The sequence below is a fragment of the Bos taurus genome, chromosome 1 (assembly GCF_002263795.3).
Source record: "Bos taurus isolate L1 Dominette 01449 registration number 42190680 breed Hereford chromosome 1, ARS-UCD2.0, whole genome shotgun sequence".
In the NCBI taxonomy this organism is placed as follows: domain Eukaryota; kingdom Metazoa; phylum Chordata; class Mammalia; order Artiodactyla; family Bovidae; genus Bos; species Bos taurus.
In genome coordinates this window covers 105,957,425-106,101,603 of record NC_037328.1, presented here as the reverse complement: position 1 = coordinate 106,101,603, position 144,179 = coordinate 105,957,425, and the positions used below count along the sequence as shown (strand labels likewise).

The 144,179-nt window shown below is 40.1% G+C and overlaps 1 protein-coding gene and 2 pseudogenes across 3 annotated transcripts; all 3 read right to left on the bottom strand.

The window, feature by feature from the left end:
* Positions 1 to 34,989: 34,989 nt before the first annotated feature.
* Positions 34,990 to 37,067, bottom strand: LOC100138306 (MAD2L1-binding protein-like; annotated as a pseudogene).
* Positions 37,068 to 44,287: 7,220 nt separating this feature from the next.
* Positions 44,288 to 74,757, bottom strand: SPTSSB (serine palmitoyltransferase small subunit B). 3 transcript variants are annotated; one of them, XM_059886938.1, is made up of 4 exons: positions 73,117 to 74,757; positions 61,988 to 62,081; positions 52,490 to 52,553; positions 44,288 to 45,865 (listed from the first exon to the last, which is right to left on the bottom strand). In XM_059886938.1, exon 4 carries the CDS (start codon positions 45,831 to 45,833, stop codon positions 45,603 to 45,605), a length of 231 nt encoding a protein of 76 aa, XP_059742921.1. In that variant the 5' UTR covers positions 45,834 to 45,865; positions 52,490 to 52,553; positions 61,988 to 62,081; positions 73,117 to 74,757; the 3' UTR covers positions 44,288 to 45,602. The 3 variants fall into 3 exon arrangements, with proteins under 3 accessions (XP_059742921.1, XP_059742919.1, NP_001104244.1); XM_059886936.1 differs by lacking the exon at positions 52,490 to 52,553 and having other exon boundaries at positions 73,117 to 73,980; positions 74,591 to 74,753; NM_001110774.1 differs by lacking the exon at positions 52,490 to 52,553 and having other exon boundaries at positions 44,302 to 45,865; positions 73,117 to 73,223.
* On the bottom strand, positions 74,573 to 107,301 carry LOC112447001 (uncharacterized; annotated as a pseudogene).
* Positions 107,302 to 144,179: the final 36,878 nt, after the last annotated feature.

The following is a 144,179-nucleotide window of genomic DNA, read 5'->3' as shown; positions in this document are numbered from 1 at the left end:
GAATTTGACATTTAAGGTAAGATATGAAAGGTATGTAGAGCCAGCAGAGAGAACATTCCAGATAGAGGGAAGCAGAGTGCACAAGCACAAAGGAAGCAGATGGGTTGGCAAGCCAGAGGTAAGCACCAGGAGCTATTCTGGCTGCAGTGTTGGGAGTAAGGTCATCAAAAGAGTGGTTTCTGTTTTTCATATTGCTCAGGGACAAGTTTGACACTGTAACTTAGATGTGCAAAAAGAAATCTTGCTTTCTCTCTCTCTAGAGCTGACCTGATTTTTCTCACAGCTGCCACCCTGAATGGAGTTTAGACTGAAAGAAGGGACCAGAAATTTAAAGCTGCCAATTTGTGGGATATTCATCACTTTCAGATGACTCCATTGTCTTTGCAAGGTGGCAGGGGACAGAGGCCTCGGGTCTGCCCACCAGCTGTCTGCTGTCTTCTAGCTCCTCCTGTCTCCATCTTGACAGGTGGGTGCAGAGCTCTTGTCTTGCCCTTGTCCATCCAGTCAGGTGATGGGGTTGGGAGCACTTTGCTTACCTGTCTCTGGAGAAATCTCAGTCTATTCCCTGGGCTCAGTTGGTGCAGAGGTCTTTCCTGCAGACTCACCTTTCTTCCATTTTCTCTGATGTCCCAGTTTCTTCTCCCTAAGGTCTGAGGACTCCTGTGATTCCCAATTTAAAGTACCTCAGGATGACCTCATCATTTTGCTCTGTGGCCTCTTTGCCAGCAGCAACATCATCTTCTCACATTCTTCATGAGTCAGACAGGGAACTCTACATTTCTCCTGTGCCAAAAGGAAGGCTCTGGTTAATTGATGCTTTCATTACCTGACTGGGCTGTGCTGCCATTTTCGCTTTGTTGCATCGTTTATTGTTGGTACCTTATATGGTGACATCTTCCCAGAGTTATGAATAGGAAGCGGCAGAAGCTTCTCTACTGATAGTTTTCTTCTTGACTCTTGCCTTGCCTGATACCAGCCTCTCAGATCTTACGGTGTGGAGAAGTGTGGTGGTAATGATCCCTAGCACATGATGCATCTTGCTTCCCCTACCTCTCTTCTTTTTCTAGTAAATTCTCTGAGCTGGAAGGAGTAGGTGTCCTTCTTCCTTATGGTGGTTTTAAAAGGTGTCTGCAAATTCCTTGATGCTCTTTCCATCAAGAGGTGGAATCTACGTCACTTCTCATGTACCTGGGTAGACATTTGCTTAGTGAAAAGAATATGGCAGAAGTTATGCAGTGTGACATAAGGCTAAATTGGAGAAAGCCATGCCATTTCCACCAGTTTCTCTTAAGACTTGCTCTGGGAGCCTTCAGCCACCATGTGCGTCCAGCTACCCTAGGACAGCCATCTGAGGAGATGATGTGGAGATGAGAGAAAGTGTTAGGGAGGGAGGGAGGGAGAGAGAGAGAGAGAGAGAGAGGGAGAGGACAGTGAGCTGTTAGCTATTCGTGTGTGCCCAGCCCAGGTGCTGACATGCAAGTTAAGAAGGCTTCAAGGGGTGTCAGTTTCAGTCAGTGTTTGACTGCAACCTCAAGAGATGCCCTGAACAGGAAACACCCAGCTAAATTCATTCCATGCTCAGATCACGAGTGAAATAAATGATTGCTCTCATTTTAAGTCTCTCTTTCAGGGTGGTTTGTTCAGAGGACTGAAGCACTGACTCCTTCTGGAGCTCACATTCTTACCACTCTTTGTCTTCTTTCTTCAATAATCTCTAACTGTGGTTCATAACTAAATTGTAGGTCCAGAACTCTAAGTGGAGTGACCACTTTTCCTGATTTGGAATGAAGGGATTCATGGGATATGGGATTTTCAGGGCTAAAACTGAGAAAGTCCTGGGCAAATAAAAATGGGTTGGTCAAGGCTTGCTTTTGTTATATAAAGGAAGCTGAATGTATTTACAGAGATTTAAAAATTAGTGATTACTATTTTTTAAGTAAGAATTTTAATAAGAAGTAGTTCTGGGCGTGGATACTGACCTTTGTTCTAGATGGTATCTGTGCTCCCAAAGGGGTAAATGCTTCAATGAGTGGGCTACCACAGGCAAGGACAACTGTAGGATATGAAAATACTTTAAAAAATATCTCACAATGTACAGATGGGGAGAATGAATCCAGACCAAGTCACTGATTTTCCCAAGGGCTAATAGAAACTAGGCCATGATTGGGATCAGATATTTGGATTTCAGTCCAGGGCTCTTACCTCCATATTATGTCATTTTTAATCCTTGTCATTATTACCATATGAATTTGGTATGGTAGTGAACCCTGTAAAATACTTAGGCTGAGGGAGAGGTGTCTTTACCAATAAGATTGCTCACATCTTCAGCTTTAGGCAGCACTGATTAGACTGAAATCTAAGTCTCAGCCATACCTGGATAAACTAGGAATCAGAAAGTACATCTGGCTTGAAACAAACCCTAAACCAACTTCAGGTCTGTTTGGAAACCAAGTATTTAACCATCTCATTAAATGTTAGTGAAAAATTTTTGGCTCTGGTGCTGCCATCCTAGAAGAAGTCAAGTTAACTTTGGGCCCCGATTTTAGTACTCTTCAGGAAGGTGAAGGTTGGGAGGCTTCCAACTGGTAGCAAAGTCAGTGTAACTGGATATGGGCAGGAAGCCTTCCTGGGTGTATCTTTTGGCAAAGAAACCCAGACAGCTTTGGCTAATACATTTTGTTGCTGTTGCTTAGTCACTCAGTTGTGTCTGACTCTTAGCAACCCCATGGACTATAGCCTGTCAGGCTCCTCTGTCCAGGGGATTTCCCAGGCAAGAATGCTGGAGTGGGTAGCCATTTCCTTCTCCAGGGGATCTTCCCAACCCAGGGAACGAACCTGCATTTCCTGCTTGGCAGGTGGATTCTTTATCCCTGAGCCATCGGGGAAGGATATGGGCGGACAAGCCTTCCTGAGTATATCTTTTGGCAAAGAAACCCAGGCAGCTTTGGCCAATAAATAGAAGGCTGGTAACTATCTGCTCTGTCTAGAGCTAAAGATGGCAAACTAGGTCGACGAAGGGTGGAGGAGAAGAGCATTACTGACTTGGCAGGAAGCAAGCATTGTGGTTCTTGCCCCACCTCTGTTAAGAAAGTATATGTGGTATGCTTAGGCGTGGGCTCTGTGTGTACCTAACAGCTACAATAGAGCTTTTAATGAAGAAGGCAAATTGCTCAGTGATGTGACTTCAATGACTTGGCTACAAAGAACCAGCCCCATCCTGTCCAGGAGAACCAGGAGGAAGCTGTTCTGACCAGCAAAGCAACATGATAACTAGGCCATGAATCACAGACAGATTAGATTCAGCTGATATGAGCAGGCATGCATTCATTTCATGTAATGATCACAAGAAAAAGCCCAATAATTTTGCACAACCCTTGGACTCATTCATGAGAAACTACAAGGTTAAAAAAAAAAAAAGTTAAAACTCTTGGGATGGGATACTATTTTTAAATTTTTAATCTTTGCTTTTCTTCTATGTTTCCTCCTTTCTCTTTCTTCTATTGATGCAGGATAGTGAAGTCTTTTCTTTGCTTCTGTGGAGGAGTATGGTTAGGAGAAAAGCAAGCATAGTCTACATGTCTTTCTGGCTTTGGGGGCAAAGGTGGGAAAGGTGTGGGTCAGAAAGTACTGAAATAACATATTGGCCAGAAACCCAAATGAATAGAGGTTTCTCTGAGACTGGAGAGGGAGTTTCCAGGGCTGGAGAATAAGGAAAACAGAGCACTCTGAAGTCCTGGGATAAAGAAGGAACATGCTCTGAATCTTTCAACATTCATTCATTCCTTAACTTCTGTGTACACCATGAACTAGTCTAAGGGCGGTGAACAAGTGCACAAAGATCCTTGCTCTCATGCGGCTTACATTTTAGTGAACATCAAAACGTGTGGCATTCTGGTATGCCAGAATTCTAAGTGCATGGCATGTATTTGCTTCTTACAGCCTATTGAATTAGATACTATATTCCCAGTTTACAAATGAAGAAATTGAGACATATGTTACATAATTTGCTGATCTCATAGTTAGTAGGTATCAGAGCTGAGTATTGAGCCCAGAAAGCTGGTTTTGTTTTTCTTAACTGTTTGCTTAATTTCCGGGCAGGGCTCTGGGAAGGTGGCAAGACTCTAGAGTTAAGAAAGCTGCTTGGGACAGTTCCTCAGAGACTTCCAGGCCCCAGCAAGGTTAGGGCAGCAGTAGGAAACCTCTGAAATTCCAGGGCCACCACTTTGACGTTAGATATCTCCGAGTCTGTCTTTCCCTGACTGCCTTCCACTGCCCGGATTCTGACACCCAGCATGGCCAGAGGGGAGGGACCATGGCCTGAGGCTGGGTTTCCTCTTTGCCCAGCTGGATGGAAGCCCAAAACAGAAATTAAAAGAATTTAATTAAAAGAATGAAGATAGTGAAAAGTGAAAAGAATGAAGATAGTACAGTAGAAAGAATGACAAAAATAATAAAAGAGAATAAATATTTTTCTGTAATTCTGAGTTTGTGGGCTTAAATCCAGCTGCATATTCTAGGAGGTGTGGGACAAATGGCACCCACTCCAGTTCTCTTGCCTGGAGAATCCCATGGACGGAGGACCCGGGTGGGCTGCAGTCCATGGGGTCGCTGAGAGTCGGACACGACTGAGCGACTTCCCTTTCACTTTTCACTTTCATGCATTGGAGAAGGAAATGGCTACCCACTCCAGTGTTCTTGCCTGGAGAATCACAGGGATGGGGGAGCCTGGTGAGCTGCCACCTATGGGGTCGCACAGAGTCGGACACAACTGAAGTGACTTAGCAGCAGCAGCAGCAGCAGCAGGGATTAGAACAAGCTAAGCACTGTCAGTGTGAGGAGTTAAAAATCTGAATCTCAACCTCACATCTAACCCTTGATACTGGGGCCTTGTAAGAGGAGCACCTAGGATTTCATGATTGCTAAAGCCAGTCCAGGTTCAATGCACGATGCTGGATGCTGGGGGCTGGTGCACTGGGATGACCCAGGGGGATGGTATGGGGAGGGAAGAGGGAGGAGGGTTCAGGATGGGGAGCACATGTGTACCTGTGGAGGATTCATTTTGATATTTGGCAAAACTAATACAATTATGTAAAGTTTAAAAAAAAAAATAAAGACGGAGACCTAATATTCATTGATTTTTTTCAGAGTGGGTGTGGTCTACTCTGTGTGTCTGTTAATATTCCATTAAAAAATAAGTGAACAACATGCAATATTACTCTCTGATCCATACAAATACATCAGAATATTTAGTTTCCTCACAAAACACAAACCAGGAACTGTAGTAAAGTTTGGGAATGAACTCTCTGTAACCTGTGCCCTCAGCTACCCACACTGGGAGAAGACTTTCAAATCTACCTGTTATAATTCATAGACATAAACAGATGAAGGTCTTGTCCACATACGTGAAGCTTATTCAGTTTCTGTTAAAAAAAAAATGAGGAAGTGACTGCTAATGAACTGGTTTTTAAAACCAACTTTTCTTAAGAGTTGAGGCCATATCCCTTGAACGTGTGTGTGTGCTTAGTCGCTCAGTTGTGTTGACTCTGTGCGACCCCATGGACTGTAAGCCACCAAGCTCCTTTGTCCATGGGGATTCTCCAGGCAAGAAAACTGGAGTGGGTTGCCATGCCCTCCTCCAGGGGATCTTCCGAACCCAGGGATTGAACCCGGGTCTCCTGCCTTGCAGGCAGATTCTTTATCTTTGGTAACTCATTGAGGTGGTCTCTACATTTTTTTTAATCAAGTTGGATTACTGCAAATAATATATTCTGACTCGATTTGACTTGCTCCCATAAAACTTGCTTTCCCTGGGCTGTAATTGAAGAGTATGCTCTGGTTTTCATGAGGTTTTAAGAATGTCTTTATAAAATTGTAGCTTGAAGACATTATCTCTTGTGTTATGAATTTCCCTTTATTTAAGAATCCAGTGCTTTGTTATTTCTAGAATTTATGAGTAGATAAATTGGTTTCCTTTTATAACAAGCAGTGTACTGACTGACTGACTGATTTTCTCAACCCCTGATCATGAATCAATCCTCTAAAACTAGGCATTCTGCTCTCAGCTCTTGCCCTTCTCAGGGGACTAGTGACTTTCAGTTTTCTGTATTCCCCCTTCAGCTCTTATCACAGGCACTGAGTGGATGTTTTGTTCTTCCTCACGTATGCTCATGCAAAAACTGTCATCACACCATCCTGTCTGTTCCTAAATGAGCTTAAGGCATAAGGGGCTCTGCAGTGTCAAAGGGGAGAGAGGACAAAGATGTTTGTATTAATTTCCTATTGCTATTGTAATGAATTACCACAAACTGAGTAAACACAACTCTATCTTGTACAGAACCCAGAGAAATTCTGGAGGTCAGAAGTCCCAAATCAATTTCAGTGGGCTAAAGTCAAGGTGTTGGCAGGGCTGGTTCCTCTGGCAGCTCTGAGGGGAGAATCCATTTCCTTGCTTCTTGCAGTTTCTATGGTCACCTTCCTTGCCTTTCTTGGCTTGTGGCTCCTTCCTCATCTTTAAAGTTTATCACTCCAAACTCTTATTTCTGATATTACATTTCCTTCTATCTGACTCTGACCCTTCCTGCCTCCCTCTTATAATGACCATTAGATTATATTCGGCCAACCTGGGTAATCCAGGATTGCCTCCTTATTTCAAGTCCTTAACTTATCCCATCTGAAAAGTCCCTTTTGCCATGTAAGGTATGTGTTCAGAGGGTCTGGGGATTAGCAATATGGAAATATTAGGGGCATCATCATTTAGTCTACTACAAAGGTCAGTAGTGAACCTGCCAGAGTGGGGGTCTCTCCAGGCCCCAGTACATCCAAGTCTGGGATGTGCAGCAGCCCTCCCTCAGTAAGAACACAGCTCAGCGTTGTTTGTGAACTCTCAGCATCTCTACTGCCCGCTGTGATCTGTAATTAACAGCAGTTCAATGCACCTGGTCATCTTGTCTTCCTTCAGAGTTGAGCAGTTCTGCTTCCCATTGCTGCTGCTTCCTCTGTGTGTGTTCACATTCACCCTTCCCGAGTGCATTAGTCAGGGTTTGCCAGAGAAACAGGCCAGTAGAAGATCTCTATATATAGATACAGATATAACCAGGAGGGTATCTATCATACCTATATCTATGGGACTTCTCAGTCTCCGTCATTGTGTGAACCAATTCTTATAGATATAGATATAGATATAGACATATCTGGGGCTCCTCTGATGGCTCAGTGGTAAAGAATCTGCCTGCAATGCAGGAGCCCCAGGAGACAAGGGTTCCATCCTTGGGTCAGGAAGATCCCCTGGAGAAGGGCATGGCAACCCACTCCAGTATTCTTGCCTGGGGAATCCCATGGACAGAGGAGCCTGGTGGGCTGCAGTCCATAGGGTCACATAGAGTTGGACATGACTGAAGCAAACTAGCAGGCAGGTAGGCATAGACATATCTCTATATCTATATGTTTATATATCTCTATATCTATGTCTATATCTATGTGTATCTATAAGAATTGGTTCACACAGTGATGGAGACTGAGAAATTCCATAATCTATTGTCTGTAACCTGGAAACCCAGGAAAGCCAGTGGTGTAATTTAGTCAAAATTCAAAGGAAGTTCTGAGAACCAGGGAAGCTGATGGTGTAAATCCCAGTCTGAGGACCAGAGAAGATGAGATGAGGTGTCCCAGCTCAAGCAGTGAGGTAGGGAAAAAACGGGCACGTGTTTTCTTCCACACTTTGTTCTATTCAGACCTTCAGTGCACTGGATGATGCCCACCTACACTGAGGACAGCAATCTACTCTACTGAGTCCACTGATTCAAATGCTTGTCTCATCTGGAAATACCTTCAAAGACGCGTCTAGAAATAATGTTTAATCTGGGCACCTGTGGCCAGTTAATCGATGTAAGATTAACCATCACACTGAGGAAGACGCTGTGCCTGCATGCACAGGCACACCATCCATGAAGGGGCCCTGCTGGACATGGCTGAGCACTTACTGTTCAAATTCCCTCTAGGTCGAATTGATCCAAATGTTAGTTAATGATGTGCAGTCTTAAAACTGCAGGTTGTGTGAACTGCTCTTGAATAAAGCTGAATGGCCCATGTTTTAAATATATTTTATATAGCCCAGAACATGTTTTTATTTTTATAGGTACATATCCAGTCATTTTGAATTGAATGGATTTTGAACTTGAGACACCACAAATACAAGTGGAGTGAAGTCACTCAGTTGTGTCCGACTTTTTGCAACCCCATGGACTGTAGCCTACCAGGCTCCTCTGTCCATGGGATTTTCCAGACAAGAATACTGGAGTGGGTTGCCATTTCCTTCTCCAGGGGATCTTCCCGACCCAGGGATTGAACCCAGATCTCCTGCAGTGCTGGCAAATACAAAGAGGAAAACAATTAAAATTTTACCCAAATTGATTGTGTTTATTTAATACAAACTACATTGGTTTTCTCACTTGGAATCCCACATGTTCTTTGTGTGTGTGTTGTCCTCTAGTTTGGGTATCCAGTCCATGACTGTAGATTCAGTCCTACACAGTCACCTGCTTCTCCTTCAGGAGAGGGAGCATCCTGACCCCAGAAAGTGCTCCTGTAACATCCTGTACATATTTCAATCGCTAAATTTAATTAATTCCATTGTCATCATTATGTCTGTCTACCCTACTGGATGGTGGGCTCTTCAAGTCTTTTTTATATCATCTATCTCTTATCCACTCTGCAAGCATGGTGTCTGAGGCATTGTAAGTCTCCCACAAATATTTATTAAGTGTATTTGCTTATTGAAGGAAGAACTCATGTACTTTATTTGATTATGTGATTGGAGTTTTGCATCATTTTCTGGTTTTCTTTTCCTTTGCATGCCAGAAAACTTCAAGCCAGACTTTATGCTTTGGGATAATAATTATCTTTTCCCAATTCTAAAAGATTTTTGACTTCTGCTCATTTTTCTTTAAATTAGCCTGATTACATATTTTTATTATGCATACATGCCCAGTTTCTTCAGTTGTGTCTGACTCTTTGTGACCCCATGTAGCCTGCCAGGCTCCTTTGTCCATAGGATTCTCCAGGCAAGAATACTGGAGTGTGCTGCCATGCCTTCCTCCAGAGGATCTTCCTGACCCAGGGATTGAACCCATGTCTCCTTCATTGCAGGTGGATTCTTTACCCACTGAGCTATCTGGGAAGCCCACACATATTTTTATTTTATAAGTGATGACAAATGTTTTTTAGAACTACAAACAATATAATTTGTAAATAAGATATTTGGCAAATTTCAGTTCATATCTGTTTCATGTTTAAGGAAAATTAATGCCTTTTGCCATAGTGAACCTAATCGCTGTGATGGTAAAATTAAGAAATTCAGGGAACAATAGCTATTAGATAAACGTGAGAATGTGGTGTATATTATGCTTATAAGTAGGAAAGAAAAATGAGGATCATTTAAAAAACTGACTTCCGATCATTTACATATCATTTAAAGAACTGTATAAACTACAAATACATATATGGGGAGAGTCCCTGAAGTTAACCTTGTGCGAATGGATGTTACGTATAGTTGGAGGAACCATGTGTTGAAAAAATGTATTTTACCTTTAGTTACTTTATTGTTTTTTTTTATATCTAGAAGAAGAAGAAAAGGACATAGAAAATCCAAAGGATTTCCCAGAGGAAAAGGAGTATTATGAAGCTGGTGAGAAAACTGTACAGTGGTCCAGTTCCAGAAAGGCAGATACAAGATACATGTACTAAGGTCAGACAGCAAAGCTTGAAAGGTGTACTTCTATCACAATGAGAGAAAAACAGCATTTGATTTAAGATTGGGGCATGGTTGCCTTGGCTAGTTACAGTAACATAAATCACCAAGAATATTACGCTGTGAAGCTAGGATAGTCTTTGTCAAATTACTTTTGGCTTTGTTATAGCCTAACTGAAAGGCTTAGGGCCACAGTGGAATGCGAAAACTGGAAACGATAGAAGAGAAAAGAAAAATCAAAATACTTGATGACAAGCCAGAGTTTTATTTATTAAAGTTTTACTTTGGAAAATTTGACAAAGTCAAGAAGTCCAGCATTTTCTTGATCTGGAAACAGACCATTGGTCTTACTTCTAAAGCAAACAACACTTTCTAAATGAAAACAAATAAAGGAAAGACTCAACAGAAAAGCAGTCATCTCACCATGAAGTGCATCAGTATGATGACCAGAAATACCTGGTTTTGTTTTTTAAACCTGATGCTATAAAATTTTAGAAATTCTTACTAAAGGTTAAAAGTGCATAGTTTAACATTAGTAAAATATTGAAAAGAACTTTCTAACAGTAATAGAAGTTGCTCTTAAAAATAAACTCCAGCTTTAGAATAAAAAGTGTCCTTATTTAAAATGGTTTGGTTTGTCAAAGTTGATGGAAACATCTAGACATTGCGAGGTGGAAAAGGAATGTGCCTATGGGAAATGCTGGGATCTGCAGTGGATCCAGGGGGTGGCTGAGCTTGGCCTTCAGTGAGGGCTCTCATTCTTGGAAGTTTCTCTCAGAGGGGACAAAACATGTAGCCTTCATTATATTTGAAATTTCCTACATTCATTATTAACATTTGATCAGGATATAAACCCACATTTCTCTTAAAAAATCTGATAGCATACACCATAGTAGCCATCACTGAGTAGAACTGAACAGTGGCTGCGCATTTGGGACAGAGCTAGCTCCCCACTGTCCATTTCCCTCTCACCCATTTATTTCCTCCAGACATTGAGGCTGAATGTCAACTGTCATCAATCCATCCCTGTGATGGTAGAATGTCTGATGGTAGAATTAATAGAATGTTAGAATATGTCCTGTGACCTCATCTGTGTCAAAAGAATGTGGCAGACCAAGATGCCATATGATCCAGGAACAATGGTAGAAAGCATATTTCCTTGCAGCAGTGAAAATATCCTAGGGATTCATAGGTATGTAATATAGACCTGTACAAAAATCACCTTCCTGTTTTGCTCATTTACTCACTCATAGGCTTTGGGTTTAAGATGCCCAGTTTAACTTTTGTACCTGTGATCTTATCTTGGGGCACAAATTACCCCTGAGACTGTTTATTATTCCAAGAGGCATTCTTCTTTTCCTTCTTTTCAGTGAAACTGGAGTTTTTTATGGTGGCAAAGTGCATATATCTAGGCCTATGCCCAAGATTTTAATCACATTCCTGTATTTCTCAGCTTCCCTTGTTTCTAGCCATGCAATCCAGTTTTGACCAATGAGATGTAGGTGGAGGGTGCTGATGAGCCAGGGACTATTTTATTTCCCAATAAAAGATGACAGGCACAGTTGGCTTGGCCCTGGACCATTCCCCCTTTCTTCTTTCTTTGAAATCAACAAGTTTTCTGGATATGCAAATCTACCTTGTACCCATGGAGAGAGAGCCATGGGCGCAAAAGCCAACCTGTGAAGGATATTGAACAAAAATATAGCAGGAGTTTTGACTTTTTGGTGTAGCTGAGTAGCTAACCAATTGCTGGTATTTGCCTAGTTTTGGTTATATGAGAAAAATAAATTCTTCGTTGTTCAATTTATGGTTGTTCATCTTTTCTGTTACTTGCAGACAAAGGTGTTCCTGGTTGATACGGTCTTTATCCCACCTCTCCACTCATATGCACAATGCTTCCCACTATTCCTCTACATCCCACACTTGTCAGATTATGTCAGCACCCCAACTCAGTTCCTGATGGACAATATTTGTAAGGTAAATGGAGCAAGGTTTCTACAAAGATGAATAAGACAAATTCCTTGTCTTTAAGTAGCTTGTTATCTATAAAGGAAACTTAGGTAAAGGCACACATGATTGCAACACAAAGTAGAATAGGACAGTGTTATGGAAGAAGGACAGGTTGTCATGGAGCGGTCAGAGGGAAGTGACACAAGTGCATATTTTGTTTCACAACCTCCTTGGGAGTTTCCTGGGTGTAATCTAAAATTGGCTTCCACACACAGAGGGTAGGGAGAGACTCAGGGAAGAGGCAGATCACTCCAGTTTGGTAGGTGACAAGTTTCATAAGGAAGGGAATAAATCTACATTGCTTGTCTTGGGTGGCCATAAGATGAGTAGATTTTCCCACTTACCCACCAGGATCTTAAATTTGAGGACAGCTTTTCTCATTATTAGAGAACTTTTGGTATTTAGTAAAGATAGGCCTTGCTGGCTATCGCTGAAGCCTTGCTGGGTGAATTTAGTAAGGGCTCCTATGTGTGTTGGCACCCCACTCCAGTACTCTTGCCTGGAAAATCCCATGGACGGAGGAGCCTGGTAGGCTACAGTCAGTGGGGTCACAAAGAGTTGGATATGACTGAGTGACTTCACTTTCACGCATTGGAGAAGGAAATGGCAACCCACTCCAGTGTTCTTGCCTGGAGAATCCCAGGGATGGCGAGGGTTGCCATCTATGAGGTCACACAGAGTCGGACACGACTGAAGCAACTTAGCAGCAGCAGCCTATGTGTGTACCAGTGGGAAACAGAACATGCCCACCTAGCCCTGAGGAGACAGGAGATGACAGCTTTAGGAAGCCAGCCTACTTGTGCACACCATACACACTGACTGGGTAGGCAGCACTCTTAGGCATGAAGAGGTGGACTGGGGGTGAGATATACTAGATCAGGATCCCCACTTTCTCCCGTCTTTCAGTACTGTGTGTTCCATTTCAGGTACCATGTGTTTCAATAGGTCCAGCTTGCAGCAGGACAGTGGGATCCCAGAGGAGATTGAATAATTCCCTTTTATCCAGGGGTGCAAAGTCTCTGATCTGGGTGAGATGTCCCATTGCAAATTCCAGGAGATAATTCCCAGGAGTGATGGGGCTTGGTGTTCTCAGCAGCATAACAGGTTGATCCATGGTGAGAGCCTGGGCAATGTTTTTTTTTCCCTACCATTTCCATAACTTTACAGTACTGGGTGCCTTGGCAGGGATCCCTAAGCAGGCATATAGGGCAACAGGCCCTACTGATTGATCATTCAAATGTCTCAAAGCCTGAGAGAGTATTTTAGTTCACCCTGCCACGGTGATTTTATTTGATAGTAATTTAATATATTGTCTTCATATTCCGTTTTTGGTTTCTACCAGCCGTATTGTCTTGCATATTGTAGGGGAGATAGAACCTGTATTTAATGTCATGTTCTTTTGCCTAGTCTTACACAGATGCCCTTTGAAATGTGACCCCCAGATAACTGCCTATTCTAGGAGGGTGTCCATACATGGTCCTCAGCTTCTCTAATCCCCTAACAGTAGTAGCCTGGTTTGCATAGCTTAGGTTAAACCACACACAGTGTCCACACAAACCAAGACATGTTTTGAGCCCTCACTTGTAGGGAGGGGGCCAATATAATCAATTTACCAATCCCTCCCCAGTTGAGAACTGTGGTAGATGGGTCCAATCATCCATAATGTTGCCTTGGGCATTGTTTAGAGCACACAGGACATGCTGTTACTTCATTAACCAAGTCACTGTACCTCAAGGGCAATTTGGCATCCTTGGCAACATGCCATCCTATCCAAGCACTATGGTGGCTACCCCTTTTATACACCCAAATCCACTGTATCCATTAAAGGATCAGTTGCTAGGGCTCATACCTGAGCTGGAGCATCAACTTCTGTATTGCCAGGGGGTGTCAGTGCCTTATGAGCCAGGATGCAGAAAACAGTGAGGACTGCCTCTGGGGCAAACCCAAATGCCTTCCACACATCCTGACCCACAGGGGCCCACTCATGAATCACCTGTGCTTGCTTTCCATTGGCCAGAGCTGGGACTACAATCAGAGGGGCATTCTCTCCCTCTTTTCTCTGTCATGGTGCCTGACCCATACCTTCTGGAGTCATAGACATATCCAACCCAAACGGCAGCTCTGCTTGGGACATGCCCAGAGCTTTAATTGGCTTCACTGGTATTTTTACCTTCTCACAGGTGGCTTGCTGCTCTGACCCCTGGTCCCACGTGTGCCCTTTCTTTAACACTGTGCTGGGTAGGGAAGAAAAGTCCTCTAAAAGCATAAAATCCTTATGAAAGCTGGCATCTCTTTCACATTAGGGATTGTACAGACTTGCATCTTATCAAACACAGCTTCTGGGACAACACAGGTCTTACCCTACTAAACAACTCCTGTCAAAACTTTATAGTAGTGCCTGGGCCTTGACTTTTCTGTGAGTTCAGTCCCATCTTCTCCCTTGCAGAGGTTCTAGCAAAGTCTGTAAAGTGTCCTACAGCAGAGACAAGTCTTCACATGTTAGTGTGATATTATCATCAAACAAAACAAGACAGTATATCATCAGTGTAATGGGCCATGTTCCTGATGTGGGGGAGGAGGGTAACAGGGACAGGTCACATGACATAGTTTGGGACTGTGCAGGTAATGAAGCACTTGAAAGGTCCATTGTTGCTGCTCCTATTTGAAGGCAAATTGATCTTAGTTATCAGAAGCCTGTAGTTTTCAAAATCTTTTCCATGACTCTTTTCAAGGACAAACACTTTTGCAGGTACACTTTTGTCAAAGCATCAGAGTAAAATAATAACTGCCTGCTAATGACAAAAGACAATGACCAAGTTAAAGGTCTGATCAGAGTTCATTATAATGCATTATAATGCAATTATCAAAGAACTTGGTTATTTCTGTCACATATATTTTAAAGTTATGACTGATAACATTATACTATGACATATCAGTTTCATACAAGTATAACCTAAAGAAAATGTTTCACCCCTTCTTAAATTGACAATGCTTCCCATGACATTTAACATATACCAAAAATTATATAGTTGTAAAGCACTTAGCTTCTTTAATAGAGAAGACTCAATTTTCTTAAGTAATCAGACCTGATAAAAACAAAATACAAAATCTTTGTTTTCTAGACAGATTAAGGTAAAGAAAAAACTTTGTTCATAATTCCTTACTAGAGCAAACCAATAATTTAAGAACGCTTTGTCCTTTTAACAGGGAGAAAACCAGATTCTAATTTTGTATTATACTTTGGTATTAAAACTCTGTTTTATTCTTTTTAAATATATCTATTTCAATTTTAGCTTGACTACACACAAAACTTGTTTCTCAATAGTTTTTTCCTACAAATCTACAACTTTTTATATCCATTCCAGGTTTTGCCCTATCTTTTTTTCAGTCTTGGAACAATCATTTTACTTTAGGACAAAATTACTTTCTTTGCCAAAAAAATTAAACAATGTTCTTCATATCTTTCTTTATTTAAAAACCCCACATTCTATTTTTTAAAGCTTTTTTTTCATATACAGTCATTCTCTTTCACCCTTGTCATTTCTAGTAGTTTTGTAAAAGAGCTAAGGTCTTTTACAAACAATTTTGGTAATACCCTCTGCAGGTAGGAAAAGATCACACATACACAAACATACATCTATAGACTTCTATAAACATACAGACAAAAACAGAAACTCCATGGCTTTTATCCCAAATCTTTAGCTATGAGTCAGGTACCCATTCATATGGCTAGAGCTTTTTATTGATTTTTTTGATCTTATGGAGGCTGTGGACTAGATTTTTGGGCAAAGGGACTTCTGCAACAGTCAGTATTTTAAAAAGTCTCTTTCCCTGTCTTTTTTTTTTTTTTTTCCAGTCTCCGTGAGCAGTGTTTTGGTTATCTCCCAGGGTGTTTATATTTCCAAGACTTGATAAAGATTTACAACTTCAAAAGACAGAGAAGAAAATGTGAGTTTTCTGCAAGGGTTTTGAGGTAATTGCTATTTAAAATTTCCCTTTGTAATTGGATGGCATCAAGTGTTTCATCTGCTTCCTCATCAATCACCATAGCATTCTCTTTATTCTCTTCACATTCCCAGGGATTTCACCTCTTAATGAAATCCTAAGTGTCCTAATCAGGCTTTATCACAAGCACTTGGACCTATCCATGACAACTTGTGTCCTCTTATCTTTGCAAAATGGTATGCTAAGCTCTCAAACTTATTGTCCTATCCTCCCGTCTTGTCTGGTGGCCCCAAACCTAAGAGTAATGGACAGTTCCATGTCTTTTTCTAACCTCAGCTTTTCTTCCAACTTTTTGACTCAAGTTCTGGCCTACAGTGGAGCTTTGATGTCCAGGGTCGAGCCCGGGTCTCCTGCATTGCAGGCAGATTCTTTAAGAATGCAGGAGACCCCAGTTTGATTCCTGGGTCAGGAAGAACCCCTGGAGAAGGGAATGGCAACCCACTCCAGTATGCTTGCCTGGAGAATCCCACGGACAGAGGGGCCTGGTGGGCTACAGTCCATGGACTTGCAAAGGGTCAGACAAGACTGAGCAATAAACACTTTCACTTTTAGGCTTCCATGGTGGCTCTGTCGGTAAAGAAATCGCCTGCAATGTGTGAGACCTGGGTTCAGTCCCTGGATTGGGAGGATCCCCTGGAGAAGGACATGGCAACCCACTCCAGTATTCTTGCCTGGAGAATTCCATGGACAGAGGAGCCTGGTGGGCTACAGTCCATGGGGTCGCAAAGAGTCAGACATGACTGAGTGACTAAGCATGACCCACAGTAGAGTCCAGCCCATTGCAGCAGCCCTTCATTTTCCTTCTTTAGTGCAGTGTGCTATGTGCCAAACCCAAAATGCCAGCTGGCATTTTCCAGGCATCCCCACACTCAGGTGGCAGTCCACAAGCATCTGATTTACAGGCCACCCATCCCCACACAGAGATTGATGGTCAACTCAGGATTTCCCCTGTGGATGCCTCTTTTTCAAAGGCCATTTCCTCAGTCTCCTGCCTGACTTGCCAATTGTAGGCTTTCAGTCTCCTCGGGAGTTTCCTGGGTATAATCAGAAACTGACCGCTGTACACAAAGAGCAGGGAGAGACCCAAGAAAGAGGCAAATCGTTCCAGATTGGTAGGTGGTGGGTTTAATGAGCAAGGGAATTTACTTAAGAGGCTTGTTTTGGGCAGCAGCATGATAAGAGGATTTCTGGGGACTTCCCTGATGGTCCAGTGGCTAACACTCCCAATGCAGGTGGCCTGGGTTCAATCCCTAGTCAGGGAACTAGATCCTACATGCCACAACTAAGACCCAGCACAGCCAAATAAATAAATATATATTTTTTAAAAAGTGGATTTCTGCACCCACCTGCTAGAATCTGAAAAGTTTACATAGAGGCCTAAACTGGGTTCAGTCGCATCCTCTGTCCAGACTGTCCCAAGGATTCCATGCTTTCTCAAGGCTGTGTCCTCAGAACAGCTGCCACAGCGTGAGTGGTAGGTAGAGTGTACATTCCAAGAACAGAGAGTGGGTAAGCAGCCTCTGATTGGCTGGGTTCAGCTCAAGGATCATGTCTTTTCAATAACCTCCCCCAACACTACTGCACTTGGTTGGGGTTATCAGGAGAGATTTCTTAGGAAGGTTGGGATTGGTGATGAGTCTTGAATGTTGGATAAAATGTTAGAGGATTGCCTGCTAGGGAGAGACTGGCATGAGGCAGAAACATGTGTATCGTGTTCGGGATTGTGGGTTCTGCAGCTCCCTGCTCTGTCACTCCATACCCACTAGTCTCATTTGATCTTTCAGTGAGCAAGTTGGTCCCAGCTCTGCATCTTCACACGTGAGCCTCCTCCGGCTCTTGGGTCTCGCTTCTCCTCTTGTCTGCTTGGCCATCCTGGGAATAATGTTTTCTTAGAGAAGCCAAACTCAAGTATATCCCACCTTCTTTTGCTATGTTCTACTGTGTCCTTTGCTTTTACACAATTTATATGTTCATTTGTTTAGCAATTGTTAATATTTATTGAAGACCTGTAATATTACTGGCATATTATATATGTCTGTTGGCCATCTGTATGCCTCCCTTGGAAAAATGTCTATTCAGATCCTCTGCTCATGGTTTAATTGGGTTGTTGATTTTTTTTTATATTGAGTTGTATGAATTCTTTATATATATTTGGATATCAGCCCCTTATTGAATAGATCACTTGCATCTATATCTCTCATTTGATAGGTTGCCTTGCCACTTTGTTGATGGTTTCCTTTGCTGTGCAAAAACTTGTTAGTTTGGTGTAATCGCATTTGTTTTGCTTTTGTTGCCCTTATCTGAGGAGATATATCCAAATGCTAAAACTAATGTCAGAGAGCTAACTGCCTGTTTTCTTCTAGAATTTTTGTGGTTTCAATCTTTCACTTAAGTCTAATTCTTTTTGAGTTTATTTTTGTACATAGTTGAAGAGTGTGTTGTATATTTTCATGTTACTAATTAGCATCATCTTATTTCAGCTGGAAGAACTCCTTTTAGTATTTCTTACTGCCATTTCAATAAGGTGGTGAACTATTAGTGGTGAACTCTCTCAGCTTTTGTTTGTCTGGGAAAGTCTCTATGTTCCTTCAATTCTAAAGGATGGCTTTGACAAATACAGTACTTCTGGCTGGCAGTTTTTTCTTTCAGTATTTTGAATATATCATCCCACCATCTCCTGGACTTTAAGGTTTATGCCGAGAAAACCACTGATAGCCTTATGGGAGTTCCCTTGTACATAACAAGTTATTTTCTCTTACTGCTTTTAGGATTCTCTCTTTATCCTTAACTTTCACCATATTAATTATAATGTGTCAGGTGTGTGTTTCTGGGCTTATCTTATTCAGAACTCTCTGGGATTTCTGGACCTGAATGTCTGTTTCCTTCTCCAGACTAGAGATTTCAGCGAGCATTTCTTCAAGTAAGTTTTCTAGTCCTTCCTTGCCCTCTTCTTCTGGGATCTCTTTAATGTGAATTTTATTCTATTGATTTTGTCCCAAAGGTCCCTTGAGGTATCTTCACTTTTAAAGTTATTTTTTCATTTCCCTTCTCTGTCTGGGCGAGTTAAATTGTTTTGTCTTCCAGCTTGCTGATTTATTTTTCTGCCTCGTCCAATCTGCTGTTGAACTCCTTTAGGGTATTTTTCAGTTGTTATAACTTATATTTGATATTTTCTTGTATTTTCTATCTCTTTGTTGAAGTTCTCACTATGGTCATCCATTCTTCTTCCGAGTTCAGTTAGCATCTTTATAACCATTTCTTTGAACTCTTTATCAAGGAGATTGTTTATCTTCATTTTGTTTAGTTCTTTTTCTGGGGTTTTATTTTGTTCTTGGATTGGAACATATTCCTCTTTCTCCTCATTTTGTGTAAAGCTCTGTGCTTGTTTCTGTGTATTAGGTAAATCAGCGATGTGATTTGCCTTGAAGGAGTGGCCTTATTTAGGAGATGTCCTGTGGAGTTCAGAAGTGCAGTCCCACTGGTCCACCAGCACAAGAGATGCTCCTTATGTGGTCTGTGTCCCCCTTCCTGTTGTGGTGGGGCCACGGCTGCTGTGGTGTGCTGGTGGGCTGGGCTATTGCCTGCCTTTCCCCAACTGTGAGGCCCGGCTGAGCTGTAGGGATGGGCAGGACCCTCAGTGGGCATGCCCAATGATGCTAACAGATTAAGGAGAATTCCAAAATGGCACCCTCCAGTGCTGGCATTAGTAAGGTAGCTTGAGTTCACAAAAATGGCTCCCATCAGTGTCTCAGTCCCTGGGGAAGTGTCCCAACTGGTTCTTGCCTCTCAAGTAGATGTATTAAGATTAGTGAGTCCCCTTCACCTATGGTTCATGTGCTTTTCAGCCTGATGTTTTTCTGCTGGATTTTGGGTTGAGTTAGCCTGCACATGAGCTCTTTGAGAGTGGATTTCTGTTACCTGCAGTTCTATAGTTTTCTTTGGTATATTTTCCATTGATTTTCAAAGTCAGGTATTCTAGGGGTTCATTTCTCCTGTGTAGGATCTAGGGGCTGATGTGGAGCTCTAATCTCTCATTCCTTAGGGAAAAGATCTGCACCTTTGTGATTTCTCTCAATTGTGGATCACTGTGACTGGGATGTGCATTTTTTTTCTTGGTGAGGCCCCATATCTCTGCCTCTCCTCTCAAGCTCAGTGTGGTTCTTTTGCCTTTTGTTGTGGAAGCTCTGTTCATCCAGTTATTCTCTATATAGTCATAGGTATGTTGTATTTGTGGGAGGAGATAAGTCAGGATCTTCCTATGCTACCATCTTATATACATGTTTGTGAGGGATTTTTTTAATGTGTATATTATGTTGGAAATGTTGGTATTCAAAAAAGTAGTTTGGATATATTCTAAAATCTAAAAATTTAGATTTCATCAATTCATTAAAATCAGAAAAAAGTTAATGCTTTATTGTTAAAAGAAATATTCATTCTTTTAAGACTTAACTGAGACTTAATTTATACATAAATGATTGCTTGCCAAAGTATCAAACATGAATAGCAGGGTAGCCAGAAAATAAATGAGCATAAATAATTATTTACACAGCAAAAGAAACAATCAACAAAGTGAAGAGACAACTTACAGAGTGGAAAAAAATACTTGTAAACCATATATTCAGGAGGATGGTTAACATAAAAAAATATATAAAAAACTCATATAACTCAATAGCAAAACAAACAGTCCAACTCAAAAAATGGGAAAATGACTTGAATAGACATTTCTTTTCAAAGGAAATACAGGAATGGCCAACAAGTGCATGAAAAGATGCTCAATGTTTTTAGCCATTGCATGCGTGCTAAGTTGCTTTAGTTGTGTCTGACTCTGAGACGTCATGGATTGTAACCCGCCATGGAATTTTTTGTCCATGCAATTTTCCAGGCAAGAATATTGGAGTAAGTTGCCAGTCCCTTCTCCAGAGGACCTTCCCAACCCAGGGGTTGAACCTATGTCTCCTATGTCTCCTGAGCTGTCAGGCAGGTTCTTGACCACTAGCGCCACTTGGGAAACCCATTAGCCGTAAGGGAAATGCAAATCAAAATCACAGTGAGATATTACCTTATGCCTATCAGGATGGCCATCATCGAAAAGAGAAGAGATACCAGATGCTTGTGAGGATCTGAAGAAAAGGGAACCCTTGTGTACTATTGTTGGTGGGATTGTAAACTGGTACAGCCATTATGGAAAACTATATGGAGATTCTTCAAAAAATTAAATATATAACTACCACATGATCCAACAATTGCACTTCTAGGAATATATCCAAAGAAAAGAAAAGCACTAACTAGAAATGATAACTTCACTCTTATTTTCTTAGCAGCATTATTTATAATATCTAAGACATGGAAACAGTCTAAATCCTCATCAATGAATGAGTAGATAAAGAAGTTATGGTATACATGTAATAGAATATTACTAAACCATTAAAACACACACACAAGAAAATCCTGCTATTTGCAGCAACAAGGATGGAACTTAGGCATTATCCCAAGTGAAACAAGTCAGATAGAGATTGACAGAAACTAATATTTTAGTCATATGTGAAATCTTAAAACAAAACAAACTCATAGAAAAACAGATTATATTTATGGTTACCAGAGGTAGGGGTGGGGGAGTAAGTAGAACTGAAAGAAGGAGGTCAAGAGATACAAACTTTTGGTATATATATAAGTACAAAGGATGTAATGTATGACATGATGACTATAGCTAACATTACTGTCTGATATATATATATATATATATATATGAAAATTATTAACAGTAAATCCTAAGAATTCTCATCACCAGAAAAAAATTTTTTTGCTTTTTATAAACTGTATCTATATAAGATTATGGGTCCCACATAAATTTATTATGTTCATTTCACAGTATATGTAAGTCAAACCATTACGCTGTACACCTTAAACATATACACTGTTGTATATTAATTACATCTCAATAAAACTGGGAAAAACAATTATTTAACCAGGAGTAATAATCTACTTATATGCAGAGTACATCATGAGAAACGCTGGGCTGGAAGAAGCACAAGCTGGAATCAAGATTGCCAGGAGAAATATCAATAACCTCAGAAATGCAGGTGACACCACCCTTATGGCAGAAAGTGAAGAGGAACTAAAAAGCCTCTTGATGAAAGTGAATGAAGAGAGTGAAAAAGTTGGCTTAAAGCTCAACATTCAGAAAATGAAGATCATGGCATCTGGTCCCATCACTTCATGGCAAATAGATGGGGAAGCAGTGGAAACAGTGTCAGACTTTATTGTTTTGGGCTCCAAAATCACTGCAGATGGTGACTGCAGCCATGAAATTAAAAGACGCTTACTCCTTGGAAGGAAAGTTATGACCAACCTATATAGCATATTCAAAAGCAGAGACATTACTTTGCCAATAAAGGTCCATCTAGTCAAGGCTACGGTTTTTCCAGTGGTCATGTATGGATGTGAGAGTTGGACTGTGAAGAAGGCTGAGCACCGAAGAATTGATGCTTTTGAACTGTGGTGTTGGAGAAGACTCTTGAGAGTCCCTTGGACTGCAAGGAGATCCAACCAGTCCATTCTGAAGGAGATCAGCCCTGGGATTTCTTTGGAAGGAATGATGCTAAAGCTGCAACTCCAGTACTTTGGCCACCTCATGTGAAGAGTTGACTCATTGGAAAAGACTCTGATGCTGGGAGGGATTGGGGGCAGGAGGAGAAGGGGACAACAGAGGATGAGATGGCTGGATGGCATCACCGACTCGATGGACATGAGTCTAGGTGAACTCTGGGAGATGGTGATGGACAGGGAGGCCTGGCATCCTGCGATTCATGGGGTCGCAAAGAGTCGGACACAACTGAGCGACTGAACTGAACTGAATAATCTAGACTACCTTATCACAAATTTTGGATGCACAATGAATAGAAAATATTGTCATAAGATTTTGCAGCATACAAAAATGTTTGATCCTAATTCATTATCATTAATACTCCTGTCTTCTTTGATAGTTATGGAATTAATTTATCTTCTGTCAATTCACTAGGTTTACTTTATTTTTTAATTTTTTTCTGGCTGCTCTGCCACAGTTTGCCAAATCTTAATTCCCAGACCAGGGACTGAACCCAGGCCCTCGGGAGAGGGAGCATGGAGTCCTACCACTGGACTGCCAAGAAATTCCCTCATTAGGTTTATTACATGAGCCAAAATATAGGCATATGTGCAGGACAGGGCTGGCTGAATGCCAACATTTGTCATAGACTACTTTAAAAAGATACAGGACTTCACTGTTGATTTCATTTACTAGGTGTAACCTTTTCTTTTGAGATGGATCATGCTACCCTTTTGTTATTCTTTTCTTCAGGAGGAATGAATGAGCTGCAAGATCGATAAGTAATGCACTTAACTGCTAAAACAGACAATAGGCAAAGCAAGAAAGTAGAGAAAACCATCTCATCCTGGGGGATCCTGGCTCTGGGGGGCTGGGATGGCTCAGGATACACTGGAAGCAGCCCCTGTCCCATCCAGGCCATGTTTTCTCTAGCACATTCCTGGAGTACCTTCACCTTTAGTTGAAACTGCTGGTCCTGCACCAGCACTGGCTGCTTCAGTCTTAGCTGGGCCATACTGTTGCCTATGGCTGTAGCTTGTTCATTTTCTCTGCTATGTAGCATTCCATTGTTGGAGGCTGCCATAACTTATTTAATTTGATGAATTCTTTTTTAACATCTCTCATTCCTCTAGGCTGCTCTGCCAGCAATGCAGGAGCCATAGGAGATGCAGGTTCAATGCCTGGGTTGGGAAAAGGGCACAGCAACCCACTCCAGCGTTCTTGCCTGGAGAATTCCACAGACAGAAGAGCCTGGTGAGTTATGGTCTGTAGTATTGCAAAGAGTCAGACATGATTGAAGCAGTTGAGCACTTGTGCACTCTAGGCTGCATCTCCACATAGGGTCCAACTGATTTTTTATTGGATAAATGGATACTAAGTAGATGATGTGAGATAATAAGGGAGAGCCAGTTGGGGTCTTATTGTAGAGAAACCTAAAAATATATTAAGAAGTATACACTAGTTTCTTGGACAAACAAGCTTTAGGGAGGTGAGGTTAAAACTACAGAGTATGGAGGCAGCCTATTTGGATTTGAAGGCCAGTTCTACTTACTAGCATTTACTGGCTACAGAACTTGGGGCAACTTACCTAATATCTCTGGCTCAATTTCCTTATCTAAAATGAATGGGTATCACAGGAAGATTATAAAGATTAAATGAGTAAATCTAGTAAATTATAAGATTGACTAGACCAGTACCCCACACTTAGTTCTATAGCAGTAATTGACTAATAAAATGAGAATCCACTGTAGGTTTTTGAACAGGGAAGTGACATTTTTGGTGTAGGATGAAAGGGTAGTAAAGGGAGGGTCAGTGGTCCAGTTACTATTTAGCTACTGTTTTTGTCAAGAGGCTGATTCTCACTGACCCAAGGTGAACTGACCGCACAGGAAATACTAAAGAGCAACTCACATGTAGAGAAAAAACTTGAAAATTAGAATGAGATATGTACATTTCCAAGATTCCATCCTTTGCCTCTATGGACAAATTGTGAATGGGTGGTTTGGAATTATAACTTGTAATTAGGAAACTTTCATCTTTTGTAATTATCAGTTAGCAAACTGTAGTTGCTACAGCAGTGGAATTTTAAGCCAGCAGGAGAGGGGTTTTTTTCCATTCCACTGAAATGGCACAAAGTAAGAACTGCCCTCTTGCCTATGTACATGGCTGGTCTGGTGAGATTTGCAGAAATTTCCACTGGGAGTTTCCTGCAGTGAAGTTGTCTGGGTTGTGCTATCTCACATACAACCTGATATCTATCCAGGTTATCTCATGGATCAAACTATGGAATGGTGAATATAAAGGTATCTGGGAAGAAACAGATGCTACACTCCAACAGCATAATTTGAAAATAGTATAAGAAAAGGAACATTTACGGAGAAGCCTGGACTAGATAACTTGGGAAGACCTGGCCATCCTAGGCTGAAGAGGCAGTGGGAGGGAGGGCTTATCAGAACCAGGAGAGGACTAGAGACAGAAGATGTGGGAACTGGTAGAGGAGAAATCCAACTGCTAGCTCCCTGGTAAGGAGGGAGCTGTGAGAATGAATACAGGATAAATACCAGACTTTCCTCTTATCCCATCTCCTAATCTCCTGCCAGTGCACCCACTGGCTGCACCTGTCTGGAAGCTGGAAGGCATGGGAGTCCATAGATGCCTTCATAAGGGTCAGCCTTTCAAAGGTGCTGAGCAAGTGGAAAAGACAGAGGAGTGGACCTGAAGAGGCAAGTAACTAATGTCCAGCAGAAATAGAATTGTGGCATGGGCCAGGTAGCCCATTTGGCTACTTCAGAGTCAACCTAATCTCATAAAACAGCTGTAATTAATATTAGTAGTAATAATTGATACAGTAAAAAAATGTGGCTTTTATCTATTGGGCATCTCCTATGGGCCAGGCGGTATACTCAGCACATTGCATACTTTATTTTATTTAATCTTCACAATAGTCCCATGCCTAGTATCAGTGCTATCTTGCAGAGTAGGAAAATTGAGATTTAGAGAAATTAGATGACTTGCCCCAAATCCCACAGCTCATAAGAAACATGAGAATTAAAGTTTAGTCCCATGTTTTCTAAAGCGAAGGTCCATGCTTTTTTTTTAGATGAATTTATTTGTATTAAATGGGAACATGATACATGTACATGGCATGTACAGACATGATAGACTCAGAAGTTCGATTTTATCTCTGTCCCTCCAAACATGTCCCTCTTCCGGGAGTTGGTGATGGACAGGGAGGCCTGGCGTGCTGCGATTCATGGGGTCGCAAAGAGTCAGACACGACTGAGCGACTGAACTGAACTGAACTGAACTGATGTCTCCTTCCAGACTCTTTTTTTCTATATATATACAAAGTTGCATATTTATAAGCACCTATATAGCTATTTTATTTTACAAAAATAAGATCATTTTGGTTATAATTTGTTCAACTTATTACTCTGGTCTTTTTTTTTCCTCTTTGGACCCCTGCCTACCATAGTGACTTGAGTTATGTTATTATTCTGTGGCTTAAATACATATAGCTACATAATTAGGTATAAAATTCCTTGTGCTTCTAGGTAGTACACAACTATAAAACCAGAATAAATTAAGAACCAACAAAATTTCAAAATAAAAATTAAACTATCAATGTTAATGTAATTCAGTTTAACTTACTTGAATTAAAATGGCAATGCATGTGTGCTAAGTTGCTTCAGTTGTCGCTGACACTTTGTGACCCTATGGACTATAGCCCGCCAGGCTCCCCTGTCCATGCAATTCTCCAGGCAAAAATACTGGAGTGAGTTGACATGCCCTCCTCCAGGGATCTTCCCCACCAGGGACTGAACCTCTGTCTCTTATGTCTCCTGCGTTGTCAGACAGGTTCTTTACCACTAGAGCCACCTGTGAAGCCTATAAATTGTCAGTGGTTCAGTTTGATAATAGGAAGGACTATTAACAAAAACATTTTCCATGTATTTCTACAATTACATGCTCTGATAGTGAACTTTTGTAAGCTAATTAGATCAGAGGGCTACATACACTTTCTTCCTAGATGGTACTAATGATTATATTACTAATCTGGATGAATGTATATGGAATGATACAACTCTTCAACAAATATTTCCCTCCTCAAATTATTGTTAAGCTTTTAGACTGCACAAAATGAGGTAATTTGGCCTGTAGTTGACCTTGGTGCCTCATTTCCATTCTAGGTCTGCCTCAATTCTTTCATCATTAGACTGCTTCACTAGAGCATGTTTTACATACTGTAATTTTCATGATATATAGCAAAATCTCAGTTTATTAAGTTACTTAAGAAATAGAGTTTTAGTCCATGAGAATGTCTTTCAATTTTGAGTATCACTTCAAACTCAAGATTTATCTTTGTAATTGGTTAACATAAGTACAGTATCAGTCATCAGTCATCAACAAAATGACAACATGTTGTCATTTGGATGTTAGGACATGCCAGCTCAAATGTCTTCAGTTATGCCTATTAGCACATAGAAGTTAAATGCTATCCCTTCAAATGATCAATTAATAATAACCTGACTATAAACCACTGTGCAAAATTATGAGCACTGGAATTAGTATCTGCTGTCGGTACTGAGTGACCCAGATTGGGTCAATCCTGAGTGACCCAGAATATACCTATGTTATTTTTTTCAAGAGTTCCAGTCATATGAGAATAAAGAATTATAATAATCTCAAGGTGTTTGTGGATACCATTCCCTCCAATCCCTACCCCCTCACTCTAGTATAAGTGAGCATTTCCCAGTTTGAGAATCAGTGTGCACTATGTTCCATTAATACTTTCCTGCATGGAGTACAAAGGTCATCAAGATTGGAGGCAGTTACCACTCTGCTAGTTTGTATTGTGGCTTGAGCCCCCTTTTTCCTGTTTCAAGATATATTCATTCTAAAAGATGAGAGGGAAAATCACAATGGTGATCGTATTGGTATGTAATAACCTCAGAAATGTATTATCCTGCTGTGTAACTCATCCAGGAGGCACTAGTGCCAGACATGTGTTTTTGTTTCTAGATTTTTCCTTGCAATTCAATATGAGAGTATCTCATTGAAAATGTCCCTTTAAAATGCTCCTTGTTTTCAAAGTTCCTGGTAGTTAAGAAAAAGACACAAAAAGTTAATTTACCTTTTTCCCCTCCCTCTCTCCTTTTCCTCCTTCCCTTTCTCCTCTCCTCCTCCTCTTCTTTTTTTCTAAAAAACATCCTTTGGGCTACTTTCTTTGTCTTGGAAGTACAAAACAGACACATTCCCAAGTTGATAAAGCTTATTAGAGCAGAGCTATTACTAGACTAGGATCTCCAAGGCTCCCAGGGCTATGCTATCCATACTAGACATCTGCTGAGGAACATAAATCAATATTATATTAGGAAACATTCCTCTTTTCTGAATCCCAATAATAAATATAGAAGGAATGAGGGAAGTACAAGCCACCATTAGGCAAATACCACAGTAATAATTATTGCAGGCAAGATTTACTGATGGATAAAATCAGTGTTGAAAGCTATTTCTAAACAGGATATTAGCAAAATCTCAAAACTGTCTCTCCCTAGGGAAAAATGATAACTTGTAACAGTAATTTGCAATGAAGAAATCCAAATGGTCAAGGTCAATGTCAGTGGTAGTGAGACATTAACAGTATTTCCTACCTCTTTATATAATGCACTGAGAATTACACAAGGTCACTTTTGCAGGTATCTTGTCAAAAAAGATATAAACTTCTCTTTAATCATAACATCACTTATGTTGAATCCCAGGGACGGGGGAGCCTGGTGGGCTTCCATCTATGGGGTCGCATAGAGTTGGACACGACTGAAGCGACTTAGCAGCAGTAGCAGCAACATCACTCAAACCCAAATTGAGTGATATTCTACAAAATACTCATCTACTACTGTTTAAAGGTCATAAAGGACGAGGAAAGACTGAGAAATTGTCAAAGGTTGGAGGCGATTAGGGAGACAGTCAAATGCAATGTTGGATCCCGAATTGATCCCAGAACAGCAAAAGGACATTAAGAGAAATACTGGAGAAATTCAAATAAGATCTATAGTTGTCAATTGTATTGACTGAATATTGGTATATTAATTTCCTGGTTTTGATACTTGTGCTAAGGTTATACAACATGTTAACATCAGAAGACAGTAGTAAAGGTTATATGGAAACTGTACTACTTTTGAAATTTTTGAATTATTTAAAAATAGAAAGTTTTTAAAAAATAGAGAGGACAGAGACTCTGTCTTCTTGAAAAGGGTAGAAACATTTGAAATCTTTCGGCCTAACTTTAGAGGATCAGGCAAGTTGACAGGATAAAGTTCTTTTAGAACATCAGTATGTTGTAGTTTGCATGAGGAATTTTACCAATTTTATTTTGTATTCCCTTTCTCATTCTCCATCAAAGTATCTTGCTATTCCTTGGCAAGTGTGATTTAAAAATTGTGTTGTTTTTTAAATGTTATTTTTTAAAATTCTGAGCATGCAATTTTTTCTGTTGAGAACTCATTTCCAACTTTATAGGAAGACAAAATGAGTTTTGATTCTCCCAGTTAGCTGTGGTAATCTGCTTTGAGGGACTGTATCTCATCTTTTAAATGAGTCACAGTTATATCTAAATCTAATAAAATTAATCAATCATCAAGTGTCTACTTACCTCTTGCTGAGAACTCAGAACACAGCTGCTGTCTTCTACTGAACTTATTAGCTCACAACGTCTTTGAAGAAACAAGGTGAACACTGAGAAATCAGGGCAAAACCTTCAATGAAGCCCTGAATGAGATCCTGGTATAGGATTTAAGCACTGTTGGAGGAGAAGGGGTTAGGGACTGGAATGGTCACTGTAAGTTTCCTGCACACAAAATTATTTGAGTATTAATACATCAATTTATACATCTTAAATAAATAAATAAATATATATATAATTATATATCAAAGGTAATCTCCATTAAGCTGTTAAAAAATAAATTATTCTATCTCAGTCTTAAATTGTGAGCAGAATTCCACAGATGGTAGAGAAGGAAAAGATTTCATAGAGAGAACAAACCACCCTGGGGTGGTCAACGACAGGGACAGCCTACCTAGAGTGGGCAGTAGATGCCAACTTCAGGCGGTGGATGACCTGAAGTTGGATCAGTAAGCAGTAGTAGGGGAAGAGGGGAGGTTGGATTATGGAGATTCCTGAAAAGCAGGTCAAGGATATTAGAGTACAAGTCTGCTGCAAATAATAGCCTTTCCATGTTTGGGAATAGGGAGGCTGTTGTAATAACCCAGATGGGACCTGAGATCATGCTAGGTTTGCATGTTGATAGTGGGGATGGGGAGAAGGCAATGGCAACCCACTCCAGTACTCTTGCCTGGAAAATCCCATGGACAGAGGAGCCTGGTAGGCTGCAGTCCATGGGGTCGCTAAGAGTCGGACACGACTGAGCGACTTCACTATCACTTTTCACTTTCATGCATTGGAGAAGGAAATGGTAACCCACTCCAGTGTTCTTGCCTGGAGAATCCCAGGGACGGGGAAGCCTGGTTGGCTGCTGTCTATGGGGTTGCACAGAGTTGGACATGACTGAAGCGACTTAGCAGCAGCAGCAGCAGCAGCAGCAGCAGTGGGGATGGAGAATGGATATGGCATAGAATATCATAGGAAACGTTAAGATTTGATGAATATGAGATATGAGGGAAATAGAGAGGAGTCACAAAGGACATGAAGCTTTTAGTCTCAGATGGGTGAATACCGCTACCACTGACAACAGGAAATTCAGGAGGCAAAGGAATTTAGGGGAAAAGGATATCATTTCGATGTAAAGTTTGAGAAATAGCAAGAAATTCAGATGGAAATGTTTTAATTATAGTTTTATCAACATTCATTCATTCAACAAATCATTACTTGCTTTGTGCTAGGATTTAATGTGAGGTGTTGAGGATTAAAACAAACCTGTGATATGGGGCTTATCCTTAGGAAATCTGGTAGAGACAGACATACATGTTATGTTTGTAGGGAGAATGAAAAGATTCTAGGAGCACAAAGGAGGTACAATTCCCCCAAGGTTTGGGGAGTATAGGATTACATTAGTAGCTCAGGCAAAAAAGGAAAGATGAGAAATTTTTTGTCATTAGCAAGAAGTAGTAAGTGATATCTAAGATTGACTGAGTCCAATTTTAATGAAAAAAAAAAAAAAAGGCAGGTGATCAAGGTGTGAGTCCTATTGATACTCTCACTGAGAGAACAGGAGAAAGTTGAGAGTCAGTGACAGAAACAGAGAAAGCACTGGAAAAGTTGGAGAGTCTGTAGTGGTGTCACAGACACCAAGAGAAGAGTTTCAGGGAGGAGAGAGTTTGCCAATTGCTTGGATTTGAAACAGATTTGAGGGGATTATTTCAGTGAAGTGGAAAGGGCAGAAGCTGGACAGTAACTGGAAATGAGCATTGAGCGCTCATTTGAAAAGTGTGTAATGAAAGAAAGCTGTACAATAGGAAGGTAACCAGAGTGGGCACCAAGAACTAGTGCAGTAAAATCTCCACTTGTTCACTCTACTCAAAAAATATTGATTCATTTGCCAGGCACCGGAATGGGTACTTCATATATATATTTCTCTTATAGTCCTCATGACTTTTTGAGTGGGTATTAACTCTTCAGCAAACATTTACTGAGGGCTCCTTGGTGGCAGATAGCATTTCAGGTGATGATGATACAATAGTGGACAAAAGTAGTCACAGTTCCTGCCCTCTTGGCACTATTGTCTGAAGGGAGAATTCACATTAAATAAATCATGTCACACATTATAAAAAATTGCTACGGGAAAGAAAGCATAGTAGTATGGGAAATAGTGATCATTCACATAGGGTGGTGCTCTGGTTCAACTTTGTTCTGTGAGCAAAAGCTTTGCTAAACAAATTAGCAGAGGAAAGGCCATGACATCTTCATGAAAAATGTTCCAATTTGCAGAGAAATATGCAAATCCTTTACGATTATACAGTGGAAGTGAGAAATAGATTTAAGGGACTAGATCTGATAGAGAGAGTGCCTGATGAACTATGAATGGAGGTTCATGACATTGTATAGGAGACAGGGAGCAAGGGTATCCCCAAGAAAGAGAAATGCAAAAAAGCAAAATGGCTGTCTGAGGAGGCCTTACAAATAGGTGTGAAAAGAAGAGAAGTGAAAAGCAAAGGAGAAAAGGAAAGATATACCCATTTGAATGCAGAGTTCCAAAGAATAGCAAGGAGAGATAAGAAAGCCTTCCTCAGTGATCATTGCAAAGAAATAGAGGAAAACAATAGAATGGGAAAGACTAGAGATCTCTTCAAGAAAATTAGAGATACCAAGGAAATATTTCATGCAAAGATGGGCTCAATAAAAGACAGAAATGGTATGGACCTAAGAGAAGCAGAAGATATTAAGAAGAGGTGGCAAGAATACACAGAGGAACCGTACAAACAATGACCCAGATAATCACGATGGTGTGATCACTCACCTAGAGCCAGACATCCTGGAATGTGAAGTTAAGTGGGCCTTAGGAAGCATCACTACGAACAAAGCTAGTGGAGGTGATGGAATTCCAGCTGAGCTATTTCAAATCCTGAAAGATGATGCTATGAAAGTGCTGCACTCAATATGCCAGCAAATTTGAAAAACTCAGCAGTGGCTGAAGGACTGGAAAAGGTCAGTTTTCATTCCAATCCCAAAGAAAAGCAATGCCAAAGAATGCTCAAACTACTGCACAATTGCACACATCTCACACGGTAGTAAAGTAATGCTCAAAATTCTCCAAGCCAGGCTTCAACAATACATGAACCATGAACTTCCAGATGTTCAAGCTGGTTTTAGAAAAGGCAGAGGAACCAGATATCAAATATCCAACATCCGTTGGATCATTGAAAAATCAGGAGCATTCCAGAAAAGCATCTATTTCTGCTTATTGACTATGCCAAAGCCTTTGTGTGGATCACAGTGAACTGTGGAAACTTCTGACAGAGATGGGAATACCAGACCACCTGACCTGCCTCTTGAGAAATCTGTATGTGGGTCAGGAAGCAACAGTTAGAACTGGACATCAAGCAACAGACTGGTTCCAAATAGCAAGGCTGTATATTGTCATTATGCTTATTTAGCTGATATGCAGAGTACATCATGAGAAACACTGAGCTGGAAGCACAAGCTGGAATCAAGATTGCCAGGAGAAATATCAATAACCTCAGATATGCAGATGACACCACCCTTATGGCAGAAAGTGAAGAAGAACTAAAGAGCCTCTTGATGAAAGTGAAAGAAGAGAGTGAAAAAGTTTGCTTAAGCTCAACATTCAGAAATCTAAGATCATGGCATCTGGTCCCATCACTTCATGGCAAAAAGATGGGGAAACACTGGAAACAGTAGCAGACTTTTTTTTTTTTTTTTGGCTCCAAAATCACTGCAGATGGTGACTGCAGCCATGAAATTAAAAGACGCTTACTCCTTGTAAGAAAAGTTATGACTAACCTAGACAGCATATTAAAAAGCAGAGACATTACTTTGCCAACAAAGGTCCGTCTAATCAAGGCTATGGTTTTTCCAGTAGTCATGCATAGATGTGAGAGTTGGACTATAAAGAAAGCTGAGCATCGAAGAATTGATGCTTTTGAACTGTGGTGTTGGAGAAGACTCTTGAGAGTCCCTTGGACTGCAAGGAGATCCAACCAGTACGTCCTAAAGGAAATCAGTCCTGAATATTGAAGCTGAAACTCCAATCTTTTGGCCACCTGATATGAAGAACTGACTCATTGGAAAATACCCTGATGCTGGGAAAGATTGAAGGTGGGAGGAAAGGGGACGACAGAGGGTGAGGTGGTTGGATAGCATAACCGACTCAATAGACATCAGTTTGAGTAAACTCTGGGAGTTGGTGATAGACAGGGAGGCCTGGTGTGCTGCAGTCCATGGGGTCACAAAGAGTTGGACACGACTGAGCGACTGAAATGAACTGAACTGAACTGATGCAAATGGGCACACTGGGTTTGCTGTTACTTTTAGGGCCACTTTGATTGTGGACACTGATGTTAGATGACTTCAGGTGGAGACTTGTTCTGCTGCCCTCCTAAATGTTTTGACTCATGAGAGGTATCTTTTCAAAGTCAGAAATTGTTCCAAAAATGCACTCCAAAAGTGGTGGAGCTGGTGTTTGGCACTGGACACTGGATAGTTTGACCAAAAATCCCCTAGTCCTCTATCTCTCTGGAATTTAGAACCTTCAGAAACCCCTTACCAGGGCTGGGAAATGGGGAGGTTTGGGCAGTATTCCCACTCCAGGTGCTGAATTTTCTCACTTCGGTCTGGACTCCCTCTTTCTGTTCTCCTAGCCCCTGATTATTTTCCTGTTTGCCCAGATCCTGATGGTAAACTGAAATCACCTCTGACTGGTTTCTTGTTGTTTATAAGTCAATTTTTGTCTGTGGAAGAGTCAGGCTTCCACCCTCCTGATAAGTTTTATCAATTTTTCCCCTTGCCCATCATCTGGCAGGCAGGCATCTTCAAGTTTCCTGGATATATGATCATCTTTAAAGCAGATAGACTTTTGAACTGGGTTTGAGTGTCCTCTTATGGTAATTAACTCAGAGCCATCCTGGTATGGCTTTGGAGAAGTGAAAAGTGTCCTTCCTGCCTTTCTTCTCTGAGCTTCTCAATGCATTCAGGTAAATGTGTCTTACAAGGCTTGTATCTCTGCTTGGCTGTAGAATAAGGCACCATTGTGGTCAGGTTAAAAATTATTCATTATTATAATAAATTTTAAAATATATGACTGTTAAAGTCATGATCACCAAACCAGAAACAAATAAAGATGAAGTCCAATGTGGTTCCCTCTTATTCTTTCTCTGATTAGCGTGCTTTCCTATTAGCTCAATCCTCCCTAAACTAGGTCTCAGAGTATAAGTAGAATCAATTTTTATTTGTCTGAAACTCACCAAAATGTAGCATCTTTTCCCTCCCATCCTCATGGAGTTACCAGCTCATTACCTTTGATTTATTGGAGAGTTTGAAGTCTTGACTGTAAGAAGAAACTGTTTCCCTCATTCTATTGTGTCCTGAAATATTTGGCTCTAAATATTTTTTGGAGCCCAAAACATTCCTAACTTTTTGGAATCAAGAGTTTCATTAAATCTTTCCCTCCCTTTCTAACAACCCAAGGACATCATCTGGAAGTGACCTTTTAAAGCTTTCCACATGTGAAGTAAGCTACCATGATTATGATGGGACTGATTTTTTTTTAGTTTCAGGAAAAGTTACTATGAATCCATTCGCATTATATTTAGGTTCATGAGTCATACCCACATTATGTCCCTGGTAAAAATTATGAAAAGCCACAGAAATAGGAGAAAAGGACCATATGAGTGTCTATTTATGGGTCCGTGTTTGCTTTCCTACCTCAAATAGAAATACTCGACTCCACAATCTCTGGGAAAATTAGTCTTTGATTCAAAAAGATGTTCTATGACAGTATTACAGCCCTAACCATACCATCAGCCCACCAGGAAGAGAGACAGGAAGGCAACCAGAAGGACAGAAACTTCCTCTCACCAGGAAGTAACCAGCTCCAAACAAAAGATGAGTCACTTGGTGCCACCAGAGGAAAGATAATTTAGCCATTGTGTTCGTGATTGAGAAGCATCCAGTTCACTCACGGAAGACTTTTAGTGTCACTAGTGCCAGGAGCCAAATGTAATCTTTCCAAGCTGTGGTTGGGATGGAGAGTCATCTGCAGAACAAGGTCAATTTGTGACCCTGGCTGGGCACTCTATAGCTGAGCTTGGGTCCAGACCAGTCTTCACAGTCACAGTTGCCCTGTGCTGTGCCCATGGTGCCCATGAGCAGAGTTGCTGCAGCTCACCGAAGGCATCCACAAGGAAAATGGCTCGCAAGAGACGGCGCAAACAAGCTGCTGTGCTTAAGCTCGGGTCCATGCTATTGATGGTCAAGCAGGACAAGTCAAGGTGGTAGGAATGAGACCGGCTGGGACCTGGGACTCTTTATGGAGGGCTTGCACTTGTACTTGGACAAATATCTCCTCAAGCAAGAGAACATAAAGAAACAATTAGGGACTGAAAATAACTACGCTCATGGGCAGGTGGGGCAAATTATGAACAATCAAATACAAAATGCCACAAACCAACTAAGCTTTCTGATGTGCTGAGAGCAAAAGCAAGGTCCTACCCATGATACCTGCACACAGCACTACCAAGAGGGTGAGCAGACCACGTAAGCCACCCTTCTAGCCTGACTGGCCTATCTGCCCTCCCCTCCCCCCAGCATGCCTTCCTTGGAGAGTGTGAGGAAGGGCACCTGTTCTTCATTTTCTCTCCCTTTGCAGCAGCGTGAGTCCCAATAAAGCATTGCCTGAGTTCTTCATCTGGCCTTTTATCAGTTTCTATTGATTAAAATAGAACTCCTTGGAACTTCAGGCATTGCCCCCAAGGAGCATCAGCACTTGTGCTAACGTTCAGGCAAAAAGACCCTCTAGGTGTCCAAGGACACTCTCCAGTTCTGCCAGGACATGTTGGCATTTCCTGCTGCTCTCCTCAGCAGTGGCTGGAGATTTCTTCTTCACCACGTCCTCTCCCGGGTCTGCACTTCCAGTTCTGGGGGTACCGTTATTACCCTAGGACTGAACTTTATTCTTACAGGTAATTTAGTGTTTTCTTTGAATTTGGGGAAGGGATAGTCAACTTCATTTACAAAAGGATGTATTCTGGAGTCCAAACAATATGATAAATTGGCAAGGAAGAATCTTTGTATTAGAGAACAAACTGATCCTAACTCCCAATTTTAATGTGACTAATTGGTTTTTATCCCTAAATAACTCAGTGACTCAGGCATCACTTCATGAAGGAATGCTTCTCTGAATTTCCCCACCTCCTTCCAAAGACACAGTCAGAAAACGAGAATATATGGTCACCCTCTATAAAATTATGTCTCAATCTCAGAGTGCTTTCCATACTAATAGATCTTCTGTACTCACACAATCAGAAAATGATAGAATGCAAAAAAAAAAAAAACAAAAAAAACCCAAAAACAACTATGGTATAGGGGGTGGTTGACCTGGATATTCAGAAGGTACCATTTCATCCAATGGTTAAACACATTTCTTTAGAGCAGACTGCCTTGGTTCACACTTCAGCTCTCTCACTGACTGTAATCTTGAGCAAGTCACTTAACCTGTGCCTCAACTTTTTCCACCTGTAGAATAGGAATAAATAGTATCTACCCAAGAGGGTTGGTGTGAGAATTTAATGAATTATATGTACAAAATGCTTACAACACTGCTTGACACATTGTAAATGCTACTGAAGTATTACCGATTAATATTCTGGCATGTGGTGGGTCTAGTAAAAGAGGTAGAATTTGAGATGAAGCTCAAGGTAGTTGGATAAAGACAACTTTTTACCAGGATTCAGGAACACACTTTTATAAGGCTATAAAAACTAGTGGTGAAGGTGATGTAAATAGTTGTTTTCATTTTATTTCTACTAGTCTCTATTCACAGCAATGGTCTGGGAAAGTAATCCTTCCATATTTGGCCCAGTGGAACTTACACTCCACTTCCCTACTCCTGAGCTCATGACAGATTCTGATATATTGATAATGGTATTCTTTCCAGTGAGAAGATGCAACCTTAGAATGCGTCTCAACATGGGCCTCCTGGGAGGCCCTGCCAATGATTGGAGGAACCAAAAAGATAAAACCACATACGGCATTCCCCGGTGAGTCCCTTGTGGCACCACAGAGAGACTTAAAGTCTAAAGAAGTTAAGTGACTTGCCCAAATGTTACACAGCCAGCCAGAGTGAGAACTTGAACTTGGACTTTTCTACTCTTTGGCTGGTATTTGTCATTCCATCATATATAACGGTATTTATTTTCCTAACATATCAGTTGGTTAGCTTAGTTCCTAATTAGAATGGCTTCTGACACCAAGTACATTGATGTAATTTTATTAATAAATGGTTAAATATACATATATATAAAATACATGTGTATGTATGTGTATATGCATGTGTGTAGATGGGTTGTCAAAAGCTCATCAGTAACAGAAGTAAAACCAATGAATCATTGAACTGGTAATCAGTAAAAGTTTATTGTGCATGCATCACAAAGACAGTTCACATACCAGGAGCCCTCAAACCAAAACATGGAATGAGGCTCAAAGTGTATTGCTAAAAAACAAATTATTCATTGGAAAGACAGTGCCTTTTTATTCTTCACCATGATTGGTTATAATATTAGAATTTTGTTAAATGATAGGGAACTGGGTTAGTGGTTGCCACATAATCTGTTTGGGGAAAGAGTTGTAAGTTTTGCTTTTGATTTTCAGAGGCATAAGCAAGAAATGACCCAGGTCAAGTCGGTCTTATAAAATAAACTAAGCTTTGCTTGAATGATTGAACTGATTTTTTCTGCTCAGGGAATTTCCCAGGCTGGTCTCTGTTTGTTTCTGATTTTAACAATATCACAGATTTATTAAAGACATGTATATGCAAATAATTAAAAACAATAGGAAACATGATACACTCATTCATCCAGGAGATGCCCTACACCATTGTAGTGAAATTCATAAGCCTTGCTTGCTCTGCAGCAGTCCTGATGGCACTATCTATCAGGCTTAACCAAATTATTGTGACATGATCTTGTACTCAGGTTGCAAATTGAAAAGCTCCACCAAGCTCAACAGCAGACTGAGGATACTTAGAGCTTCATGTCTGTAAGCATAAATTGTGATATTTTACAGCTTTAAAATGATGCACGATGAAATGATTGAAGACATCATTACGTGGAACAATATCCAGCAGAGAGTGTGATATTCTTAATGATTTAGCACTTGAAGCCCTTATGGGAGTGTTAAGTACTTTTACTAAAGAACTGTAGGGAAGTGGTGTTTGTTACAGTTAAGAGTGAATCTAGACCAACAGTAGAGACTTGACCATATCATGCACATGTTCAGGGAACCTGGCAAATGGGAGAAAGTAAGTGGAGTGTCTGGCTCTAAGCTGAATGTGAGTGACTTACTTAGCATTACTGAAACCCTGGTAAAGTGGTTCTCAATCTTTGCTGAATATTAGATTCACCTGCGGACTTTTAACCCTCCCATGCTGGGGGTCTGTTCTAGGGATTGTGGACTAGTTTTTTGGGTGGGGCCAGGCAGTGGTGGTTTTCAAAGCTCCCAGATGATTCCAATGTTTATCCTAAAACATGAACCAATGATGTGGTCCTTGGGGAGCAAATGTATCAATTAGCCTTTTTTTTTTTTTTGATCCTCTTTTTTTAACAACTCTCCTGTAGGGATTGCTGTGAGAATAAATGTAGGAGCGGAGAGAAGGAGCAACAAGTAGGAAAATACAAAGGATGGGGAACAATTTCTCAAAACCATCACCTACTTGTTCAGAGTTTGGAAGCTCTCCTTATAGATGAATCATTCAATACAATTTATAATGACAAATCATGTCTGGAATATGACTATGCTTCCTAACATGGATTCAAAAAATGACTTATTCACCAATTAAATTCACTTAATGAACTTTTGCAAGAATACATGGGACAAAAAAGCATAGTCTCTGCTCTCCAGAAATGACAGCTGGATAATTTTGTGGAAAATATTATAGGAGAGGGACAAAATATGCATATTTCGGCAATGGACTTTTCTTCTTCCCTCTCCTTCTTTGGAGCCAGGTACTTTCTATGGTTCATGAAAATGTAACTTGGGCGGGGAGGATGGTACTGCCTTTGTATAAGGTGCAAGAAATAAACTAACAGAAGATCATATCCAACAGCTGGTTTTTTTGGATCTTTTTTCTATTGGCTAGACCAGGGCATGAACCCCCTTCCCTCTTTTTTTAATTCTACTTAGAGCTGTACTTCCTCACCTCTGATTCCTCATCTTTCTCCCACCTGGTGGTGACAACTGAGATTGCAGTGAATGACAGTAAAACCTTCCTGGGGCTACATGTAATACTTGACAGGGTGAGGGCTAGGAGGAGGTTAAAAGGACTGAGGGGCTATGGGGGATTGGGTGGATGGGGTATGGATTAGGTGTATGTAGCTACTGAAATGCAAGCTGAAGCCCTCAGAGAAGCCTCTCCCATAAACCCACTATTCATTGAATGAATAGATTTTCTCACCCCAGCCTCAGGTAAAAGACCGTTTGATTGCTCTTTGGGATTTTGTATAATTGTTTGTTCATTTGTTTTATTTGTAGACTATATTATTTCCACAACAATGAGGGTTAATGCTGGGGTTAGGAAGGCCATAGGATTTCAGAGAGAGGTCAGACGCTTGTCAATAACCAAAGCTTCAGGAAGCTGAAGCTAGACTTTCATAGACTGTGAGTGAGTGAGTGAGTGAGTGAAGTCGCTCAGTCGTGTCCGACTCTTTGCGACCCCATGGACTGTAGCCTACCAGGCTCCTCCCTCCATGGGATTCTCCAGGCAAGAGTACTGGAGTGGGTTGCCATTGCCTTCTCCAGGGGATCTTCCTGACCCAGGGATCGAACCCCGGTCTCCCGCATTGCAGGCAGACGCTTTAACTTCTGAGCCACCAGGGAAGCCCCTTCATAGACTGTAGACTTTTCAATTGGAAAAGTCACTGGAGAGACTTCACTCCACTCTGATTTTCTAATGAAGTGACCTAACCTTGAGAAATAGTGATGGAGTGGGGTGGAGATGAGGTGAGGCAGAGGGAACCTTATAAAGCCAGGCTATAAGAAAAGGGAAGACCAAGGACCCACTGGATAAAGGAGAGATCAGTTGCCTGATTATTCATGTTTTAACATTGGGTAAAAGTGAATTATTTTAACTAAAGAAATGGAAATATTAATATGAACCAGATGTGAAGCATTTAGTTATGCTGCTGCTGCTAAGTCACTTCAGTCGTGTTCGACTCTGTGCAACCCCATTGACGGCAGCCCACCAGGCTCCCCCGTCCCTGGGATTCTCCAGGCAAGAACACTGGAGTAGGTTGCCATTTCCTTCTCCAATGCATGAAAGTGAAAAGTGAAAGTGAAGTTGCTCAGTTGTATCTGACTCTTTGTGACCCCATGGACTGCAGCCTACCAGGCTCCTCCATCCATGGGATTTTCCAGGCAAGAGTACTGGAGTGGGGTGCCATTGCCTTCTCCAATTTAGTTATGACTCATGTTAGAAAAAAAATAAAAGATTAGGGTAGTTCTTGGAGAGATAAGGACAGAGGAGCAGCATTGCAATTTACTTGGAAGTGTTGTTCAGTCACTAAGTCATGTCTGACTCTTTGCGACCCCATCAACTGCAGCACGCCAGGCTTCCCTGTCCTTCACTATCTCTTGGAGTTTGCTCAAACTCATGTCCATTGAATCAGTGATGCCATCCAGCCATCTCATTCTCTGTCACCTGCTTTTCCCCCTGCCCTCAATCTTTCCCAGCATCAAGGTGTTTTCCAATAAACTAGCTCTTTGCATCAGGTGGCCAAAATATTGGAGCTTCAGTTTCAGCATCAGTACTTGCAGTGATTATTCAGTGTTGGTTTCCTTTAGTATTGACTAGTTTGATCTCCTTGCTGTCAGTTTGAAAGCATCAGTTCTTCAGTGCTCAGCTTTCTTTATAGTCCAACTCTCACATCCATACATGACTACTGGAAAAACCATAGCATTGACTAGATGGACCTTTGTTGGCAAAGTGATGTCTCTACTTTTTAATATGCTGTTTAAGAAGTGAGGCCTTCCCATGTAAGCTCTGAAAACAAAAGGATAATGCTTCTTCCTTTTCCTTTTCCCTCTTCACTACTCTCCCACATTTATTCTCCTCTTCCCTTTCTCCAGTCCAGTGTCATCATTGAGTGGGAATCCATGCTGAGTGACATGAGGCTCTCTCCAATCAGTGCTTCCCTAGTGATGTAGATGGTGCCACCCAGGGAACTCACCTGCTGTGTGTGGGGATGGCTGTGCCAGCAGAGGATGGAAGGTGGGGCATAGGGAGCTCTCGCCTCCATTTTGCAGTCTCCCTCTACCCCACAATCAGATATCTGGGTTAAGTGTTACCTCTGTTAGAAGTAGAAATTCAACAATAAAAAGGAGCAATTTGAATTTTAAATTTCATGTGGAAGTGATTAGGAGTATGATTATTGTCAATGGAATGTGTCATCATTGCTATAAAAATAGACTTTGGCATTACAGTAAAAGCAACTGTAATTTTATTTTGGAACTCCTTTGCCTTCTCTTTCTTTATAATCTCCAAGAAAATAATTGAAATAAATAATTGGTCCTCTCTTCCCTGCTAACCCTACCATTAAATCTCCTTAATACTATCACATTCATTATTATCAACATAATAATTCAAGAATGAATCAAAGAGAACCCAAACCCTGAAGTTTGCTCTCAAAGCCTTTTCAAGCTCTAGAACTTAGTGTTGGTTTATTTCATCTGCAGGAATCGTGATGCTACTGGTGTTTCGGTTAGTCAACTTCGATGATGCAATGTACCTAGAGAATAACATTCTATTTCATGGTGGAAAATTGTAGTCTTTGCTTTCAATCAGAAGTGTAAGGACTCTTGATGAGATACAGTGAAGCTTCAAAACCTAGCAAAAGTAGGTAAAAATATATGAAGTTTGTTTCCTTGGACCTCTCAAAAAGACTATATCCTTTTTTTAGGGCAGCTAATTGCTCTGCAAATAACTTTCCCAAAATGAGGAGGAAGTTTCCTTTAGATGATTTTAAAAAATACTTTATGTATTTACTGAAATTACTCCTTTGCTCCAACCCATAAGCAAGATATGTTGACTTTATAGCTCCAAAAATTACATCACATCACACAGTGTTTCTGTCTCTGATGCCACCACCTTAGTCTGGCTCTCATCTGTGTTGGCTCCACCTGCTCAGAATCATGCCCCCATTCCATCTTCTCACATACAACAGCCGGTGTCCTCATCTCAGAGTGTAAATGACCTCCCACCCTACATTGCTCACCTGCTGAAAGACTTGCCCTGAGAGAAGTTTGAATTCCTCTAATGCAGTTCCCTCTCTCCCATCCTCTTGCTTTCTCTCCAGCACTCTGCTCTTTCTTTCAAAAGACTACAATAATTTGAAAATAGTTCATTTGCTTATTTTTTATTGTATCATTTTGCCTAGCAGATTGTATGATTCATAAATTCAGGAATATTTCTGTCTTGTTTATCTTTGGTTCCTGGTGGCAAGTGCAATAATGGACATGATGGACTTTTCCCGCAGTATTTTTAAAATAAAAAATTTCAAGCATATACTATAGAGAACTTTATAACGAACACCTGAATACCTAACCCCTAGTTTCTACTGTACTTTCTTCATCATGTATTTATCCATCTCTCTATTCCTCTACCCATCAACACATGGTTGACTTTTAATACATTTGTTGAATGAATGGGTAAATGAAGAATTTACCCTTTGGTAAATAGAAGTTGTATGTCCTAAGGTGACTCAACACAAGACTACGCCTCCTTATTTCTGTGTGGACACAGGGTCTGGGGAACTATGTCATGTTCCGTACTACGTGTATCTGTTTAGCTCTGTACCAGGCATTGGGCCAGAAAACTGAGGAGGCCAGAAAAATGAGAAATAAGACAAATTTCCTGCCTTTCAGAGGCACATGCTCGAATAGTGAGAAGATCCAAATATGTTAGTGATAGAAGAAAGAAGTAGAGGATGTCGACTAGAGATTTTTTTTTTTTGCATGCATGACTTGTTAATAAAGACCAACCAGTGCCATCTCAACGTTAAAACTGCCTGATTTCTTGGCCTTTTGTGTTTGTTGTTGCACAAGTAGGCGGAAACAATTGTTGATTTGGCCAATACCAATGAAGGAATATTTTATGATTCTTAGTTTAGTGAATGACAAATGCAAGCCCATTGGAATCATGAAACTCTTAGCTTTTTTTTTTTTAAGTTCTGTACATACCATGAAATATACACATTATAGAAGCAAAGGAAAACATAGAAAAAGTATTGCTTATCTAGGCTAACTACGGTCAAGGTAAAGAGCATCTCTGCCTAGTCTGCAAAATTGACAGAGAAGAGCAGGTAGAGCTTTCTTCCTTCTGCATGCAGATAGGTTGTTTTCAAACTACGGTCGATTATATCTTTTGGACCCTGCATTTATTATTTTGATTGCTCAGAGGAAATGCTTACCTTTGAAGTGACATCCTGGGGCAGTGCTTCGCAATATCCTTTATTAAGCTTTACTGTGTCTATTCACATTTATTTTAATTCTTATTTTTAGAAGGAGGATTTTAAGAAGGTCAATGCATTTAAGAAGGTCAGTGATTGAATTCCAAGAGTACTTAGCAGGGGTCCCTGTATATAAAGGGTTGAATCATTGTGAACTGGGAATGCATCCAGGTTTATGCCTAACTGAGAATCCTCTGTGAAATATTTAAAAGTGAAAGCGTTCTTTTAAAACAGGCCCATGGACCTGGACAACATAGAAATGGCGAACACAGCGCTGCATACACAGCAGAAGCAGAGTTGAGATCTGGGCTTACTGTTCTTCTGATCTTGACTGTATCCTCAGCCCCTCACCCCTTTTATTGATGACATTCTGCTTTCTAGCATGTCAGGGGCCCTCAGCCAATTAACTTTCATTTGCTTACATTGTCCTCCCATGGGCTTCTACGTGGCAAATATTTCAGGGCCCAGTATGGTCCTGACCTGGATTTGCTTCCTGGCTTTGCCACTAGTAGTTAAAGGACCTTGAACAAGAAATGTACTTTTTCTAAGTTCTAGGTTCCTTATCTGTAACTGGGAGACCTTAATACCTATCTGAATATGTAAAACATGTCTGCCATGTAGAAGACTCTTGATAAATGTAGTCTTACCCTGCCATCTTAAGATCAGTTGCCACCTTGGATTAGTAAGAATGATATTTGCAGAGAAGTATGGATGTAAGCATCTAGATATTGAGTGCAATAGGAGGAAAAAGCAAATCTGGAGATGGATATTTTATTTATAAAATTAAACCTAATTTTATTTTGCAAAAATCAACAAATACATGTTCAGATCTGTTTTATCTTCAAAACACGTTTTTGTTTTTTAACAAACATGCAAGGTAATTTGGCATGCCAAACATCTTTCCCTCTAGTTCTCCTTGAAATTTTCTTTCATAACACAAAGAAAGGTGCAAATATTGTCCAAAAACTATTTATATTTTTACCCTCCAGAATTACTAACATTAATATTTATTGAGAGGAAAGGAAAACTGCAAGGTTTGTTCTTTGGCATTCACATTTGACTCAACAGTATAATTAAAAACTTGTATTTGTTTCTAAGATAAACACTTTGAAGGAAATTTAATAAATCTTGTTTTTGCTCTGCAAAGGAGCCACTATATCAAAGCATTTAACTGAAGCTGTCGAGTTCCTGCTGGTAGAATATTACTTCCAGCCTATTTATTAGCTTTTCTTCCCGTAGCCCAATATATGATCCCTACCCCCCTCTCCACTGAGTGAAAGCACAGAAAGGATGCAATTTCTTGTCTCTTTTCCCCCAGCATCATGCAAGGCAAGGCAGCATCACAATCACAACATCTGAATTTACTTTGATTATGTATTTTTTCTTATGCTTAAAATTATTTTGTTTTATAATACTTACTGGGTTATCTAAAATCAACATTGTTGATTTTAAACTGTTATAAAGCCAGACTTTTAGAGACATTTGAAACAATTCATGAAACATGTCTGAAAGGAGTTAATTGCCTTAAACCAATGCCTTCAATTCTTTTGCACTTGAAGGAAAAGAATTTTAGGTATCAGCAGGTTTCTAGAAAATAAGACTTTGGGGTCTATATAATTTATTTGGATCTTTTTGTATATTGTAAACAAAGATAGGATACTTTGTAGCTTATGAACAAATTTTTAAAAAATATATCCTTCACTATAGAATAGGTATCAAGGGAGCATTTTAAATATGATTCTGATAGATCTCTTATAAGCCTATTTTTCCAGAAAAAGCTTATAGGCAATTTACCAATTAAAAACAAAATCTGAACTCATAGATTTAAGTTGAAAGAATATGGTACGTGAGGTAAGGTCACTGTGTTATCCATGGTCTGATGCACAACATGGTGTGTATAAAAGAACCTAAAGAGACATCTATCTCAAATTTCAGGCAGGATCTAAGACTGCATAGAGAGGGGAGAGCTTTTGAGGTTAGACAGTGAAAGAAGCCACAGTATTCACCTAAATCAATGCGTTGGAAGCAGCATACACATATGCAATGCCAGTTTGCAGAATGCAGAAAAGATCAATTAGAAATTGTACTGTGATAGCCACACATTTTGGAGAAAAATTCCCAAGCCAGGCGAATGTGGATTGGGATAAAAACATAGGCAGTGTACACTACCATAGCAAAGATGGTTAGTATGATGGTATTGAACATAGATTGCTCCCAAGGCTCCAAGACAGCACAGCAGCTAATGATTTGATATTGATAGTAGAGCCAGGATAAGTAGTCCTTCACACGCTTGAAATCCATGGCTGGTTCCTTCAAGCTGCAGAAAGTCTGTCCTGTTAAAAAAAGGTAACAGATTAGAACAAAACATAAATAAGGCACTGAACACAGAATCTCCTTAGATTTTCATGATCTCAGCATGTTAAAAATTTTCAAAGAAGGTTAATGATCATTGAGTGAATTACTAATAGGAATATTACATGGATATAATACACAGCATGTTAATCATAAGAATTAATAATATTGTCATTACTACTAATAATTACTACTAGAATTAATAGCAATATTATTAACAGTAATATTTATCTAAAAATCATTAATGCTAGTAATAATTCTAGTGATAGTAGTATTTACAATTGAGGCTAACCACATTTTATTTAGCCCTGTACATCGAGAGAAATAAACATGAATTTTCTATTTCCTACGATTATATTTTGTAAGAAGAAGTTTAAAAAATAGTATGTGGGAAAGAGTTAATACAGCAAGCCTGAGGCCGCTATCTTTAGAAGGGCCCCTGGCTGGCATCTGGGAACTTGGTTTTTGGAATGTTCTCTTCATTCCCTAATGGATAAGGATGATTCACCATGCCCAGACTGTGTAAACACTGTAATTTATGGTGAACACCTGCTTTATTCTGGGAGCCTGGAATTTTTGTAATTGCCAGGCAGAGAGTGTCCATATAGCCAGCCCCAATAAAAATCTTGGTGCTGAGTCTCTAATGGGCTGCCCTGGGCAGAAACTTGACATGTATCATGGTACTTTTTGTTGGTAAAGAGAGAAGCACCCTCTGGGTGTCCACTCATGGGAGGGAGGGAACATCTGAAGCCTATATATGGATTTCTTCAGACTCTGCCCATGTCTCTCTTCCTTGCTGATCCTGTTGTTCATCATTTTGCTACAATAAACCTTAGCTGTGAGTGTGAATATATGCTGAGTCCTATGAGTCTTTCTAGCGAGGCACTTGACATGTGGTTGGTCTTAGAACCTCGGAAACAAAGGGGAAGTCGAAAGTGTACCTTTGGGTGGTCATTTGGTTTGGGGGTAGAGAACTTATGAAAGCCAAAAGAATGTTTTGTTGGCCCTCGGATAGGATCACAGTTAAAACTTCCTAGAAGGAAGGTCATCAGACACCCATAGACATGGTGGATGTCCTTGTATATATAAGCTGACCTGTGCTTGTTCTGCTTATTCCTGAGAACATCATGGTGCCACATCATCTAAGTCCACCTTGATGACTTTTACTATTCAAATCACAGTTACATCTTTTGAAGATCATTCCTATGTTCTGACATGAACGTATTTCTCTTTTTTTTGATTCTCATTTGAGTAAAAGCAAGATATTTTTGCTGCATAAGACCGTGGACTCCTCAGGTTATGGGGAGATTCTCATGATCCTAAGGCCTAGCATAAAGACAGTCATCAGTGAATACTTGCTGAACAAATAAGTAAATAAATGAACAACATGTAACTAACTTAAAAAAAAATAGAGATGACTCAGTCTGGACCTAAGTGGGATACAGTTTGCTATTGCTGACTTTCAATAGCTTGGCTTTGATAATAAGTAACCCTTTCTGATTGGAGAAGGCAATGGCAACACACTCCAGTACTCTTGCCTGGAAAATCCCATGGATGGAGGAACCTGGTGAGCTGCAGTCCATGGGGTCGCTACGAGTCGGGCACGACTGAGTGACTTCACTTTTACTTTTCACTTTCCTGCACTGGGGAAGGAAATGGCAATCCACTCTAGTGTTCTTGCCTGGAGAATCCCAGGGATGGAGGAGCCTGGTGGGCTTCCGTCTGTGGGGTCGCACAGAGTTGGACACGACTGAAGCGACTTAGCAACAGCAGCAGCAGCAACCCTTTCTGATAAGGATAATTTCCACAAAACTTAAAATGGGAAAGCCTTTGTGTTACTAGGTCATGATTATTTGTAATTATGGTCAGAATAATCCAAATAAGTAGATAATAGAAACTGAAGTTGTTTTTACTTTCCTATGAAAAGAAAAGTGAGCCTCTCATCTTTTCTAGAAGCTGGAGTAGGGAACTAAGTAATTAGATATAAATGCATTGCCCTGGCAGGTGGACTTCAGTGAGGAGTTACCTCCAGTGTTCTTCATTCCTAACTCTAGTTGCAGAGAAAGAGCAAAGGTCAAAGGTCTTAGAGAAAATGAGTGACAGAAGGAGTGATAATTTTAGTGAATAATATTATCCAAGTAACCAAGATTTTCCATTGATAGACTGATAGAGAAAATTAGGAGATATGACTATTTGAGCTATTAGGCTGTTTCATTAGACAACTGTATGTTTCAAACTAAATTTGATTTTTAAGAATCTCATTCATGGATACCCATACTTGCTCCCTCTTCATTACCTAGACAGTTTAGGGTGGTGCCAGGTAAGTGATTAGGAATGTGAGAGTCCATTCATCAGGTATGAAGTTCCAGACTGTGCTGGGTGAAGGTGGCAGAATGATGGCTCAGGGAAGCCCAGATCTTCCCCTTAAGAAGCTTTATCCATTTGGGAAGACAAGTAGCAATCAAACAATATATGTAAATATATAATTATCAACTACATTATGCCCTAAAGGACAGGAGCAATGTATAAAGGGGCTGTGGGAAAATTAATCCAGCCTAAGTATGTCTCTGAGGAAGAGGTATTTGAGGTAAAATCCAAGAGATGACTGTGAGTCTAACAGATAAGTCAGGTGGGGAGAATGGCCAAGACAGAGGAATCAACTTGTGTTTGTTCAAAAGTTAGAGGATGGAAGGAGTTTGATAGGAGGTTGGGTGGGGCAGTGAATGGAGCACAGAGATCTGGGGAGGGAGACTGGGAGTATGAGAAAACTAAAGAGGAGGAAATGACCAGAGTGAGGCCACACACCCTAAGCTTGAACCTACGAGTGAGGGGGCTCCAGAGGTTTTTAATACGGGAATGCTGTAGTGGGTTTGAGAGGATGAGACTTTAAGTTCATATAGCCACATTGCCTTCCCTGCATTCTAAAGCCAAGTTGAAATGCTTTTGAATTTTCAGTAAATCTCTGCCTCTGCCCTCCCATAGGAATTACTCATTCAGAATCAACCATGTACTGGAAATCTGTTTAAAATATTTTCAATTACTCTTTTTACTTTTATAAATGAGATAAATCACTCTTTTAGAAATATCATTGACTTTTTCCCCTATACATTGTAGCTTTTAAAAATGTACTAATTAAAAAAAATTTTTTTTAATGTACTAATTAATTGCCTAGCCATTGGTTTCTCTTAAAAAATTAAAGTTCTTGCTTGAGTAGCCCCAGTGGACACCTTGATTGTGCCGTTGTGAGGGAACCTGAGCCGAGGCACTAAGCTCACTTGTGCCCACATTTCTAAGTCATAGAAACCCTGAGGTGGTCAGTGTTCATTGTTTTTAGCTGTTAAAGTCAAACGATCAAGGAAACAACGGCTCTAAAGCATACCAACATGCATCACACCAAAGCTGGATACCTGGTAAAGCCTTGGTTACATATTGCTAACAATTTAAAGGATTAAGATTGAATTTTTGTATTCTCACTCATTTCCACAGTGCCCTGGATCACTTCCCAGCCCTCTCTGTTGTCACCTCTGACATGCTTTTATGGTCCCATTTCATTCCAGTCTCACAAAGTAGGAGAATCAATAAAAAGCATTGATGTCCCGTTTTCCTTTGGTTATTTTCCCCCTTATTAATGAGATGCAGTTTTAAAGATCATCTATTTACTGTTGGTCATGAAAAGGTGAGAAGAGTTGGTTATTATTGGTAAACCATCTGCTACAACCTATTGTTAGAATATACACTATATTTAGATTCTAGATTTGCTTAGATAATATGTTTTTCCTTCCTACTGAGTCTATTTTTAAATTTCCTATGGGACAACATGCAAGATTTAAGAAAACCACTTTAGACAATTTAAGATGAGTAATGTGGGAAGGAGAATTCATTCATTCATTAAACAACGCACTTTGAGTATTGCTATGTGGTTTTTTCTGAGTAGTAACAGCTTCAAAAGGAATCTATTCCAAAATGGCATTGCAGACAGAAGATGCTCTTCTTAGCAGCAGCAAACTGGACCACGTAGCAAACATGCAGTGATGAGGGCCAGGAATGAGCACTAAATGTGGGGAAAGGGCATGGAAAATGCTAAGAAGCAAGTTAGGAAAATAGGCTGAATTTGGGAAATAAGATGACAAAAATGGCATGAAATTAATTATCCACAGGTAACCTGGAACTGTTATTGTTGTTGTTAAGTTGCTAAGTTGTGTTCAACTCTTTTGTGACCCCATGATCTATAGCCTGCCAGGCTCCTCTGTTGATGGGATTTCCCAGGCAAGAGTACTGGATTAGGTTGCCATTTCCTTCTCTAGGGGATCTCCTTCACCAGGAACTGAACCCGCATCTTCTGCATCTCCTGCATTGGCAGGATTCTTTATCACTGAGCCACCAGGAAAGCCCAACCTAGAACTAGATAACAGCAAACATCTTAATGTCTTAATTTTCACTGTGAAGTGTGAAAAATTAACTTGCCCTTAAAGACCTGATGGCATATCCTAGTAACGCTAAAAAAAGACATAAAATGCTTACTCTATTTAAGCATACTATGCATCTCCTTGTTTTTAATTGTGTTTTTTAAAAGATGATTTCCTGTATATGGAAAAGAGGGAGCAAGTAGTTTGTTCTTTCTCTTCCTCCTCCTCCTTTTACTTTTTCCTCTAAACTTGATGATTTTTTAAAACCCTCTTAAATGTTTAAGGAGGTTGTGCATTCAAAGGTGACACTGCCTAAGCACATGGTGGTTTGTGTTCAGTAGTACAGTGGCCTGGATGGGTTTGGCTCTAGCAGCTGAAGCTGTGTGTAATGCCTTCAGGTGAGTGGGGAGGACTGGGAGCCCCTTCAGGACACAAAGTCAGTGAAGTGCTTGGTAAAAAATGGGGGTGGGACAAAGGCCAGCCCTGTTGCCTGGAGGGATGGATTGTGAGGCCAGAGGAAAAGCTTTCTCTGGGCCATTTGATTTTTAATGTTTCTTTCTTTTAATGGAAGTATAGTTGTCAATGTGTTAGTTTGAGGTGTATAGAAGTGATTCAATTTCTATGTGTATTTATATGTGTAAGTGTGTGTAAATAAATGTATATATACATATATGCATATGTATGTATGTATATGTGACTAAGCCTAAGCACTGGCTCAAGTTCTGACTCCTCCACTTGCTGGGCATGTAACCTTGGCACAGTTACTTAATTATTCTGGACCTCAAGTTCCTCATCTGTAAATGGAAATAACAATCCCTTCTGTTTAAGGTTGCTGTGAGGATTAGCAAAAATGCAAGCAAAGCATCAAGTAAAGGGATCTGTATATGGAAGAAGTACATAGATAGGAAGATGGAATCTAACCAGAGAAAGACTTTCCCCTCTCTACCTTCCTTTTTATTTACTACCATCCTGGTAATTGCACTAGGAACTGGAGATTCCATAGTGACTGAGACAATCATGGCCACTGTTCCCAAGAATGATAATTATAATTTAGCTGGATATATTCCACATATATGCATTTTAGACAATATTTACCATGTGTTAAGTAGCTAAGGTGGAATCCTAGAATGTTAGTGGCTGGATGGACTGTAGAATCCCCTGCTGCTAAGTCACTTCAGTCGTGTCCGACTCTGTGTGACCCCATAGACTTCAGCCCACCAGGCTCTCCTGCCCCTGGGATTCTCCAGGCAAGAACACTGGAGTGGGTTGCCATTTCCTTCTCCAATGCATGAAAGTGAAAAAGTGAAAGTGAAGTCGCTCAGTCGTGTCCGACTCTTAGTGACCCCATGGACTGTAGCCCACCAGGCTCCTCCATCCATGAGATTTTCTAGGCAAGAGTGCTGGAGTGGGGTGCCATTGCCTTCTCCAGTAGAATCCCCTAGACCCAGTCATTAATTTTAAAGAAAAGTGTCAAGCCTATGAGGCTAAACATTAAATGGATATTAAATTGCTTGACGTCAAATTGGTTTGTCAAACCGAATTAAAGTGACTAGATTATTCCAGGTGGTGAATACCCTGTGTTTTGTGAACTGATGTTGGATGAAAGAAGTAGACATTTCAGTGGAGGGTTTCTGTGATCTTCAAAGATTCAAAGTTGAGCAAGGACATTGGTATCAAGTGTGTAGGTATCTGGAAGAACTTCAGCCCCACCTTCTCTCAATTTCCCCAGATTCTACTCTTCTCTTACTCAAGACTCCTGAAACCCCAGATTCTCTTCCAGTCAAATCAAGGTCTGAATGCCCACTTATTGCAGATATTACTGGGAACTGGCAAAAGCTAAGGTTACTGTTAGCAGTGTACAACTTAGCATGGATAAAAGACCCAAAGTGGAGTTTTGCCAAATTGAGGGGAGAAAAAGCTGGGAGAAAGTGTATTAGAGAATGATTAAGAGAGTCTTGGGAACCAGAGGGAGAGAGAGATTCCTGCAGGGAACCCAGGGAATGAATGGGGACACAGTGACAGTAGAAAACAGGAGGACTTGGAATTTCCCTAAGAAGTTATGTCATAACTGATTGGAGAGTTAGTGGCTATTTTTAATTTCCAAATGATTTTTTTATTTCTGAATATGATCACTGAGTGATTTTTCTCTCACTAGATTGTATACAGTGAGGAAAGGTAAGTTTTAATCTCGTCTCTCACAATGAAAGGGAGAAGTCCTGGGACTTGGGATCCACATTAGTCAGGGACAAAACTTTCTTCTGGCCTGAGCAGAGAAGAAGGTTAGAATAAATAGAGCAATAAAAAAACCCATATGCTCGCATAAACCCATGTAATACATGAGTCACAAAATGAGAACACTGTTAAAGGAACCTTCAGGGTGGGGACAAAAGTAGAGGCTGGGCTTGCTCAGGAGGCTTTTTGGTTTTGGATCTCTCCATGGGAATGGACGTGGTAAAAAGTTAGGCAACCACAATGAAAGATGAGTACTTGATGATTTGTCAGGGCAGTGTTTACCTTGGGAACACTGCAAAAGACTTGATCTTGCAGCCCTCCTCTGCCTAAAGAAAGTACTCCAAATGATTGGATTTTCTAAGAAAGGGATTTTCCTTTCTAAACATTGGCTAAAAAATGAATCTTCCCTCCTTAGGTGGGTGTGGGACCTAACACATTTTGGTTTAAATCTCCTTCTAAAATGTCAGAATCTGGGGCTAAAGAGAAAAGTCAGAAGGATCTACAATTGATCGTGGGCTAACTCCTTCCCAACTTATTTTGGAATTCTACGTCAATCACTCAGCTTTTTCTGTGCTTCGTATTTGGAACCTGAAAACCTGAGAAGTGGGAAAAGTATCCTGCCTGCTGCCGCAGAGGGAGATGCTGTATCTAAAAAGAGATTGTGTCTGTACTTGGAAGTAGCTTTCTTTAGAAAGAGCTCAATGTGACTGACTCAAGTTGAAGCCTTCCTTTAATTAACTAATTCATTTAGAGGAGCAGAGTGATTTCCTTCCAAAGACTACAGTGTGAAAAGTGGTGATAAAAGAGAGTAAATTTACAGAGGAGGAGACTGATAAGCTCAGTCAGCTGATCAAGGCCACTATCAGCAGTGATAACTCAGGCTGACAGTAGGTATCCATGATATCATGGCATGAAAATGGCACTTTTCTACTGTCTTCCTCTCCCAAATTCACAGCCTCAGTCTAATCATGAGAAAAAACACCAGGCAAATTTTCAACAGAAGAGCCTCTTACAAAATGCCTGCCCTTAAAATTCTTAGCACTTAAAACTCTCAAGGTCATCAGAAACAGGCAAAAACAGAAAAATTGTCACAGCCCAAAGCAGCCTAAGGAAACATGACAACTAAATGTAGTATTTTAGCCTAGATGGAGTCCTGAAAAAAGAAAAGGATTTTAGCTAAAAACAAAGTAAATTTGAGTAATGTATTGGCTTTAATAATAGCATATCAACACTGGCTCATTAATTGTAACACATGTCATACTAATGTAAGATGCTGATAGCAGAAGCTGAGTGCAGGGCATATGGTAATTCACTGTATTATTGTCTCAATTTTTCTGTAGGTCTAAAAATGTTCAAAATATTCTGATGTTCTAACAAAAGCAAAAAAAAAAAAACAGAAAGTCCTAAAACATCCAGTTATCTTTACTCCAAACTTCAGTGAATTTTGCTTATGCTGTCTTCTTTCCTGTCTGGAAATCTCTTCCTCATAACTCTGAATGTAGCTAAATAATAGCCTTCCACAAAAGACTGACTTTCAAACATTTTCAAACACAATATAAAAGAAAAGTGCACTTTACACTGTGATCCATGGTACACACCCATACATATACCTTTAACTGAAATAAACATCTCTCAAAATAATACTCTTCAGGGCGTGCTGACATTTTATCTCCTATTCTGTTCTACTCCACTCATTTCTCTTCTGCTGTCTTCTGTGTTATTGTCTTCATTCATTACAAAATACCAATTGTGAACTACCACATCAGTTTTTGGGGGGCTGTGCTGCACAGCTTGTAGGATCTCAATTACCCGACCAGGGATCCAACCTGGGACATGGCAGTGAAAGCCCAGAATCCTAACCACTGGGTCACCGGAGAACTCCCTACCACATCAATTTCTTAACCCACCAATTGCAACCTGCAGTTGGAAAAACTCTCCTTTAAGGTTTAACTCAAGATGTCTCTGCATTGTCCAGTTTGGCAAACACTAGCCACATGTGGCAATTTAAAATTTTAGTGCTCAGTAGCCGCATGTGGCTCATGGCTAGCATACTGGACCGCACAGATACAGAATATTTCCATCACTGCTAAGAATTTTCTTGGGCAGTGCTGTGGACTCTTCATCTCTTGTTTGGACTAATGTAATAGCCCATCTACCACTTGTCTCCTTTTCACCTTACACTCTTCCATGCGGTTGCTGGAATTAACTTTCTAAAATAACAGATTTATTTTTCTGCTTGAAACCCTTCCATAGCTCTCCATTTTCTATGAAATGAAGCATTCATCTAAGACCTCCACCTCTCTGAACTTTCCTGCTAAATGCAATTCACTCTTAAGCTTCTGTGTTCACCTGCTTTTCTTTTCTAGAAATATTTTTTCTTTTAGAGAAAATCTTATTTGTTTTCAAGATGTAGTTCCTATATTCTCTCTTCTACGAAACATTCTCAGGAGACTACCTTTCCCAAGGAATGTATATTGCTTTCTTCTATGGGTTACCATTGTAGCAATTATACTGTATTATAATTAGCCACATATTCAATACAATGTTTCCCCATTAGACTATGGGGTCTTTGAATACTGAGGATATGCCACAGTCATCTCTCTATCCCCAATGTCTGGAATGTGGGATACTTATATACCAGCTCATGAGCTGGTTGGCTGACTGACTGACTTACTGAATTGTAAGGTTGTGAAGCACAGGGACCACACTTGTATTTATTTAATATTTCCATAGCACAATGTGGGCCCATAAAAGGAACTTATGAATTCTCATTATCTGCTTTCAGGCAATGAGTTTTAGACATATTGTTTTCTAAGTACTGTCAAATTCAGTGTAATCTGTTTTTTGTAAGATGGAAGGGAGTTGGTACTAATTTTTTTATTATGACAAATGCTTTTTAATTTTCTAGTACTGTTCAAAGCTCATGGACTCTGTGGGGGAAATAAAAACACTTCTAAAGTTGCCTTAAATCCCATTAAAATGACTTTTTACAAGGGAGTATTCTAGGTGAGTAACAATTTAAGATCGGTAGGTAGAAAAGTGGTTCTAATGGGAATAATTCCAGGATGAAAACACCTGAAGACCTGAAGTGTATTACAGCTTTTTTTCTATTCATCTATTTTTCTCTTTATTTCTCTTAATTCATTCATTACTTTGTGTCTTTGAGAAAGTTCCAAAGTCTTTCTGTGTCACAGCCTCTCTATGTGAAATGGAGATAATTGGTAATTTTCTGTCTGTCTCAGTGATGTAGTAAGGAATATAGGCATAGTTTGTGAGTTCTTTAGGAATATTTGTAAGAGTCATAGTAATAGATGTTTGTTGTTGTTCCTTGTGGATTGGTACAACTTTAAACTATTTGCAAGATTTTATTAAATTATAATTTAGCATCAAAGATTCTTCATAGAATAGCCTATAATGGTCACCTCAACAATGGAGTGCTTGGGGAAAAAACCTCATTCCTATTTATGTTTGCTAGATGAATTGCCTAGTACGTTAAGAACTTATAATAAAACAACACACATATATAGCCATCGCTGCAAACCATTACTTGAAAGGTGTTATAATCGTCACACAATTTTTAAATGTGTTTTGGGCAGGGCCACCACAAACCATTGTGTGGACTGTGTGTTGCATAAGCTTGTGTCATTGTTCATATCTTAGGGACCTAACCACAAACTGCTTCTTTACATGAACACAATGTGATTGACAGAGGTACAAATTTGTATTATTAAAGGTAAAAGCTCACATTGTGTCTGTGTAAGAATCAGACATAATCGTTTATTGATTTCCTCTAAGTTTGGCTCTAAGTTTTCTGTGGGTGACTCCAGTTTTTCTGTATCCCACAGAAGGTTCTATTTTTGCTTAACATTTTCTGGAGAATTTCCTTTTCATCTTAAAATACTCTCCAGTCACCCTTTGGCAAGTCAGATACCAAGGTGAATATTGGATATCAGACCAGAAGTGATGGATTTGAAGTCCAGGTCTTCAGAGGGAGCTTTAAAAAACAAAAACAAAAAAACCTTAAAAGTTTGTGAGAAGCAAATCAAATAACTATAGGGCAATTAAGGAACTGTCTTTATACTTTCATGAATTAGATGGACAATTTATAGACTCCTCGAAGAGGAAGAAATAAACAATTGTAAGTTGAAGCATGTTTCTGCTTTTAGGCAGCTAAGTTACTCAGTTTTATAGTCTTATACTTAGAAGTGAGTTACTGAAATAGTATACTAAGAGGAAAATGTCTCGACAACAATTTAGCCCAGTTGTTGGTGGTGTGGTGTTAGTTTGAGTAATACACAACAGTAGAGTATTTTTGTGGAGCCAAACTTTTGGCTTCCAATTTCCATTAAGACCAACAAAAGCAAAACAATAGAAAACACGTATTTCTAGTCCAACTATCAATTGAGGCCACTGGGCAACACAGTGTGTGTTGAAATACTAATTTCAAAGCAGTCCTTGCTGTTCACATTTTATCACAGACTCTAGAGAAATTTATGAATGAAGGACTTCTCTCTGGGAAAGGAAATTTGGAATTTCATTTTAAGAGAAAATTTCATAATCATTTAGGAAATACAAAATTCAGATTAGATCAATTTCAATGTCATGTGGCTATTAAAAAGGTGATGCACATAATAAAACCAAGAAAAAAAAGCAGTACATATATTAATGCTGAATAGATGCTATGAATAGGAAGAGAAACTTGTAATAGGGGATGATATAGTTATTCCTGGGATCCTGTCATCGACTCATACAGGAACAGGGCAGGGGGTATTCCCTGATGGTCCAGTGGTTAGGATGCTGTGATTTCACCATGTCTGGATTGTTATTGGTCAGGAAACTAAGATTCTGCAAGCCATGTGAGGACAAAAAAAAAAAAAAAGCCTCTTAAAAAAAAAACAGCAAAAAAAGAAACAGGGCAAGTATCCTTCTTTATTTCTGCTAACTTGGGAATGGAGAGTAGGACTTCTGGACCAACTTTTTAACTCTAATGTCACTTCTTAGGATGAACCTCTTTATTGTTTTATTAAAAAAAAGAAAGAAAAATACAGCTTCTGGGTTGTATTTTCCTTCTGCAGATATTGTTCCCAAAGGTTACCAATTTGTTTTTTGTTTTTAGAAGTAAAATGTGAATACAGCTACAACACTAACAGTTGACTTAAAGACACGAACAGTCATTTTTAAATGTCATTAAATGTACACACATGTTAAAGCACATTATCCACAATAGCAAAAAAGCAATCCAAATGTCTATTGGCAGATGAATGGATAAACAAAAAGTATTAATAGCATATACCTACAATGGAATATTATTTATCTTTAGAAAGTAAAGAAATTCTGACACATGCTGTAACAAGGATGAACCTCGAGGATATTATGCCAAGTGACATAAACTAGTCACAAAAAGACAAATGCTGTATGATTTCACTTATCTGAGATATCTGGAGTGGTCAAACTCAAGCAAACAAAGTAGGATAGTGATTACCAGGGGCTGGAGAAAGGGAGAAATTGGGACTTGTTTATTGGGTATGAAATTTCAGTTTTGCAAGATATGTTAAAAATACTCAGAACAATATCTTTTAAAAGCCATTGAGAGTCTCAATTTGTATTGGGGCTCTACTAGTCTAGCAAAATTGCTTGGATGGACCATCTGTAATTGAATAAATGAAGAAGCCTAATATATCTTCAAATAATCATTTTAAAGTCCCAATTGGGGTTTTCCTCTCCTTGGCTTTCAGGGTATAAGAGGAAAATTGGAAACTGCTGAAATGCAAAGAATCTTCTGAGAGGAGGGTTGATCTATTTAGGTTGATTCTTGGCATCTGTGAAATTTTCATGGTTTAATTTCCTACAGTACTTGTGGGAATTATAAATTCTGTCATATGCTTACCTGTTTTTGACAAGACTGTGAAATAAGGGGCTCATAAGACTCCCAAAACCAGAATATTTAAAAGTAAGCGGAAAAGTGGCTAAATCATTTGACTAAAGCTATTACCTTTCTACTGTCATTACAGACCCCTTTACTGGCAACTATGTGCCATGCACATCATAACAATTCTGACTTTCTCTTTTCATCCCCAGGTCTTCACCATCAAACCTATACTTTGGTAAAGGAAATACCCGCTTACTGTTTGTTTCTAAGGACTCAGTTTCCTTAGGAGCTAGAAACCTGAAGCACAAAAAATCAAGCCTTTATCTCATCCCTGCCTATTGCCATTATATTCGATTTGTCTTCAGAAATAGAAGACTTTTTTTTTCCCAAGGAAGATCTGAAGGCAAGGAAGGTTGAGTTACTACAATACTGATTTGTCAAAAGCATACTTGCGAAGCATTTGTTCCCAGTGTTCTGCCAAAGGAAATCTGGTTGCATAAGCAGTTGGTCAACCAAGACTCTTCCAATAGTATTTTCTAGTACTAATTCTCTGGGTTTTTTTTTTTTTTGGTCCTTTGGGGGCAATTTTTTGGATGACATTGAATAGATTTACTCATAAAACTTTCAATTGCTTTTATTTTTCTGTTCTTCCTCCTTCTCCTCTTTCTTTTCCTCATTCTTCTGGCTTATTCTTTACATCTTATTGCATTATCTGGAAAGCTTTTGGTGATGAGTTCAATTTTTTGGTAACTAGTAACATTGAACTTGCATAGGTGTGATTTTTTTGTGAGAATAGTAAGATCCTCTTACTGGTTTTTCGCTTTTTTTTCAATACCCTTTTACTGCCCTCACCTAACTTGCTTCTGTACCTCAGTTATCACTGCTTTTAAGAAAACGAATGGAGAGCTAGGCTGACTCCAAGGCTCATGGAGATAGATACAGCATTGTTGAGATGTTCTCTCTGCTAACCCCCAGCTCAGGGGAGATTTCCCTACTGGGTTGGTTAACAATGTAGGTCAGTTTCTAGGGTGGGATAGGGAGAGTTGAGAATGGAGGGGCAGGAGTAATAGAGTTATGTCAAGACATCATTGCTTTTAGGCAATTAAATTAATTAGATTTTGTAATCTGATACTTAGAAGTGAGTAACTTAAGTTAGATACTAAAAGAAAAAAGCACCAGTGACAATTTAGCCTAGTGGATTCCTCATTCTTCCGGGCAGAATGGTATGGACATATTATGCTGGCTTCATTCTCCTTCACCTGCTCCCAGGTGCGTGGGTACCTGCATGCTTCTAGTGAAAAGCAGAAAAGGGCTGAGCTCCAAGATTATTCTTCTAAATAAGTAACAGTTGTTTGTTTCCTAAGAACATTGTTGATTCTCAAGGAGAAGGCTAATGGCAACTGGGCATATTAAGAAAAATATTTCAACCAATAGATTTGTTACCAATTTAACTATAGGCTCAAACTGGATGAGATGAAACATTCTTTGCCCTCTTTGAGAAAACATGGGCTTGTTTGTCAAGAATACCAGAGGAAATCTGCCAAGACAGAAAAATATTTGCGTTAAGACATTGTAGTAGGTTGAATGGTGACCCTGCAAAAGATACATCCACATCCGAAAACCTGTGAATATAACTTTATTTGGGAAAAGTGTCTTTGTGGAAGTAATTCAGTTACAGATCTCTGCAAAAGCTCATCTTAGATTACCCAGGCCAGCCTTAAATCCAATGACAAATGTCCTCAGAAGACAGGCATGGAAGCGAGGGCTAGCGAAGACAGGCAGAGATTGGAATTGTGTAGCCATAAGCCAATAAGCCATCAGAAGCTGAAAGAAGAAAAGTAGAATGTCCCCTAGAGTCTTTAGAGGGGTTGCAGCCCTGCTGATATATTGATTTCAGACTTCTAGCCTCCAGAACTATCAGAGGATAATTTTCTTGCTTTCAGTCACTGACACTGTGGTCCAGTGTTACAGCAGCCCTAGGAAATGAATTCAGATCTCTTCCTTAAAGGTACTAGAATCGTATCATGTGGAATTCTCTTTAGGGAACAGAAACAGCATTTATTAAGTAGCACTGTGGCAGGCACTGGCTAAATGTTTAACTTAAATGATTCCTATTTTATGATGAAGAAATTGAGGCCCAAAGTCTCACAGTGACCACGTGAGGAGCTGGGTGAGAATCCAGGTGAGAATACTGCCAAGAGGCAGGGTGGTGAGTGTTTATGAGGCCTATCTCTGGATCCTGTCTGGGTTTGGCCCTGGCTAAGTTGCTCAATCCTTCAGACTCAATTTCCTCTACTAGAAAAAAAGGACTGATAGTAGAACTTCATTCATACAATTTCTGGGACTATTAAAAGGTGTAAAGTATTTAGAATAAAACATAGAAAGAAGGCCTAAGTGAATGTTAACTGTTACGATTATTATATGCTACACTAATATATTATTGCTGAGGCTATGAATACCAGGCAAAGAATAAATGAGAATGAGATCATTTCAAGGCAAAATGTGTGAACTTTGGAGAAGGAAATGGCAATCTATTTCAGTATTCTTGCCTGGGAAATCCCATGGACAGAGGAGCCTGGTGAGCTACAGACCATGGGGTCACAAGAGTCAAACATGACTTAGAAACTAAACCACTACAACACAGATTTAATAAAAGTGGGTATGTGGCCAGTGGTAGTCAAGGCTTTTTCCACTCCATTTCCTTTTCTTTCTTTCTTAAAAATAAAATAAGTTGAAAGAAAATGAATGTCCCATATGAACATTGACTAGCCTTACTTTCATTAACATTTTTTATGAAAATGTTTTTATTTTATCAAATTTCTCTCTTAATTTGGTTAACTGAGAACTTATTGAAACATTTACTCCTTTCTTGTATCAGAAGTCTTCCAGGATAAGACAGTGCTCCATTTAAATAAAAAATGAAGGATGCAGAAACAGAGCAGCTTTAACCAGCAGACCCATAAATAAGATAGTAGTTGGTGCTCTGTAATCCTTACCTTGGCATTTGTACTAGAATTGGCCAGCGGTTCTTAACCAGGAGGCCAATAACTTGCTGTGTGTGCGAGGGGGGAGGATGTGGAATCTATGAACCCCTTGAAATGTTTTCAAATTTTGCATAGACATTTTTTGATATCCATTTCAAAGTGCTAGTCTCTCAGTCATGTCTGAATCTTTGCGACCCCATGGACAGTAGCCCGCCAGGCTCCTCAGTCCATGGAATTCTCCAGGCAAGAATGCTGGAGTTGGTAGCCACTCTGTTCTCTAGGGGATCTTCCTAACCTAAGGAATCATACCTGTGTCTCCTGCATTGCAGGCAGATTCTTTACCACCTGAGACATCAGAGAAGCCCACTTCAAAGGAGCTTGTAATGTCTGTAAGTTAAGAACCACTGTTTCAAAGCCTCATTATTAAAGCTAATTGCACATTTCAGTCCTATATATCTTAAGTGCCTTTGTAAAATCAAACATATCGTAAATGTTTCATGGTTGCTTAAGTGAGAACCAGAAACTTTATCTCATTAAAGATGTCATCTTCTAAGGAAAAGGGGCAGATTTCTAAAAACAATACTCCATGATATAACAGAAGAATTTACCTACCTAGGAGAGTCCAGGTCTGGGGTCTTGTCCTTGTTTCCCCTGGGGAATGATTCTGTGTGTATTACTTCTCCTCTCTGGGTTGCAGTTTCTTCATCTGTGAAATTAAGATTTGAATTAAATAAACTCAAAGATGACTTCAAACTTTAAAACAATTCTATTCTATATAAAAGGTCTTTAAACCTTAGAGAGATGATCTCCCACAGAATTCTAGAATGTATTATATTAATAAAAACAAGGTATCAGAAACCAGCCTTATTTTAAAATTTAGTTTTAGAGAAGGTTACAGTTTGAGGACATGCCATTGACTAGTGACTTCCCAATGTACTCTGAGGATTATAAGGTGCCACATTACTATCTATGATGGGGTTGAAGGGAGGCCCCAGGTGGGACAAGAGAGAGAATCTAAGAGCCCCCATCTCACTTATATCAGAATAGACTGCTTTTAATCTGCTTTAAACACTAGGTTTCTGGGTTTTATATATTTTCTATAAACAAAAACACTAGATTTTATTTATAGAAAAAATATTTCATGATTTTAATTAGTCTCTGTTGATATCTATATGAGGGGAAAAGGAAAAATATTAGTTAATCATTGTATTTAAACATTCTTCTTTGACAAAGCACTTGAAGCAGAGACAGAAGCTCTAAGGCTTGTTTCCTGTTTTGTCATTTATTAGCTGTATCACATCAGGCAAGTCAGATAGTCTTTCTGAAGCTCTGGCCTTGTATATAGAATGGTGGTGCTAGTGGTAAAGAATCTGCCTGCCAGTGCAGGAGACAGAAGAGACACGCGTTCAATCCCTGGATTGGGAAATCCCCTGGAGGAGGACCTGGCAACACACTCCAGTGTTCTTGACTGGAAAATTCCATGGACAGAGGAGCCTGGTGGGTTACAGTCCATGGGGCTACAGAGTCATACATGACTGAGCACAAGCACAATAGAATGATGATAATATTTTTTTCACAGGTGAATTATAAGAATTAAATGAAATGATATTTGTGAAATTGTTTTGTAATTGGTGAAGCATTTTATAAAGTAGGTGAGTTTTTTACTCACTTATGGTGAGTAGGACTTTAGTGATGAGTTCTAGGGCTCTGCATCTTGTCCTGACCATTGTAGCATTTTTGTCCATCTGAATTATGTCAGAGAGAGTATCACTTCAGTTCCATCGCTCATTTGTGTCTGACTCTTTGCGACCCCATGGACTGCAGCACACCAGGCCTCCCTGTCCATCACCAACTCCCCGGGTTTACTCAAACTCATGTCCATTGAGTCGGTGATACCATCCAACCACCTCACCCTCTGTCATCCCCTTCTCCTCCCACCTGCAATCTTTCCCAGAATCAGGGTCTTTTCAAATGAGTCAGTTCTTCACATCAGGTGGCCAAAGGATTGGAGTTTCAGCTTCAACATCAGTCCTTCCAATGAATATTCAGGACTGATCTCCTTTAGGATGGACTGGTTGTATCTCCTTGCTGTCCAAGGGACTCTCAAGAGTCTTCTCCAACACCACAGTTAAAAAGCATCAATTCTTTGGCACTCAGCTTTCTTTTTAGTCCAACTCTCACCTCCATACATGACTACTGGAAAAACCATAGCCTTGACCAGACAGACCTTTGCTGGCAAAGTAATGTCTCTGCTTTTTAATATGCTGTCTAGGTTGGTCATAGCTTTTCTTCCAAGGAGTAAGCGTCTTTTAATTTCATGGCTGCAATCACCATCTGCAGTGATTTTGGAGCCCAGAAAAATAAAGTCTGCCACTGTTTCTCCATCTATTTGCCATGAAGTGATGGGACCGGATGTCATGACCTTAGTTTTCTGAATGTTGAGCTTTAAGCCAACTTTTTCACTCTCCTCTTTCACTTTCATCAAGAGGCTCTTTAGTTCTTTGCTTTCTGCCATAAGGGTGGTGTCATCTGCATCTCTGCAGAAGTTATTGATATTTCTCCATGTAATCTTGATTCCAGCTTGTGCTTCATCCAGCCCAGAGAAAGTATAGGTGGTCAAATTTGCAGATGAACCAGAGTTATGGGATGGAGTTATAAAAGACTTAGTTGATTACAGAATCCCAAGAATGACCAAGGGTAAAACTCTGAGAAAAATACAAAGTCTTGTTCTTCAGTTAAAAAAGTTAATTGTCCAAGGATAAGATAGGGGAAAATGTGGCCAACAATCAAGTCAAATAAAAAAGGATAAGGAATTTTATTTGACTTCAAGTTCATTATGAACCAATAGTGTCATGAAATGGTTTACAAAGAAGTGATCCAATTGTCTTAGTCTGTTTGGTTTATTATAACAAAATACCATAGACTGTTATAAATAACAGAAATTCATTTCTCATGGTTCTGGAGACTAGGAAGTCTAAGATCAAGGCACCAGTGTGGTTGTGTTCTGGCCAAGTCCTCTTTCTATTCCTAGTTACTACCTTCTGGCTGGTCAAAGGGACAAGGGATCACTCCAGAGCCTGAAGAACACTAATGTCATCATGAAGATCCCATTCTCACAACTAAAGCACCTCTCAAAGGACCCACCTCCTAATACCATCTCCTATGGGGGTCAGGATTTGACATATGAATTTTGAGGGGGAAACATTTGGACCATAGCACCAATATTCTTTATATTTATAGAAGTGTTGTGCCACAGATAAGAAAAGGGGGCCACAGCTCTTGGCTTTGGTTAGCATCCTTCTTCCATCTGATGAAAACAGTCACTCCAGGAAGCTGACCATGTCCTCAGGAAGCCAGATGGAGAAAATCTGGAAGGCTTCCAATAGGAAAGGTTGCAAGAAGATTTGGGGGGAAGGAATGTATCATGGAAGTCTTAAAATATCTAAGAGATTTTAAATGGTGTTATAAGCTATGATGGAGGGAAAGGTTTGGAATTGTTTTATTGTTTTCAGAGGTTAATCTCAGGAAAAACTAGGGAATTCCCTGGTGGTTCAGTGGTTGGGACTCAGCCCTTTCACTGTGGCGGCCTGGGTTCAATCCCTGATTGGGGAACTAAGATACCATAAGCTGTGTGACATGGCCACAGACAAAAACAAAAAACTCAAGAAAAACTTTAAACAGTAAGAGTAATCTAAAGGGGAAAGGGTTAGCTGACTGAAGTAATGAGAATTCCATTAGGGAACTGTTCACAGATCTGGATAATACCTTCTGGGGGTTGCTAACAATCAGGAGGAAGGGTTGAAGAAGATATTATTAAGCTTTCATCAAATCTAAGGTGCTATTTCCATAATAGAATTCAATATCCCATTGGAGAATGATTTGCTTCATTAATTTTTTTCCATAATAAGAGAATATGGATTTTGAAATTGGCAAACTGGAGTTTGCTGTCATGTGATATTCAGGATATTGATTAACCTCTATAAACATCAGTTAAGTGTTGGTAACACAGAGATGATTAGTTATTTCTGTGTTGTTGTAAAGATTATATAACATTGGTAAAGGATACTTAATGGAGCCTGGTTTTAATAATGGCTCAAAGATGGTAACTTTTATCAGAATATTATTTGTTCCTCTTATTTTCTACATGCATTTTATAGTTTCTCCTAAGAGAGTCCTTGTAGGTGACTCTTTTGAACTCATAAAGCACAAGTGATGTAACTGGGTAAAATGGTGACTCTCATGAGTCTGGGAGAAAGAATTCACCCTGTAGGTCATGGGGAGGGGTACCATATCATCTATTTTACATTTGCATCAGGGTTTCCTAAATGGAGGAAACCTGTAGAACCACTCTTTCTGTCCTGAATTATAACATGATTTTCCTGCCCATCAAGATCAGAACTAGGCCAACCTGATTGATTTTTCCTTTGTTTAAAGTTTTGCAATAAGATATCCTATTAAAAATTTAATGACCAAGCTCTCCCTTGTGGAGTAAAATATCTGCAGCCTAAAAAGAGTTGGTAATTGAAGTATCAGGGTTTGTTACAAATTCTTACTCTAATTTTTTTCTATCCATAAAATGACTCTAAGCTAACTTTAATTAAAAACTACTCTTCAATGGATGAGTTAATAAAGGAGAATCAGTTTGCTTTTAGGAAAAGATAAAAAAAAAAGAGAGAGAGAGATTCCCCTATGATTGGGGAAGAGGCAAAAAGAATTCTCTTAACAGCAGTAGAGGGAAATGTTAAAATTACTAGGTTTCCACAGATAGTTACAAGTTGGCATTTCACCTTATTTAGAAGGTAATAAACACAGTATTTGAAGAAGTACTAGGATTATCCTGATTACAGATCTCACACAAAAAGGATTATTAAACTTCCAAAAGAAACAAAAAAGATTATATAACACTCTTAGGTTTAGATAAGGCTTGACTTCAAATAAAATTTTTTCCCACTTTTCTTTCTTCTTCTGCATCAGTAAATTATCGGGCATGACATCTTATGAGGCACAAGTATGTTCTAGAACAGAGATGAACTGGCATGTTGGCTGGTGGATGTGAGAGAAGCAGAGGTATTATTGCCCCAGAAAAATTGCTTTGGACATGCCATCTTGAGCACTTTTCCTTTTTTAATTTTCTTATTCAATTTCTACTTATATTCATTTCCAAATTCTCCTTTTAATCTTTTCAGAGATCTTGAGCCCAAAGTGATAACTTTAGCCCTAATGGACATCCTTTGATTTTATAATGGAGCCAAAAGGGCAGGGATGTGATATTTGGATAGCAAATGGTCACCAAGGAAACCACCATTCTGTACTGATAATGATAGTGGATATTTACTGAGCAACTTATGTGTCAGAATTTTATATGTATTACCTTAGTCCACTTAAACAACACTACACCAGAGGCACTATTTCTATATCCATTTTACAAATGAGGAAACTGAGGCATTGAGAAACTTAAATAGTGACCCAAAGTCTCACAGTTAATGTTGAGAACACACTCTTAACTACTGTTCTTCCAGACTGCCTCTCTTGGCAGAGACGTCTGGTTACAACCTGGCAAATCATCCATCCATCCGTCCATCTAGTCAAATATTCAATAAGCATGTACTAGGGGTATATAAGGAGAAGGCAATGGCACCCCACTCCAGTACTCTTACCTGGAAAATCCATGGATGGAGGAGCCTGGTAGGCTGCAGTCCATGGGGTCACTAAGAGTCGGACATGACTGAGCGACTTCACTTTCACGTTTTACTTTCATGCATTGGAGAAGGCAATGGCAACCCACTCCAGTGTTCTTGCCTGAAGAATTCCAGGGCCGGCAGAGCCTGGTGGGCTGCCATCTATGGGGTCGCACAGAGTCGGACACGACTAAAGCGACTTAGCAGCAGCAGCAGTAGCAGCAGGGATATATAAACTGTGAATAACACTGACGTACTATCTTCAGATCACTTTTTAGCGAGGAGGAGAGGCAGTTACACAGGCATCCCATACACTGTGATAGGTGCTATGACAGGGAAGTGGAGGGTCCTCTGGGGCATGGAAAGAGGCTCTAATCTAAACTAGAAGCGACTGTCAGGACAAGCAGGTCAAAAAGTTCTTGTCCTCATCATTGTGTGCTCTGACTACTCTGTGACAAAGGGCATATGAGGTAACCCGAAAGAAAGGTCTTTGAAGCAAGGCCTGTGTTGTTCCCCCAGTACTTGACATATGGTGGCTGCTCAATTAAAATATATTTACTAAATAAATGAGAATTTGAATGCTCCATAACGACTCTATTACAACGGGAGGTTTTTATTTCTAACCTGACTCTTAAACACTTCTGGTCGAAGCCTAAAATAAATGTTCCCTTTTGACTTAAAAAATAATCAAGTCCCTGATCCCTTTTAAGCCATTTTCTTAAAGTCCTATTTCAGGCGAGCTGCCACACCCATTATATTTTACTAGAACAATGTGTTCTCAGGTATCTTTTAAGTATCAGATATCAGATATCTCAGGTATCTTTAATCCTGAGGAGAGACTGTGGGTTGGCCTGGGAAAGCAGGTTGCTTTTTCCCTTTTCTCCGGTTGATCGGTGGGGTTCCTATGTTCTGCAGTTCTGAAAGATCTATTCTCCTTTCACCTTTCCAGAGAGGCCTGGACATTTTTTTCCACTCAAACTCTCCCGTACTCTCTTCACTCTTTCAAAAGGTGTTAACTTTGGGAAAGTGGTTCTCAATCATTGACCACACAATCCTCTTGCAGACTACAAGAATCCAGGGCACAGCAAGAGAGAAAAGCCAGAAGAAACTGAAATACCAGGCTAATGATTTTCCTTAACAATAATTTTTGTTGTCATAAGGCGGTGTTTTATTTGGGTTGTAGTTCTTTAAAAAAGGCAAGAAGTTCTGTCTTCCTTGTTCTTGCTTGGAATGTTAGGGCTAATGTAATATTTTCTTTGGTGAAACAGCAGTAAATTCAAGGTAATAAAACAATGCTGACGGGAAGGGGAAATGAAGCTCCTGGGGGAAAAAATTAACTTGGAGCAGGTAATCCTCATGGCCCATCCCATACATGATCTTTATATTATCGAATTACATAACTGTACTTCCTAGCCTGATGCCACAGTTTAAAATTGTAACTTGTTCCCTTCCCTGTTTAATTTTTTTCCAGAGCCCTTATCTCCTACTCATGCACTGTATAATTCACTTAAAAATTACATATTTATATGACAGCCCCTCTGGAATGTTAAGTTCCTTAAGGGTAGGAATTTTGTCTGTTTTATTACTCATCCAGGGCCTAGAATTGTCCTGGTACAGAGTAGATGCACCATAAATATGTTGAATAAAAGAAGCATTAATCCTGATCAAAGCAATATTAATAAATAATAACTACAATCAGATTTTTCCTACATGGATTTAATTTATAGACAATTGGTTGGACATTTAAACTATTTTATAGAAATCTGACAAAACATGACAATACAATCTCTATAAAACCCTCAATGGTCAAAAATTGCATGGAACCCATTTTCATCAGCATGGTACGCTCTTCTAAACATATATATGGAAGGATAAGCTTGACCTGGTGAGAATGGAAAATCCTGAGGTTTCCTGATGCAGGTGGATTTGCTTGAATCCCTAAAGCTAAGGGTATGCTTTGGCTCAGTGTGCTCATACCTGTTCCTGGCAACAAGTTCAGGTGTTAGTGACTACCCCTCTGAAACTCAGACTGACTAATTTTATCTTCCCATTTTTTAACAAAACATTATCTCCAATTCCATGGTTTTTAGTAGAGGAACAGGTAGTTTATAGAAACTCAAAATATAGAAGTTGAGTAGAGGAGAATATTAATTATTTGGAATCTTCTATATTTGAGATTGTTAAAACCACTAGAGATGCTTCCCAGCAGTGACATGTCAGTGTGCTCTGAGTACTATCGTGGCTGCTCCAGCTCTTCCTTTCTTCTTAAGACTTCTACTTCTGAGCCATTCTAGTGTAAGTGAAACTGGGGTTGTCTAAGTGTCAGACAAGTACACTTTTGGCTGAGATTCAGGTCCCCTCCTTCTCTAACCTACTGTGGCTTCTCTCAACAACTGGCCTGAAGAACTGATAAAGGACTAGACTTATCTAGAAACGGGAGGAATGACTGGCCTCACTGAACTTGTATTAATCTAATGAGTGCATGAGTTAAAAAAGTTAGGGTATTGCAAACCAGTTCTCTATAGGACTGCATTAAAGACATTTGACATTTCAAAACAGAGAAAAGCTTGGGCAGGTGTGTTGCTGCTGCTGCTGCTAAGTCACTTCAGTCGTGTCCGACTCTGTGTGACCCCATAGACGGCAGCCCACCAGGCTCCCCCGTCCCTGGGATTCTCCAGGCAAGAACACTGGAGTGAGTTGCCATTTGCTTCTCCAAGGCTGAAAATCACATTTGTATTACGTGTATCACTCAATTATTTCATCTATTTCAATGTGGCCCTTAGGAAAGAGCTTCATGTAAACTATTGGTCTAGTGGTACATGAAGATTCATGAACTCCAAATTCTGAACCTATATATTCTTTTAATATCTTGTATAATTTATTAAAAACAGCTCAGTAAAGAGAGATAATTCAAACACCATACAATTCACCCAAAGCACACAATTCAGTGATGTTTAGTATACTAATAGTTATGCAACCATTACTAATCGGTTTTAGACCATTTTTGTTAGCCCATAAAGACACCTTGTACCCTTTAGCAGTAACTCCCCATTCCTGCTCAACTTCACCCCTGCCCCCCCACTTCATTCATACTTAACCACACACACACAAAATCTTCTTTCTGTCTATAGGTTTGCCTGTTGTGGACATATTATATAGATGGAATTATACAATATATGGTCTTTCACTTAGTATAGTCTTAGATGTTCATCCATGTTGTGGCACATATTTTTTCCTTTTCATTGCTGAATAATATTCCATTATTCCATTCCATATCACATTTTATCTATCCATTCACCAGTCAATGGATACTTGAGTTGAGGTCTCTTTTTGCATATTATAAGTAATGCTGCAGTGAACATCAGTGCACAAGTTCTTACATGGACCTAGATTTTCAATTCTCTTGGATAATACTTAGGAGTGAAATTATATGAGTTAAATGGCTGGGCTATAATGGTAAATTTCAGTTTTTTGAGGAATTCACAACCTATCTTCCACAGCAACTCACTCATTTTACATTCCCACCAGCAATAAAAAACCAGCAATGCTGGTTCTAATTTCTCCACTCTCTCTCCAACAACTGTTACTATCTTTCTTTTTGATTAGAGTCTTTTTGGTTGGTATAAAGTGGTATCATGTGTTTTTGATATTTATTTCCCTAATGGCTAATGATGGTAAGCACCTCTTCATGTGTAGATTGGCTGTTTACCCATCTTCTTTAGAGAAATACCTGAAGTCCCTTGCCCATTATAAAATGGGTTAGTTCTTTTTTAGTTGTTGAGTTTTTTCTCTCTTGCCTTAAGAATAGGGGATGGCTGGAAGAAGAGAGCCTCAGACCGTTCACTTGCTCTTGACTAAAATAGAGCTTCTGCAACCCTGGTGGTGGATGAGATGCTGGTGGCCTATTTTCTTGGGACATAACATAGCCCTCAACTGTGATCTAGGTTGAAAGTGAGCCCAGTGTTCTTGGCTGCACTCCCCCTCAGAGTGGAGCACCATCATGTCCAGGTGGAGTTGGTGAAGGAAGTGGGTTGTAGCTCAGAATCCAAGCTCTTGCTGTTCTTACTGAAACTTAATAGATTGTCTTTAACAAAGTTTTCTTCATTTGTTTTATTTCCTCAGGACAATTTCTAGAGACCAAATAGTTGTTTATGTACAATTTTCAACAGTAATTTTAAAGTTATTGTTGTTTTGCTTGAGAGGGTAGGTTCACAGAGTTCCTCATACCACCATATTGGAAGTTGAGTCCCATTTGGATAATTTTTAATGAAGATTTTCCATCTTGTATACTTGGTAGTAAAATAGTTTATGCTGACATAAAAGCCCAGTAGATATAGAATTACAAAGGACAGTTTTTACATATTTGCAAATTTACAAACAGAGGTCTAAGAAAGCTAATTGAAGTTGAGGATTGGTTGACTTTCAACTTCATATCCACTACATTTCTAGAATGCCCATGAATTTGGTTGGCAAACCATTGCTAATTTGTTGTTATCAAATAGTTGTATAGAAATCTTTGGGTAATGAGAGTAATAGTACATTTCACACATTTGCTGTTGCTCTAGTAATCTATGTGTAAAACCATCAACAGCCATTGAAACAATCATCAAAATGATGCCTGTTTTATGGACTTATGGATTCCAGGGGTGGAAGAGAGGGATTGGATGAATCGAGAGATTGGGATTGACATATACACACTATTTCTTGCCTGGGAAATCCCATGGACAGAGGAGTTGCAGTATATGGGATAGCAAAGAATCAGACACAACTGAGCAACTAAACAACAACTTATAAAACAGATAACACAGGTAGCACAGGGAACTCTACTCAGTGCTCTGTGGTGACCTACATGGGAAGGAAATCCAAAAAAGAGGAGTTATAGCTGATTCACTTTGCTCTACAACAGAAACTAACACAACATTGTAAAGCACTATCCTCCAATAAAAACCAATTAAAAATAACAATAAAAGATGTCTTTTAAAAAGTATAGGAATAATTCAGAAGTGAAAATTAAGTTATTAAAACCTCATTGATTTTACACACTAATCTACAAAACTCACAAGCAAAAATAATCATGCATTTCTTAACATTTATATAATTCAAAAGAACTACCAGACCACAAAGTTATACAGGAAAACAATTGCCCCAACTTTCTTGGTGCATTTATTTGTAGTTTTAGGGCTAAAATTTAAAGTTAATAATTCTTTAAATTCTTTATTTGATCAAGGGCTGGGTTCATATGTTAATTGCCAGTCAGTTGAATGTCATTTTAGTTGACACAGATCTAGAATCTCTGCTCATATCTAAAGTCTTCTCTATCCATTATGCCATATCCTCATTCCCTTGTCAAAGTTATCTATATGTACTTTTCTCCTTGGGTTTAGAAGTCTAGTTACTTATAAGTGGTCACTTAATCATCTTAAAGAAAATACATACTGCTTAATTGGAGACGGAAATGGCAACCTACTCCAGCATTCTTGCCTGGGAAATCCCATGGACAGAGGAGCCTGGTGGGCTACAGTCCAGGGGTTTGCAAAAGAGCCGGACAAGACTTGTCAACTAAAACAAACAGCAATACAGCTTAATAATCATAATAAAATGTTAAAATGTATCCCTTGTTGGAAATTCTTTGCTTTGGGGGCAATTGACTTGTGTGTATTATTGCCTCAAGTAGCTTATGGGCAAAAAGTATTGTATAAAAACATGAAACAAGATAAACAAATATTTAAGAATGAAATCAAGCAACAACCAATGACATTTCTCTGAATAGTGTTACTGCATTATACAAAGATAAAAAACAAAAGTAATTAACAAAGTAATTTTCTCTTTTGGCTGGGAAAGTTTCAGTAGTAAAGTTTGGCTTCTGTTGACTGAAACATCTTAGTTTCTAACATAGTTAAAGGCAAATGGAAAAACCCATTCAATTCTTAAAATTTTTAGTGCAGTTAAATAATAAGCTGGTACATTGCTTTATGGATCGGTATTATTTTTCCTTCTAAAGACAGGAATTCTATCCTTTAAAAGCTACGTTACCGTTCAAGCATGTATTTGGAAGATGCTTACCTCCCGGTTGGGTTGGGTATATCTCCTGCGGCTTAGGTGAGCACCAGTGCTTTGGCTCCTCCCCAACTGCTGCGAGCTTCCTACTGCGCTGGGCACCTCAAAGCTCCTGGACTTAGGTGTTCGGCCCCGCCCTCTGCACTATTGCTAAAACTCCAATTCTGTCAGCCTGATTCCGGCGATTAATTATTGACGAAAGGAAAACACTCCCAGGCAAACTTGTGTCCAACCGGTCACTGCTCCCAATGACTCCTTTCAGAAGAGAATGCTGGCTGCACCACTCCCCTCCCCCCTTGCTCTATGGTCCCAACTTCCCACACGCTGCCACACTCGGTCCTGGGCGATCAGGCTCGTCCTCCGAGGAATGCAGCCCAGCGACTTCTACATTTTTAAATTTGGTTTCCTGCAGCACGTTAGCACTTCTCCAGGGACCAGCCTCTCAGAAGGAGGCGCTTTCCGGAGGCTGGGGAAGCTGGGGCTCTGAGAGCAACGGAGGAGGCTCAGGCGTCGCTGTCACCTCCGGCTGCCGCAGTAAAACCCCGAGTCGCGGCGGGGATGGGGAGGAGGGGATGGGGAGGCGCCCTTTCCCTCGTTCGGGTGGCAGCGCCAACACTACCAGAGGGGCACGTACTTCGATGGTAGTGGTGGGAGCGGGCAAATAAATAGAAGGCGAAGGTGGGAGCTTTGGGGCTTTAACCTAGGGAAAAACCTACGCCCAGCATCTATCGATGTGCAGACTTCGGCAAGGGGTCAAAGCCGGGCGGATGCTGAGTACTGCGGTCTGAAACTCAGCAGCAGGCTGCGAAGTGGACCCAGGGCTCCGGGCCGGGGCGGCAGTCGGCCCAGCAGGCATCCCACTGCATTCGTCTGTCAGAAACGGAAGAAAGCAAACCCTTTTAGCTTTGGCAGTTAATTTTGGTGCTTCTGAACGTGCAAAATGCCTCCCACCCTTCACTCCGTCCATCCTGCACCTCCCCTCCTCCCCGTAGCTGGGAGGTTAATGGTTGAAAGGATGGATGCCATCGGGGAAACGGAAGGATCGTGCCCAGGGAAGAGAATTAATTTGGGCCCGGACTGCGGCAGGAAGGCAATTTCGGGAGAGAGGGCTTGGAGGAGGCCCGGTGCCTACACACACCGCACAGGCTGCCGCGGCTCCGGAACCACCGAACCCAGCGCTCTTGCTCTCGGCGCTCAATTATCTTCCCCAGGAGGCGCGGGACCGTGAGGAGCATCTTCCCTGAAAACCCTCATGCAGAACACCATGGATCCCTTTTCTACCGAGGACATAGTGCTTAGACAGAATGCCGCGATTGCTGGATGAGATCGCAGAGGCCCTTGAAGCTTCCAGCCCAAATATCTCCGTAGCTGACGCTATGCCCAAGACCTCGGGGAGTCCGGAGCGAAAGCGTCCTTTGATTGATAAGTCTTTGGGCAACAGCTGCCAGTCAACCCCCACAGCCTAAGGAAGATGCCGTACTTGCTCGGCCTCATTGAGCTGAAGCGCGAATTTTAGCTGCGGGCAGGTTTCTGCTCCCTCCACAACTCGCTTCCAGTAGGTTCCAAGCTGCCTGCCTTTGCAACGGACAGAGAGACTCACACAGTTGGGCGGGGGTTTCTCCAAGCAGGAGGGAGGTGTCCTCAAAGGAACCTGAAGGTGTTGGGTCCAGGGAAGGGAACCAATAGAAAATGAGCACCTTGGAGTCTGTGTTGGCCGTTTTACATTTTGTTATCTTTTATCTTGTATCTAAATATTAGCAACCTCTGCTAATATTTTTTATTTATTACTTTATGTTCACATTTCTTACCTCTTGGCTTCCTCTGACAAAGCTCGTCAAGTTGGGAGCACAGGTATGACCATTCCCATTGAGAGATAAGGAAATAGAAACCTTGAGGAGTGACTTGTCCAAGGTCACCAAACCATTTTGTGGTGGGATCAATACTATTTACACTCGTTTTTAGGTCTTATTATTTATTGTTTAGTTTTCTTATCAGATTTTGACAGCCTCCCCGCATCCTCCCTGTGACTGTACATTTGTGGAAATGTAGAAACAAGTCTCTCTTCTTCCTGTCAAAGGCTTTTGAAATGGCAATGAGACCTGGCATTATTTGAACTGTAGGTGGGGAGAAACTGGTATCTCTTGCAGATGCATCTATACCATTAAAAATCATTTTAAATGATATATGTAATATAACCACACACATCTTTGCACCCCCCAAATGGAGAATAGGTATTTGTTTTTTTTTTTTAATACAAACAGAATATTCTCAAAACTTAACTAGATCACAAATAAAGATCCACCCTTTTCTTTTTTCTTTTTCATTTATTTTTTTAAGCTTTTTATTTTGCATTGGTGTATAGCCAGTTCAGAGAAGGCAATGGCACCCCACTCCAGTACACTTGCCTGGAAAATCCCATGGATGGAGGAGCCTGGTGGGCTGTAGTCCATGGGGTCACTGAGTCGGACACAACTGAGCGACTTCACTTTCTCTTTTCACTTTCATGCGCTGGAGAAGGAAATGGCAACCCACTGCAGTGTTCTTGCCTGGAGAATCCCAGGGACGGGGGAGCCTGGTCTGCGGCCATCTATGGGGTCGCACAGAGTCGGAGACGACTGAAGTGACTTAGCATAGCATAGCATAGCCAGTTAACATTGTTGTGATAATTTCAGGTGAACAGCAAAGAGACATACATGTACATGTATCCATTCTCCCCCAATCTCCTCTCCTATTCAAGCTGCCATGTAACAATGAGCAGAGTTTCATGTGCTATACAATAGGTCCTTGCTGGTCATTCATTGTCAACACTGTTTTTTCTAGATGGACACATTTTAAGTGGCAGAAATTATAAATAGCACATTTCCCCTTGATTGATAGAGCACAATTAAAAATTTAAGAATGTAAAAAAAAAATTTAAGAATGTGTTAAACCTAGATTAAAGGGAAGCACAAATGGGAAACTACAAACTCTTTAGAAACAGAAGAAAGCAAAAATCCTACATAAAATCAGGAGAGTATAAAAAAGCTATACAATCTTCAATGTATTTATTGCAAAACAACATACAAACCAAGAAACTTAGAAGAAATTGCAAAAAATTATGTTAATTCATTGAAAATAAAAATTAATAAAATGGAAAAATAAAAAGCAAGGCAAATTGATCAAAAAAAGAAAAAACTTTTATTGAAAAGATAAAGAAAAAATCAAGAACCAAAAATACAAGTCTTATTAAAAAAAGAAAGATGGTATACAACCACAGGTGAGTAGGATATTAAAGAAAAAATAACAGACAATGTTTTTTGCCCTCAAGGAGGAGCCTCCCTTTGTGCTGATAACTAGAAATTGTGAGGTAACAAATAGTTAAGTTGTACCACAGCTTATGGAAAGTGGAATAAGGTTTGAAGAAGTAGGCAAAATTGTTTAGCATGTAATAGTGTAAGAATATAAAGTAATTATAATTGTATCAACTGAATTTTGAACCAGGCCTTTCATCATGATTGTCATAAAGCAGTTGTTGAATAACTGAAGAACACATGTGTGCTAGAGTAGAAAACTTTATAAAGTACTAAAAGTTAAAAGACTCTATGCCTTCCAGGTTACCTGGGAGGTTTGAGGACAGAAATTACAGGGAAGGGAATAGGATCACTTTGTAAAAGCTATATTTATGACCCAGATTGTTTGGAAATGATCTCTGGAGTTCAGAACACTGGGAAGGAGAAAGGGCTTGATGTGAGAATCCACTGAAAATAACCAGCCGTCAGGTATCCAGCCTTGTACACATCTGCTGAGGATGGTCTTACCTCTAGGGAACCAAAATTAACAGCCTGAGATGTGAGTTTTCCCAAGCTCCAAACCTGCCCAGGATGGTGTGGTAGAAAGAGTATGCACTTTGGGGCAAAGTCTGGGTTCTATTTAACAGCTTTTCTACTAAGAAACTGTGGTGGTGGTAGTTTAGTCCCTAAGCCATGTCCAATTCTTTGTGACCCCGTGGATTGTAAGCTGCCATGCTCCCCTGTCCTTGGGATTTTCCAGGCAAGAATACTGGATTGGGTTGCCATGTCCTTCTCCAGGGGATCAGGAAGATCCAAGGATCTAAAGTGGGTCTCCTGCATTGGAGCAGATTCTGTACAGTCTGAGCCACCAGGGAAGCCCAAGAAACTCTGTAGTCCGAGACAAATTGTCTAATATTTCTAAATTTTAGTTTTCTTATCTATGATGTGCAAATATATTGCCTCCATGGGGTTCTTTTAGAAAATTAAAAGAGCCTGTGTTTATAAAGTACTTGTATAGTTCTCTATCTTCCCTACTCCCTGTTCACCCCCTCTCCCCTGTGCTAACACCTCCCCACTTCTCTAAACATCATCTTTCAGGATATTCTCTTCTGTCCATTGACATGTTTCCTATTTTTTCAATAGGACTCTACCTTCCTTCCCTTCCTTTCAGTGACCTAGGTACCTCCTCTATGACTCCTCAGCAATCAGGAATCCAAACATCATGATTGAGTACCTTTGGAATCTAAATCTGAATCTAAAAATAACTCACCCTTCTCTTATAAGATGGATGGCAAAAGCAGGATTGCCCTTCCTCCCTCCCTTCCTTCCTTCTTAATTAATATATATTTTGAGTTCCTATGTGGCTATACTCTAGCAACATGAGTGTCATTGTGCCAACTCACTGATTACAGTTTAACAGAGATGCAGTACTTCAGTTGAAGTCTTTAATGGAAAGATTCTGACATTTAGCCATTCCTAGATTTAATATTAGGATAAAGATCATAATAAGAATCAGTAGTTTGTTCTAAATATTGGAAAAGCAGTATTTCATTAAGGTACTAATTGCCTGTCCCATTAATCATCAACAAACATATGAGATATATCATAATAGGCATAATTATGACCTTAAAAGGCTATTCTTAGCAATAAAGATACCCCAAGAGAACAATACAGAAATTCCCAGAGCAGCAGTGAGATCAATTTAACTGAAGATTTTCTGAAGCATCTATTCTTAAGCAGCATCAAACACTGTCTTTTCATACAATGTCCAAGGTATAACTGCATCAATGTGGATAAGACAGAGAAGACAATGAAAAGTCAAAGGAATTGAGAGAAAATAATAAGGCTCCAACCAGCTGTATCAACAGCAAGTATCTTCTTTTAGGTATTAACACTTATTCTCTTCTATTGATCTTATTATCAGGAGGGGGAAAAGAAAAAAGAAAGTAACATATATTTAAAAGCAAGAACAGAAGTTTGAAGCAAATTTTATTTACTCCCTTCTGGTTTGCTTTTATGGTGTGGAGATTAACCCTTCCTTATTTCTTTTAAACCTTGTAAATTAACACCACTTATTTTTATTGTTGTGTGACAAAAAAAAGTTGCCTGCCATTTTAGTAAACAATATTGCACCCCATCAGTCATGGGAGTCTGCCCATTGGTGTGCCCTGAGGGGAATTTAGGATGGAGAAAAACAGGATACTGGCTATAGATAATTAAGATGCATAATAAAGAAATAATTTCAATGACTACAGACTCTTGCATCTTTCCGTGGGTAGAAAAGCACTAGAATCCTTGAGATGTGTGCTTTTGTTTGTTGTTTGTGATTAACAGTAATCTTTTGATGTTCTACTACTTTTTCCCCTCCACAGCAAAAACTCATAAACGGAGACTCCTCTCTTACCTCTTAGGCTTCCCTGGTGGCTCAGACAGTAAAGCATCTGCCTGCAATGTGGGAGATATGGGTTAGACCCCTGGGTCAGGAAGATCCCCTGGAGAAGGAAATGGCAACCCGCTCCAGTATTCTTGCCTGGAAAATCCCATGGGTAGAGAAGCCTGGTAGACTATAGTCGATGGGAACACAAAGAGTCAGACAGGACTGAGCGACTTCACTTTCACTTTCACTCTTTGGAACAATTCCAAGGAACTGTCTGAGAGGTTGCCCTCCCAGGCAATAGTCCTCAATAAGGTCACCAAATATATCATAGCTTGCAACTTTTAGGTTGTGTGTTTCTTGTTTTTATTTTTATTTTTCAGTTGACAGTGGAATACTCTCCCAGAGCAGAACTCTTCATAACACTCAATAGATTTATAAAGGTATTTGAAGGGATTGTCATATGTTAATGAATCTTACATATTTTATTTTTTAACTTTTTATTTTGTATTGAGGTATAGCCAATTAACAATGTTGTGATAGTTTTAGGTGAACAACGAGGGGAATCAGCCATACATATACATGTATCTAGTCTCCTCCAAACTCCCCTCCCATCCAGGCTGCCACATGATGTTGAGTGGAGTTCCATGTGCTATATAGTAGGTCTTTGTTGGTTATGTATTTTACATATAGCAGTGTTTTTAGTCTTCACTGAGTTACCAACTAGCTATACACTTTTGGCTAAACCAGCTAACTAACTTCTCCAGAACCATATCACAAGTAATCAAGTACTTGAATAGATTATTGGAATACATTAATCAACTAAAGGAACCAATCTCCAATTATCTGCTAGCTAGTACAAAGTCCCTTTTCTAATTTTTATATTTATTCTTTTTTTTTTTCAGAATAAGTAGATAATTCTGTTTTCCTGTAAAATGGAAAACATTTTTTCCCCCTCTTCTGGCTATGTTGATATAAAAATGCACCTGATAGCCCTCATTACTATCAATTCTTTTGTTTCAATTTTCCTTTATCAACATTTTATTTTCTTCATTAATTAGGACTGTTAGGTTAAAAACAAGTAAAACAGGGAAGTTGTATGACTGGAGTCTTTGACCTGTCTGCAAAACTTCAAAAGAGTAATAATAATGACTATCATTTATTGAGCTGCTACCAAGGTTTTCCTTAATCATCTGTTTTTCTTGCTACTAATTTGCAAGGTAGCTTTTATTTCATTTTTATAGACAATAAACCAAGAATCAGGGAGGTGGTAACTTTCCTAAGGTGATGAAATTATAAGACTTGGATGCCAAAGCCTGGCTTTTTAACCCTATACTCTTAATTCACTTTATACAATTTCTCCATGATTTCTCAAACGTTTTTTTTTCCTGATACTTTTCTCAAAGAAAGTGGCTGTGTTGTGCTGTGTGTTAAGAAAACCAATGTTGGAGCCAAGCCTCCCATGTTTAAATCCCAACTTGACCACTTAACTTTTGTGAACAAGGCCAGCTAACTTAAATCTCTCTAAAGCCTCAGTTTCCTCATCTGCCATAAAGGGTAATAACCATATTGAATTATTTAAGTTAATATACAGAAAGCATGTAGAAAAATAAATGTTCCATAAGTGTTCATTACTACTGTTCAGAGAATTCAATGAGATTATAACTCAGTATCTGGCCCTTAGACAACACTTAATACAATAATTTCATTTTTAAAAGTATTTTATTTTAATAACATATATAGTTTTAAACTACTCTTTCAGGAATATGATTAGGTTCTTCCTTCCTTCCTTTCATCGCTCCCTTTCCCTTTGTAACTATCATTCCCTATCTTTTGCTCCTCCCTTTTTGTGCCGATAACTAGGACTTACTCAACTCTACTATTGACAAACCATTTTTTTTTCCCCAGAGAGACCCATTGTTTACCCTAATGTGTCAGACCAACATAAATATACTTTAACTCAGTATCACATATTCAGGGACAGAGCTATTTATTTCCCTTATCTTTTTAAAAGACTTTTGCTAAAACAGTAGTTGATAAAAAATAAGAATGTTCAGGTTTTAAAAGGAAAAATTAGCTTAAATGTGAAAACTTTCTATTTTATGAGTAAGAAAAGTTGATTGAATACAATAATGACGGAACTCTCAGTATCTGAAAAACAGATTTGTCTAATGTGGCTGTGTTAGGGTTCTCCAAGAAACACAACCAATTATCTATTAATCTGTCAAGACATTTAGTTTAAGGAATTGGCTTATTCAGGATTCTGGAGGCCGAGGAGTCCCCATATCTAAGGCTGGCAAACTGGAGACCCAGGAGAACCAATGGTGTAAATTCCAGTCCAAAAGCTGGCAAGCTTGGGACTCAAAAAGAGTTGATTTTTTTAAAATTGGGGGATAATTACTTTACAATTCTGTGTTGGCTTCTGAATCAGCCATAAATATACACATGTCCCCTCTCTCTTGAACCTCCTCCCCACTCCCAACCCCATCCCATCCATCTAGATTGTCGCATAGTACTGTGTTGAGCTCTCTGTGTTATACAGCAACTTCCCACTAGCTAGCTATTTTACATATGGTAATGTATATGTTTCACTGCTACTCTCTCAATTCAGCCCCGACCCCTTGTCTAGCTGTGTCCAAAGTCTGTTCTCTATGTCTGCATCCCTCTTCCTGTCCTGCAAATAAGTTCATCAGTACCATTTTTCTAGATTCAGCATCCCACTACTGGGCATACACCCTAAGAGCTGATTTTTTAGTTCAGGTCTGAAGACAGGAAAAGATCGACCTGCAGCTCAAGCTGTCAGGCAGGAAGAGTTTTACCTCTTACTCAGCTTTTTTGTTCTATTGGTCCTCAACTGATTAGATGAAGCCTCAAAAGAATCTGCAATAGAGAGGGGCAATCTGCTTTACTTAAGTCTACAGATTCTAAGGTTAATCTCACCTAGAAACACCCTCACAGACAAACTCATATTAATAATAAATGTTTGAGTAAATTTCTGGGCATCCTATGGTCCAGTCAAGTAGATACATAAAATTGATCATCACAGTGGCCAAGAATTTTGATTGATCCAACCACTGCTTTTGACTTTGACATAAGACTGCATCTTTTCCAGAATAAGCATAGTTCACCCATCCTTTGCTAAGGGATTTATTGCTTCTTTCAAGGCTTTTGATTTGATTTCTCTTCTTATATTTAATTAATTGAGTAAGACTCTTTAGCTATAATGAATAACTGTGTAATAAGAAAGTGAAGAATCTTATACCATCATCGCCTGCTCCCTGTTGAGTGAGTTGTCTGCCATCTTCAACAAAACCTCTTTCTCTGACTCTTATGCACTATGAAAATTCACAGCTGTTCTAGTATCTTGACGTTTTTCTGTGGAGAATTTGACATTCATTGTAAAGTTATTTTTAATGACTGTCAAGTTAAACTTAGGGGCCAGGGATAAAAAGAACAAATCCAGAGTGAAAATAAAACACAAGAAAATAAGGCAACAAGAAAATGCATATGTCAAGAGTAAACAACAGGAAAAGAAGCTTATGGAAACACAACGGCAACTGAAAATTAAGCCATGGTCCTTTTTGGTTCATCTGCCCCAGTTTTTAATATCTGATCTGTGACCTGTAGTTGAAATTTGTATGATATTTTTTTGGAGGACATCAGGGAAATTTAGTGGAGCCTCTCACAAACCATGTGTTAATCACCTAAGAAATTCTTCCCAGCAGGTCTAGACTTTTAAATATCAGGCAGACACAGCATGCATCTGTGTAAATTAAAACAGAATCCCACCAAACTAGCCATTGAAAGTTTATATTGACTTCCTCATCTTTTTATTTTTTAAATGGCTGTCGCTTTCTTCTGTTATATGTATATTTTTAAAAAACAGCATTGTGATATAAGTCGCATACCATTTAAGTCACTCATTTATAAGATGAACTTCAGTGGTTTTTAGTGAGTTCACAGAGCTGTGCAACCATCATTACTAATTCCAGAATATTTTCATGACCCCAAGAAGAAATTTCATATTTTTTAATCATTACCTCCAACCCTAGGCAACTACTACTTAGCTTTCTGACTCTATGGTTTGCCTATTCTGGACATTTCATGTAAGTGGAATCACGCATTTAGTGGTCTTTTGTGACTGGTTTCTTTTATTTGGCATAACATTTTTAAGGTTCATTCATCTTGTACCATTTATCAATTTTCCATTCATTTTTATTTCTGAATAACATTCTATTGTGTGACTATACCATGTTTTATTTATCCATTCATCATTTGATGGGCATTTGTGTTGTTTCTACTTTGGGAGTATTATGAACATTTGTGTACATACTTTTGGTAGAGGTATATTTTTATTTCTCTTGTGTATAAACCTAGGAATGGAATGGCTGGGTCATGAGATAACTCTAACTTTCCGAAGTACTACAAAACTATTTCCTAAGTTGGGTGCACAATTTTACGTTCCCACTAGTAATGTATGAGGGTTCCAATTTTTTTTCACATCCTGGTCAACACTTGCTATTATTTGTCTTTGTGATTTTAGCCATTCTGGTGTGTGTGTGAAATGATAGCTCATTGTGATTTTGATTTGCATTTCCTTAATGAATTGTTATACTAAGCAATTTTTCATAAATGTATTCACTATTTGTACATCTTTAGACACATGCATATTCAAGTTTTTGTTAGTTTTTAAAAATTGGTTATTTAATTGGATCTTTTATTGTTGAGTTGTAAAGAGATTTTCTACATATTTTGGATACAAGTCCTTTGCCAGTATACCATTTGAAAACATTTTCTCCCATCCTGTCACTTGTCTTTTCGCTTTCTTGATGGTGTTCTTTGAAGCATAAATGGTTTTTAGTAATCTGATGAAGTCTAATTTGTCTTTTTTTCTTTGATCTGTTGTTCTTTTGGTGCTGAAGGTAAGAAAACATTGCTTAGCCAAGGTAATGAAGATTTCCTCTCATGTTTTCTTCTGGGATTTTTAGAATTTTAGATTTTACATTTAGGTGTATGACCCATTTTGAGTTAATTTTTGTGCTGAGTGTGAGGTAAGTATCCAAATTCATTCATTTGCATGTGGATGTCAAGCTGTCCCAACACCATTTCATTGAAAAGACTACTTTTCTGCATTAAATTTTCTTAGCACCCTTGCCAAATAAGTGTCCATTTGTATGGACTGAATGTTTGTGTCCCCCAAGGGACTTCCCTGATGATCCAGTGATTAAGAATCTCCCTTCCAATGCAGGGGATGTGGGTTCAATCCCTGGTCAGGGAACTAAGATCCCACATGCCACAGGACAATTGAGCCCATGCACCACAACTGGAGAGAAGCCCATGCACCGCAACGGAGATATTGCATGCCACAACAAAGACCCAACACAGCCATAAATAAATTCATAAATATTTTAAAAAAATATGAATGTTTATGTTCCACAACATTCATATTTTGAAATCTAATCCCCAGTGTGGTGGTAGTTGGAATTAAGAACTTTAGGAACTGCTTAGGTAAAGAGGGTGGAATCCTCATGAATGGGGTGAGTGCACTTGTAAGAAGCAGCCAGAAAGCTAAATAGCTAATTTTTCACCCCATGAGAACACAGTAAGAAGTCAGAAGTCTGCAGCTTGGAAGAGAGTGCTTTCAAGAGCTCAACCATAATAATACACTAATCTTGGATTTCAGCCTCCAGAATAGTGAGAAATAAATTTCTATTGTTTGTAAGCCTCCTAGTTTAATTTTTATTATGGCAGATAATGTAAGAGATTATTTTTGGAGACTCAATTCTATTCCTCTAGTAGCCTTTTGCCATATCATACTGTTTTGATTACTGTAGGTTTACTATAAGTTTTAAAATTGGAAAATGTTGGTTTTCCAGTTTTTTTCTCCTCTTTTAAGATTGTTTTGACTATTCTGGATCCCTTGCATTTTCATATGAATTTTAGAAGCAGTTGTCAATTTATTTGAAAAAGGCAGCTAAAATTTGATAGGAATTTATATCTCTTTATACAGATTGAATCTACAGATCAATTTGGGGAGTATGCCATCTTAACAATATTAAATCTTCTGATCTATGAACATGAACTGTCTTTCCATTTCTGTAGTAGATTTTTGATTTTTTTCCAAAAATGTCTTGTAATTTTCAGTTTACAAGTCTTATACTTCTTTTATTAAACTCTTATTCTAAGCCCCAAATTTGAATAAAGATTAGTGATGTTCAGGAATTATGTCTTGGTTAATCCAGTATCCTGCTTACCTGGTTTAGTGTCCTGAATTGTGGTTATTGATCCCTGTGCTTATTGAAGTAAATTGAGAAAATACATTTTATACTTACAGAAAGTTTACAGTATTTTTCATTTTTATTGCAGCATCCCTTTAAGAAAACAGAACAAGTATTGACCTATTTAATAAGAAAGTTAACTGATGGATATATAAAGGCCAAGAAGTTTAATTGGCATGACCAAAGATACTCAGTCCATGTCAAATATAAAATTAGAACACAAACATTTTTCCCAATGTTGTATTAATTCTGAAAGCTTTTAGCCTAAGAAGCATATTGAGAAATTCAGGGTAAAATGGGGGATGGCACTAAGTGATTTTTATTGAATTACATTAAAAATGTATACTGTCATATTATCCAGCTTCTTTAGGGCTAAAATAAGTGTTTCACTCTGGGGATGTATTTCTTGAACTTTTAAGTTAGCAAAGTGTTTGTAAAAATGCTTACAGTTATTTTCATGCCACATTTCAGTGATTTGTAGCCAATGTGAGGTTACAAGAAATTTGACTTAATAAAAGTTAAGGTGTAACTGTCACAGATGGAGTTAAAGATGTGGCAAACCTTGTAGACTCTCTCTTCTACTTTGTATTTCAAGTACAGATCTCTTACAAGTTGACACCTCCTATAATGGTCTCTGATTCAGGCTTTAGATTTGAACATCCAGTTAAGCACTCAGTCGAGCAACTGATAACGAAGCTTGTGATGGGATGAAACAGGTAATTAAGAGACTGAAAGGAGAGCAGCATGTGGGTGTCTAGCATTTATAGGGAGTGCTTACCAACCAGGAGGACATTGTCAAGTTTAGGCAAATGGACCAAGAGAAGAGTACTAGCCTTGACTACAAGATACTGATGACACAACTCTCATTAGAAAGGGAAAAGGAGGCCTACTGGACATTTCTTGATGATGAGAACAGGAGGTGCAATAAGAGAAATGCCTGTTATCAAGAGTATCAGACATTATGGCCGAGAAGAAACTAGTGACTGCTGCTTTTCAGGTCAGAACTGGATGGATATGATGGCTGCCTGGACCCCAAGTGAAGAAATTTTAATTATAAATAGTTAAAAAAATTGGCTTTTTACTCCAGGAAGTATTCCTTGAGGTAACCAGGTGAAAATAATAGGGTTTTTGTTCTCTGTAGGAAAATTTGGTAGGGGAAGGTTTCTGAAATAAAAGTTAAACACAAAAGAACTTGAAGAAGAAAATGTGAATTGAGTTGTTCTTTACCATATACATGTTACCTATCAATTGTTTAAGGGGCAAATCAATGAATATAAAGGAAAGGTAAACACTTAATCTGTCTGTTCAGTTCAGTCCCTCAGTTGTGTCTGACTCTTTGCCACCCTATGGACTGAAGCACAACAGGTTTCCCTGTCCGTCACCAACTCCCGGCGCTTACTCAAACTCATGTCCATCGCATTAGTGATGCCATCCAACCATCTCATCTTCTGTCATCTCCTTCTCCTCCCACCTTCAATCTCTCCCAGCATCTGGGTATTTTCAAATGAGTCAGTCCTTTGCATCAGGTGGCCAAAGTATTAGAGTTTCAGCTTCAACATCAGTCCTTCTGATATATATTCAGGACTGATTTCCTTTAGGATGGACAGGTTGGATCTCCTTGCAGTCCAAGAGTCTTCTCCAACACCACAGTTCAAAAGCATCAATTCTTCAGTGCTCAGCTTTCTTTATAGTCCAACTCTCACATCAATACATGACCACTGGAAAAACCATAACCTTGACTAGACGGACCTTTGTTGGCAAAGTAATGTCTTTGCTTTTAAATATGCTGTCTAGATTGGGCATAGCTTTTCTTCTAAGGAGTAAGCGTCTTTTAATTTCATGGCTGCAGTCACCATCTGCAGTGATTTTGGAGCCCCCAAAAATAAAGTCTGTCACTGTTTCCATTATTTCCTTGTCTATTTGCCGTGAAATGAAGGGACCAGATGCCATGATCTTAGTTTTCTGAATGTTGAGCTTTAAGCCAACTTTTTCACTCTCCTCTATCACTTTCATCAAGAGGCTCTTTAGTTCCTCTTCACTTTCTGCCATAAGGGTGGTGTCATCTACATATCTGAGGTTACTGATACTTCTCCCGGCAATCTTGATTCCAGCTTGTGCTTCATCCAGCCCGGCATTTTGCATTATGTACTCTGCATATAAGTTAAATAAATACTCTACATATAAACAGGATGACAGTATACAGCCTTGACGTACTCCATTCCCCATTTGGAACCAGTCTGTTTTTCCATGTCCAGTTCTAATGAAGTTCTAAACACTTAATGAAGGCCATGAAATAGACCGTTGGCCTATATGGGTGTAATATTTTTAGTTCTACTATGTTCAGATCATTCTAGCAGTTCATGAAGTTTATAACTGTGCTAAGCCACAGGCCTGACTTCTGAATTTGAGGTTAGAATGAAAGAGCAAGTTGCTTAATTAGGAAGTGCCCTATTTAGTAAATAAGAGGTAATCTTTAAAAAGTTTTTGGTTATCTAGGCATTTCCCTCAAACTGTTTATGTGAATAATGTATAATCAATTCCAGGTTATAAGAGTGAAAGTTATTTTAACTGCAGTGACTATTCACGTGTCACACGATTTTGTGGAGGGTGTACTCAAAAGTCTGAGAGGCCTTTGGAAACTACAAATCAAAACATAAATCCTTCTAAGGGCTACGGCTATTTCAGGTCCCAAAAGAGTAGCACCAGGGTTAGGCTCATTGAATTCAACAAGAAAGGACCTGATTTTGGGGAAGCAAAGAGTAGAACTGTGAATCTGGACTCATGGTAGGAACTGATGGTAGCTCTGAAGCTGTAAAGGATCTTGGAGCACAGATTTTTGTTCTTTGATGTTCATAAGCAGGACAAATCTTTTCAGTCAGCAATATATTAGTATTTGTGTCCTCCCTTTGGAGGCATTTGGCTCTGAGGTTGCCTCTAAGTTTAGAAGCTGCAGAGGCAAGAAGACACCCTCCTTACCTCCTTTGTCCCTCTCTCTGCAGGCATTTGAGGGATAAACAAATGAATAAATGTGCAGCCCTCCTACTGATTTTGAAATCAATAATGACAAAGGAAGGAGCAATTATGGGGTAGAACAATAGCTGAAACAAAATGAGCACTGGGAATCTCTCTTTACTTTTGAAAAATATATTAAGATAATTTTTTTTTTTCTGCTTCAGGATTTCATTCTTTACTCTGAAACAATATAGTGGTTTGTGTCACTGTGTCTCAGTAATGGTGCATTTCCCCCAAATCTTCTATAATGGAATTTTTCTTTCATCATGGCTTTTACTTTTAATTTTTTTTTAGCTCAGTGATTGGCTTTACAAGTAGTCAGGTATTCCTAGATAACATCTTGCAGTATGTGCTTCTCCTGGCCTGCAAAAATCATGGTTTTCCTGATTCAAATAAGAAAATTTATTTTCCAAATTCAATGAAATTTTCCAAATTCAAATAAATGGAAAGGCATCTGATGTCCATGGATCAGAAGACTTAATTTTGTTAAGATGGCATACTCCCCAAATTGATCTACAGATTCAATCGGTAGAGAGGGATAGCAATCCTATTGAAAACTTAGCCACCTTTTTCACAGAAATTGACAAGCTGTTTCTAAAATCCACATGAAAATGCAAGGGATCCAGCATAGTCAAAGTAATTTTAAAGGTGAAAAACAAAACTGAAAATCCAACACTTGCCAGTTTCAAATCTTTTTACAAGAAAGCTACAGATAATGTAAACATTGCTTTTCATGGAGGCATAGAGCAAGGTTTTTTTGTCTTAGCAGATTTCAAGACAATTGTAAAACCTCGTAGTTTTAAACAAGACTGAAGCTCATTAAAACAACAACAACAACAAACAGAGGCATTCTTAAGGGAGAACTATAAACTTTTCCAAACAAGATCTTTGACACTGAAGACTCCAGTTCTGGTTTACGGCCACTGACTTTTAACCATCCTAGTAAACATTACTGTATAACGGGAGATTTTTTACTTCCTGGACCTCTTACGAATGATGGGATGACCATCTCTACCCTTGCTAAATCCTTTTAAAATGTCGTTTGCAGCCCTTATGGTTGACTTCCCCCTGCCGCCCTTTTTTTGGTCCATGAGAAAGTAATCACCATCCTTGAAATGCCTGTTGTCTCTAGCTATCTCAAATAGTATTCTGGCCTGACTGGGAAACATTTTTCCTATTCTTATCTCCTAAAGCTAATGTTTATTTTCTCCAGTTTTTGTCACTTAACACATATACAAGGCAGATGTTAGGTGTTAGAAATTTAGTTTTCAACTTAGCTGTTGGGCCATTTAATTTAAACACAAAATGTGCCTGATTCACTTACTGTTGGTTTCAATAGATATCTGGATATCTAGATTACTTGGCTATCTGAAAATTAGTGCCTATTGACATGCTGAATAAGATGATGCTTATAAGAGTCTTTCCCACCACATAGCAGGTACTTAGTGGTTATTTGTTTTCTTCCTAATAGTGAAGTTGACAGTGGAAGCTTTTTTAAGTGACAAAATTACAATCTAAAGTTAAATGGGTTAACTAAGGCTTGAGTTTTCCTCCTGAGTAGATTTCATGTTCATATATACAGAGAGCCTTGTTAGAATCCAACTAAAATTAAAAATTCAAAAAAGTTACTACACTAATTTAAACTAATGTTTCATACTTTCATCCATGGCTTAACACACTTTAAGTTTTCTCTATTTCAAAATGCCCTTTTGGCATCAGTAGTAAGTGTTTTGTGTAGAAAACACAGTTCCTTATGATTTCAAACTCAAGCTAAGGATTGTGGGATCCTCAGCAATAGAACAAGTCATTTGAGTTATTCTGGAAAGTTACAAAATGTTATTAGAGCTATGAAGACCTATGATGGTCTCATTCACTCATTAATTTATCCAACTAATGTTCACTGTTACTTTGGCCACCTGATGTGAAGAACTGACTCATTGGAAAAGACCCTGATGCTGGGAAAGATTGAAGGCAGAAGGAGAAAGGGATGACAGAGGATAAGATGGTTGGATGGCACCACTGACTCAATGGACATGAATCTGAGCAAGCTCCAGGAGTTGGTGATAGACAGGGAAGCCTGGCGTGCTGCAGTCCATGGGGTGGCAAAGAGTTGGACATGACTGAGCGACTAAACTGAACTGAATGTCCACTCTGGTATTCAGCTGGTGACAGACACAGGCTGATTTCCTCCCTTCACGGAGTATTATTTCTGTGATGGTAAATTAATTGATCAAGCCTGTTTTAGATACCATAGTTTTGAAGGATTTATTTATTTATTTTTATTTTTTTCCTTGTTTATTTGAAGTTTTCTTTCCATATCTTTTTAGGTAAAAAACAACATAACTATATTTTTCTCTCAATATGGGGTCATGATATTTTTCTCTCACTCTCTGTGTTGAAGGATTTATTTTAAACAACAATCCTATCATTGAAGAATAGGTCAGGGAGCCAGGTAAAGTTGCCCCGAATGAGAGATGTCTTGAAGATCTCTGTCTTCACCTTTTTGACAACTGTCATACTTAGATCTCCCAAGAGTATTGTAGGGAAGATTCTTATAACACAAGCTGATGAGAAGTTAAACCAAAATATTTCTAAGGCCCTCTTCAGCCTAGGATTTGGTAAATTGGTGTTAAACCTGAGAAGAAGGATCTCTCCAAAATAACCCCAGAAAAACGCAAAAAGTGCCACTTAATTCTGTGTCACTATAGTAAGCTCTAATAAGCAGGCAGCTCTGGGTTATGTCTATTACACTATTGACCATTGCTCATCCTTTATCATTTTGAGCAGAGAAAGTCTGGAGACTAATGGAAAAGAATTATAGAATTTTATTGTTCTCTGCTTCTCACTGTGAACTGGACGTAGAGACTTGTTAAGCTAAATGAGCTCAACTGAGACTCTGGCTGTCAACATTTACTCAGAACCTGTGCATTAGCCTCTGGATCTTCAAGGGTTTTCTTCTGACCAGGCATAAACATTGCATACGGACAATTTTGACTTGGGATTTCTGGTAATTATTTTAAAAATGTGACCTTTTATTTTTTTAGTGAAATATAGAAACTTTTGTTGTTTGTTTTTCAGAAATAGATATATTAAGAATTTATTATTATAAGGTATTTTTCAACTTTAACATTTGGTAGCATTTCCTCTACTTGGTGAGTAAGTAAAATTATGACCTCCTGCTTTGTTGAGTGGGCAGTGTTAATCTCACTTCAGTGTCTTTTGTGGTTGGAGCTATTTAAGCAGAGGCTTGGGAGGGGATTAATATCTATAGGGCGGTGTCTTTCAAAGTGTGGGCTTTAGACCAGGAGCATGAGACTCACCCCAGGACTTGGAACTTCCCCCTGGTCCCACTGGTTCATATCCATGCTAAAATCTGAGAACCCTGTAATAGGGATATGAGCCTTAGATCAGTACTTCTGTAGAAAGAAGAAGCTGAAGGAGAGTATCAGCAATGCTTGTTTTCTTTTTTTTTTTTTCCTGAAGCTTACAGTTTCTCTTTTCCCTGCCTTCTACTCCTATTGCTGCACACTGAGCTATTGCTTTGAGAATCTGACTTGTGCTTTGGAAGCTTTGGGATGGATCATTGGACTAGATGAATGAAAATTTGTAGGATTTGGTCAGTTATGATGAAGTTATGCCCTGACATTATGGCTTTTTCAGGATTTGTAAAGTTCTGTCATCTTTGAATTTACTACAGATAAACTGATAGCCCCAGATGCTACTATGAGTTAGACAGGAATGGTTGAAGATGGATGTTATTTCACAATCTTGAACTAGCTTCTGGTTGTTGACCTTTCCTAGAGAAGTTGGGAATGTTCCACTCCTTTCTGAAATAAGGTTTTGAGCCCTATTGTGTAATGCCTGGCACTTTGGGTTTCTCGAAAGTAAGCCACCCATTGAGAAAAGACACCGCAATGGCTGGGCTGATCATATGGCCTTCTAGGCTATTTGGGCACAAATGCTGGTTCTGTTGCTTGCTCCATGTATGACCTTAGGAAAGTCCCTTACTTCCTCTTGGTCAGTTTCTTCATTTGTAAATCGGGCTGGTTGGTGATGGACAGGGAGGCCTGGCATGCTGCAATTCATGGGGTCACAAAGAGTCGGACATGACTGAGCGACTGATCTGATCTGATCTGAATAATGTCTACCTTTTGCTAGGTTTAAGCATTCATTTTAGGAATCAGTGAACTAAAATGGACTGGAAAGGGTGAATTTAACTCAGAAGACCATTATATCTACTACTGTGGGCAAGAAACCCTTAGAAGAAATGGAGTAGCCATCATAGTCAATGAGAGTCTGAAATGCAGTACCTGGATGCCCGTCTCAAAAACGACACAAAGATCTCTGTTCATTTCCAAGGCAAACCATTTAATATCATGGTAATCCAAGTCTCTGCCCCTACCAGTAATGCTGAAGAAGCTGAAGTTGAACAATTCTATGAAGACCTACAGAAATTAACATCTAAAAAAGTTGTCCTTTTCATTATAGGGGACTGGAATGCAAAAGTAGGAAGTCAAGAAACACCTGGAGTAACAGGGAAATTTGGCCTTGGAGTACAGAATGAAGCAGGGCAAAGGCTAATAGAGTTCTGCCATGAGAACGAACTGGTCATAGCAAACACCCTCTTCCACAACACAAGAAAAGACTCTACACATGGACATCACCAGATGGTCAGCACCGAAATCATATTTATTATATTCTTTGCAGCCAAAGATGGAGAAGCTCTATGCAGTCAGCTAAACCAAGACTGGGAGCTGACTGTGGCTCAGATCATGAACTCCTTATCACCAAATTCAGACTTAAGTGGAAGAAAGTAGGGAAAACTACTAGACCATTCAGGTATGACCTAAATCAAATCCCTAACAATTATACAGTGGAAGTGAGAAATAGATTTAAGGGACTAGATCTGATATGGGTGATGAATGATGGGTGGAGGTTTGTGACATTGTATAGGAGACAAGGAGCAAGACCATCCCCAAGAAAAATAAATGCATAAAAGCAAAATGGCTGTCTGAGGGGGCCTGACAAATAGCTGTGAAAAGAAGAGAAGTGAAAAGCAAAAGAGAAAAGGAAAGATATACCCATTTGAATGCAGAGTTCCAAAGAATAGCAAAGAGAGATAAGAAAGCCTTCCTCAGTGATCAGTGCAAAGAAACAGGAAAACAGAGGAGTTGGTGATGGACAGGGAGGCCTAGCGTGCTGCAGTCCAAGGGGTTGCAAAGAATGGGAAACGACTGAGCGACCGAACTGAACTAAACTGAAGCATTTCATGAGTTCAGTTCAGTTCAGTCACTCAGTTGTGTCCGACTCTTTGGGACCCCATGAACCACAGCACTCCAGGCCTCCCTGTCCATCACCTACTCCCGGAGTCCACCCAAACCCATGTCCATCTAGTCGGTGATGCCATCCAACCATCTCATCCTCTGTTGTCCCCTTCTCCTCCTGCCCTCAATCTTTCCCAGCATCAGGGTCTTTTTCAATGAGTCAGCTCTTCACATCAGGTGGCCAAAGTATTGGAGTTTCTGCTTCAACATCAGTCCTTCCAATGTGTACCCAGGACTGATCTCTTTTAGGATGAACTGGTTGGATCTCCTTGCAGTCCAAGGGACTCTCAAGAGTCTTCTCCAACACCACAGTTCAAAAGCATCAATTCTTTGGTGCTCAGCTTTCTTTATAGTCCAACTCTCACATCCATACATGACCACTGGAAAAACCATAACCTTGACTAGATGGACCTATGTTAGCAAAGTAATGTCTTTGCTTTTTAATATGCTGTCTAGGTTGGTTATAACTTTCCTTCCAAGGAGTAAGCGTCTTTTAATTTCATGGCTGAAATCACCATCTGCAGTGATTTTGGAGCCCAGAAAAAAAGTCAGCCACTGTTTCCCCATCTATTTGCCATGAAGTGATGGGACCGGATGCCATGATCTTAATTGTCTGAATGTTGAGCTTTAAGCCCACTTTTTCACTCTCTTCCTCACTTTCATCAAGAGGCTCTTTAGTTCTTTCACTTTCTGCCATAAAGGTGGTGTCATCTGTATATATGAGGTTATTGATATTTCTCCCAGCAATCTTGATTCCAGCTTGTGCTTCATCCAGCCCAGTGTTTCTCATGATGTACTCTGCATATAAGTTAAACAAACAGGGTGGCAATATAGAGCCTTGACATACTCCTTTTCCTATTTGGAACCAGTCTGTTGTTCCATGTCCAGTTCTAACTGTTGCTTCCTGACCTGCATACAGGTTTCTCAAGAGGCAGATCAGGTGGTCTGGTATTCCCATCTCTTTCAGAATTTTCCACAGTTTATTGTGATCCACACAGTCAAAGGCTTTGGCATAGTCAATAAAGCAGAAATAGATGTTTTCTGGAACTCTCTTGCTTTTTTGATGATCTAGCAGATGTTGGCAATTTGGTCTCTGGTTCCTCTGCCTTTTCTAAAACCAGCTTGAACATCTGGAAGTTCACGATTCACGTATTGCTGAAGCCTGGCTTGGAGAATTTTGAGCATTACTTTACTAACATGTGAGATGAGTGCACTTGTGCGGAAGTTTGATCATTCTTTGGCATTGCCTTTCTTTGGGATTGGAATGAAAACTGACCTTTTCCAGTCCTGTGGCCACTGCTGAGTTTTCCAAATTTGCTGGCATATTGAGTACAGCACTTTCACAGCATCATCTTTCAGGATTTGAAATAGCTCAACTGGTATTCCATCACTTCCACTAGCTTTGTTTGTAGTGATGCTTCCTAAGGCCCACTTGACTTCACATTCCAGAAAATCTGGCTCTAGGTGAGTGATTGCACCATAGTGATTATCTGGGTTGTGAAGATCTTTTTTGTACAGTTCTTCTGTGTATTCTTGCCACCTCTCCTTAATATCTTCTGCTTCTGTTAGGTCCCTACCATTTCTGTCCTTTATTGAGCCCATCTTTGCATGGAATATTCCCTTGGTAGCTCTAATTTTCTTGAAGAAATCTCTAGTCTTTCCCATTCTATTGTTTTCCTCTATTTCTTTGCATTGATCGATGAGGAAGTCTTTCTTATCTCTCCTTGCTATTCTTTGGAATTCTGCATTCAAATGGGTATATCTTTCCTTTTCTCTTTTGCTTTTCACTTCTCTTCTTTTCACAGCTATTTGTCAGGCCTCCTCAGACAGCCATTTTGCTTTTTTGCATTTCTTTTTCTTGAGGATGGTTTTGATTTCTGTCTCCTGTACAATGTCTTGAACCTCCATCCATAGTTCATCTGGCACTGTGTCTATCAGATCTAGTCCCTTAAATCTATTTCTCACTTCCACTGTATAGTCATAAGGGATTTGATTTAGGTCATACCTGAATGGTCTAGTCGTTTTCTCCACTTTCTTCAGTTTCAGTCTGAATTTGGCAATCAGGAGTTTTTGATCTGAGCCACATCAGTTCCCGATATTGTTTTTGCTTACTGTATAGAGCTTCTCCATCTTTGGCTGCAAAGAATATAATCAATCTGATTTTGGTGTCGACCATCTGATGATGTCCATGTGTAGAGTCTTCTCTTGTGTTGTTGGAAGAGGCTGTTTGCTATGACCAGTGCGTTCTCATGGCAGAACTCTATTAGCCTTTCCCCTGCTTCATTCTACATGTTAAATTCCTGACACTTGATAAATACTCAATAAACTTTAGATATTACTATTATCACAGGGGCTTCCCAGTGGTTCAGTGGTAAAGAATTTGCCTACCAATGCAGGAGACCTAGATTTCATCTCTGGATTGACAAAATTCCCTGGAGAAGGAAATGGCAACCCATTCCAGTATTCTTGCCTGGGAAGTCCCATGGATGGTGGAGCCTTGTGGGCTATAGTCCATGGGGTCACAAAGAGTCAGACACATCTTAGTGAATAAACAACAACAAATTATATTATGACTGTTGTGTAATAAGAAAATTACCTACAACTGAAGAGATAGCTAATTAGTATAGTAAGTACAACTGGGAAATACATGTAATCTGTCAGGATAGAGTAAAAAAGCTATAGAGTCAGACACACATCAATTCGATTTCTTGGTATGCATCTTCTGGCAAGTAATTTAGTCACTCCTGGGCCTTGATATTCTTATCTCTGAAATGGGACTAATTTCTGCTTTGCAGGGCAGTTGTGAGCAGAAACAGGAACATTTTGGAAGAGGCTGATATATTCAATACAAATGGTATTATTCTTTTTATTGCTGCTTGCTTTTCTTGAGCTAAATTTTAAATAGCAGCTTCTCTTCCCTATGGAAATCTAGGGAGTCTGATATAGAGGAAATGTGTATATGCTGTGGAATGGCCCATATGCCACTTTGTTATTAGAATATGACTCATTATTTCTAAACTTAGTGTTGCTTTATTTTTATGCTATTTGCTTTTCTGAAGAATCGCTATGTTCAGATCCAATCATAAACTTTGGATAATAAAAGAAAGTAACCTCAGTTAAATGCATTTTTGGGAGCTACAGCTAGTCACTCAAATGAGGTTATTCAACCAATTAGTGATGTCGTACTTAGTCACTCAATTGTACCTGATTCTTTGCAACCCTATAAACTGTAGCCCACTAGGCTCCTCTTTGCATAGGATTTTCTAGGCAAGAATACTGGAGTGGGTTGCCCTTTCCTTCTCTAGCAGATCTTCCCCACACAGGGATGGAATCAGTGTCTCCTGTGTTTCCTGCATTGCAAGTAGATTCCTTACCCACTTAGCCATTGGGGAAGCCCTAATTAGTGACATATAGAGGACTAATATTTTGGTAAACAACTGTGAAATTTGTTGTACTAGGTCTTTGTTGCTGCGTGTGGGCTTTCTCTAGTTGTGGTGAGCTGGGGCTACTCTTCATTGCTATGCATGGGTTTCTCATTGTGGTGGCTTCTCCTGTAATGGAGCGTAGGCTCTAGGCATGCAGGCTTCAGTAGCTGCAGCACATCAGCTCAGTAGTTATGGCTCGAGGGCTCCAGAGTTTGGACTCTGTAGTTGTGGCTCATACATGGGCTTAGTTGCTCTGTGGCATGTGGAATATTCCTGGACCAAGGATTGAACCCATGTTCAATTGGCAAGTGAATTCTTATCCGCTGTACCACCAGGGACATTTGAGCCAACGAGTGTCTGAGGCTGGTCCAAGGGTTGAAGCAGAACAGGGGATCTGGGTGGAACTGGGTTAGGGTACGGATCTTCAGATTTGTTCAGATGTTCCAAAGATGCTCTAAGAGACAAGCTTTGTCTTCCAGAGTACAAAAGGGGAAAAGCATGGGCACAGAGTAGGAGAAGCCTCTTTTAAGTCCCAGCTTGGCCATACACTGGCTGAGGGAGTCTAAGCAACTCCATCTGTAGATCTTCTTCATTTGAGTCTGTTTCTCCATCTGGAAAGAGGTATTAATAGTTTAATGCTTCCCTCCCAGGTTCCAGTGAGAAGTTTCTGACACAGAACTGGCTCTTTCTGTGCTGTATTAAGGGTGGTCTTCAGGGAGGACTTCCCTAGTGGCTCAGATGGTAAAGCATCAGTCTACAATGTGGGAGACCTGGGTTCAATCCCTGAGTCAGGGAAGATCCCCTGTAGAATGAAATGGCAACGCACTCCAGTACTATTGCCTGGAAAATCCCATAGACAGAGGAGCCTGGTAGGCTACAGTCCATGGGGTCGCAAAGAGTGGGATACGACTGAGTGACTTCACTTTCCTTTTTTTTTTTCAGGGAGCACTAATAATGTGCTGTTGACTTTGCTGTGGAATTTCCATGTATGGAAGCACTTATCCTCCCCTTTATCTTTGAAGATGCTAATTCATAATTTATAGACTCTGAATAGAAGCAAGAAACTTTGCTTGTCAATAAAGTCCTCATGAAAATAAAGCAAAGAAGGACACAGAGGAATTTGTTGGCTTTAAGAGAGCTGGGAAAATGAATATAGCTAATTACGTGCCATGAAGACACTTTTTTCTTATCCCTTCTTAAGAAGAATGCAGACATCTTCAGGATGATGCCCCTTGTTCAGGAAGCTGATTAGGCTGTACAGGTAAAGAAATCTTGAAGAAAAAACAAAAGGGGGAAGCATTTTACCCTCAGGCTCCATCACCCCCATTCCTGGTGTGTTATGGATTCAGCAATGTCTCTGGGTCTCCATCTCTTCGCTTATGACCCTTAAAGAGCACACACCTCAGGACTGATGTGAAATTTGATGGGTTCAGTTTTCCAGTGCTTTATGTGGATGCAAAGATTTCAATGAAAAAATTTATCTGTGTACTATGTAGTTTGAGGTTAAGTGTGCCATCCAGTAAAACATTACAAATTATGAGAAAATTTGATATATTATATCTTAACAGTAGGATACATTAAATTATGGTCATAGCAAAAATTGGGAGGTGTCTTAGAAAAACCTAAGGTTGGATGATTAGCTTGGTGAGTAAGAGCATCTGAGGAAATTTCAGACAGTTCATGACATTGAAAAGTGAAAGTGTTAGTCACTCAGTCATGTTTGACTCTGCGACCCCATGGACTGTAGCCTGACAGGTTCCTCTGTCCATAGAATTCTTAATACTGGAGTGGGTTGCCATTTTCTTCTCCAGGGGATCTTTCTGACCCAGGGACCAAACCCAGGTCTCCTGCATCGTAGGGCAATGCTTTATTATCATGACATTACTGAAATGTTTTCAAGCAGGACTGTAAAAAGCTGATCTCAAGTGATCCAATGAGGACCTGCGGCTCTGAAGAGCAGCCTTGCTTCCTGGTGCTTACCTTTACACTTTCCCTCTGTATTCCTAAGGCCATGCTTCTAAAGGAAACCAGTCCTAATAGTCTGGGAATCAAAGCAAAGTGTTTCTGCAGGAAACTGAATGATAGGCTTCATTTATGGTTTTCCATAATTGGCATTTAAACACAGTGGTTCTGCTCGCTCAGCTTTATAATGTAACAGATCCCCTGTGTGTAGGAGGGAGAAAGAATGAATATGCCTCTAAAAGTTGGGTGCCTTTTTCATGAAGAATACTTGAGAGGAAAGAGATGACCATCAGACAAAGATGAAAAAAGGGAGCATAGGACAGAGAAAAAAGACATCCCATGCAGTGTATGGTTATATGACAATTGTTTGGTTTGGGCATTTTGTTGGAGAACATTTTCTTTCAGAATTTACATCATTTTTTGTGTTGCTTTTCAAGTATATTGCATAATTTCCTATTTATTTATATATTTATCTCCCTTCCAGGCATAAAGGAAAAGACACTTTGAGTTTCAGGTGATGAGAGGCATGCAATTTCAACCACTTATTTAAGAGGTGACATATATTTAGTGCTTTTTTTAATGTGCCAGGTACTGACATAATCACTTGTGTTTTTATTGCTTTATTATTTTCTCATAACAGTCACATTAGAAAAGTATAATTATTATTTTTATTACTATCACCTTATGTGTGCATATGCACTCAGTTGTGTCTGACTCTTTGTGACCCCATGGATTGTAGACCACCAGGCTCCTCTGTCCATGGAATTGTCCAAGTAAGAATACTGGAGTGGATTGCTACTTCCTTCTCCAGGGGATCTTCCCAACCCAGGGATCAAACTCGTGTCTCTTGTCTCTCCTTCATTGACAGGCATTCTTTACCAAGTGAGCCACTGGGGGAAGCCCATTATCACCTTAGAGATGAGGAAACCAAAGGCAAGAAGTTGCCAAGTTTAGGCAACTATCAAAGCCAGGCACATGTTAAAGCCACATGTCAAAGTTTAGGTACATGTCAAAGCCAGGGCATTTAGCTACATTTTTATTCTGTATCGAACTTCTTGATGGTGGACGTTCTATCTCATCCCTCTTGGTATCTTCAGCTCTCAGCTCAGTGTCTATAATATAATGTCTGTTGAATGATTTATAGAACCCAAACATCTTTAAAAGGACATCTACAAAACTACAGATAATCTCTTTTCCCAACATGAACATAAAGAGGTGCAATTATTAAGGGAAAATTTGGGATCCCATTTGGAAATGTTAGCTTTGAAATGCCAATTAGACACCCAAATGTGAATGTTGGTTAAATAATAGTATTTATGGCCCAGAGCTTAGTTAGAGAAGTCAGGGCTGAAAATGAAAATATGATTGTCTTCAGTGAATAGATATCATCTAAAATCATGGGCCTTGATGACATCTATGGTGGGGTAGAGTGGGGTGGAAGATAAAAGAACTGAAGACTTAGTCCTCAGTTCAGTTCAGTCGCTCAGTTGTGTCCGACTCTTTGTAACCCCATGAATTGCAGCACGCCAGGCCTCCCTGTCCATCACCATCTCCTGAAGTTCACTCAACCTCACGTCCACTGAGTCAGTGATGCCATCCAGCAATCTCATCCTCTGTCATCCCCTTTTCCTCCTGTCCCCAATCCCTCCCAGCATCAGAATCTTTTCCAATGAGTCAACTCTGCATGAGGTGGCCAAAGTACTGGAGTTTCAGCTTTAGCATCATTCCTTCCAAAGAACACCCAGGGCTGATCTCCTTTAGAATGGACTGGTTGGATTACCTTGCAGTCCAAGGGACTTGCAAGAGTCTTCACCAACACCACAGTTCAAAAGCATCAGTTTTTCAGCACTCAGCTTTCTTCACAGTCCAACTCTCACATCCATACATGACCACTGGAAAAACCATAGCCTTGACTAGGCGGACCTTTGTTGGCAAAGTAATGTCTCTGCTTTTGAATATGCTATCTAGGTAGGTCATAACTTTCCTTCCAAGGAGTAAGCATCTTTTAATTTCATGGCTGCAGTCACCATCTGCAGTGATTTTGGAGCCCCCCAAAATAAAGTCTGCCACTGTTTCCACTGTTTCCCCATCTATTTTTCATGAAGTGATGGGACCAGATGCCATGATCTTCATTTTCTGAATGTTGAGCCTTAAGCCAACTTTTTCACTCTCACTTTCATCAAGAGGCTTTTTAGTTCCTCTTCACTTTCTGCCATAAGGGTGGTGTCATCTGCATATCTGAGGTTATTGATATTTCTCCTGGCAATCTTGATTCCTGGGCTTCTATAATTAGCAGCTGGGCACAGAAGTAAAAGTTGGAACTGGAGAACTTGGAGTGAGGGACCATGGATGCTAAGAGAAGAAAGTGATTTGTGAAGATGAGTGTGGAAGGCTGTGTCAAAATGCAGTTGGATGAGGACAAAGAACTGACCGCTATGTTTGCTGAAGGTCTTTGATAAGAGTTGTTTCATGGGCACAGGGGGAAAGAAAGATGGTTAGAGTGGTTGGAGAGAGAATGGAAAGGGAGGATTTGTCCATCTTTTAAGGCGCTGCTGTAAAGAGCTGAGGGATGGGGCGAAAGCTGAATGGGGACAAAAGGTCAAGGGAGAGATTTTTTTTCTTAAATAGGTGACTATTAAGGCATATTTTATGCTCAAGGCAATGACCTAGTAGTGAAGGAAAAACTGAAGGTGCAGGAGAGAGAGGGGAGTGATTAGGATGCAAAGAGGTGAGGGAAACAAAGCAAACAGAGCTCCAATGGAGCGTCTCCCATATTCCAGGAGGGATAGTGGTGTATGTGGTGCTGATGGTAGCATTCCTCCTTTACTCCTTTCTTTCACATTATTAAACTCACAAGAGCTGATGGATTTCAAAAATCCTGACACAAGGATATGCTTACAGATAAATACACACACAGAAACTATTTCGCCAGAAGCTGGTGTGAGAATCAGGTAAAATTTAATAACCTAAGACTATTTTATTATCGGACCTACATTTAATATTGAACTTTAAATTGCTTGCTGTTTTCTAGGGATGTTATCTCAGATTAAAGGAAGAAATTTACATTAAAAGCAAACCCAAGAAAATTGCTAATTAAATGGTAAAATGTGAAAGTTTCCAAATCAAGAATGATGTCTTCTGTTTTTGCTTGAAAAATTTACATCTTTGCAAAAATGATGGGAATACTGGTGTCTCTGATCAATTGTTGTAACTTCGGTGTACTGAGAACCTATCCTATTCCTGGCACTTTTCAAACATTCTTGCAGACTTTTACAACAAAGCAAACAGAGTGGTTTTATTATGGTTTGACAAGTGAGAAAATTGTCAGTGTGGTTCTGCAAGGTTTAATGATTTGCTCAAGGTCACCCAGCTGGTAAGGTGAGATTGAAAGCTCATTCTGGATTCAGAATTGCTTTCCCTTATACACTGTCTTCGGAGAAGGCAATGGCACCCCACTCCAGTACTCTTGCCTGGAAAATCCTATGGATGGAGGAGCCTGGTAGGCTGCCGTCCATGGGGTCTCAAAGAGTCGGACACGACTGAGCGACTTCACTTTCACTTTTCACTTTCACGCATTGGAGAAGGAAATGGCAACCCACTCCAGTGTTCTTGCCTGGAGAATCCCAGGGACGGGGGAGCCTGGTGGGCTGCCATCTCTGGGGTTGCACAGAGTCGGACACGACTGAAGTGACTTAGCAGCAGCAGCAGCATACACTGTCTTGATATAGTAAATGTTTTGGTATAAATAATGTCCCCATTTAACATGGAAAAACATTTGGTCCAAAATACTTCTATTCTTCTTCCAGTCTAGTGTATAGATATGCTTAAAAGGAAGGAAGGGAGAAAGGCAGGCAGGCTGGGAGGAGAAAAAACTATGAAAACTAGGAAGAATATTCTCATGAACCCTCATATGCTGTTCTGGCTTCAACAGGGGTCAACTCCTGGCCAGACTTGTTTCTTCTCTATCTAATCATGTTTTCTTTCCCCTGACAATAGATAATCTTGAAGCAAATCCCAGCTATCACATCACATCATTCATTAGTATTTCATTGTATATTTCTAAAATATGAAAGACTGTTTTTAAAATGTGACTTCAAGACCATTGTTGTTGTTCAGTCGCAGTCACTAAGTCATATCTGACTCTTTTTGATCCTGTGGACTGCAGCACTCCAGGCTTCCCTGTCCTTCACTATCTCCTTGAGTTTGCTCAAACTCATGTCCATTGAGTCAGTGATGCCATCTAACCATCTCATCCTCTGTCAGCCTCTTTTCCTCCTGCCTTCAATCTTTCTCAGCATCAGGGGCTTTTCCAATGAGTTGGCTCTTTGCATCAGATGGCCAAAGTATTGGAGCTTCAACACCATTACCACATGTTAAAAAATTAGCAATAACTTCTTAGATTAGCCAAATATCCAGTAGGTATTTAAATCACTCCAACTGTCTCATGAATGATGTTACAGTCAGCTTACTCCATCCCAGCAAGTGTCCATTTAGCAGTGTCGCTGCCTGAGTGGTTTCAGAAGTCTTTGTTTCTCCAGCCTCTGCTTTCCTCTTCCTTGCAATCTGTTTATTTGTCCTGTAGAGTGGTCACATTCTGGCTTTTGCTGATCCCATCACTGGTCTTTGGTTTAATATGTTTCCCTGATAATATTTCTTGGAAATTGATTACTGATGCTTGATAAAATTCAGCAGGTTGAAAGCAGCCATATACTATATACTATATAGCTAAATATTTATAGTTATCAATATTAAAGTTTTCAACTAAAGTCAGCTAGTCATTCCTACCCACAGTTCCTCTCCTCCTGGAGCTGAAGGAGCCTCCTGTTCCTGGGGACCTGCTTGCCCTGTAAGCCCCTGAGTGGCTGTCAGATGTGCTGGGGCAGGGCGGGATGGAGTCAGGCTCTGGGACTGTGGCTCCTGGCTGCAGCTGGATCCACGTGCACCTGAGTGGGGACTAGGCAAGTTAAATTCCCCAGAGAGCCAAGGGGGCAGTTCACCTTTTCCCACACCTTGCTTCTCCAGGAAGTGTAAAACGTCCCAAAATTGTGCCTCCAAATAGAGGGGTGGGAGGTAGCACTGTTGTCTGGGGGGAAACCAGTCTGCTGAGCCCCCTACTTCCATCAGTGCTTTGCTGTTTCTGTTCAGTGAGAGCACTGTTGACTGTTGCCATCTTCCCTCTCTCCTCCAGTTATCACAGGGCTGCCCATACCCTGTGAACACTTCTGCATGGGGATGCAGGCCTGCTTTGCTCTGGACCTCATTAAGAGTCTTTCTAAGCTGTGAGATTCTATAGCTTTGCCTGTGGAAGTCACCCTGCTGTTACACCCAAGCTCAGTCAGCTGCAAAAGGGCCCAGAAATCAGACACAAGAATTGCTAAACTCTGGGAAAAATCCTATGCCCACTTTACTTAAATGCCACAGAGGACAGATTTCAATAATTTTGTGTTTAATAGTTTGAATCCATCATCTCTAGCATCAAAAATCATACAGTTTGAACCAGATTGTCTCATTTCAGTTGAAGAGAAACAAAATCACTCTCCCATCTAGATTCATCCATGGTTACTATGGAGATGACTTCCTTTGTGTCAAGATTTACACAGACATTTTAGAGGGGCAGAGAATTTGGGCTATTAAATTTTTTAAAGACCTTGAGAGGTGGGGTGAAACCAAAAGCAGACAATATATACAAACCTTGAATTTGAGCTGCTGACATTTTAGTTAGGACACATCACTTGTTCATGGATGGTGAGGGGGGTGGCCTGTGATATGCAGATAATGGTATCCATCTTCACAAGTATTTACCTCATATATAACACTGTTGGGGCTTCCCAGGTGGGAGTAGTGGTAAAGAACCCGCCTGCCAATGCAGGAGATGTAAAAGATGTGAGTTTGATCCCTGAGTTGGGAAGATGCTCTGGAGAAGGGAATGGAAACCCGTTCCAGTATGCTTGCCTGGAGGATCCCATGGACAGAGGAGCCTGGCGAGCTATAGTCCGTGGGGTCGCAAAGAGTGGGGCACGACTGAAACAACTTAGCACGCATGCATACTGCTGTCAGCTCTAATGCAGTCATTCTGTTCATAGCTTGCTCTTTGATTTCATGGAATTGTCAAGTCCATGACTGTGTGGATCACAACAAACTGGAAAATTCTTCAAGAGATGGGCATACCAGACCACCTTACCTGCTCCTGAGAAATCTATATGCAGGTCAAGAAGCAACAGTCAGAACCGGACATGAAACAATGGACTTGTTCCAAATTGGGAAAGGAGTACGTCAAGGCTGTATATTGTCACTGTGCTTATTTAACTTATATGCAGAGTACATCATGTGAAATGCCAGGCTGGATGAAGCATAAGCTAGAATCAAGATTGCCAGGAGAGATTTCAATAATCTTAGCTACGCAGATGACATCACCCTTATGGCAGAAAGTGAAGAGGAACTAAAGAGCCTCTTGATGAAAGTGAAAGAGGAGAGTGAAAAAGTTGGCTTAAAGCTCAACAGTCAGAAAATGAAGATCATGGCATCTGGTCCCATCACTTCATGGCAAATAAATGGGAGAAACAATGGAAGCAGTGACAGACTTTATTTTCTTGGGCTCCAAAATCACTGCAGATGGTGATTGCAGCCATGAAATTAAAAGACACTTGCTCCTTGGAAGAAAAGCTATGACCAATCAAGACAGCATATTAAAAAGCAGAGACATTACTTTGTCATCAAAAGTCCATCTACTCAAGGCTATGGTTTTTCCAGTAGTCATGTATGGATGTGAGAGTTGGACTCTGAAGAAAGCTGAGTGCTGAAGAACTGATGCTTTTGAACTGTGGTGTTGGAGAAGACTCTTGAGAGTCCCTTGGACTGCAAGGAGATCCAACCAGTTCCATCCTAAAGGAAATCAGTCCTGAATATTCATTGGAAGGACTGATGCTGAAGCTGAAACTCTAATACTTTGGCCACCTGATGAGAAGTGACTCATTTGAAAAGACACTGATGTTGGGAAAGATTGAAGGCGGGAGGATAAGGGGACGACAGAGAACGAGATGTTGGATGGCATAACTGACGTGATGGACATGAATTTGAGTAAGCTCCGGGAGTTGGTGATGGACAGGGAAGCCTGGTGTGCTGCCGTCCATGGGTCGCAAAGAGTTGGACATGACTGAGAGACTGAACTGAACTGAAAATAGGTAGCCAGTAGGATCAGAATTATAAAGCACATATGAGCTCTACTGAAAGTAAAAATAGAGGAAAAGGAAAGGAATTTTAAAAACATACTGATACCCAGTGTGTCTGTTTTGGGTCTCACTGAGTGGTCCGGGATTGTTTTTCATCCTAAAGCATACGAGCCATTGGGCTGTGCTGGACATGTCCATCAGTGTTCCAAAATGTTTCCCTGGAGAGCATTAAGAGCCAGTATATTTACTTTACTCTCTCTGCTCCCTCAATCCTTTCACATGCTCCCAAACAGGCCAGCACTAAATTATTTTTAATCTTTGATTAAAATGAAAATTTTATGCAAGATTTATGTTCTACTGCATAATGTTTTGGTGTAAGTGTTTTAATATAAACTATTTCAAATCAATAAATTACCCCAGATATTCAAATAAAATAAATGCTCCAGAATCATATGTCCTTTGGCTCTGAGGACAGTGTAGCGTACGGCCCATCCTCCTAGTGGTGCACAGAATTCCATCTGACAAATCATGGGCAAGGATACTTTTTGCTAAAAGCTGAGTAGATCCATTGCCTCTGGTTCTCTGTGGTGTTTGATATTCCATTTAAAATGATGATTTTTTTCAGCTGTGTGTTCTCTTTGACAATGCAGCTAGAAAGAGGAGCATAATCAATAATTCACATATTATTATTCACTAGCAGTGGCTAGTGATACCTCAAGGAGAACATGCATTCAAACAATGAAAAAGTGAAAAGTGAAGTCGCTCAGTCATGTCCGACTTTTAGTGACTCCATGGACTACAGCCCACCAGGGCCTCCGTCCATGGGATTTTCCAGGCAAGAGTACTGGACTGGGGTGCCATTGCCTTCTCCGTTAACAGCGGCTAGGCATATTATATGTACTTGGAGCTGGTATACTTAGTTACAGCCTTAGTGCCCTCGGACATGGCGTGCTTGGTCAGCTCCCCAGGTAGCAGCAAGTGTACGGCGGTCTGGATCTCCCTGGATGTGATAGTCGAGTGCTTGTTGTAGTGCGCCAGGCGCGATGCCTCCCCAGCGATGCGCTCGAAAATGTCGTTGACGAAGGAGTTCATGATTCCCATGGCCTTGGATGAGATGCTGGTGTCCGGATGGACTTGCTACACGGAGTAGCTCTCCTTGCGGCTGTGCTTGCGCTTCTTGCCGTCCTTCTTCTGGGCCTTGGTCACAGCTTTTTTAGAGCCCTTTTTAGGGGCAGGAGCAGACTTAGCTGGTTCAGGCATGTCTATAATGACAACACCCAACAACACAGATAGTTGCATAATAATTGGTTATGGGGGAAATCATGAATGAAAATTGAGTGGCTGTTCAATTAATATGTTTTAGGGATGAGAAAACCAAAATAATTACCTGTAAGGCATGGAACTGGGTGATGAACACCTAGGGAGTCTGGAGCTTATTTCGTTATTTTTGGTTTCTTAAAGCCTAGCTCCTGTGTGTGTGTGTGCACACACGCACACGTGTGCTTAGCCGCCCAGTTGTGTCTGACACTTTGCTACTGCATAGACTGTAACCCACCAGGTTCCTCTGTCCATGGGATTCTCTGGGCAAGAACACTGGAATGGGTTGCCATTTTCTTCTCCAGGGCATCTTCCCAGCTCAGGGATCAAACCTGCAGCTCCTGCTTCTCTTGCATTGACAGGTGAATTCTTTACCACTGAGTTACCTGGGAAGCCCAGTGCCTAGCACATAGGAAGTACTAAATAAATTCTAGTTAAATGAACAACTGGGGAAAGTAGGATTCACTTCTAAGGCCACCGTGATTTCCATTTGGGGAACCACAGGTTCTTGGTGCCATAGGGACAGATTTACATTAACTCAAAGAGGATTTCTGGTTGTTGTATCACTCAATTCTCTCTCTGGAACTCGTGGTTGAAATTTGACTTACACTGCATTTATCCATTCTGTGTCCTATCCTGCGGCTTCTTCCTTTGCAAAGCCTTCCTATTTCTTAATTTTTCTTTCTCTGGCTCAGACTCTGGTGCTTTCCCTGATAGAGAATTACACTAGCCTTCCAGTTGGCCTTTCTGCTTTCAGACACTTCCCCCTGCAAATATCCTGGCAGGCTGTCTATAGGGTAGTATTACCAATTCACATATCATTTATACTACCTCTTACCTAAAAACCTTTATCAATAATCCAGCAAGTCCAGCTGAATTTCTTTCCTTGGTATTGAAAATCTTCCCACTCTCACCTAACCTCCTTTTGGGGCTTATCTACAAGGCCTAAAACCTACATCACAAAAGACATAAAACCTATCTACATCCTTGACAATCTAGTTGTTTTATAACACTTCCTCATGCCTGAGGATGTGGTATGAGAACATTTTGTTAACTTGAGAGATTACCTTTGACACTTGATGGTTATCAGCTTAAAGGTGTGGGATGTGTCTTGTGTATCTTTGAATTTATTCTCCAACACAGCAAATACCACGGTGGAGATGCCCACCAAAGATGCTAACTCTAGCTTCTCCATGGGTCCCCTGGCATGAATCAGGAGGTGGGACTCAGATGTGGAGGGCTGTCCCTGATGCTGAGGTGTAGGGTTAGGGCCATGAAAAAGGGAGCAACAGACTCAGAGTGATGGTCAAGATTGGGAGGGATGATGCTGATGGCATGTTTCATGTTTCAAGTTCCTACAAGTGTTGAATCCCTTTGGGCAATCCTGGTGTTCTCTGTTCTCAGGCTTGCAGAATGGCAGATGATGAAACACACTCAGAAATGTTCCAAATAATGTCATGGAGGGGAATCAGCTGGGTGAAAATCCCAGTGTAAGCTAGCACAGAGGTCCCCAGGTTGACAGCTTGAAGACATGAACCAGGGATAATAACCAGCTTTCCCATACAGGGGACCAGGATGCCTTACAGGGGCATGACTGGCTCAGCAGGTATTGCAGGGTCAAAAACCTCATTTAAATACAAAAACCAGTCCTAAAATGTCAGTGTGCATTAAGATACCCCAGTGTTTGGAGAAATCTGGCTATCGTTTTAACATATGTATGTTTGTGTGTGTGTGTGTGTGTGTGTAGCCTAAGTGAAGAAGGCTGTAGATGGTGCTAAGACTTTCTGAAGCCACACACCACAGAGACTAGCAAAAGAATTTGTTAACTCCAAAGACAAAACATGGGTCTAGGACAACTCTGATTTCAAATATTCTCTGAACTCTTCCCCAAATAGCACTCATATGTATTATACCCTGTGCCTTTATATCTCCTGCCCAAAGGGTAGCTCTTTTCAATCACAACACCATAGTCACAGGATTTTCTTTGAATACAAATAGAACATTTTCCCTTTGCTGTATCCTACTTTCCTTTTTCTGCTTTGCCTTCTCTCACTGCTCCTCGAGAACTTTCTTTTGCACCTTGCCGGAGGGTCAGCACTCAGAATCAAAACTAAAGTGAAGCTTTATGGAGGAGGGTGGGACCTAGAGGCGCAAAATTCTTTTGTTTTTTCCATGTTTTTTTTTTTTTTTTTTTTAAGCACAATAGTAAGAACCCTTAAAGTTGTAAGAATTAAAATTTCTCTTGAGAAATGTTTACTTATGGTAGAACAAAAGTTAGGAGATGGCAAAGTTGTCACCAGGAATAGAACATTTTCCAGCTCCAAAAATTCTTTTCAAAGCAAATATGTACATTTGATACCTGCAAGTTTTGAATGTGCAAATAATGACTCAGTAGATGGATGAACACATGCTCTGGTTTTTTTTTTTTTTTTTCCCTCAAGGGTTGGGCCTATTATAACTCTGACTAAAGGTTATATATTTTTTTCTTCCTTATGCATGCTTGTGTGCAAGCTAAGTTGCTTCAGTTGTGTCCAACTCTTTGCAACCCTATGAACTGTAGCCCACCAGGCTCCTTTGTTCATGGGGATTCTCCAGGCAAGAATACTGGAGTGGGTTACCATTCCCTCCTCCGGGGGATCTTCCCAACCCAGTGGTGGAACCCATATCTCTTATGTTTCCTGCATTGGCAGGCAGATTCTTTACCATTAGAGCCATCTGGGAAGCCCTTTTTCTTCACCAACTGATGAATTTTCTGGAATGAGATGTTTTCCATCCCTGTCTCTAAAATATATAACATCTGTGGAAAATGCTAAACAGATTTTTATCTCCCAGGGACCCCCTCTGAAAATTCATATTATGATTTAGGCTGAATAACCTAGTCTCACCCTATCAATTCTTCAGGGACCCTGACTGATGACTTACATCTGGTTACCAAGGGATTTGGTGGGAATCTCCAAGATGTTGGACTCATTTGATTTTTAGTACTCTCATTTTGAGATGGGTGAAAGAAACTGCCCTCACATATGCAAGGCACCTTGGAATTTCAAAATGCTTTCAGAATTAGTTCTAGAGATAAACACGTACATAAAATCCTAAACTGTAAAGCAAGATTCCCTGATGGCTCAGATGGTAAAGACTCTGCCTGCAGTGCAGGAGACCTGGGTTCAACCCCTGGGTCAGGAAGATCCCCTGGAAAGGGAATGGCTACCCACTCCAATATTCTTGCCTAGAGAATTCCATGGACACAGGAGCCTGGCGGGCTACAGTCCATGGGGTCACAAAGAGTCGGATACGACTGAGTGACTGACACTTTCACTTTCAAAGCAATATGTTTACATAAAATCACAAACAGTAAGGCAGTATTCAAAGTTAGTTTTCTTAAATATGATGTGCAAAGCAAGGTATTCATGGTTGAATCATTAGCATCAGTCGGTATTGCCCTGGCCTTCAACACCTAAAGTTTCTACCTTCAACGTGAAAAGCAGGCGAGTAAATCAAGTCAACCTACTTGGCACATCATTTCATGAAAGTCTGTAAACTTATCTTCAAAAATGTTAATCAAGGGCCATTTTTATTTTTTGTTTAAAATTTTTTTTAATTGATGTACTGTTGATTTACAATGTTGTATTAGTTTCTGTTTTACAGCTAAGTGATTCAGTTTTACATATATTGATATACACATTTTTAATATTCTTTTCCATATGGCTTATCACAGGATATTAAATACAGTTCTCTATGCTACACAGTAGGACCTTGTTGTTTTTTCATTCTATATGTACGAGTTTTGTCTCAAAAGAAAGAAAGTGACATTGGAGTTGCTCAGTCGTGTCTGACTCTGTGACCCCACAGACTGTAGCCTGCCAGGCTCCTCTGTCCATGGGATTTTCCAGGCAAGAATACTGGAGTGGGTTGCCATGTCCTTCTCCAAACTCCCAATCGATCCTTCCCCCACTCAGCAACCCATGTTGCCCCACCCTCCCCCTGGACACCTCATGTCCATTCTCTATATCTTTGAGTCTGCTTCTTTCTGTTTTGTAGATAATAAGTTCATTTGTGTTGTATTTTAGATTCCACATATAAGTGATGTAATGTATTTGTCTTTCTATTTCTGATTTCATTTAGTATGATAATCTCAAGAGCAGTTTTAAATGCATAAATTTAATCTGTGACAGGTCTACAATCTACAGTTACTGGCTACTTGTTACTTGTGGCCCAGTGGAAAACCCCCAAGCCCTGATGGAGCTCGTTCACTTAGGTGCCACTGGTTCTGAGCCATGTTTCCAGGTGGCCCCTAATCCCTGTCGGGGGCAAATTGGATTTGAGGAAGGACCTTGGTTTCCTTTATATCAAGAAATTGTAGGAGGTTATCTCCTGCTTTCGGAGAAGGCAATGGCACCCCACTCCAGTACTCTTGCCTGGAAAATCCCACGGACGGGGGAGCCTGGTGGGCTGCTGTCTAAGGGGTCGCACAGAGTCGGACACGACTGAAGTGACTTAGCATAGCATAGCATCTCCTGCTTTATGCTTCTGGGTTTAGGTCATCTTGAGAATCTTGGAAGCAAGCAGGTGATGCTACCATCTACTTGAATTAACCTGCTGCTGCTAAGTCACTTCAGTCGTGTCTGACTCTGTGTGACCCCATAGACGGCAGCCCACCAGGCTCCCCCGTCCCTGGTATTCTCCAGGCAAGAACACTGGAGTGGGTTGCCATTTCCTTCTCCAATGCATGAAAGTGAAAAGTGAAAGTGAAGTTGCTCAGTCCTGTCCGACTCTTTGCAACCCCATGGACTGCAGCCTACCAGGCTCCTCCATCCATGGGATTTTCCAGGCAAGATTTTTAATCAAATCTTACATGGCAACAGAGTGTTACATTGGGAATTTCTTCCAGCCCTCCCTAGTAAGCTATCAGTGGCTTCCCTGATAGCTCAGCAGTAAAGAATCTGCCTGCAATGCAGGAGACCTGGGTTTGATCCCTGAGTTGGGAAGATCCCCTGGAGAAGGGGAAGGCTACCCACTCCAGTATTCTGGCCTGGAGAATTTCATGAACTGCATAGTCCATGGGGTCACAAAGAGTTGGACATGACTGAATGACTTTCACTCACTTTACTCTCTAGTAAGCAGGTGGGATTAGCCCCATTTTATAAATAAGAACATGTAGACCCAAAGAGGTATAACTTGCCCAAGGTATAACTTCAGTTCTTAATATTCTTTTATTCTTCTGATACATAGCTCTGATTGCCATTGGGAAGGTTTCATAGAACTTGGAATTCCTGGCAGTAATTCTTAAAATCAATTCTTAGCATATTATTTTTGGAGTAAGCTGTGGTTGTGGTTCTGGAAATTTTTGCAGTTAAAGAGGGTTTTTTTAAAAAATGTAAAATAGTTTTTTTTTCTTTTTAATGTGAAATATGTGATGGCACCATGTTGCCCCCTTATGGAATTTTTGATATATGCAAAGTTCTTTACTGAATTAGTCTTTTATTGAACCGAGGTACATAAAACACAATTTACAAGCAATAGCTTTTCTTAGGGTAACATGTTATCTTAAAGTTTTCATCTTTCCAATGTACTATTGCTGAAATTTTGCCAAATTTAAGAAACATGTGATTATGGGTAAACTGACATAAATCTTTGTGAAAACTTGTAACTATATGTCATGGTCTCTATCACCCACATCCACAGGCCTAATAATTTTGTACATATTTTTAAAATGTATCTGACAAAATGGGGTGGTAGTATTAATATTTTACTAAACTTGGGGCATAAGATGGCTTAAGTTTCATATTTGTGAAATGTTTGGAAATTTGGTTAAGTTTTTTTAAAAAAGTGAGTTTAAGTTCCAGCTCTGCCTCTTGTTGGTTGCATAGCCTCAGGTAAGACTCTTAATTTCTTTGAGCCTCAGCATTTTCCTTTGTAAAATGGGGAGAATGGTGCCATTTGTGACTCATTTGAAACAATTCCTGGTGCAGAGTATGTATGCAAGAGTAAAAGTTGTGGTGGTAGTTGTAGTAGCTGTAAGCCTTGGGACTTCATCTCCTCAATTATTATGTGGGGAGGTTGTACTGAAGGAGGTCCAGGTCCTCTTGGGTTCTTTATCTCTGATCTTAGGGGTGCAGGATAGATGGGGAAGGAGGAGGCACCAAGGTCAGTGTTTTCATCTCTGAACTGAGAAGTTGTTCCCTCTCCACCAAACCTGGGAGGAGCAGAAATTTCAGTTAATTTGCTAGTAGGGGCTCGTGGTGTGGGCCACTGTTTTTGAGCACTGAAGGGAGTGAGATACAGTGGGGTGACTTCAGATACGAGCTCCCTCCAGGCGTGTGCAACCACATGCCCCCAGGACCACACTCCTCAGATGAGACACTGATGGAGAAACAATCATCAGGTACAGGGGAGCTGGTGGTAGGGAGTGACTGGGTTGCAGAGAACTTGGAATGCCAGGCACTAACAACATCTAGAAATGGAGTGTAGAAGGCTCATCAAAGGAACCCATGACAGGGAAATTCTATTGTCCCAATCACCTTCATCCTGTCAAGGGTAAACAAAGCTGGACAGGAGTTAAAGCTGTGAAAACGGATCTGATTCTGTAGCTACTGACAGTAGGGGAAAGAGCTGAGTTCCTTTCTGACTTGTGTAGAGGTGACCAGGCACTTAACAGAGCAAAGTAGGGAGGAGAGAGGGCGGGGGATCCAATGCAACCTTGGAAATGTGCCTAGACAGCTCTGGGCACTGGCTGGCAATGATGGCATTAGGGTTCCGCCTCCCGCCTGTGGAGACTGGGAGACTGGGGCCCCATCCTTGGATGTGTACACTTCAAAGGAATGGCTCCCAGGTCCTCTAGGAAGACATTCCTGGGTTGTAGGAGAAGCAGTACATCTCCCAGGAACAGAGGAAGGATTAGCAGTTGTGAGCCCTTTTTAAGGAAATGCTCTAAGAAAGGGAGGTCAAGGCCCATCCTCAGGGGTTGGCAGGGAAGCAGTATATTTGCTGGCAGCATTGTACTTTCTCAGGCAGGCATTTTAATGGGGCAGGGGAGGAGGTGTTGGGGTCATTCCAGGGACACAGTCTTGTGTGCTGGAAACTAGGCTCTGCTGAGACAAAGCAGAGGTTTCAGTGCAGGGCTCACCAGGAAGCCTTCTTTGACGAGTATCACCCTGGTGGGCCTCCATCTGTCAGCCTTTGTGGCATTTGGAAACCAGAACACTCATGGTTGGTCCACTCACACAAGGATTAGTTGGGAGCCTTTTACACGAGGGACAGTGCTCAAGAGTCAGGAGTTTTAGAACTGTCTACTTAAAAAAAAATACCCACAGCCTAAAAGTTGAAAGTTATGATTTATTTGGTGGGAATTTTTAGGACTCCAGGGCTTCCCTGGTGGCTCATCTTGTAAAGAATCTGCTGCAATGTGGGAGACCTGGGTTTGATTCCTGAGTTGGGAAGATTCCCTGCAGAAGGGAATGGCTACCCACTCCAGTATTCTGGCCTGGAGAATTCCATGGACTACACAGTCTATTGGGTTGCAAAGAGTCGGACATGACTGAGTGACTTTCACTTCACTTTTAGGACTCCAAGCCTGGGAGAGGGCATCTCAAGTAACCCTAAGAGAACTGCTCCAAGGAGATGGGGGAGAGGGGAGGTGCTTCTCTATATATGGGAAAATGCAAGAGTCTAGGCTTTCTTAAATTATTCCTTTGATATGCACCTCAGCTACCTGGGGCCAGTATCCTGTTTTCAGATCCTGAGCTTCCTTTCCTCAGGGCTCACCATAGGGAGTGGCTACAGTCTGATGGCCGCTAGATGTCAGGTATTCTTTCCTTTCTGAGTTCCTCAGGACTCACTAGCTCACCATCCATGGTAGCTGCAATGGCTGGTGCAGTTTGCTGACTGATAAAGCAGGAAATATCCCATTTCTCAGAACTGTTTGCATTTTTCTCTGGTTGTTTTGTTTGTGTTAGTTTTACCTTAACTAAATAGATAATGTCTTTGAGGTTAGAGACCCTATCTTATTTATCTATCTTCCATTCAGTTTGTAATTCAGTAGTTTAGTTCAGTCGCTCAGTCCTGTCCGACTCTTTGCGACCCCATGAATCCAGCACACCAGGCCTCCCTGTCCATCACCAACTCCCAGAGTTCACTGAGACTCACGTCCATCGAGTCAGTGATGCCATCCAGCCATCTCATCCTCTGTCGTCCCCTTCTCCTACTGCCCCCAATCCCTCCCAGCATCAGAGTCTTTTCCAATGAGCCAACTCTTCACATGAGGTGGCCAAAGTACTGGAGTTTCAGCTTTAGCATCATTCCTTCTAAAGAAATCCCAGGGCTAATCTCCTTCAGAATGGACTGGTTGGATCTCCTTGCAGTCCAAGGGACTCTCAAGAGTCTTCTCCAACACCACAGTTCAAAAGCATCAATTCTTCGGTGCTCAGCCTTCTTCACAGTCCAACTCTCACATCCATACATGACCACTGGAAAAACCATAGCCTTGACTAGACGGACCTTTGTTGGCAAAGTAATGTCTCTGCTTTTTAATATACTATCTAGGTTGGTCATAACTTTTCTTTCAAAGAGTAAGCGTCTTTTAATTTCATGGCTGCAGTCACCATCTGCAGTGATTTTGGAGCCCCCCAAAATAAAGTCTGACACTGTTTCCACTGTTTCCCCATCTATTTCCCATAAAGTGATGGGACCAGATGCCATGATCTTTGTTTTCTGAATGTTGAGCCTTAAGCCAACTTTTTCACTCTCCAATTTCACCTTTATCCAGAGGCTTTTTAGTTCCTCTTCACTTTCTGCCATAAGGGTGGTGTCATCTGCATATCTGAGGTTATTGATATTTCTCCAAGCAATCTTGATTCCAGCTTGTGCTTCTTCCAGCCCAGAATTTCTCATGATGTACTCTGCATATAAGTTGAATAAGCAGGGTGACAATATACAGCCTTGACGTACTCCTTTTCCTATTTGGAACCAGTCTGTTGTTCCATGTCCAGTTCTAACTGTTGCTTCCTGACCTGCATATAGGTTTCTCAAGAGGCAGGTCATGTGGTCTGGTATTTGCATCTCCTTCAGAATTTCCCACAGTTTATTGTGATCCACACAGTCAAAGGCTTTGGCATAGTCAGTAAAGCAGAAATAGATGTTTTTCTGGAACTCTCTTGCTTTTTCAATGATCCAGCAGATGTTGGCAATTTGATCTCTGGTTCCTCTGCCTTTTCTAAAACCAGCTTGAACATCTGAAAGTTCATGGTTCATGTATTGCTGAAGCCTGGCTTGGAGAATTTTGAGCATTACTTTACTAATGTGTGAGATGAGTGCAATTGTGTGGTAGTTTGAACATTCTTTGGCATTGCCTTTCTTTGGGATTGGAATGAAAACTGACCTTTTCCAGTCCTGTGGCCACTGCTGAGTTTTCCAAATTTGCTGGCATATTGAGTGCAGCACTTTCACAGCGTCATCTTTCAGGATTTGAAATAGCTCAACTGGAATTCCATCACCTCTGCTAGCTTTGTTCATAGTGATGCTTCCTAAGGCCCACTTGACTTCACATTCCAGGATGTTTGGCTCTAGGTCAGTGATCACACCATTGTGATTATCTGGGTCATGAAGATCTTTTTTGTACAGTTCTTCTGTGTATTCTTAATATCTTCTGCTTCTGTTAAGTCCATACCATTTCTGTCTTTTATAGAGCCCAAGAAATATTCAATTGAATTTATTCAATATAATTGAATCACAGAATAAATGAAGAAGGTAAAGGAAAACAAAATTTGACTAATTTGGTTGTCAATGGAGAAGAAAAAGAAAACGACAATATCAAAATGATTTAAAAAGATTATTTTACTACCCTTTTTGACATGAAGAAGAAACTCAAATTCAGCCTAAAGGCCACTCTAACTTCTCTTATTTTTCTGAAATATTGTAAAAAATGTTTGCTATTTGCTTCCCTAGTTATAATGAATCTCTGAGATAACACTGTATAGGTGATATATTTAATATTACTGAAAATAGTAAAAATTTCTACTAGTTTAACATTTATCTAAACCCTAAGAAAAGGTGCAAATAATTTTATTCCTCCTAGATGTTAAGAATATTCTCAAATCTTTCCAGCTCTGCAGCAAACAGAGTGGGTAACCCTCCGATGGCAGGTTTCCCTGGAGGGAAGCCAGGCTGCAGTTGCCTGAGTTGTAATATTTTCATCTGAGGTGTTGGCGTAAAGGCTCCCACAACTGCTTCTAAAGGCAGTCCAAGGTTGCATAAGGGTTAGGGCTGGAACAGAACTGGAAGACATAGGGCTGCTTTTATAAAGAAACATGCATTTTATCTAGCAGCCTTTCTCCATTATAGCCCCACATGTCTTAATATATTTCAGTGGTCTCAGTTAGAGTGGTTCTGCCTCTCAGGGGACATTTAGCAGTGTCTGAAGATATTTTTGATAGTCACAGTGGGGGAATTTACTGCTGGCATCTAGTAGGTAGAGAACAAGGATGCTGCTAAATACCCTACAGTGCATAGAACATCTCCACGCAACAAAGAATCATTCAGCCTAAAATGTCAAGATTGCCAACATGGAGAAACCCGTTCATTCTAAACTGTGTCAGCTAACACCTTAGTACTCAGAATGTGGTCCCCAGAGGATATCAGCATCACTTGGAAGTTTGTGAGAAGTGCAGATTCTCAGGATCCACTACAGACTCACTGGATTAGGATCTGCACTTTCATAAGATCCTATCCTCAGGTGGTTCATAGGCACACTCAGTTTTGAGAAGTACGACCAACACGCTCTGAGAACTACAGCCGGCAAGACGGTGATAAGTGTCTCAGAGTAACCAAATTAAGAAGAGGCAGAATCCCAGCTCTGTCTGTAAATCCTCAGAAACTCACTTCTCCAGCTATTTTTGTTTTTCATTTTCATTTAAGTATCTTTCACTTCTTTAATCCCTTTCCTTCCTTCCTTCCTCTCTAGTTACTCTGCTTCATCAAAGCTATATTCTTTTGTCTTTATCCCACGTGTGTGCATTGCTTTTTCTAGGTCTTTAATTTTGAGCCACTCTTGATGCCAAAAAAAAAAAAAAAAAAGAAAAAAGGCAGACACTTATCTCTTTAATTAAAGAAAATTATCCTAGAGGGAAAAGTGGGTAGAATCTGGAAGGACAGCCGTACTTTCTGAAACGTGATATAACACAATTAAATTCAACCTTCCTGCACTGAGCCTTCAGTGGCAAGATATTAAAAAGGAAAGCAATAAAGCTTATCCAGTTCTAATTTAATGAGAAGCCAGTGCAATTGCTTTCTTTGATATACCTTTTGTCAACGCAGCTTCAGGTTTTGCATAGACAATCTAAAACCCTGGAAATTTGCCATACTGACTTACCAGCAAAATTTCTGCTGAACCAAAGCATAATAATAGGACTGATGAAAAAAATAAAATTTAGCCTGCATACCATGTCAGTGTACCATAAAATTATGGAAATTTTTTTAGCTATTTAGGAATTCTCTCTTTTTAAGTGTTTGCTTATGTCAAGTTTACCATGTATTAGCTCTATAGAAAATATGAGCTAAAGTTTTAAACCACTGAAGCAAACTTCAGTTAAACTTGATGCACATTTTTTAAGCATCTACTGCTTACAAGAACCGGAATAAGAATTATGGGATATTAAAAGAGATTAAGATACTATCCCTGCCCTAGCTGGTAATCTGGTGTGTATGTGTGTCCATGCTTGTGTGTTGGAATGAATGTGAAGTGAGAGTCATTCAGTCATGTCCGACTCTTTGAGACCCCATGGACTATATAGTCCTGGGAAATTCTCTAGGCCAGAATATTGGAGTGGGTAGCCTTTCCATTCTCCAAGAGATCTTCCCAACCCAGGGATCGAACCCAGGTCTCCCACATTGCAGGAAGATTCTTTACCAGCTGAGCCACAAGGGAATCCTGAGAATACTGAAGTGGATAGCCTATCCCTTCTCTAGGGGATCTTCCTGACCCAGGAGTTAAACCGGGGTCTCCTGAATTGAAGATGGATTCTTTAAGTGAATAAGCATATGCAGAAATTTGTTCATGGTGTATTAATACAGGAATCAACCAAGAGTTGTAGAAGTTTATAATGAAATATGCATGCCTACTGTCTCTTTGTTCCAGAAAAGTGGATTTTGAAATTAAAAAAAATGAAAAATAGGACTGAAGAAGCTCTAGTCCCTAAAATACTGTTTTTTCTCAATGACATTTTACATCCTGGTTAACAGTTTCAGGAAAGCTTAAGGAGCATAAGCAAACCTATCACTCCTATTTATGCTTGTTTTCCCCAGAATTTCTTCATAGCTTTATTTTTCAAAACATCTCATCATAGCTGCATAACTCTTTTCCCTCCCTTTTAAAACTCTGGAGATACCAAAGCAGAAACTTACTCTTTTTGACTGTGAATCTAAGCCATCCATGCAAGACAGTGACACTGTTTTGTAAATACTGAAGAGAATCTACTAAAAGTAATAAGAAGCAGATATTTAAATAAGTTTAATTGAATAAAATTTATTTTGCTTAGAAATGACTTGTAGAAATAGTACCTGTAACAGTCACTATGCAAATTTTTTTCACCTGGCATCTGTTTGAGGTTTTAATAAGGAGGCTCTAGAAGTGATCTCCAACTTTTCTCTGAGTCCTAATTAATATTCGAAAGAACATATGCTATCTAGAAATGACAAGTAATGAGAAAGCTAGTATTTTTGCTTATAGCCTATGACCTTGCAAATGACTCTTTGTGCCAAAAATTGCATCAATATTTGGACTGAATTCCTAAAGTAAATCAAAGGACCTTGAGTCATACTAAAGCTTCATTCAGTTAAGCATTAGAAGATTAATTTTTAAAAGAAGCTAGAAAAACTGGTCTTACATGATAAGTTTCATAGGGCAGTGCTCACCTTTTGAAACTGGGAGGTGTGTGCTCACTGTGTGATATTGAAGATTATTAAAGTAAGAGTGTATGTTCACCATCATATAAAGCTAATCTACTTCATTAATAATGCTGGCCTTGAATTTTTCAAAAATACTTGTATTTGCCTCAAATTCCATGAATCATGTTCTCTATGAATCAAACCCTGTGTTTCATTTCTCACATGTGGCTCTTCTGCTGCCTCCATTCTAACACTGCTGGCTGCTTTTGATGTGATGTCAAATCTTGGAGTTAGGTGGGTTTGTTTTGTTTTTCAAATAAGATAATGAAAAGTTCTGTTTGGAATAAAGATATGCTGGCACATTAGGAAGCAAAAAGCTAGTGAAGGAACTTTTGAAAGGAATTCAGAAACCTTGCTTCTGAGGAAATAGATATAAAGAAATCATATTTTATATAATATTGAACAGATGTACTTCTGTTTTGTCTTATAATCATTTTTTCTCTTTTAGTCTTTCACCTTCAAGCCTGAACCATGACATCAAAAGCTTCAGAGAAGTGGAGTATGGGCTCCATCTGGTCACCCTTTGAACCGAGTGCATCATGAGGATTCTGTAGGTACGTCCTGGTTAGACCCCATCCTTGTGGGAGGAAGGAGGTATCAGAGGCAGAGGGAACACATGGTGACAAAGTGTCTGGGGGACTTTTCTAGACTACAGTGCTGAACGTGGAGACATTCAGGTGGAGGGAGAGAAGAGGTGAAAGAAGGGTGGCTTTTGCGCCGTTTCTTATTGAGAGAAGCAATCTCACAAGGTGATTCTTCTCATGACCGTGTGAGCAACTGCAGAGTCAAGTAGACGGAGTGAGAGCCTGATTCCCCTGAATATCCCTTTCTAGAAACTTCTGAGAATACTGTCGAGAACTGTCTAGATAGCTAAGGGCATTGGGTGAAATTAAAAGGAGGGGTGTGACTCCAGTAGGGCAACGTGACACTAAGCAAGGGTGGGCCCACCTGGGGTGGGGGTAAAATGAAGTCAAAGGTCAGACCTCAGCAGACCCAGTTGAGAAAGACTCGACAGTTCCTCGGGCCCAGGAGATGCCAGTGTGGCTCCGTGCTTGGAATAGGACACGGAAGGTAGGGGATGGTGATCATGTACCCGGGACCCCACCACCGCTCTCTGAGCTGCCATCTTGAAGAAGAGCCGAGGGAGCAGAGAAAGTTTAAAATGCTTGGGCCTGTACTCTGAAAATCTGAGTTATATCTGTGGTTTTCTCTCTTAACGGGGTAGGGGCCCTCCCTAAGAAGTGTCATGAATTCTAGAACATAAATAAGCAGAAGGGTTTCTGAGCACAGCTGAGTGTAGGATGGTAAAATTTCCCAGGCTGCCAGACAGATCTGGCTGCCTAATCCTGGGGCCTATTAATGTAATTTACATCAATTGGGTTTTTTCAGTTTCAAGAATTTCTAAGCTGTAAAACTATACAGTAAACTTTGAAGGGTAGGCAAGACCGTAATGATGGTATTATCGCAGTGTTTGAGGTTTTGGCAGTGAGAAGGTTTGCCTTTGGGAGTGTAGCCCCCTGAGGGGCTGCTGGGAGGGATTCCGTGTTTCCTACAGGGAGCCCTTAGAAAGAAGCGTGGGAGAAGGCTGCACAGGCTCCTTGTTTTTCTGAGTTGCTCTTAATGTCCATCTTCCCCTTGCCACTTCCAGGCTGATTCTTCCTCTTCTTTCATTTTCAATGGGTCTTTTGTTCCTTGTTGGAATTGCCTAATGGGTAGGTTGGGCCCAGGGACCCCAGAATGAAGGCCTCTCAGATAAGCTTTCTAACAGTCAAATAACTATAGTCACCACTGAAGAGAGCACAAAGCATTTCCTGTAAGGAGAGTACATTCCTTCCGTAATGCCTGCCCCAAGAGTTAGAACCACAGGGTGATTAAAGCCTGGCCAAGCAATTCTGGTTTGATCATTTCAGTTTGCTCTTCACTGCTGCAATGGAGAAAAATGTTCCTAGTTTTTGAAGGAACGCTCATTTCTTCCTCCTTATAAATGTGTTTTTACTAAACTCCTCTTCACTGTCAAGTATGAGAACAAATGTGCAGATGTCCATTAAGAAATTTATGATAAATGGTTATTTATCTTATAAATAAATGGTATTTATCTTATAAATGGTATTTATCTCATAGGAGATTATTCATGAATTTGTGTTACTTAATGCCACACCCTTCCTTTTTCCCCATAAAACACCTGTGATGTGGAGTGGGTGGTTTGTGGAGCCTAAAGTAACCCATTTTGTTAATGAACAAAAGCAAAGAAAAAGAGATCTAGACAAGAAAGAAAAGGCAGCCATGTTAAAAAACATGTCTTTTTGAGAACTCATGAGAGAAACAATCACTCAGGTTTGCAAGGGAAACTGATGGCAGTGGAAATATATATATTTTTAATATGCATTTTATTAACATATGTTACCGATGAAGATAATAGAATACATAGAAACAGTACAAGTTCTTGAGACTGTGATCTTATATTAGGGTGAGGGGATTAAGAAGACAGTGGAGAGAAATCCTTCAGGTACAGTTAGACTGAGAGACTCATTTAGTGTATAAGTAATTCCTGCCCATAGAATCATCTGTCCTTCAGTAAAAACATAAGAACTGTCTTCTTTCATGATTCTGGGCAAGAATGAATGAATAAAATTTTGAGGAAGGTAATTAATTTGCACGATGTTGTCAATTAGGTAAGAAGAAAAAATGAGAAAAAAGTAGGAAAATGTTCCATGGTGGAATAATCTACTTTTCTTATAGTTAGTGTGAGAATTTTTTAATTGAAGTATAATTGTATAATATTAAGTTAAGGTGTACAATATAGTGATTCATAATTTTAAAGTTATACTCCACTTATAGTTATTATTAACTTATAGTTATTATAGTTATTGTGACTTCCCTGGTGGCTCAGACAGTAAAGCTTCTGCCAATAATGCGGGGGATCTGGGTTCAATCTCTGGGTAGGGAAGATTCCCTGGAGAAGGAAATGGCAACCCCCTCCAGTACTCTCGCTTGGAAAATCCCCTGAACGGAGGAGCCTGGTAGGCTACTTTTTCTCAAGCCCCAACTTTTCTCTACGTCAGAGGAAAAGCCTGAGTCCTGGTGCTGGCTGCCAAGGCCCCCTGCTCTCTGGCCCCTTCCTCTTCCTGGCTAGGAAAAGCCTGAGTGCTGGTGCTGGCTGCCGAGGCCCCCTGCTCTCTGGCCCCTTTTCTCTTCCTGGCTCACTTTCTCTCTTGGCCACTCTGATTCCTTGCTGTTTCCGACCAGTCAGACCCCTTGTGCCCGTGTTCCTTCTCTGCACGGAGTGATCTTTCTTCGGATCTTTGTGACTCTGTGTTCTTTAAGCTTTCTGTTCATATGGAAAGCCAAGAAATCTCCACTGGCCACTCTATTTAAATAGTATCCTCATGTCCCCAGTGTGCTATCTCCCTTTCCAGTCTTATTTTGCTCTCAGCACCTGTAACCTTCTCGTGTGTATATAAGACACACATGCCTGTATAGGCTCCTTGCCCTACCTTTCTAGCATATAAGCCCTTTGAGGTCAGGGATTTCTGTTTCCTTCATTACCATATTTGCAGGCCCCAGAACAGTGCCCTGCAAATGCAGATGATCAGCAAAAATTTATTAAAAGAAAAATATCATGTTTTATCTTTTAGTACCTGGTCAGCCAGTGGGATAAAACATTTGGAATCAAGAATTAATCTGGTTGTGTTTCAAGAAGCTTCTTCAGGAGTCAGTTGTTTTCCTTAGTTTATCCTAATGGTTTATGAAGTTTCAATTATAAATCGCACTGTGAACAAATTCTGAAAGTAATAATAGTTTCAGTTGTTGTTTAATTGCTAAGTCATGTCTGACTCTTTGTGACCCCTTGAACTGTAGCCCACCAGGCTCCTCTGTCCATGAGGTTCTACAGACAAGAATACTAGAGTGGGTTGCCATTCCCTTCTCTGGGGGATCTTCCTGACCCAGGGATTGAACCTGCGTCTCTTGAGTCTCCTCATTGGCAGGTGAATTCTTTACCACCTTGTCACCTAGGAAACTCGATAGTTTCAGTAAATCTATGTAATAATGAATGCTAATAAAGACATAGTTTTCATCTGATTATGGGCTTCCCTGGTGGCTCACTCAGAATCCACCAGCAATGCTGGAGACCTGGGTTCAATCCCTGGGTTGGGAAGATTGGAGGGCATGGCAACCTGCTCCTGTATTCTTGCCTGGAGAATCCCCGTGGACAGAGGAGCCTGGAAGGCTACAGTCCATGGAGTCACAAAGAGTCGGACACGACTGAGTGACTAAGTGTGGTAATAATGATCGAAATTCCATTTGTACATTTTGTGTTGAAATAAATTAACAAAACATTTAAATAATCATGTGTTATATAAACAATAAGCATTTATAACTCTTTGCAAGTGTTTTTTAGAAAAATACTTTCTAAAGACCGTAAATTGAGCAGTCTGTGCTGCAGAAGCCAGAAAATAATAGATGAGCTAATACTGCCCTCTAGTGGGAAATAGGAGACATACAACATTGGAATCTGATACTTCAAAGACTCCATTATTTTAGTTCAGGGAATGCCTCGAGCTGGATATTTCCAATTTATCATTTGCTTTTATAGTGTTGTGTTAGTCACTCAGTCGTGTCTGACTCTTTGCGACCCGATGGACTGTAGCGTACCAGGCTATTCTGTCCATGGGAATCTCTGGGCAAGAATATTGGAGTGGGTTGCCATTTATAGTGTTGAGTTACAAATTTTAATTTTATAGTTAAAATCTGAATTATATAAAAGCCTTGAATAAGCAATGTATAAAAAACATATATGACCAGTCAACTTTTCAAAAATGTGTTCATATTTCATAAGAATCGAAAAATACAAATTAAGAAAAGAGATATACCTTTTCATCTATCAAATCAGTAAGTAGTTTCAAAAGAAATTGAAGGTATAAGAAAGGATCATTGTTGGTAGGAGCATAGTTGGCATTAATTTCTTTACCTGGAGTTCTTTTTTGAGGGGGAAATTCCCTAAAATTGTGTAAAGATTTTTGTGTGTATTTATATTTTTTTTCTGAAGAGTCGTAAAATCCATCAGATTCTCAAAGCCCATGGTCCCAAATGTTAAGAACAAATGTTTAAATTATTTCTGGGGATGCAAATTGGCAATTTAAAAAAAGTGATTTAATTTATTTCTTTTTGGCTGTGTTGGGTCTTCATTGTTTCCTGGACTTTTCTGTTTGCTGCAAGCGGGGGCTACTCTGTGGCTGCAGTGAGGAGGCTCCTCATTGCAGTGGCTGCTCTTGCGTGGAGCCCGGGCTTCAGGGCTGGCGAGACTCAACAGTTGTGGCCCCGGATCTTTAGAGCACAGGCTCAATAGCTGTGGCACATGGGCTTAGTTGCTCCGTGCCATGTGGGATCTTTCTAGACCAGGGATCGAACCCATGTCTCCTGAATTGGCAGGTGAATTCTTTACCACTGAGTCACCAGGGAAGCCTGGAAATTGGCAATTTGTGCCAAAAAAAAAATTCACGGGTATGTGCATAACTGCATTGTTTTGATGTTTAGCAGTTACAAACCGTGTAAATGCTCAACAATAGGGAAGTTTAAATAAATTACATTCCAGCCCTAGGAGAGTGTCACTGTGGCTATCAGCAATCGTGTTGTAGAATTAATGATTCTTGCACCTGTGAATTTTATTAGCAAAGAAATTAGTGAGGGAGGCTGTGTAGGGAAGCAATAATTCCTGAGCCTGATTTTTCTTTTAACTGCAAATCACCAAGCAGAGTCTCCAGTACAATGGCACCATTGAAGGCCTTGGTTAAGTCTGTCTAGCTTTCCATTTGATACTGTGTTTTAGGTATGAACCTGCCTTCTGGGCCCTCCGTAGAAATGGGGGTGGGGAGGAGGCGCATTGTAGTACTGTGAGAAAACTGCATTGCTTATACAGATAATGTTCCACCCAAAGAGGAATCGTGACTTTGGAAACACGAGTGCAGCAATTACAACACATGAAACAGCTAATAATAGGGCAGGATCTTCAAGACACAAGGTAAAGAGGAAAAAGCCAGGAGCTGGACAGGCTGCTATCCTTGGTGTCAGTTTACATGTACCTTTTGTTTTTAAGACTCTGGATACCAAGGACCCTGGCAGCAGTGGCGGCCTGAGGGAAGGGAACTGTGGAAACTGGGAGGCGCAGACACAGACTTCCTTTATTTTCACTGCAAAGCTTTTGTGCATCTGAGCTCCCCCATCCTGACCTATGGATCATTTCATCAGATTACAGAGACAAAGCTGCCATACAAAAATATCTACCCAAAGAAAACTTTGTCATTGAAAAAAATGCTTCCAGTGGCTTCTTTCTTTGGAGCAACATCAAAATGTTTATGTATTTAGTTAAAACCCATTTTTAGACTTTTGGTCATGAGCTCTCATGTTTTTTATTTCCCATTGCGTGATTTCTGAAATCCCATCTGGTCAATAAAGTGATTTTTATCTGAACTATTAATTGTAATATATCAAAGTAAATAATAAATGTAAAACATTAATTACAGAGTCCCTACTTCTTAAAAAATTAGATAAAATCCTAGGAAGATGTACTGTTTCTATGAAGGTAAGACCCTTTCTCTCATATACGTAAAGTTACATCTTCATGCTCCAGTGCAGATGGCTTGCAATATAAAAAGACTGACAACTAGAGTTATAATTAGGTTTTGCTTGTTTCCTTTGGAGTTTATAGTCCAGAAAGCTCATGAAAATGATGAGAGTCTTATAACCTCTTATGGGTTGATTTGTGCCCCAGCTTCATCCCCCCCATTCTTATGCTGAAGTCTGAAGCATCCCATCCCCACCTAGAATGTGATCTTATTTGGAAAAAGTGTCCTTGCAGGTGGACTAATAAAAATTAGTCCTTAACTAATTATAGTTAAGATGAAGTCATACTAGAATAGGGTGGGCTTTAATCCAATATGATATTGGTATCCTTATAAAAAGGGGAAATTTGGACACAGACATGCACACAGGGAGCACAGTGTGTGAAGATAAATTCAGAGTTTGGGGTGATGATTCTACAAGCCAAGGAAAGCCAAAGACTGCCAGCCAAATACCAAAAGTCAGGGGAGAGGCATGAAACAGATTCTTCGTCACAGCCTTAAGAAGGAACAGACTCTGCCAACATCTCTATCTTCAACTTCTAGCCTTCCAAATTGTAAGTTCTGGAAAGACAATAAGCTCTCTTTTAAGTTACTCCAGCAAATGAATATACCTCCCAACCCAAATGAAATCAATCAGGAAAACAAACTTGGAAAAATGAAGACAGACCATTCTGGAGAGGCCAGAGCACCCTCTCCTTAAAAAAACTTAGAATGTTTTTAATAATGAAAGAAGACTCTATGTGCAAACAGCAAAAAATGAGGGAGTCCAATTCCCAAAGAAGCAAGAGCTCAATACGTGCCTGCCTTGGTGCTGAGTGCTTTGCTTAGAAAACTACTAATTCTTCCAACAATGTGCAAAGTTGATATAGTTTACAGAGGCTACTGAGCCTTAGAAGAATAAACGATGATCACAAGGGATTGTAGGCAGTAAGTCTTGAGTTCAAGATTTAGACCCAGATTTAACATTCTCTGATTCAGAATTTCTGGACTTTAAGTTTTTCAACAGTGATTTTGAGATGCTTATTCAGAACATTTTAAACTATGTAGGATTTATCCATTGTTTTAGATAATGTGGAGTAGCAAAGAGCAGTCACCCCAAAAGACACTGACCCAGACTTGCCTGTGAGTGTTCAGGAATCTCTGGCAGAGGCGTGGATCAGCAGTGGCCTGCTGCAGGGTTGGGGGCACTGAGTATAGCAGTGCATGCACAGGAGCTTTTGTAGGTAGTTGCCATTTTCTTCATTACCTCCACCATAGTTTGGTCTCAGGTCAAACAACAGGGAGGGAGCACAGCCTCACCCATCAACAGAAAATTGGATTAAAGATTTACTGAACATGGTCCCGCCCATCAGAACAAGACCCAGTTTCCCCCACAGTCAGTCTCTCCCATCAGGAAGCTTTCATAAGCCTCTTATCCTTATCCATCAGAGGGCAGTTCAGTTCAGTCACTCGGTTGTGTCCCACTCTTTGTGACCACATGGACTGCAGCACGCCAGGCCTCCCTGTCTATCACCAACTCCTGGAGTTTACTCAAACTCATGTCCATTGAGTTGGTGATGCCATCCAACTGTCTCATCCTCTGTCATCCCCTTCTCCTCCCACATTCAATCTTTTTCAGCACCAGGGTCTTTTCAAATGAGTCAGCTCTTCACATCAGGTGGCCAAAGTATTGGAGTTTAGCTTCAGCATCAGTCCTTCCAATGAAAATTCAGGACTAATCTCCTTTAGGATGGACTGGTTGGATCTCCTTGCAGTCCAAGGGACTCTCAAGAGTCTTCTCCAACACCACAGTTCAAAAGCATCAATTCTTCACACTTAGCTTTCTTTATAGTCCAACTCTCATATCTATACATGACTACTGGAAAAACCATAGCCTTGACTAGATGGGCATTTGTTGACAAAGTAATGTCTCTGCTTTTTAATATGCTGTCTAGGTTGGTCATAACTTTTCTTCCAAGGAGTAAGCGTCTTTTAATTTCATGGCTGCAGTCACCATCTGCAGTGATTTTGGAGCCCTAAAAGAAAAGACCGTCACTGTTTCCATGGTTTCCCCATCTATTTCCCATGAAGTGATGGGACCAGATGCCATGATCTTAGAACTTGTTCACTCTCCTCTTTCACTTTCATCAAGAGGCTCTTTAGTTCTTCTTTGCTTTCTGCCATAAAGGTGGTGTCATCTGCATATCTGAGGTCATTGATATTTCTCCCCGCAATCTTGACTCCAGCTTGTGCTTCATCCAGCCCAGAATTTCTCATGATGTACTCTGCATATAAGTTAAATAAGTAGGGTGATGATATATAGCCTTGACGTACTCCTTTTCCTATTTGGAACCAGTCTGTTGTTCCATGTCCAGTTCTAACTGTTGCTTCCTGACCTGCATACAGGTTTCTCAAGAGGCAGGTCATGTGGTCTGGTATTTGCATCTCTTTCAGAATTTTCCACAGTTTATTGTGATCCACACAGTCAAAGGCTTTGGCATAGTCAATAAAGCAGAAATAGATGTTTTTCTGAAACTCTCTTGCTTTTTTGATGATCCAATAGATGTTGGCAATTTGATCTCTGGTTCCTCTGCCTTTTCTAAAACCAGCTTGAACATCTGGAAGTTCACAGATCATGTATTGCTGAAGCCTGGCTTGGAGAAGTTTGAGCATTACTTTACTAGCGTGTGAGATGAGTGCAATTGTGCGGTAGTTTGAGCATTCTTTGGCATTGCCTTTCTTTGGGACTGGAATGAAAACTGACCTTTTCCAGTCCTGTGGCCACTGCTGAGTTTCCCAAATTTGCTGACATATCACATGCAGCTCTCTCACAGGATCATCTTTTAGGATTTGAAATAGCTCAAATGGAATCCATCACCTCCCCTAGCTTTGTTTGTAGTGATGCTTCCTAAGGCCCACTTGACTTCACATTCCAGGATGTTTGGCTCTAGGTGAGTGTGAGTGATCACACCATCATGATTATATGGTTCATGAAGATCTTTTTTGTACAGTTCTTCTATGTATTCTTGCCACCTCTTCTGAATATCTTCTGCTTCTGTTAGGTCCATACCATTTCTGTCCTTTATCGAACCCATCTTTGCATGAAATGGTCCCTTGGTAGCTCTAATTTTCTTGAAGATATCTCTAGTCTTTTCCGTTCTGTTGTTTTCCTCTGTTTCTTTGCATTGATTGCTGAGGAAGGCTTTCTTATCTCTCCTTGCTATTCTTTGGAACTCTGCATTCAAATGGATATGTCTTTCCTTTTCTCCTTTGCTTTTCACTTCTCTTCTTTTCACAGCTATTTGTAAGGCCCCCTCAGACAGCCATTTTGCTTTTTTGCATTTCTTTTTCTTGGAGATGGTATTGATTCCTGTCTTCTGTACAATGTCATGAACCTCTTTCTGTAGTTCATCAGGCAGTCTGTCTATCAGATCTAGTCCCTTAAATCTATTTTTCACTTCCACTGTATAGTCATAAGGGATTTGACTTAGGTCATACCTGAATGATCTAGTGGTTTTCCTCATTTTCTTCAATTTATGTCTGAATTTGGCGATAAGGAGTTCATGGTCTGAGCCACAGTCAGCTCCCAGTGTTGTTTTGCTGACTGTATAGAGCTTCTCCATCTTTGGCTGCAAAGAATATAATTAATCTGATTTCAGTGTTGACCATCTGGTGATGTCCATGTGTAGAGTAGTCTCTTGTGTTGTTTGAAGAGGGTGTTTGCTATGACCAGTGCATTCTCTTGGCAGCAGTCTATTAGACTTCGCCCTGTTTCATTTTGTACTCCAAGGCCAAATTTGCCTGTTACTCCAGGTGTTTCTTGACTTGCTACTTTTGCATTCCAGTCCCCTATAATGAAAAGGACATCTTTTTGGAGTGTTAGTTCTAGAAGGTCTTGTAGGTCTTCATAGAACCATTCAACTTCAGCTTCTTCAGTGTTACTGGTTGGGGCATATACTTGGATTACTGTGATATTGAATGGTTTGCCTTGGAAACGAACAGAGATCATTCTGTCATTTTTGAGATTGCATCCAAGTACTGTATTTCAGACTCTTTTGTTGACTATAATGGCTACTGCATTTCTTCTGAGGGATTCCTGCCCACAGTAGTAGATATAATGGTCATCTGAGTTAAATTCACACATTTCAGTCCGTCTTAGTTTGCTGATGCCTACAATGTCGATGTTCACTCTTGCCATCTCCTGTTTGACCACTTCCAATTTTCCTTGATTCATGGACCTAACATTCCAGGTTCCTATGCAATGTTGCTCTTTACAGCATTGGACCTTGCTTCTATCACCAGTCATATCCACAACTGTGTGTTGTTTTTGCTTTGGCTCCATCCCTTCATTCTTTCTGGAGTTATTTCTCCACTGATCTCCAGTAGCATATTGGGCACCTACTGACCTGGGGAGTTCATCTTTCAGTGTCCTATTTTTTTGCCTTTTCATACTGTTCATGGGGTACTCAAGGCAAGGATACTGAAGTTTTGCCATTCCCTTCTCCAGTGAACCACATTCTGTCAGACCTTTCCACCATGCCCTGTATGTCTTGAGTGGCCGCACATGGTGTGGCTTAGTTTCACTGAGTTAGACATGGCCATGGTCCATGTGATCAGATTGGCTAGTTGTCTGTGATTGTGGTTTAAGTCTGTCTGCCCTCTGATGCCCTCTCTCAGCACCTACCATCTTACTTGGGTTTCTCTTACCTTGGACTTGGGGTATCTCTTCACGGCTGCTCCAGCAAAGCGCAGCCGCTGCTCCTTACCTTGGACATTAGGTATCTCCTCTCGGCCGCTGCCCCTGAAATTGGACATGGGGTAGCTCCTCTCTGCGCTCCTGTGCCATCGCAGCTGCCGCTTTTCATGCAAAGTTGGGCACAACAAAGGACAGAAATGGTATGGACCTCAGAGAAGCAGAAGATATTAAGAAGAGGTGTCAAGAATACACAGAAGAGGTCCAGGGAACAAGATGGCAGAGGAGTACGTGGACATGGTGTACATCTATCTCCACGGATACCTCAGGGATATACCTTCAGACACAGAAGTGCATGCAGAACTCCAGCTGATAGTGGACAGGAGTACCTGGCCAGTGGAAAAGAATATATAGAACCACACAAAACTCGGTAGGATGAAGGAACTAGGGGGGAAAACCAGAGTGTTAGTAGGAATGGACCTGCACTTGGCTGCTGGGGGAACTGAAGCAGGGGTCAGTCCCCACATCGCGGCAATTATCTGAGTCAGAGGAGAAACATTTAAGTCTGAGAGTGAAACAGCTGATCTGTGGCAGCCTAAATGGAATGAGAATCAGACAGTCCTTTCCACAGCCATACATACCCTGGACAGGGACACAGGTCCCCTAGAAGTCACAGCGGCTGGGAGCTGGAGTTTAGGGATTGTGGAGCAATCTCAGGACAAGGGCTGCTGTTGACTGTGGAGAGACAAATCAAGGGGAAGTGAGGGAGGAGATTGTGGTGGGAAATGCCTGTGAAGGAAAGCCAGGCAGCCATGGAAGCAAGGCAGTACTGCTGAGTCATGTGTAGGGGCTGGAGCCATCACCATAGCCTCTCTCTCCCTACAGCCAGCATTGGCAGCTGAACAATAGACAGACTGGTCCATCAAACTCCTGACACACTGAACTACAGAATAGGACCCCACCCAGTGTGCCCCTTTAAGTGCCTGAAATGCCAATCTACAGAGTAGGACTCCAGCCAGGGGGGCCCCTCTATGTGCCTGACATGCCGAACAACAGAGAAGGACCCCAGGCAAGGGAGCCCTCTTAGTGCCTGAATGAGTGGAATGATGGAGAAAGACTGGCCAAAGAGGCCTTCTGATCGCCAGCTACAAGAGGCTCAGAAAGAGACTCTGATAGGGCCATAACTCCTGTGATGGGGGCAGTCTGTGTCCCTGTACGCTTGGCACTGCCAGGTCCCTGCAAGCCAAGCAGCTGTGCCACCTTCACTCTCAACTCTCACGGGGGCAGAACTGCCACAGGCAAAAAAAGTCTTGCATCTGTGCATGCAGGGTGCTTTGGTAGTGTCCGACTCTTTGCGACCCTGTAGACTGTGGCCTGCCAGGCTTCTCTGTCAGGGAGCAGGGCTCTCCAGGCAAGAATACTGGAGCGTATTGGCCAATACTGGTTGCCATAACCTTCTGGAGCATTGTATTTCTTGCTGCCCTAGCTGCCAACTCCCCTGAGTACCTGGTGCTGCCAAAACCCTTGCAACCCAAGCAGCTGCACCACCTCCACACCTGGCCCTCACAGGGGCAAACCCAAGTCCTCCAGGGTAGCCTCAGGAGCAAACTCCAGTGGATGACCCGAATACAGAGGTGGAAATAAAACCATAAATGAAACCCAGGGGCAGTGTGTCTAAGGAAGAAGACCCAAAACCTTCCCACCAGCTGTACAAACTGCAAATTAAATCCACACAATCAACTAGGCAGACTCTGTGTCTATGGAATATATTAAAGGTCATTGGGAGCTCCCACAAAAGAAAGCACACTGGTTCTGATAGCTGTGGACATTGAGGGCAAGAACACACAGGAATAGGACCAGATTAGAATCTGAACTGCTCCCACAGCAGGTCCAGAGATCAGCATAGTGTTGGAGAGCATCCTAGGTGAACTGTGACTCCCAGTGAGGCAAAGGACTCTTGACAGCAGTGACTCAAACAAAACAAAACAAAAACAAAAACAAACAAAAAAACCCCCCAAAACATTTATTATTCTCATGTTTTTTTGGAAGGAATGATGCTAAAGCTGAAACTCCAGTACTTTGGCCACCTCATGCGAAGAGTTGACTCATTGGAAAAGACTCTGATGCTGGGAGGGATTGGGGGCAGGAGGAGAAGGGGATGACAGAGGATGAGATGGCTGGATGGCATCACTGACTCGATGGACGTGAGTCTGAGTGAACTCCAGGAGTTGGTGATGGACAGGGAGGCCTGGCATGCTGCGATTCATGGGGTCGCAGAGTCAGACACGACTGAGCGAATGATCTGATCTGATAGATTCTTTTGGATTTTTTTCTTTTTTGTTTTTCCTTTATTTTCCCCTTCTGTTGTAGTTGTCAATTTTATTGGCACTGTGAAATCTAATTAAGCTTTTTTTCTTCCCCCTCAGTCACATTCTTTATTGTTGTTATAAACCTCTGCCTCTACGTTGGGCTTTTGCAGTTTTGTGGAGTTTTCCTTTTTTTCCTTTTTATCTTTCTTGTTCCATTTTTTTTCCTTTTCTCTTTTTTACAATTTCCTTTTTTCTTTTTTATAATTTTAATTTTTAATATTTTAAAACCTATTATAATTGTCTACACTTATTCCTTTGTTTGCCTTTCCTACTGTTCTTTTCTCCTTGTAGTTAATCTTTAATATATATAAGTCTTATTCATCTATCTCTATTTAACTTTGCATATTTATTCTTTCTTTCCTTTCCTCTCAATATATTTGTTAGTTTTGTTTTCATTGCTTTATTCCCCACTTGGCACATTGCTTTAGTCTTGTTTTCCCGTTTGTGCTTTAGCTAACTGGTAAATATAATTTTTGGTTTCCTTTGTTTTCTAGGTCAGTCTACTGTACTTTATTTTTGTTAGCCTGTTTTGACTTTCGGACACGACTGAGCGATTTCACTTTATTTTTTTACTTCCATGCATTGGAGAAGGAAATGGCAACCCACTCCAGTGTTCTTGCCTGGAGAATCCCAGGGATGGGGGAGCCTGGTGGGCTGCCGTCTATGGAGTCGCACAGGGTCGGACACAACTGAAGCAACTTAGCAGCAGCAGCAGCAGCAGCATGGGTGTATATACACATGTGTATATTCCATTATTGTAATTACTATTTGCCTGATTTTGTAATGGCCATTTGTCTGGGGTCATCTTTGGTTTCTCTTTTTTGGATATTTGTTTCAATCTCACTTAATGGCATAACAAAACATTTGTGGAATCTTCATTCCTGGCCAGAGATCAAGCCCTGAGCCTTTGGAATGGGAGCACTGACTCCAAGACCCTATCCTACCAGAGAACTAACCCTAGGGAGTATCAAATAGTGAGAACTCACACAAAGGAAACCACTTGAACCCGGCACCACCCAACCACCAGTAGCACCCTGTGCAGGACGCCTCATCTAAACAACAAACAAAACAAAAACACAAACCCTGTCATCAGCAGACAGGATTACCACAATACTTAGCCTTGCCCATCAGAGGAAAACCAACTAACCAAACAAATAAAAACTCAGCACAAATCTCACCCTATACAAAGCTTACACAAACCACTGGACCAACCTTAGGAGAGCAGAAACCAAAAGGAAGAAAGAATTCAACCTTGAAGCCTGGGAAAAGGAGACTTGAAACACAGTAAGTTTAAAAAAAAAAAAAGGAAAAGGCAGAGAAATGCTGCACAAATGAAGGAACAAACTAGAAACACAGAAGTCCAAATAAATGAAGAAGAAATAGGCAAACTACCTGAAAAAGTATTCAGAATGATAATAGTAAAGATGATCAAAAACCTTGAAAGCAAAATGGAGAAAATGCAAGAATCAATTAACAAAGACCTAGAAGAATTACAGAATAATCATATGGAGTCAAACAATACAATTACTGAAATTAAAAATATACTCTAGAAGAAATCAATAGCAGAATATCTGAAGCAGAATGAATCTGTGAGCTGGAAGATAAAATGGTGGAAATCACTTCTGAAGAGCAGAATAAAGTGAAAAGAATGAAAAGAACTGAGGATAATCTCAGAGACCTCTGGGACAACATCAAATGCACCAACATTCAAATTATAGGGGTCCCAGAAGAAGAAGAGAAAAAGAAAGGATATGAGAAAATTTTTGAAGAGGCTATAGTTGAAAATTTCCCCAACTTGGAAAAGGAAATAGTCAGTCAAGTCCAAGAGGCACAAAGAGTCCCATACAGGATAAACCCAAGGAGAAAAATGCTAAGACACATACTAATTAAACTAACAAAGACTAAACACAAAAAATATTAAAAGCAGCAAGGGAGAAGCAACAAGTAACATACAAAGAAAACCCCATATGCTTGACAGCTGATCTTTCAGCAGAGATTCTGCAGGCCAGAAGGGAATGGCAGAATATATTGAAAGGGAAAAATCTACAACCAAGATTACTGTACCTGACAAGGATCTCATTCAAAATTGATGGAGAAATAAAAAGCTTTTCAGACAAGAAAAAGTTAAGAGAATTCAGTACCTCCAAACCAGCTTTACAATAAATGTTAAGGGGACTTCTATAATCAAGAAATACAAGAGAAGAAAAAAGATCTACAAAATCAACCCAGAACAATGAAGAAAAGGGCAATAGGAACATATACATCAATAATTACTTTAAATATAAATGGATTAAATGCTCCAACCAAAAGACACAGACTGGCTGAATGGATATAAAAACAAGACCCATATATATGCTGTCTACAAGAAACCCACTTCAGACCTCAAGACATATATAGACTGAAAGTGAAAGGATGGAAAAATATATTCCATGAAAATGGGAAGCAAAAGAAAGCCGGAGTAGCAATCCTCATATCAGACAAAATAGACCTTAAAATAGAGAAGATTACAAGAGATAAGGAAAGACACTACATAATGATCAATGGGTCAATCCTAGAGAAAGACATAACAATTGTAAATATCTGTGCATCCAACATAGGAGCACCTCAAAACATAAAACAAACACTAACAGACATAAAAGGAGTATTGTATTGTATTGTATTGTACACAATTGTATTGTAGCACAATAATAGGAGGAGACTTTAATACCCTCACCAATGGACAGATCATCAAAACAGAAAATTAATAGGGAAACACAAGTCTTAAATGATACATTAGATGAGATGGATCTCATTGATATCTTAGGACATTCCATCCAAATGCAGAAGACTACACTTTCTTCTCAAGTGCACATGGAACCTTCTCCATGATAGACTACATCTTGGATCACAAATCAAACCTCAGTAAATTTAAAAAAATTGAAATTGTATCAAGCATCTTCTCTGACCATGACGCTGTGAGACTAGATACCAATTATAAGAAAAAAACTGTAAGAAACACAAGCACATGGAGATTAAACAACATGTTTCTAAATAACCAACAGGTTATTGAAGAAATCAAAATGGAAATCAAAAAATTTTTAGAAACAAATGACAACAAAAATGACAACTCAAAACCTATGAGATGCAGCAAGAGCAGTTCTAAGAGGGAATTTTTATAGCAATACAATCCTACCTCAAGAAATAAGAAAAGCATTGAATAGACAACCTAACTTCACACCTAAAACAACTGGAGAAAGAAGAACCAAAAAACCCCCAAAATTAGTAGAATGAAAGAAATCATTAAGATCTGAGCAGAAATAAATGAAAAAGAAAAGAAACAATAGTAAATATTAATAAAACTAAAAGCTGGTTCTTTGAGAAGATAAACAAAATTGACAAACCTTTAGCTAGACTCATCAAGAAAAAGAGAAGAATCAAATCGTCAGAATTAGAAATTAAAAAGGAGAGGTTACAACAGACAATGCAGAAATACAAAGGATTATAAGAGATTATTATGAACAACTATATGGCAGTAAAATGGATAATCTGGAAGAAATGGACAGATTCTTAGAAAAGTTTAATCTTTCAAGACTGAACCAGTAGGAAATAGAAATTATGAACAACCCAATTACAAACACTGAAATCGAAGCTGTGATAAAAAATCTCCCCAAAAACAAAAGCCCAGGATCAGATGGTTTCACAGGAGAATTCTACCAAACATTTAGAGAAGAGCTAATGCCTATCCTTCTAAAACTCTTTCAGAAAATTGCAGAGGAAGGAACACTTCCAAACTCATTCTATGAGGCCACCATCACCCTGATACCAAAACCAAACACAACACAAAAAAAGAAAATTACAGGCCAAGATCACTGATGAACAACATGGACATGTTGAGCAAAAATCCTCAACAAATTTTAGCAAACAGAATTCAACAACACATCAAAAGGCTCCTACACCATGACCAAGTTGGGTTTACTCCAAGAATGCAAGGATTCTTCAATATATGCAAATCAATCAAGGTGATACACCATATTAACAAATTGAAAGATAAGAATCATATGATAATCTCAATAGATGCAGAAAAAGCCTTTGACAAACTTTAGTACCTATTTATGATCAAAACTCTTCAAAAAATGGGCATAGAAGGAACCTACCTCAACATAGTAAAGGCCATGTATGATAAGTCTACAGCAAACATTATTCTCAATGGTTAAAAACTGAAAGCATTCCCCGTAAGATCAGGAACAAGACAAGGGTGCCCACTTTGACCACTATTATTCAACATAGTTCTGGAAGTCTTAGCTACAGCAATTAAAGAAGAAAAAGAAATAAAAGGAATCCAGATTGGAAAAGAAGAAGTAAAGCTCTCACTGCTTGCACATGACATGATACTCTACACAGAAAAACCTAAAGATAGTATCAGAAAATTACTAGAGCTAATCAGTGAGTTTAGCAAAGTTCAGTTCAGTTCAGTTCAGTCGCTCAGTTGTGTCCGACTCTTTGCGACCCCATGAGTAGCAGCACGCCAGGACTCTCTGTCCATCACCAACTCCCGGAGTTCACCCAGACTTACGTCCATCGAGTCAGTGATAGCAAAGTTACAGGATACAAAATCGATACACAGAAATCACTTGCATTTCTATATACTAACAATGAAAACTCAGAAAGGGAAATTAAGGAATCAATCCCATTCACCACTGAAACAAGAAGAATTACATATCTAGGGATAAACTTACCTAAGGAGACAAAAGAACTGTACACAGAAAATTATAAGACACTAATAAATGATATCATAGATGACATAAACAGATGGAGAGATATTCCATGTTTCTGGATAGGAAGAATTGATATTGTGAAAATGACTATACTACCAAATGCAGTCTACAGATTCAATCCTATCCCTATCAAATTACCAATGGCATTTTTCATAGAACTAGAACAAAGAATTTCACAATTCATATGGAAACACAAAAGACCCTGAATAGCCGAAGCAGTCTTGAGAAAGAAGAATGGCACTGGAGGAATCAACCTTCCTGACTTCAGATTATACTACAAAGCTACAGTCATCAAGACAGTATGGTACTGTCACAAAAACAGAAATACAGACCATTGGAACAAGATAGAAAGCTCAGAAATAAACCCATTCACCTATGGGTACCTTATTTTTGACAAATGAGGAAAGAATAGACAATGGGGCAAAGACAGCCTCTTCAGTAAATGGTGCTGGGAAAACTGGACAGCTACATGTGAAAAAATGAAATTAGAACATTTCCTAACACCATATGCAAAGATAAACTCAAAATGGATTAAAGACCTAAATGTAAGACCAGAAGCTATAAAACTCTTCGAGGAAAACATAAGGAGAACACTCGATGCCATAAATCAAAGCAAGATCCTCTATGACCCACCTCCTAGAGTAATAGGAATAAAAACGAAAGTAAACAAGTGGGACCTGATTAAACTTAAAAGCTTTTGCATAGCAAAGGAAACTATAAGCAAGGTGAAAAGACAGCCGTTAGAATGGGAGAAAGTAATAGCAAATGAAACAGCTGACAGAGGATTAATTTCCAAAATATGCAAGCAGCTCATACAACTCAATGCCTGAAAAACAAACAATCCATTCAAAAAGTGGGGAAAAGACCTAAACAGACATTTCTCCGAAGAAGACATACAGATGGCTAACAAACACATGAAAAGATGTGCAACATTGCTCAATATTAGAGAAATGCAAATCAAAACTACAATGAGATATCACCTCACACCAGTCAGAATGGCCATCATCAAAAAGTCTACAAATGATAAATGCTGGAGAGGGTGTGGAGAAAAGTGCAGGAATGCTCCTGCACTGTTGATAGGAATGTAAATTGATATGTACAGCCACTTTGGAAGATAGTATGCATATACCCTGAGGAAACCAAAATTGAAAAAACACATGAATCCCATTGTTCATTGCAGCACTATTTATGATAGCTAGAACATGCAAGCAACCTAGATGTTCATCTACAGATGAATGGATGAAGAAGTTGTGGTACATACATACAATGGAATATTACTTAGCCATAAAAGGAACACATTTGAGTCAGTTCTGATGAGGTGGATGAACCTAGAACTTAATATACAGAGTGAAGTGAGTCAGAAAGAGAAGATAAATATTGTATTCTAACACATATAAATGGAATCTAGAAGAATGGTACTGAAGAACTTATTTACAGAGCAGCAATGGAAAAACAATCATAGAGAATAGATTTATGGACATGGGGAGAGGGGAGGAGAGGGTGAGATATATGGAAAGAGTAACATAGAAACTTACATTACCATATGTAAAATAGATAGCCAACAGGAATTTGCTCAGGAAACTCAAACAGGGTCTCTGTATCAACCTAGAGGGGTGGAATGTGGAGGGAGATGGGAAGAAGGTTCAAAAGGGAGGGGTTATATGTATACCTATGGCTGATTCATGTTGAGGTTTGACAGAAAACAAAATTCTATAAAGCAATTATCCTTCAATAAAAAAACAAATTAAAAAGAAAAATGAATACACAGAAGAACTATACAAAAAATATCTTCATGACCCAGATAACCACAATGGTGTGTTCACTCACCTAGAGCCAGACGTCCTGGAATGTGAAGTCAAGTGGGCCTTAGGAAGCATCAATACAAACAAAGCTAGTGGAGGTGATGGAATTTCAGTTGAGCTATTTCAAATCCTAAAAGATGATGCTGTGAAAGTGCTGCATTCAATATGCCAGCAAATTTGGAAAACTCAGCAGTGGCCACAGGACTGGAAAAGGTCAGTTTTTCATTCCATCCCAAAAAAGGGCAATGCCAAAGAATGCTCAAACTGCCACACAATTGCACTCATCTCCCACACTAGTAAAGTAATGCTCAAAATTCTCCAAGCCAGGCTTCAACAGTATGTGAACCATGAACTTCCAGATGTTCAAGCTGGTTTTAGAAAAGGCAGAGGAACCAGAGATCAAATTGCCAACATTCGTTGGATCACAGAAAAAGCAAGAGAATTCCAGAAAAACATCTGCTTCAGCTTTATTGACTACACCAAAGCATTTGACTGTGTAGATTACAACAAACTATGGAAAATTCTTCAAGAGATGCGAATACCAGACCACCTTACCTGCCTCCTGAGAAATCTGTATGCAGGTCAAGAAGCAACAGTTAGAACCGGACATGGAAAATGGACTGGTTCCAAATTGGGATAGGAGTATGTCAAGGCTGTATATTGTCACCCTGCTTATTTGACTTATATGCAGAGTACATCATGTGAAATGCCAGGCTGGATGAAGCACAAGCTGGAATCAAGATTGCTGGGAGAATTATCAATAACCTCAGATATGCAGGTGACACCACCCTTATGGTAGAAAGCGAAGAGGAACTGAAGACTGTCTTGATGAAAGTGAAAAAAGAGAGTGAAAAAGCTGGCTCAAAACTCAACATTAAAAATGTAAGATCATGGTAACTGGTCCCATTATTTTGTGGCAAAGAAAAGGGGGAAACAATGGAAATGGTGAGAGATTTTATTTTGGGGGGCTTCAAAATCACTGCAGATGGTGACTGCAGACATGAAATTAAACGATGCTTGCTTTTTGGGAGAAAAGCTATGACCAACCAAGACAGCGTATTAAAAAGCACAGACATTACTTTGCTGACAAAGGTCTGTCTAGTCAAAGCTATGGTTTTTTTCAGTAGTCATGTGTGGATATGAGAGTTGGATTATAAAGAAAGCTGAGCACTGAAGAATTGATGCTTTTGACCTGTGGTGTTGGAGAAGGCTCTTGAGAGTCCCTTGGACTGCAAGGAGATCAGACCAGTCCTAATCCTAAAGGAAATCAGTCCTGAATATTCATTGGAAGGACTGATGCTGAAGCTGAAACTCCAATACTTTGGCCACCTGATGCAAAGAACTGACTCATTAGAAAAGACCCTAATTCTGGGAAAGATTGAAGGCAGTACGAGAAGGGAACGGCAGAGGATGAGATGGCTGGGTGGCATCGCTGACTCAATGGACATGAGTTGGTGATGCACAGGGAAGCCTGGTTTGCTGCAGTCTATGGGGTCTCAAACAGTCAGACATGACTGAGTGATTGAACTGAACTGAACTGAGCAGAGATGGCACCAGGGATAGGTTGAATGGTGGTCCAATCACTGGAGCCTCAATAAAAGGGCTACTGACTGTGTGTGCATGTGAATGTATGAGTGAGTGTGAATATGTGGGATTGTGTGTGTGTGCACATGTATCAGGGGAGTAGACGTTGATAGTCTGAGCTTGTGGAGAAATAGAGAAATGCTCCCAGTAAAATTGATGTTTTCTATGAGAGTAAAGAATATGGCCAAACTTCTTTCATCTATTTTTTCATCACTTTAAGGATGGATGCTCGCTCATGCTTGCTCAGTCATGTCTGACTCTTTGCAACCCTCTGGTCTATAGCCCAACAGGCTCCTCTGTGTATGGGATTTTCCAGGCAAGAATACTGGAGTTGCCATTTCCTCCTCCAGGGAATCTTCTCCACTTAGAGATTGAATCCACCTCTCTCATGCCTCCTGCATTGCAGGTGGATTCTTTACCGCTGAGCCACCTGGGAAGCCCTTAAAGGATGGAGGGAAGTTTCGCTAGGATGTCACTCAGTGACATCTGGTGATTTTGTAACCTGATGTTGATTTATTAGAACTTTCTTGGGTAAAATTGTTTTATTTTCTGTTCCCTTGTTGTACAGAGTCTTTAGTTTACTTGAAATTTCTAAAAATTTTTATGATAGCAGTTAAATCAAAACCTTATAGCTTCCCACAAAATTCTTATGTAATGTTAAAACATAATTTAATTGAATCCATATCTGACATTTGATTATGAGAAAATGATATATGCATTTTAATATTTAGTGAATGTGTTGAGGAGTAGAATAAAGAGTTCTCCACCTGAGCACCTCTGCTCTCCTCCATAAAATAAGAGAAAACTTGTTTTTCTTCTTTTAACATATGCTGTATTTTAAGGTAGAGTTTCATTTAAATGCAAAACATTGTTATTGAAACTATGAAATGAAATCTCATTTGCTTTTATCTTCTGCTATACTTTCTGATTTAATTTTGCAATCTATTGGCCCCTTTTCCTTATTTGTTGCTAGTTACTGCATTAAAAATTATGTCATTTTTACATAAATTAAAGCCTAGCAAATTTGTTGTATGTTAACGCTCCATCACAGTGGTTCACTTACAATCTCCTCTCACATATTTTGAGAGATTTAAAAAGTATTTTGGTTCCAAAGACATGACTTCTGAGCATTATTTTTTCTTTATTTCTATTAACAGCATGTGTGAGTAAGTATTAGGAACCATTAAAATCCTTCTCTTTGGGGAGCAGAGTTCCTTTACATCACTTTTACAATAGCATTTACTGCCCTGTTTTTTCAGGTGTATGGTTTCCAATTTACTCACACAAGCTCTCTGATGAGCTGTCTAGGGGCCTATAACCCTGTTCTATCTTCAGACTGCCCAACATGTTATTGGCCTCTCAATGCGGCAGAGCGTTTTAAACAAACCTCCTCTGTCATCAGGCTTACTTTAAAAGAGCTCTGCAACCGACCCAGGTGCAGATGGCAGGGTGGCACCTGTGTGCCCAGCCGCCTGTAACTTCCACCCCTGCCACTGTTTCCCAAAGTGAGGTAGCTGGAGTGGAATAATACTCATCATCAAGAGGAGGGTTCTTTTTAATGCATTCTTGGTCTCAGAGAACCAATCATTTAAAAACAATTCACCACCACAAACCGGTGATAAAACTGCCATTTTAGAGAAAAATGAAATAGAACAGAAGTGTGTTTTCTTTCTTTTTAAAAATTGAAGTACAGTTGATTTACAGTGTTGTGTTAAGAAATCTGTTTTCTGAACAACTCAAATGGCTGGTTCCAGCAAAGGCATGGCACTGGGTTACTAAGTGGCTTGTGTTTTACAAACATCACCAAACTGTAATGTGCCTGTAAACCCAGAGAAGCAGGAAGAAAACCAGTGTCAGGATCCTTTCCCTTTAGATGGTTGTCATTCTTTGCCTAAATCTCAGCTTTCTTTCAGAGAAGGCAATGGCACCCCACTCCAGTACTCTTGCCTGGAAAATCCCATGGATGGAGCCTAGTGGGCTGCAGTCCATGGGGTCGTAAAGAGTCGGACACGACTGAGCGACTTCACTTTCACTTTTTACTTTCCTGCATTGGAGAAGAAAATGGCAACCCACTCCAGTGTTCTTGCCTTGAGAATCCCAGGGACAGGGGAGCCTGGTGGGCTGCTGTCTATGGGGTCGCACAGAGTCAGACATGACTGAAGCGACTTAGCAGCAGCAGCAGGTTTCTTTACTAAAGCAGGT

Excerpts from the sequence above, each read along its gene's own strand:
- SPTSSB (XM_059886938.1), bottom strand. The coding sequence starts at position 45,833 with ATGGATTTCAAGCGTGTGAAGGACTACTTATCCTGGCTCTACTATCAA.